At 45.9% G+C, this 129,822-nt stretch overlaps 15 protein-coding genes and 1 long non-coding RNA gene across 26 annotated transcripts in view; 6 read left to right on the top strand and 10 right to left on the bottom strand.

Annotated features, from left to right (window-relative positions):
• dnm2a (dynamin 2a) overlaps positions 1-11,171 on the bottom strand; it is a 28,071-nt gene extending 16,900 nt beyond the window's left edge. For 4 of the 5 annotated variants that reach the window (XM_076033140.1, XM_076033142.1, XM_076033141.1 and 1 more), the window contains exons 1-10: positions 10,686-11,170; positions 4,292-4,365; positions 3,945-4,094; positions 3,295-3,498; positions 2,842-2,940; positions 2,603-2,763; positions 2,377-2,519; positions 1,535-1,670; positions 1,269-1,336; positions 737-875 (exon numbers count right to left, since the gene is read on the bottom strand). In XM_076033140.1, the coding sequence (XP_075889255.1) occupies positions 737-875; positions 1,269-1,336; positions 1,535-1,670; positions 2,377-2,519; positions 2,603-2,763; positions 2,842-2,940; positions 3,295-3,498; positions 3,945-4,094; positions 4,292-4,365; positions 10,686-10,846 (1,335 nt within the window). In that variant the 5' untranslated portion in view covers positions 10,847-11,170. Of the gene's footprint in view, positions 1-736; positions 876-1,268; positions 1,337-1,534; positions 1,671-2,376; positions 2,520-2,602; positions 2,764-2,841; positions 2,941-3,294; positions 3,499-3,944; positions 4,095-4,291; positions 4,366-10,685 lie in introns of all 5 variants that reach the window. The other variant, XM_076033144.1, reaches the window with a different exon arrangement.
• A 508-nt stretch (positions 11,172-11,679) lies between these two features.
• Positions 11,680-14,904, top strand: qtrt1 (queuine tRNA-ribosyltransferase 1). Its single transcript, XM_076033146.1, has 9 exons — positions 11,680-11,995; positions 12,079-12,147; positions 12,477-12,615; positions 12,738-12,932; positions 13,192-13,330; positions 13,431-13,506; positions 13,636-13,745; positions 13,949-14,033; positions 14,666-14,904. Exons 1-9 carry the CDS (start codon positions 11,708-11,710, stop codon positions 14,816-14,818), a joined length of 1,254 nt encoding a protein of 417 aa, XP_075889261.1. The 5' UTR covers positions 11,680-11,707; the 3' UTR covers positions 14,819-14,904.
• Positions 14,905-16,505: 1,601 nt separating this feature from the next.
• Positions 16,506-56,657, top strand: kcnt2b (potassium sodium-activated channel subfamily T member 2b). Its single transcript, XM_076033129.1, has 30 exons — positions 16,506-17,093; positions 30,047-30,126; positions 30,608-30,710; positions 30,953-31,015; positions 31,876-31,924; positions 32,440-32,499; positions 34,158-34,232; positions 34,375-34,458; positions 34,860-34,954; positions 36,460-36,640; positions 39,820-39,984; positions 40,807-40,943; positions 41,524-41,587; positions 43,249-43,357; positions 47,524-47,632; positions 47,755-47,811; positions 49,026-49,178; positions 49,618-49,871; positions 50,498-50,822; positions 51,282-51,387; positions 51,487-51,659; positions 52,250-52,321; positions 52,444-52,578; positions 52,666-52,777; positions 54,142-54,243; positions 54,359-54,442; positions 54,542-54,670; positions 55,747-56,092; positions 56,333-56,417; positions 56,517-56,657. The coding sequence occupies exons 1-30, from the start codon at positions 17,005-17,007 to the stop codon at positions 56,635-56,637; spliced, it is 3,717 nt and encodes a 1,238-aa protein (XP_075889244.1). The 5' UTR covers positions 16,506-17,004; the 3' UTR covers positions 56,638-56,657.
• Positions 19,676-26,119, bottom strand: LOC142892967 (uncharacterized). The gene is made up of 5 exons (XR_012927627.1): positions 26,085-26,119; positions 22,499-22,597; positions 21,878-22,235; positions 20,289-21,067; positions 19,676-19,768 (listed from the first exon to the last, which is right to left on the bottom strand). It is a non-coding gene; the product is annotated as an uncharacterized LOC142892967 (long non-coding RNA).
• A 1,720-nt stretch (positions 56,658-58,377) lies between the features above and the next one.
• On the top strand, positions 58,378-61,110 carry LOC142892965 (C-signal). The gene is made up of 6 exons (XM_076033139.1): positions 58,378-58,562; positions 58,712-58,766; positions 59,235-59,422; positions 59,899-60,066; positions 60,156-60,266; positions 60,907-61,110. The coding sequence occupies exons 1-6, from the start codon at positions 58,416-58,418 to the stop codon at positions 61,018-61,020; spliced, it is 783 nt and encodes a 260-aa protein (XP_075889254.1). The 5' UTR covers positions 58,378-58,415; the 3' UTR covers positions 61,021-61,110.
• On the bottom strand, positions 59,885-64,843 carry LOC142892960 (E3 ubiquitin-protein ligase TRIM35-like). The gene is made up of 6 exons (XM_076033130.1): positions 64,039-64,843; positions 63,400-63,495; positions 62,664-62,894; positions 62,274-62,296; positions 62,066-62,184; positions 59,885-61,766 (listed from the first exon to the last, which is right to left on the bottom strand). The coding sequence occupies exons 1-6, from the start codon at positions 64,579-64,581 to the stop codon at positions 61,207-61,209; spliced, it is 1,572 nt and encodes a 523-aa protein (XP_075889245.1). The 5' UTR covers positions 64,582-64,843; the 3' UTR covers positions 59,885-61,206.
• A 1,718-nt stretch (positions 64,844-66,561) lies between these two features.
• On the bottom strand, positions 66,562-70,152 carry gipc1 (GIPC PDZ domain containing family, member 1). Of its 3 annotated transcripts, none has more exons than XM_076033137.1 (7): positions 70,003-70,152; positions 68,676-69,219; positions 68,400-68,585; positions 68,082-68,262; positions 67,708-67,820; positions 67,555-67,636; positions 66,562-67,428 (listed from the first exon to the last, which is right to left on the bottom strand). In XM_076033137.1, the coding sequence occupies exons 2-7, from the start codon at positions 68,967-68,969 to the stop codon at positions 67,277-67,279; spliced, it is 1,008 nt and encodes a 335-aa protein (XP_075889252.1). In that variant the 5' UTR covers positions 68,970-69,219; positions 70,003-70,152; the 3' UTR covers positions 66,562-67,276. The 3 variants fall into 3 exon arrangements, with proteins under 3 accessions (XP_075889252.1, XP_075889251.1, XP_075889253.1); XM_076033136.1 differs by lacking the exon at positions 70,003-70,152 and adding an exon at positions 69,862-70,002 and having other exon boundaries at positions 68,676-69,224; XM_076033138.1 differs by lacking the exon at positions 70,003-70,152 and having other exon boundaries at positions 68,705-68,869.
• A 550-nt stretch (positions 70,153-70,702) lies between these two features.
• Positions 70,703-74,574, bottom strand: dnajb1a (DnaJ heat shock protein family (Hsp40) member B1a). The gene is made up of 3 exons (XM_076033134.1): positions 74,060-74,574; positions 73,006-73,592; positions 70,703-72,770 (listed from the first exon to the last, which is right to left on the bottom strand). The coding sequence occupies exons 1-3, from the start codon at positions 74,268-74,270 to the stop codon at positions 72,540-72,542; spliced, it is 1,029 nt and encodes a 342-aa protein (XP_075889249.1). The 5' UTR covers positions 74,271-74,574; the 3' UTR covers positions 70,703-72,539.
• A 59-nt stretch (positions 74,575-74,633) lies between these two features.
• LOC142892963 (very-long-chain enoyl-CoA reductase-like) lies at positions 74,634-82,804 on the top strand. 2 transcript variants are annotated; one of them, XM_076033135.1, is made up of 12 exons: positions 74,634-76,116; positions 76,326-76,560; positions 77,294-77,345; positions 77,444-77,488; positions 77,593-77,696; positions 78,934-79,049; positions 79,559-79,664; positions 79,829-79,901; positions 79,992-80,035; positions 80,630-80,687; positions 80,799-80,887; positions 81,647-82,804. In XM_076033135.1, exons 2-12 carry the CDS (start codon positions 76,393-76,395, stop codon positions 81,818-81,820), a joined length of 1,029 nt encoding a protein of 342 aa, XP_075889250.1. In that variant the 5' UTR covers positions 74,634-76,116; positions 76,326-76,392; the 3' UTR covers positions 81,821-82,804. The 2 variants fall into 2 exon arrangements, 1 of the variants encoding a protein (XP_075889250.1); XR_012927626.1 differs by lacking the exon at positions 81,647-82,804 and having other exon boundaries at positions 74,634-76,560; positions 79,992-80,545; positions 80,799-80,879.
• samd1a (sterile alpha motif domain containing 1a) lies at positions 82,796-91,387 on the bottom strand. Of its 2 annotated transcripts, XM_076033132.1 has the most exons (7): positions 90,515-91,384; positions 87,116-87,449; positions 86,525-86,667; positions 86,366-86,426; positions 84,923-85,007; positions 84,602-84,713; positions 82,796-84,096 (listed from the first exon to the last, which is right to left on the bottom strand). In XM_076033132.1, the coding sequence occupies exons 1-7, from the start codon at positions 90,878-90,880 to the stop codon at positions 83,950-83,952; spliced, it is 1,248 nt and encodes a 415-aa protein (XP_075889247.1). In that variant the 5' UTR covers positions 90,881-91,384; the 3' UTR covers positions 82,796-83,949. The 2 variants fall into 2 exon arrangements, with proteins under 2 accessions (XP_075889247.1, XP_075889248.1); XM_076033133.1 differs by lacking the exons at positions 82,796-84,096; positions 84,602-84,713; positions 84,923-85,007 and adding an exon at positions 85,404-85,808 and having other exon boundaries at positions 90,515-91,387.
• Positions 91,388-92,380: 993 nt separating this feature from the next.
• LOC142892957 (cAMP-dependent protein kinase catalytic subunit alpha) lies at positions 92,381-107,864 on the bottom strand. Of its 3 annotated transcripts, none has more exons than XM_076033127.1 (10): positions 107,003-107,864; positions 99,937-99,998; positions 99,089-99,217; positions 98,830-98,928; positions 98,655-98,737; positions 98,445-98,571; positions 98,259-98,354; positions 97,394-97,516; positions 96,436-96,600; positions 92,381-95,382 (listed from the first exon to the last, which is right to left on the bottom strand). In XM_076033127.1, exons 1-10 carry the CDS (start codon positions 107,046-107,048, stop codon positions 95,257-95,259), a joined length of 1,056 nt encoding a protein of 351 aa, XP_075889242.1. In that variant the 5' UTR covers positions 107,049-107,864; the 3' UTR covers positions 92,381-95,256. The 3 variants fall into 3 exon arrangements, with proteins under 3 accessions (XP_075889242.1, XP_075889240.1, XP_075889241.1); XM_076033125.1 differs by lacking the exon at positions 107,003-107,864 and adding an exon at positions 104,924-105,827; XM_076033126.1 differs by lacking the exon at positions 107,003-107,864 and adding an exon at positions 102,556-103,116.
• A 591-nt stretch (positions 107,865-108,455) lies between these two features.
• Positions 108,456-110,938, bottom strand: asf1ba (anti-silencing function 1Ba histone chaperone). Its single transcript, XM_076033128.1, has 4 exons — positions 110,520-110,938; positions 109,994-110,109; positions 109,457-109,633; positions 108,456-109,048 (listed from the first exon to the last, which is right to left on the bottom strand). The coding sequence occupies exons 1-4, from the start codon at positions 110,626-110,628 to the stop codon at positions 108,857-108,859; spliced, it is 594 nt and encodes a 197-aa protein (XP_075889243.1). The 5' UTR covers positions 110,629-110,938; the 3' UTR covers positions 108,456-108,856.
• A 1,391-nt stretch (positions 110,939-112,329) lies between these two features.
• Positions 112,330-115,362, top strand: crb3a (crumbs homolog 3a). Its single transcript, XM_076033124.1, has 4 exons — positions 112,330-112,603; positions 112,915-113,102; positions 114,200-114,243; positions 114,401-115,362. Exons 2-4 carry the CDS (start codon positions 112,970-112,972, stop codon positions 114,608-114,610), a joined length of 387 nt encoding a protein of 128 aa, XP_075889239.1. The 5' UTR covers positions 112,330-112,603; positions 112,915-112,969; the 3' UTR covers positions 114,611-115,362.
• A 312-nt stretch (positions 115,363-115,674) lies between these two features.
• Positions 115,675-118,531, bottom strand: tubb4bl (tubulin, beta 4B class IVb-like). Its single transcript, XM_076033121.1, has 4 exons — positions 118,394-118,531; positions 117,403-117,511; positions 117,209-117,319; positions 115,675-117,098 (listed from the first exon to the last, which is right to left on the bottom strand). The coding sequence occupies exons 1-4, from the start codon at positions 118,448-118,450 to the stop codon at positions 116,041-116,043; spliced, it is 1,335 nt and encodes a 444-aa protein (XP_075889236.1). The 5' UTR covers positions 118,451-118,531; the 3' UTR covers positions 115,675-116,040.
• A 1,594-nt stretch (positions 118,532-120,125) lies between these two features.
• On the top strand, positions 120,126-123,188 carry LOC142892953 (nuclear factor 7, ovary). Its single transcript, XM_076033120.1, has 7 exons — positions 120,126-120,282; positions 120,373-120,781; positions 121,039-121,134; positions 121,216-121,446; positions 121,538-121,560; positions 121,638-121,756; positions 121,861-123,188. Exons 2-7 carry the CDS (start codon positions 120,386-120,388, stop codon positions 122,397-122,399), a joined length of 1,404 nt encoding a protein of 467 aa, XP_075889235.1. The 5' UTR covers positions 120,126-120,282; positions 120,373-120,385; the 3' UTR covers positions 122,400-123,188.
• A 595-nt stretch (positions 123,189-123,783) lies between these two features.
• LOC142892955 (G-protein coupled receptor 183) lies at positions 123,784-124,826 on the bottom strand. The gene has a single exon (XM_076033122.1). The coding sequence runs from the start codon at positions 124,797-124,799 to the stop codon at positions 123,828-123,830; it is 972 nt and encodes a 323-aa protein (XP_075889237.1). The 5' UTR covers positions 124,800-124,826; the 3' UTR covers positions 123,784-123,827.
• Between the last annotated feature and the right edge of the window lie 4,996 nt (positions 124,827-129,822).

Genomic DNA, 129,822 nt, shown 5'->3' with positions numbered 1-129,822 from the left:
CTCAAAGGCCAGGTCGGGGGTGAAGAGCCCCGTCCTGAAAACATTCAGGGGTTGGTGGGGTGGGGTCGGGGTGTGTTTTTGTTGTAGCGGCACACAGACAGAGACAGAGGGACAAGCAGAGATAAGGAGACGAGGGGGGGGAAAGAGGACGGCCAGGAAGAAAAAAGGGAAAATGAGAGGGGAAAGGAAGAGGAGAAAGGAGGTCGTTCTTCAGTTAGTGGGTTCTAGTCGAGAAAAAAATTCAACCAGGGGACAAGCCGCAGGTTTCACATCCTCTTTTCCAACAAGCCAGTTCCTCTACAGTGAACTAGAATAGAGGGAATGGAGACATGTCATGTGACCTCCGACTCAAAACATATCACACTTTACGACCACCTTATGGGCTTTTTCCCTTTTTTTCTCTACTGGCTGTTAATAATGAGCTGTGACCCCCTGCGGCTGGTCGGCGAAGACATCCGAGACGCTCCGTCCGGTCTAGCCACACAAAACACCTCATATCCACCAAGTCACGTCACCCGTCACAACACCCCACAACACGACAGCGCCACCGGCACGTAGGGCGACCACGCTGGCTGAGGGCAAACCACACAGAACCTTCACTTTTCTCTTTTTCTTGCTTTGCAAATGCAAGAACTCAAGTTCTGACTTCCTCCAACTACTCCGTTCTGCGTCAGAGTGCCCTCAAGCACAGCGCGTCAACTCTGCCGGTCGGGAGATGCTGGACGTCCCGCGGTACCTTGTTGGTGCACTGCCTGACTGTGTTGATGAGCTCCTGAATGACCAGATCGATACATTTGAGACAGGGCGTTTTCAGCTTAACGATCTGCTTTTTCACGATGGCCTCAAACGCCAGGTCTGGAGTGAACAGCCCCGTTCTGAGGAGGCGAGACAAGAGAGACACAGGCACAGCGGCAGACAGATGGGACAGTTAACACACATGGGGGGGTTAGGATTAAATAAATAAATGGGACCAAGACAGGATGATTAGACTGATAATCAGATGCGCATGAGCTAAAAGGCTGCCGAGAGAGATCCAAGGTCGTGGATATGACAGGAAAACATGTTTGATGAGGCGCTGGGAGGCAGACGTTCAACAGAAGGATTTTACATTCAACAGAAAATGATTCCGTCGCTGACGTCAAGAACAATAACAGAGATGAACTAGAAAAGCAAATGGTATTGTGGTTTATAGTAAAAACAGAACACGAGCAAAACAATGTGTCGCTCAGGGGAGCAGGAGGTAATTTAGCCGTCTCATCTCCACTTGCCTGACACCGTGGACGTTCTTGATTGCGTGACTGATTTCTCGCCTCAGCTCCTTCTCGTCAAACACAATCTGGTGGAGAGAGGGGACGTGGGGCGATTTGACGTGTCAATCTTCAATTCTCTAAACTCTTAAAAATCAGGAGAGGCAGTCGACAGGCGGCCAATAAGGCCAATTTCACGACTCAGCGATTCAGTAGCAAAGCAGTGACAACAACAAAAAAAAAAAAAAACACAAAATAGTTTCTGTTCCTCTTCTTTGCTCCCTGACCTTGAACAACTCTAGTGGGAAGCGCTCGTGGAAGATGCGGTTGATCCTGGCGCCCCCTAGCAGCTCGTTGGTGTCCACCTGGTCCCCGGAGCCCTCGATGCACTTCTCAAAGTCCACGCCAAACTGTTGGACCATCCTGATAAGGAACAAGGGGCGGTAGACACAAGGTAAATAAAAACAATGTCTGCCCAAACTATTTAGGTCACAGCGGTCAAACTCTTCGAAAAGCCGAAAAAGCTATAAGCGTTATCATCACCAGCCGGCTCAGGAATACCGTGGTAGCTGAAAAATTCAGGTTTAACTATGAGGATACATCTTATGTGTAACGAGTGCTGCCGAAGTTCAAACTCCTCAGATAAGATTTGCAGGTTCACTGTGTAAGACAATAGCTGTGTTTCCATTACCCCTAGAATTGCACAATACCTAAATATCACAATAAAAAAACTACTGATGGAAACACCTCTTAAATAAGGCTAAAAGGTTTTGAAGCTTTCATGAGGTGTTTTTTTTTTTTTATACAGAGGTATATCGCAAAAGCGTCATAGAAACACTTTTTTCACATTTACACGTCAGCGGACGTGACGTAGAGGGTTACGAGACCAGTTCACTTCAAGTGAAAGTGATGCGCTATGTTTGGACGGAGGAAGAGACTGAATTTTTTTTTTTTAAATAATCAAAGTGGAAAATATAACAACCATTCTTGACATCAAACTAACACTAAGAAATAAAACATGAAAACTGTAAAGGAAACTCAGCCTTGTCTGTAAAGCTGAAAGCATAATTGCCACAGGTGTCAAAGAGAAAGAATGAGCTGCGTTTTGGTTTTTTTCAGGGGCACTCACTGCAGCAGCGCCTTGGTCTTGCGGGTCGGGTCGTCGGGACGGAAGTTCTTGTATTCCTCCACTTCCTTCTCCAGCGAGAGCAGCTGACTCTGGAGTTTGCTGCGCAGACCAGGCAGCGTGTCCCTGATGTGGTTGGTCAATTGCTGGGGACAAGGCAAACGCAGTTCAGACAAAGCCGTGATGCAGATCTGTGCTACGATTGATAGAAGCAGAGCCGACAGCCGACCTGGTTCAGGGCCTTCTGTAGATGCGGTGTCCCCATGCGCTCGGCTATGTGTCTGTAGGCAGGGTGGGAGAGGAAGAACTTCCTCTCTGCAGCCAGAGCTGCGCGAATGTCCTTCTTCCCATCGATGTCTTTCTGGCTACGATTGACCACGCCGATGTAGCCTGCGCAACACGGCGAGGGGAGTCAGCGGAGCCAAAGCAAACGTCAGACGGTGTCGATTTTATTTGTTCAATCCGCACCTCTACGCAGCGGCAGCAGCTTGTTTTCCAAGATGTCCTTGGCGTCCGTGCCTTCATCCATCAGGTCCAGTTTTGTTATTACGCCGATGGTGCGCACACCTAAACAAAGGACGGGGATTTACAGCCTGTTACGCAACTCTCGCCCACCCTGGTTTACAAGCTTGTGTCTACTAGTGATGTGCATATCGATATTTTTAGCCACGCATCGATTGCTTGATCAGAGTAAAATTTTGTACGTATTTTAGTACTAAATTGTGATGTTTAACTTTTTATTTAGTGAAAAAATGACAAACCAAAAAGTGCATTGTTTTCCATATTGCAATATCGACCCCAACAAAAAAGTAAATATGTTGTTGCCCATCAATAGTGTCCACAAAACAGTGACAAAATGCTGAAACACAACTCTAGCATCAGGCTTGTTTAGAGAGACGGAGCCGAGACGGAACTATCTACCCTGTGGGTCGACCTCCTTGGCGATCTTCAGAGCGTCCGAGTTGGCCAGGTCAGTGTTGGCGGGTGTGACGGCCAGGATGAGGCAGCTCTCCTTGGTGATGAACTGCATCAACATGTCCCGGATCTGGTGCTCGATGTCCTGCGGCTGGTCTCCGACGGCCACTTTGGTCATCCCGGGAAGATCAATGAGGGTCAGGTTCAGCACTGCGGTGAGTGGGAACAGTGAGAAAATAATTTAGTAGCAGATAGAATATGATGTTTGGGCGACTGGTGATTGGCTGGTGATCTTAAAAAAAAGTTTTTGCATAAAATTGTTATGCAAAAGCACGTCAGCTTGGACTCTTAAACTGTGACAGCAACACTTGGAGTTTAACAAATACTTCACTTTTACACACATATTGCAAAACAACTGTTGCTTAACAAAAAACGCACGTCTTAAGCAAGTCTTGGCACTTTCAATTTTACAACAACTTTCATACCCTGGAGATGTTACCAAATAATGAATTGAATTGAATTCTTTATTTGAGCAAAAGAAACACAAGCACTAAATCAAAAACATACAAAAAAAAAAAAAAATACAGGATGCTTTTTTGCTATGATTGTACTGTGGCATCATTGTATCCACAGGGATTTGACACTATGATTGTTACCGTGAGGAGAGAAAACCCGCAGGTTGATCGGGACGGACGAGATGCCCTTGTTGGAGCCCGTTATCCTGTCGGTCTCGGCCTCGATTTCTGAGCGCACCTCGTCGAAATCCACAAACTTCTTTCCTTTGCAGTGCAGGAATTCAGCATATTCTGCACACGGGGTGATGGTGGTGGGGGTGGGTGGGTGAAAGCAATGTGCAGGAGGGGAGGGTGGGCAGAGGGACAGAGGAGGACGAGAAGAGAAAGGTTGAGAATATTAGGTTAAGGAGGTGATGGTCGGCTTGGCTCGAGGCAGCGCGACAGCGAGGACACAACCATCCACACAATAGAGGAGGGGAGACACACACCTGCTTTGTTGTTGACCAGCTGCAAAATGAGAGGTCTGCGGGTGACGATGCCTGATCCTCGGGGAAGGAAGTCCCTGAGCACAGACAGAGGAGGAGGGCAAACAACATTTTAATAAGAGTGCAAAGGGTAAAATATTACATCCATGTTTTGCCAAGGTTGCAACCTCAATTCAAAACAGCCTCTTGTAACTTAATGGGGGAAAAAGAATTTTACAAGGCCAAACTTCTCATTGCAAATTGGAAGAAAATGATTGGGAAACACTCACAGAATAATGATGATAATACCGTAATAATGACTTTGGGAACAACACAAATGGTGACTCACTCATACTATTGTTTGATTCTAATGAACTGGGTTTATTGACTGCTAGGGTACAACAATCCCAGCCTGAGTACCTGAAGTGAGGGAGGACCTCGCCAGACCTGCTGCCATGCTAAATAACAGAATACCGGTCCGTCCGGGACTGTTTTCACTCTCTGTAAAAGACAATGCACCAGACACTGATGGCCAACGGTCACCAGGTTATAGCAGACAACAAGAACTCTATTGCATCTTCGCTTGTTTGTTCCTCTCGAGAGTGACTTTGCAGCCGAGGAATGTCCGACCACGTGGCACGTCCACTTCAGACTCCTCTGCCCAGTCTTCCCCGGTAGCCTCGCGACGCTGACTGCCGGGTTGTATACATGAAAACATCTGGTGCTTATCAGCAGCCTCAGTCCTGGAACAATCGCATCAGAGCCGAGCATGTCACTAATTTACATGCTCTTCTTTGTCTCCGCTGCCAGACGCACGATGCCCGAGGGAACTATGCGACTGCGCTGGTGTTTCGGGCCCTGAACCGCCTCATTCACGGCGACAGGAGAAAAACAAGAGCCGTCTCACTACGCGCTGCCGTCTCTTCCTCATCTGTAGTCCTGTGGCGAAACAGCGGCGGGAACGTTCCAGTTGACTCCTAACGTCAGCGAAAAAAACCCCACAGGTCTGTGGTTCAGCAGCGCAGCTTTGTCATGCACATTGTCCGGGCATAATGGAAAGAGCCGGATGACGGACAGCGGGATGGAAAAGGATGCATAACCCGCGCTTGTACAACATCGCGAAAGGCTTCCTCAAGAAAATGAGGCTGCACGGTTTCCAAATGTCAAATATTTCACCACACTGGCTCAAGCACAGAGAAATGCATTTAATTGTTTGCTTAAATCAAATGTCACGCTGCCAGGAATGCACATTGTTTTCCATTCATTTTTAATGAAATGGACCCATCATCCAGCTGCAGCTCAGCACACATGGCGATGAAATCTGCCATAGACTTCTTCAAAGCCTCGAGTTCAGCCCAGCTTTTGTTTTGTTGTGTTTTGGGTGGCTGCACTGCTCGTTGCACTGTGTGCAATTAGGTGTATCAGAGGTCTGACATCAACGCAACACAGCAAATGGTTACGGACCCGGTTATGTTGATAATGTCCAATTTGGTGTGAGCACAGCCAAGTTCAGCTCTCAGAGAAAATGAAACAAACAAAAAAAAAAAAACACCCCACTGAGCCATGCAAGGGACAAACCAGTTTCTCCAGTCAATCATTAATAATGGCCACACTTGATCGGTCCCACTACAAACACTGAAATGTCAGTAACGGGCAAGAGGATGGTGGATCAACAACAAGAGCCAAAAGGAGTTTAACAAGGAGCAATTGTTATCCTAACCGTTATCGATGTAGATTTAGTGCACAGAGGAAGTGTAGAGTCCAGAGATGAGACGAAAATGGATCATGGACCGCGTTCGCAAAGACAAAGAGTTGAGAGCGTGTAATTCTATTTATCGTCGAGATTTCACCTTGAGTAGGAAAACAGATACGCAATAAAATGCGCGCGATGAGGAAAACAAATTCACCAAAGAATCAGTGAAGTCTTCGACGGCCGTAACTGGATGAAACGCGGTGGCGGCATATTGAAAGGAAGCAAGAGTGCAGGGCTCCATTATTCATGGCCTGTAAATGATAGAAGAAGCAGAGCAGATTGTCTATCGTGTTATGCATTATGGATGGCCAAAGCAAAGAGCATCGGGCTGGGAGTCGCCCTCCACCAGAGAAAGGGAAAGAGAGAGACAGAGAGAGAGAGAGAGAGTAGGCTGGGGAGCGAGAGGGAGCGCCAACTTCCCCTCCTCCCCCGCCTGACGCCCTGACGGCCTCTGCCTTCCACAAACTGGCGGAGCAGCTCTGAGGAGAGATATAGACCACAGCTGATTCCCTTTTTTTCCTCTTCAAAGACTGGCCCAGTTCGCTCCCAAACGTGAAAAGAAACGCCGCCTGAGAAGCTCTGAGGTCACCAGGGCACATTTTGCGGATGGGGGTAGAAGCGCACGAGAAATGTGTCCGCGGTTCGATGCGAATTCTCCCACGGGCCTCTGGTGTGGCAACAAACACAAAATTACGGCTGTCCGCATTCCCACACTGCCGCAGTCTGTCGCACGAGGAACCGCAGCGCAGCAAAGTCCTTTCGAGTGCCACCAAAGCCCAAATGTTTAGTGGGAAATCCCTTCTGCCGCTCGACCGTCGGCCTGAACGCCCCGTCTGCTACAGATACAGATGGCAGTGATCTTTATTTTCCCGCTCTTAAGACTCAAAAGATGAGCTTAAATGATGATACTACGGCTATATAGACTTTGTATATAGCCAGACTTTCTGGCTGTATGGCTTTCTGCACCCTTCGTTCAGATCCACAGGATCAGATGTGAAGATCTTTATAGCGTCGCTCAAAGAAAGAATAATGCGCTGGCCAGCTATTGTTCTTGATGATGCAGTTGTGGGAGGCGTGTCTTTGAGGACGCACAGCCATCGCAATTGGGTCGTGTTTACCCAAAACGTGACGAAAAATTACTACGTACCAACTAAATAAATAACTGCCGCTTTTTTGCGGCCCAATATTTGCAGTATGTGTGAAAAAAAAACACTCAAACCCAATCCTCGAAAAAACAAAGCAAAAAAAAGCAAAGAAAAGGTGAGTAAAAGCTCTATTAAGCCGTGTATGTAAACAGACACTGACAGTCATGCTTTCTCAGTGAAACACTCAAAAGTGATCTGATAGTGACCACCGCCCTCGTCAGCTTGAGGGGTGAGATATGACACTTCCACTCCCTGCCGAGAGCGTGGCATCACACCTCTGCGAAAACTGACAGAACAGAGCAGACTGGCACATTTAAGAGTTAACAGTTATGGCGAAGCACATGGCGACCCGGACACTGAACACTTGAAACATCTATGATTCTGTACAAATGAGTAACCGATACTAAAATCTTGTTCCCGGATGTGGGAGGAACTGCTTTATTTTTATTTTTTTTTACAATTTCTTCTTTTTTTTTTTATCACTGATTGCAGTGCAAATGCAAATGAACAAAGAGCTGTACGTCCAGATAGAAACTGATGATCCGGTGTGAGATAATCAACTTGTCTTTAGCAGGGCATACTGCAATCAGGCAAAGCTTTCTATTCTCGTCTCTCATGCACGCACTTACACTGTGGGTTCTTTGAATGTAACCCTCATTCAACCCAGAATTGAACTTCCTGTGATGCATTGATGCGACTATAGTTCCATTCGTCAAAACTTACTCATTCTGCAGACGCCACAGTCACAGCCATTTCTGACGTGTGCTCGTGTCTTGCGGTCATGGACAACCTGAGAGCTCCATTTGTGGGAAAGCTTCCCGGCTGCTGGCCTGAGAAGATCTGCCCTCAGTAGATCCATATTTCCATTCACCCAGTCAGTGTCACTTTCACCCTTGTGCTTCGCTGAATGTGGTGTTCCTCAGCTAACCAACTGGTGACAAGTGTCCATTATGGCTGAACAGTTAAATCATTGTGCCTTCAGGCCACAGAATGTCCACTTTGAAAGTCAAATAATCTACGTTTCAAACTTCATCGCAGCTGAATAGTTTTTATGTTATGTCTATTACACATGTTCTTGATTTTATAATAAAAGTGTCCTTTTTGTTCTGTTCACAGTACAACTTTAAATATGTTCTGAAGAAACTTTCAGAAGTGGTAGAATGCTGTCTCAGTATTTACCTTCTCGTCACTTCTTCAGGTTTTGTCATCTTCATGTTTTTGGGCTTAGTTTAGCCTTTGGGCTACAGGATTAAGGTAGACTTAGACCAACAACAGTCTGCAAATAAAAAGTTGTGCCACAGGCTAAAACAACCAATAATAATGACGGTTTTGTAGGTTTTGCAGGTTTGAGTAGGTTTCCTGACTTACTGGTCCTGTCCTGCCCTGTGAGCTTCATATGGTTTCAAGTTACACTTCAGGTTTAAGCTGGTAACCAGCTCACTTGTGGTCCAACTTGTGGCTTAGTATTAAAACAGGGCAAACAAAGGCATCACAAGGCCCATTACAAGTGCCTTGTTTGTCCCAGGCCATATGGATTTCCATGACACAATATTGAGATTGGCACTGGCAGTAGTAAAACTAACCATGCCTACGTCAGAGTACACTCACAGGTAAGACTGCAAACAAGTGAAGGGTTTAGGTATCAATCAATCAATCAATCAAACAACAACAACTTATATTTGTAAAGCACTTAATCACAACCAAAGTCGTCTCGAAGCACTTTGCACAATCAAAAGAAAACAAAACCAACTGACCATTAATGTGTAATTAGTAAGGGTGCTAGACTGAGAGCATTGTAGAGAGAATTTTTTCTTTCCCAAATTATTTCAAAGAAGAAAACTTTAGTGAAACAATCCTGTAAAAACACATGTGTACATTAGCTGAACCTGAGCTCAATCAAGTTCTTAAATCAACACTGAGTCATTGCGACATGATGATGTGTGTTGCTATAGAGATATGAAGCACCTCCCATGAGCTTCAAATATGAAAGCAAGATCTTCTGGGTTTAACTTTTAACATTCAACCTTGTCAGCCCTTCACTCGGCAGCAGTTGAGCTTAATGCAAAAAATGACTTGTGTAACCTTAGTGCCACTGCTACAATAAATGTTAAGCTAAAAAGGTGTCTCTTTCTGTGTTGGCGTGACTTTAAATGAATGTCAGTTTGGTGACCAGAAAATGGAATTTTAACAACGGCCCCACGCTGAGGTCATGACTACAGCCAGTATGTGACAAGTGCTCTGACAGAGCAAAGTCCTGCTCATTTGAATTCATGTGCACCGGGTGGAAATCTAATCTGCATGTGTGTTCTTGCCTCCAAGCAGTTACAGGTGGCTATCGCTACCTGTTTATATCCAAAGGCCTGCATATGAGCCACGTCGATCGCCTCTGTGTTTCCTGTGATCTGCACTGCGTTTTTAAAGTGTGCAAAGGTGTAATCGCTGTGTGGGTTGGGTCACACACACAGACACACACACAGTTACTGAATGGGATGGGAACCTGTTAAACATGCTGCTTATGAAAAAAAAAACTTGTTTTGCGTTTTTTATCTACGAGGTGATCTCACTGGCTGCTAATGTGGGAGAAGACAACAGGGTCAACTCGTTCAAGGGCAGCACGGCGTGACCTTTACACTATAAAAACAGAGTGATGTCAAGACAATTTTGACAGGAACAGTAACGGAAGAGGAAGTTAGTGAGGCAATCCCATTACGCCATCTTCGGAAGTGTAAAAAATCTGACAAAATCAGCTTGGAGTCAATTTGCAAGTAATTTGATGAATACCCCCAAAAAAGATGCTATATTAAAGAAATAACATTTATCATGACTGTGTAGCACTCCAATCAGCGTTGAGCACATTTCATTTGCTGGTTAATGCAAAAACTGTTCTGTAGCAGTTTGGGCGTGGCAGGAAAACAAGGTGGGGAGTTTTAACTCAGAAACGTGAGGCAGACAAAATGAAAACAATCCATGTGTTCAATGGCTGTTCAAAAATATTTCACTTTGACCCCTTTCCTGAAAATATTTCAGACGCCTTAGGTTTGAAATCTCGAGATTACGAAGTGAAACGAAAATGGTCGCGATGCGTTTAAGAGGACGAAAGTGTTGCGCAAGGTATTTGAAATTAAAACAGGACTGACGACTTATTTGCCTCCAGAGACGCCGCAGCTGTCCAAAAAAAAAAATCTTCCACTATCGTCCTGTAAACATGTCAGTTTCCGAAGATTTCCTACTCAGTAACGCAACAGATTACGTGGTAGGGCAAACGGACTTGTGGTCCTTTGAAACCCGGTAAAAGGGCGTAACTATCATTAATGTTGTAGAACCTGCAGCCACCTCACGCTGTCATGGCAGTTTACGCCAAGTGCGTAAACCCATTGACGTAAGCAGTCAGAGCAGTAACTTGCGTATCCGCCGATCAATTAAAATAGTTTGATATTATTTACACAGGCAACGGCAAACACAGAAGTGGAATTCATATCGATTCGTTCTGCTAAAAAAGATCAAATAAATCGTTACTCACCTGCCAACAAAATTTTCCAACACTGAGCTTTTCCCGGCGCTCTGTCCTCCGACCACGGCAATCTGAGGAAGGTCTAAATTACAACTCTGTCCGATTGAACTAAAAGCGTCTTGAAGCTTATTGATCAGGGGAATCAGGTCTTCCATGCCCCGGTTCCCCATGGCTTCGTTTTCCCCAGAGAGCCCCTTCTACACAACGGAGACTACAGGCTAAGGCTAGCCGCGGTAACGTTAGCTTAGCAGCAAGGTGCTCTCTATCTCTCACTCGAATTACTCTGAAACGTTGACTTCCGCCGCTCCAAACAGCTTCGGCTTTTATTCACTATTTGGTAGAATAAGCGGTGGCCACCAACTTCAGGTCACGCGCGAATCATTTCGTATTCTTTTAAGCCTATCAGCTGAGTACTCAGTCAGACGAAACGGACGGAAAACTCGCAAAACAAAACTTCCTCTACACAAACGGTATCCGGTTTGGGCAGACGACATCCGATCCAAACTGGTGTTATACAGAATTCTGCAACGCCGACGTAAAGTTGTGTGCGCTTCGCGTGTGCGCACACAGCCTGAACGGAAACGACCAAACTAAATAGCGTCGCCGTCTGTTTAAAAGTATTCGAGACTGAATGTCCTGTGTGTTTTTTATTTTCTTGTATACAAATTGTTTTACATAACTCAACAGGTATTGACTGAGCTTTTGGCAAACTGTTTTATATAAGAACAAAAAACGCTTGTCGTTCTTACACACAAGTTGTCGTAATTAAGTAAGTAAGTAAATAAATAAACTTCCACGAGGTATACGGATTTCTCGGCAGGTAAGCAAAATTCGACATAACACCACAAGCCCCGCCTTTCGATTTTAAAATCAGACAGACTATTGGCCTTTGCTGCCGTCTGTCAAATAAACATACATAATGATTGGATGTTGAACAGGCGTGCTTCTCGCCCCCCAAAAATGGTTCTCTGTGGTGATTGGTCAAAGCCGTTGTCAATTCCGGCAACTACAGGTCACATGTTGTTTGCAACATGGCTGCGACCGTAGAGAGCGGAGCCGCTGTAGACGCTCCAAAAAACAGCATGTCCCTCAAGAAAGTTATCTGCGCCGCTTCTCCGCTGTCTTTGCGAGTTATTGCTGAATGTCCGGTGACCAAAGCCCGAGCTTGTGATCTGATTCTACCACATTCAACCGTCATCACGCCCGTGTTTATGCCGGTTGGGACCCAGGGGACCATGAAGGGAATCACCGTGGATCAGCTGGATGATTTGGGGTGTCAGATTTGTCTTGGGAACACCTACCACCTGGGCATGAGACCTGTAGGCATCCAAATGATTCAACAGACACTTTAAACCTATACGTCTTTTAAATCATAACTTCTAAGGACTAATTTCTCCTACAGGGACCTGAACTTATTGAGAAAGCCAATGGCCTCCATGGGTTCATGAACTGGAAGAGGAACCTTCTGACTGTGAGTGAGACTGCATGGAACTCATTTCGGATTTTTGTCTTAAAAAAAAAATAAATCTTGGAATCTGGGTGAACTTCCTTGCATGATTGATTACCATAGACCACCAGAAAACAAGGTGTTTAATATGGGAGTGTTGTCACTAAAAGTCATCAGAGAGTTTTGTGACAACACAATGGGCTGATTCTCAGAATGCTGTACTGTAGGACACAATTTAGAAGCAATCTTTAAATAAGAGGGAACTTTTAAATGCTTCATGTAATGCAGCAGAAGTGGAAGATGGTGGGTTTTCATAATATTTGATCATCTTGCGTTTGTTCTTTTTATTTTAGGACAGTGGAGGGTTTCAGATGGTCTCTCTTGTTGAACTCTCAGAGGTCACAGAGGAAGGTGTCAAGTTCAAGTCCCCCTATGACGGCAAAGAGATCCTTCTAAGTCCAGAGAAGTCCATCAGCATACAGAACAGCTTGGGTCTGTATAGTCCAAAATCATTTAAATCAGCATCATCAACATTGTTTTCTCTTTCTTCTTCTTTTTCTTTGATTCATGATTTATTGAAAAGTTCACACTCATGTTTCTCTGTCTCTCACCAGGCTCGGACATCATGATGCAGCTGGACGATGTGGTCAGCAGTACAGTGACGGGCCCACGAGTTGAGGAGGCCATGCACAGATCCATTCGCTGGCTGGACCGGTGCATAGCAGCAAACAAAAAACCTGATAAACAGAACCTGTTTGCCATCATCCAGGGAGGACTGGATGCAAAGCTGCGTAAAGCCTGTCTGGATGGTAAAATAATTAAATAAATGAATAATAAAATAAAACTGCAAATTGAAGCACTTAGACCAGCCTTAGATAATATAATGCTGTTACTCATGTAATCATGAGTATAATCAGTTTTTCATTCAGTTCAATCAGCACATCTAATGCATATTTATGCTCCATTGCTAATCAAGATAGATTAATATTCTACTATTATCACTGTTACATGTAGCTGAGGGATCATTTTCAGATGATGGTTTTGATTTTGATATCTTATCCCTCACAGAAATGACAAAACGCGACGTTCCTGGTTTTGCCATCGGCGGCCTGAGTGGAGGAGAGGAGAAGGACGACTTCTGGAGGATGGTCACGCTCAGCACGGACCACCTCCCGAAAGGGAAGCCTCGCTATCTAATGGGTGTGGGGTGAGTTCACATGCATGCCGTTAAAGCTTAATCACAAAATGTGTGTGTTGTTTTTTAATTATCTTTTTCAACTGAATTGATTTCTCCTCATCGTCTGCAGGTACGCTGTGGATCTTGTGGTGTGCGTTGCCTTGGGATGTGATATGTTTGACTGCGTTTTCCCCACACGCACTGCAGTAAGCTCCCCCTACCACACACACGCTCATGCACCCTTTTGAGAAGGTCATTTAACGGTTATGAGTACATATCCAGCATTGATTTCTGCTTTGTTTCTGACTGTCTGCTTTCTTTTCCCCTCCTCTCAGAGGTTTGGCTCCGCCTTGGTGCCGTGGGGTTCCCTGCAGGTCAAACAAAAGCAGTATGCCAAAGACATGCAGCCTATAGACCATGACTGTCAGTGCCCCACCTGCAAGAGGTACGTGGCTTAGTTTATGAGTGCACTATGTTTGGAAAACAAAGCATGTTTAAAGTTGCAATAGAAGTTATTTTCTCAAATTATTTCACAAGATATTTTTTCAATAATGAATAAGAATTCCAGAAACAGTGACAATTGTTACTAAGTAAAAAATGTGGAATGTTTAACAGAAGACGTAAACAATGTTTTGCCACCTGTTTCAGGCACAGTCGGGCTTACCTTCATGCTCTGTTCAAGAGTGACACTGCAGCCATGCATCACATCACTATCCATAACATCACCTACCAGGTCAGTGCAAAGAAATATCTCCACGAAGGCAGCCGTGCCTCGGCCCTGCCTTCACTTCCATCTCAATACCTCTTTCCTCTCATCCACCCACTTTTCCTTACTCGGAGCAGCTCTCTCAATAAGTAGCATCTAGATCTTAAGGATGCGTAATGTAGTTTTACAAGCAACATAATTTATAACAACCTTTGAAACACCACCCAAGACACATTCTTGCCTGAGCTAAGGCTGCTTAACGCCTCAGTGTTCTGTAAAGCTAGCCAAAAACTCACTTGATTGTTCCAGCTATTATCAAAACAGTGATCACTCTCCTCTTGTGAGAGATGCAGCGACAGTACGAAGGGAGAATCTGGCATAAAAGCCTGATTATGCATGGCTTTCTGTCCCTCAGTTTATTTTTCATAATTGTTTTCCATTTTCTCATTAATTCTGCATTTCCTGCCTGGCTCCAGGGACCTTCATGCCAGTTGCATTCAAATAGCAATTAACAGCCTAAGTGTTCACTTTGAGGGCACTGACAGGCAGACGAGCTGTACCCTTTCTATATCAGAGGAGATGATGAATGCCCTGAAAATATCAATAAGCCTGATTCAAATATCTTTTTTTCTGCCCCTCCCCCCTTGTTATTTTTGCAGCTAACCCTCATGCGGTCGGTGAGACAGAGCATCATAGAGGGCCGCTTCCCGGAGTTCATACGCACGTTTATGAAGAGGCAGTTTCCCTCTGCGGACCAGTATCCCAGCTGGGCTGTGGATGCGCTTGCCTCAGTCAACGTCACACTGGACTGAAGCTCAGGCCACACAGGCCATCTGTTTGCAAACATTGACTGAAAGTTTTTATATCTTCAAAATAAATGTTTTTATTCTTCTTCTTTTTTGGCTTGCTTTTTTTTTTTTTTTTTTTTAATCTTTGTGTGCATTGTTGGCAGAGACATAACTGGCTCTTATCGTATCCATCAGGCTCCTGCAGCAGCCAGTGTCTTCAAAGTACACGTTATGATAATGTACGAGTGAACTGCGTTGAAATTAGCTTCAAAAAACACAAGTACTGTCTCTCCTGTGTGTATTGCTCAGTCACTTTTTGTTGTTACCATGGCTACGCAGCAAGGACCGCCTACTTGAAATGTTTTTTGCCTCTCTGTGAACCCCTCGTCGCGTCTCTGCGCATTTCAGAGGTTATTTATCTCGATCTTTTTTCTTTCTTTTTTTTCCTTTTTTTTTTTTTGCCAGAAAACACCGTTGAGAAGTAAGTGCATCATCTGAGCTCAAAGCCTTCCATCTGCACAGCCACACTAATCTACCGCACGAAAGTGTGCTTGTGTCTTGATGACCACCAGAGGGCAAGATAGACAAATTAGTGCCAACAGGGCTGACAGTTGGATTGACGAGCCCTGCAAGTTACATTTGCGACGGGCTGTTTGTTGTCCAACGGTGGGGGGCAAAGTGTTGGAGGTTACGAACTCACATCCCTGTTTGTCATAAAACATGTGACTCGTCCCCCCCCCAATTGTCTTCGTCATCCTTCAACTGCTCATTAATTCAGCAGACAGTAATCCTCGGTGGCCCTCTGAGGGAAGAGGTTTGTCAGGGGCCTCACAAAGCTGCCGCTTTATCTACACGTAACACTGCTGCGCGATTAATTTTAATCGTTGGAAGTTCATTTGAATAACACCTGTTGTCTGCGGGCGTTGAGTCGACGGGCCTCGCGAGTCCCTGTATTTGAATTTCATTAGAGAGTCTGTCAGAACCAGGAGTCAATATGGGCCATGCAGTCAATGAGTGACAAACAGCTGCAGCCAGACCCTGCAGCACAGCAGCCCGCTTTGTTCCAATGCACGACTGGGTTAACAGACGCTTGAACTGTCAATTCTCATTATTAATGAATCAGTGGGAGCAGCAATAATCGAGTATTACCGGTGACATACACCAGTTCTTCTTGAACCGAATAGTTTTTTGAGTGTCATAATCACTTGTGTGAATCAAAGTATTGAATTATAATTTTTTTGAGAGCACCCCCCCTCTGCTTTGTCTCCCACTTCAGTTTTCTGTACCTGGTGACAGCACAGAAGCGCACACTGAGAGCGCATCAGGCGCCCTCACATCCATCCGCAATACAATCCTCAACAAGTACAACAGTTACTACTTGGGTTTTAACGAGCAGGGACGCGGTTTAACCGGTTTAACTCATAATAATAAGCTTTACTTAGTCAAACGTGCGCAGGTCTGCAGGGGGAGGTTGAGGTCTGGGGGGAAACAAACAGTATTTTGTATGTAAAAAAATTTCCAGTATTTTCTATATTTGAATGCAAAATTCCTGCTAGCTTTTTTCTTTTTTTCTTTTTCTTTTTTTTTTTTTTTTTTATCACGCAGGGTTTCAGGTGATGCTCGATCTGTTTTGGGGTGTGAAAAAAAAGCGTAGGCGGGGTGGGGTGCGGTGTGGTGGTTGGGGGGGGTCGGGTGTGAGTGTTTCTTTTTTTGGTTGTTCCTTGAATGAAAAACCGTGCGCAACAGTCGCTTGCAGAGAGTGCGCCCATGCGTAGCTCGAGCTGGGAGGATGCAGCTGCAGCTGCTGCTGCCGCCGCCGCCGCCGCTGCCGCTGGTGATGCTGCCGACAGAGACAACCAGTTGCTCTCTGGCTGTCACAGCACAAGTAGTGGAGCCTCCCCGCACGCCGACGGATGGAGTCGACCTGTTGCCGCGGCGCGAGGGCAAAGTAGATCTGCGTTGACGCAAAAAAAAGAAAGAAGAAGTTGTGCTTCTTTTTTTTTTCTCCCCCTCTTCCTCTTTGCCCATTTGGCGATGCCATGAGATGGACCAGCGTGCGCGTTGTTAATCTCTCTTTTGAATACAGCGCACGGAAGAGGAGCCAAGTTGGTGTGTGAGTGGGGGAGGCGGGAGGCGGGGTAGGGGGGGTCCAGCTCCTCGTCGATTTTACAGTGAAAAGCCAAGTCTCCGGATTCTAGAGGAGGAGGACCATGGTGGAACTGGAGAAGGATGTGCTCCCGCTGCCACCTCGGTACCGGTTCCGAGACCTGTTGCTCGGGGACTGGCAGACCGACGACAGGTAGGGACGCAGCCACAAATGCATCACTTGCGCACGGCACAGTAAGTCCCTGTGCGCGCCGGGGCTCGTCGAAAAAGTACAAATTTTTGCGTTTGTTTTATTTTATTTTATATTTTATATTTTATATTTTATATTTTATTTTTTATTTACGCGTCAAGTGACCTGAATTCGGGCGTGTGAAATTGCCGGATTGTTTCTTTAGCACAGCTGTGCAGCCCTGTGTTATGGAACCTACAAAGTGGTTGTATGCAGAGGCAATTGTTGAAATATATATAGTCTATTAATTTGGAATGACCCAGTAGAGACAAACTAAAAAACAACAACAACAACAACAACCAAAACAACACACAGATCATTGATATGTGTACTTGTGCGTCTTGTGCCATGAACGCGCACATTTGGCACCATGTCGTCGCCCAAGATGAAATAAAGTAGCCTGTGCAGCAGCCCACAGAAGCCCAGTGGTAGTCCAGGTTTGCATCATTTGTTGCCCATCACGCTCGCCAACACGGCCGACCTGCCGCCTCTAGTAGGCGCTCTCAGTAACCGGCAATTAACCTTTTACTTCCGCCCCATTTGCAGGGCAACACATTTGACGCGCCACATGATATGCATTGCTAATTTTGGCTATTCCATTATGCCATCTAATGGAGGGAAAGCTGAACCTCCATTTCACGCGTGATATGTGTTGGCGCCGGTGGCGGAATGTGCAAGGCAAACATTCGGGAACTTGTGGCTGCGACTGTGAATTGGGGGAAATGTAGCGATTGAAAGCGTGGACAAAATCAATCCAGAGTCCAGCCATTACAGGGGAAAAAGGCCCGTCTTTATTGATTATCATATTGCAACTCGTGATGTAACAGCATTCAGCATTCATTTTCTTTGTGATAAATCATACCATTATGTGTGGCCGGGTTGCCAGATCAATATTTTGCAAAGGCTGGAGACAGGCGTCCTCCTCCGCCTCCTCCTCCTCCTCCTCCTCATTTGGCCCCTCATCCTGTGGCCTCCTGAATTTTGACAGCGATAACCCCCAGGCCTACCGTCTGTGAGGTGACCTCAGTCCCCTGATTACAAAAGGAAGGTCCAGTCCGAGGCTGCTGCCACTTCCCTGGAAGACACATGACGTTTATTTCAACAATCCTGCAACCTCATCTGGGATAAAAAAAAAAATAAACAACAACGCACACAACACGGCAATGTAGCAGATTTCCATATTAGTGTAAGTGCTTAATATGTCGCTGCTTTTATTGAAAGCTAATGAGACAGTTAAAGTGGACTCTTTAACATGCCGTGAAAATCCCCCCGCCCCCTACTTGATGTGGATGAGCTTTTATTTTCCTAGTGTCAATTTATGGCCCACACTGGAACATGTGTGACCTGCAGACGCGGCGGCTGCCGTTTTTCTCTCCGCGTCGCAGAACCATAAAGCTTGATTATGGGGCTTTGCCAGCAAGTGAAGCAGAAATGCACTCCTTCACATCCCCTTTGGTGCGTGCGGTCGGGACCAAACGTCGTCCGTAATCTAAACCCCGAATCTACTGCGTGTGTCCGAGCAACCTGCTAATGATGGAACGATAATCCTTCCATCGGAAGGACAGCTGCTTGTTTTGTTTTTTTTCTTGACGGGCAGTCAAGACGCTGATCTCAGTGCCCGCGGGGTGATTAGCCACTATATATAAAAGGAGCGATTAGAAGGAAAAACAGGTGCCGTGATTGATAATGACAGGAAGCTTAATTAGGGGAGAATCACACGGTGCTATGCCACGGTCCATTAATTTCTAACTAGCCATGCCCGACGAGGCTCCCCCACTGCTCTCAGGTGCACATACAGTCGGATACACACTGTGACATATCAGCATTTTCGGAAACACATTTTTCCCATTAATCAAAATGTCAACATGTGCTCGCATAACTTATCTTCTGGGTGCATGTGGTCGCCCTCTGCTCGGAGTGGAGGGGAGGAAAAAACCTGTTGCCAAGACCTGTAATCCTTCCTCTGTTGAATCTATACGGGTTTTTCCGTGTCCTCCTCCCAGCTTGCATCCCTTGTGTGTGTGTGTGCGGGTGTGTGTGTATGTGTGTGTGTGTGTGTGTGTGTGTGTGTGTGTGTGTGTGTGTGTGTGTGTGTGTGGTTTCCATCCATTGGTACCATTTAACATTCACAGCCCCATCCAGCTCCCTTCCCCTATTCGCGGCATGTTTGATTGAAGTGTCATAATACAGAGCTTCCAACCCTTTGGTGAGCGCTTCAACCTGATGGAATGCATTTAGCGTTAGCTCTTGACTGGATTTCAGTAAACGCTTTTTTAAATCTTAACCACGTCCTTTTAAAGGTATAGTACATGCTTCCGAAACTGCAACCAGAGAACATTGCCAGTGCTTGCCAAACATAACTTTTATTTATTTCTCACACGTATATACAATTTAGCAGTAAAGCGAGCGATTTCAATTTGGCTGGGATTCTTCTTTGCTACAGTTAAAAACTAGCCAATTTTGAATTGGCTTCTGCTGCAGAAGATTTTGCCTCTAGTGCTGCTCGTGGTTGCCCGTGTGTAGCATCAGTCAGGTGAAAAGCAGAAGAATGGGGACATTTTTATTGATACTGCTAATAACACAGATTCCATTTTGTTTAAATGTTGCTGCCAGTTCTGTTCTGGGAAAATGCCAGATGACTAAAAGAGGGGGGAAAAAGAAAAAGGACATATCTTTTGCAGGTTTTATGATGATAATTCTTCTCCTAGCCAAATGAGCTCTCTGATAATACCATGCAAAAAATGAAATAATTATTTTTGGCTGTACTAGAAGATATCTTCTGCTTTAAACAAACAAAAAAAAGCTGTCAGAGCAATTGCCTGACAAAGAGTTACCTGCTCAATCTTTCACTAAATATTCATGCTCCTCTTATTGCCTTTGTTTTCAAAAAGATTTCTTAAGTGCCAGATTCTCTGAAGAAATCATGTCTGCTTACTGTTGAGCTGCAGAGCCATATACTCTTTTTCTCACAGCTGATGGCAGCTCATAAAAGTCCAAAAACACCTCCCTGCCTACATGTTTAAATTGTCAGAAGCGAGATGGAACACAATGGAGTGTAGCACTGTAATTGGGGGGGTACTCAGTGGGAGCTTATCACACAAATCATTATCTTTTCTTTTAAGAGCGATTTTCTTTTTTTTTTTTCATTTTGCCACTTACACATTTCTTCCGCAGCACTTGGCTTCTTCCATCGACTTTTCCACCATCGTTTATGCCTGGAAGCGCTCGCACTCTCTTGGCCTCCCTCCTTAATTCTTCCAGTAAGAGCTTAATCCAGTGAAGCCAGTGCGGAGCATGATCCAGCCGAATTGTCAATATTCAACCCCATTTAATGCTTCGTCTTCAAGGTGGACGCTGCACTTCCTTAGTGAGACTCTGAGTCCAGTGGATATACATGCATATATTTAGAAACACACCTATATAGAGAGAACTGACAACATGAAAGGAAGCGTGAATACGTGATGGGACCGCAGCGGCGGCGCTCGCACACGGGGGAGTTGTTCGTGACTGATAAATGGTTTGTCGGATAAGAAAAATCATTCTGCGTAACAGGTGATTTTTATCAGACTTGAGTCTGATGGAGTGACGGAGAAAATGGGGTTGCAAGCAGGCAGTCTGCCGCAACCGTGTGCTGACAGACAGGTCGAATTAGGTTTACTTACTTAAAAAAAAAACACCTGACAAACCACTGACATCAGGTGAGAGTGACAGGAGGTCTGGGACCTGGAGTACATTGGGCTCGGAGATGGAAATAATCAAAGCAATGCATCGGACGAGGCACATGTCCCTTTGTTTATTCATTGTGGCATCACTGCGAGTGATGCTGGCACAGAGAGGACAGCGGCAGGTACGGTGGGAGGATGAATGGATGAATGGCTGAGGATGATCCCACGAACACAACATGAGTCTTGGTGTCAGGGCCAATGCTCTTCTCTGCTCTGCTCACTCACCGATGGTTGTGTATGGGTTGACAGGTGCATGCATACAAGCACTAAGTTAGATATACAGTAGATCTGTTTGAAAGTCCAAGTACACAAAAATATGTATTCATAGCATATCATCAATAGCACTGCCATTCTTTTTCACAACGTTATTCATGTCTTTGAACGACGGGCAGCCTAGTGGGTCTGAAACTGTGTCAGAGAAGTTAAAGTTCCCCTTCTGACAAACTGGCCCCTCGCTGAACTCCCCATGAATTAAAAAAGTCCCATCTTTTACTTCCTCCGCTTGGTCTAAATGTTCTTTGCTGATGCCACACAGCGTGTTTAAATTTTATTTCCCTCTGCTCGGCTTTATTTTTGTTTGTTTGTTTTAGTGTGACCATTGTCACGCCACATCGTAGCGGGCCTGCTTGGCTCTGCTCCCCAGCATAATCAATGCACATTGCATCCAATGCACCGCTGTGTCATTATCATTAAAATAATTTATGACTGTGTGAAGCCTCAGTCCACCGTGTCCCATGGTGCTCTTTGCTTTTGAAACGGTTAGAGCCAAACGAAACCTATGGCAGAAGCAGTGACATGGGAGTCCTTGAATGCCTCATACGAGCCTGAAGATTGCTCGCAACGCAAAGCATAATTAAAAATAAAGAAATAAAGAAATATATAAAACCCACAGCTGATGGTCAACTGTGAGCTACAAAGACGCACACATTGCCGAACCAGAAACACCAGTCGTTCATGTGACATTTGGGCTCCATTCTTTTTCAATAAACCGCCTCTGGGAATTGAATCCCCCAAACTCCTAACCAGCCTCTCAACAGTGGAGCCGCTGTCATCACTTTAGAGCCTTCCTGCTGCGCAGCCAAGGCGCTGGGACTGGCGTGCATGTGTCTCGTGCACCTCCGGGGCCCAGCGGTGCTGCGGCACCGGCTGGTGGCTCCAGAGTGGAGCAGAGGGGGCAGGTAGCCCATGTCTGAGATGACGGCTGATGTTAATACGCGGCGGACACCTGGCGAAGGGATGGCGCACGTCTCCCTCCCTGTTGCTTCTCACATTTCACGTTCCGAGCAGCGACGGCGGAGGCAGCGGCTTCAAAACAGATTGATATCTCGCGCTCATCCGATCAAACGTTAAATGTCTGGCACGCATCTCGGCCTAATGTAATCTGTGGAGATAAGGAGATAGAATGTCATCAGATGGGGTTTTTTAACAGAGTTAACATCAATTTGAGCCATATTTGGTTTCACAATCGGGGGCTTTTCATAAAACGGAAACATCGGCCCATGGGATGTTTTGGGTTGTTTTGTTTTTTTTTCCCTTCCCACAAATTCAACACGACAATCAGGAAAGTGAAGGAAATGTTGCTCTCTTCTGGTCCTCAACTCGGGTCAACAAATGAGATTATGTGAATGTGTCAGCAGGCCTTACCCCAAGGAGCAGCCAGTGAAAGATCTGTTCAGGAGACGATGAGGCAATTCCCCCATGGCATCAGCGAGCAGCGCCGAGGAACAGCCGGAGCAATTCCACCTGTGGTATACGGAGGGTTTAAGAGCACAGGAACGTGGAGAGTTGCAGCTCACTTACTGTCAACCTCAAGTGCTTCTGGCCAATGCGGGATTTTTTTTTTTTTTTTTACAGCCATGTACTGACGACAATGACAATAACCAACAAAGACAACACTGAGACTGGCTGCCTTCTAGAGTGCATTGAATATTCGCTTAGAGACTTTTTGAAGGCCCCACTTATCATTTCTGTAAAAGTGCACTCATATTGATTTTATAAAATAAAATTTTGATTTCTTTCTTTTTTTTTTTTTTTACTACAAGAGAAAAAAGATAAGAATTTCTTTTATATATATATATTTATATTTATTTATTATTAATTTTTTACTACAAGTTTGTACTATTTTTATTCTCTTCTTCTAGAGTGTGGTGATTGGGTATCTGGGTCAGGGACAAGCTGTTCCTTCAACCCTCAGCTAAATAAGGTAGAAAAAAAAAACACCTCGCCTCCTTAAAGCTTTTTGTCAAGGCCCCGCAATTTATTTTTCTCTTGTCATTTCTCTTGAAGTTGCTCCATGCCCTCATTTGTAGTCGACATATATTATTATGGTCTCTTTGTCTGCTTTTTATCTTTTCCCCAGCCAGTGCCCCCTTTTCCTCAGAGGATCTCCTTTTCAAGCACTCAAGCGGAGCATTGTCGAAGGCCAGCGCGCTAGAAATTATTTACTCTTATTTTTTTGTTTCGTTTCTTTAGCTCGTTTTAACCTTTAGCGTGGTCTAATCTGTTCGCCACACGGAGATGTGGGAAAAGTAAATGCCATGACAATCATTTTGTGCCCTGGCGGACCCCCCGCAGACAGCTTCCACATGCATCTCTCTCCGTTTTTGAGTTAGTTTTTTTTTTTTCCAGCTCACACCGTTGACATTCACGTGCCTTTTTCTTCTCCCTTCACGCCTGTCTGGGGGACAAATGTATTAGTCCGCCGTTTCCTTTATTCAATCGAATCCAGTGAATTTCCCTCCCTGTCATCCTTCCGCGCTGGTTTGAAGACTTTCCTTATATGCTGTGCGTGTGTTGTGATGAGCGCCCGTATATATTTAAGTTTCTTTATTCTCCTCGACTGTATCATTAGATGGCCTGTGCTGTGTCATTATGGGGCACAGGCATGGGTGGAAGCAGCAGGAGAACAAGGTTTAGCTCTCTCTCACAAACACACTCCCTCTCTCTCTCTCTTTCCCTCTCTCTCTCTCTCTCACTCATAGATCCTCCTCCGCATGTCCCCCCTCTGTCTTTCTGTCCATCTGTCTTTCTCTGTCTGTATTTTTGTCTCTGCTCTCTCTCTCTCTCTCTCTCTCCCTCTCTCTCTCTCTCTCTCTCAGTCTCTCTCTCTCTCTCTTTCACACTCCAACTCTTAGAGCCCGCATGCTAATGTGAAAGGAAGAAAGGAAAAACACACACACGGCTAATTCCCTCCCCAGGCTCGGGTTTGAAACGCTACGCTATGCCCTTTTCTTCATGTTCTCTGCTTCCCCAGCTGTTACTGATACTCTCCGTGCTTTATTAAGGCCCGTGAGATTGTCGCAGTCGCCTGACTCCAAATAATTACGTTGATAAACCTGTGGTTATAATGAGGCGCGGGGCCCACGTATCTCCCGGAGAGTTACGCTCCCCCGGCCGGTCTTATGACACCGAAACTGTTGTACCATTTTTCCGGCAGCGTGTGTTTATTTCGGCACATTGTTTCAATGCTATCCCCACCCCACCCCACAATTATCTAATCATATATTTTCCCACCGCTTTTGTTTAGCCTTGGGGGTGCTGATAGGCGGTTACGGCCCAGCGGTAGCATTGTGAGGGTTTTCTGTTCTAAAATAATGGCCTTTATGAGTTTTATCGCGCTTTTCTCCCCCTCATCCTCCCACTCAGATTAAAGAACCTGACTCTCAATCTATCTCAGGGCTCAGCGCTTTATTGAGCTATATTTCCTCTTTATTTTTCATCCTCTTTTGTCGACTCAAGTGGAAAAGCTCTCGGTTAGAGAGACACATCAAGGGCAAAATGACCTCTGAAATTATCCTCTTCTCCTGAGGAGATATCGCAGCATCTCCTCACTTGGGTTTTAAGAGGCATTTGGGGACTTTGAAAGGCGTGGGGGGGAAAATAACTAGATAGCAGGATTTAGGGATGCACGTCACCGTAAGTGCCATGGGATGAAAACAGATCCGCTGCTCCAAAAGTGGATGTTTGTCAAGTAACGGAAAGCCACAGCTGTGGTCAAATGTTGACGCGGCAATGGATTTGACAGCCGTTTGCGTGGATTGGCTTCGAGGGAAAGGCAAACATTAATGCTTTCACCAAATTGGCTGTTGTGAAGACAATCAGTGCAAATGGAAAGTCCCATTAGTCGGTATCTTTGCAAGTACGCAAACAATCTGATTTTGCCCTTTGTTCACCCGGAAGTCCATTGTAGTCTCATTAGGCAATTTCCATGACTAATAGAAACTAACATTCCACTGTTCTTTTATGGATGCAACCCCTGTACGTTTAGGAAACATTTGCATTATACTTTAATCAGGTGGTAAGTTGCAGATGCTGCATGTCGTGCGGTAGGCAACCCTACATGCTGGCAAACCTTCGTTAGATCAAATAGACTCACAGGAGTTCAATGATTGAAAATGTTTTCACAAACCAAAAATTGTTTTACAATTATTGGGAGAATTGGTGATGAGAATATGTAAAACTGGTGCAAAATTCGACACTTTTCTGAATGTGCCGCTTCACTGTCTAATGACTAAGACCATCACATCCCTGATAGGTCAACTGGAAAATATTAAATTTGAAAAAGGCCTCATTTGGAAAAACCCAAGCAGCGCAGTGCTCCGTTTGCAACGGTTACAAACTCAATCAAATTAGAAATGGCGTCTAAATATTGGCCTTTATGTAAACACACCAAGTGTGTTAGCACAGCAGATTCCCACAGCAGAAGATGCAGGCCAATCTCGCCGAGGTGATGTGAACACACACTCAACATACAGTCTGCTGCCACATATGCTCGTCTGCATGCGCACAGCTCACCGTCCCGATGCTTCATTATGGAGTGGTGCAGCGAACCCTTTTGTTATGAACTGGCTGAAATAAGTTTATTCTGTCTTTTCTTGCGATCACCTCTCGTTGGTTCTTTTGTCTAAAAGAGAAACCAGAAGCCTTTTGTTATTAATTACAAAAACAGAGCACAGGTGACTGATCCATATATCAACATAAACAGAAGCATATCGACGTGATGTGTCGGCTACCTTACAATCAAACTAACAGGTTTGACAACAATTTCGCTCAACGGTGAGTTGATGCATGAACGAGCTTTACAGCTTTTCACTTCGCCAGATCGGTGATAATCAACCTGGTCCCACACGCTGCTCGCGGTTTTTTGATATAAAAGAAAAGCGATCAGCGACTGTCAAACATCATCAAGAAAGGATGTCTCGTTGACTCAGAGATTATTTCTATCTCTTACCCAGCTGGTGACTGCACATGAGGTAGACCCACCCATGCTGATTGTGTACAACTGCTTTTAACTGTTTTTTCACCCAATTTTTACATCCTCGGCATAACATAATATAACATAACATAAAATAATGCAGTTATGCATATCTGTTCCAAATGTTACTTTTAGAAGAACACTTTATAAAACATTTTTTTTTTAGTGCATATAGATTATCTTAACCGAATTGAATGCTTGTTTCAAAATAAAATGTAATTTATGAAACTTTAGAGCCTGGGCTACACACAGCCACCCGGTGGCAGAGAGATGATCATAGCACCAGTTTAACGGCCCTAGTCTGCTTTCTACCCAGCAGGGTCAGGGAAATTAATCAGATTTCAGTCTCCGTTATGATTATGGCTTCCCATGATCATAAAAAACAAAATCATCAAGGTAAAATGGTTAATGTGCCACATGGCGTGTAGGCAGGTGTTGGCGTGATGCATTCCGGAACGGTTGCACAGTGTGTCTGCGGTGTGTGCACGATGCGTCTCCGTTGGCCAGCTGGAGTCACAAGACTGAGCAGTTTTTCACTTATGAACATGTTACATAAAAAACAGAGCCACAAGTCCCATAACAGGTTGTTGTCCCTGACTAGACGAATAGACGAGAGAATAAACAGCTGGCCTATACGTGCTTTGGAGAGTTTTGCGCTTTTAAAATCAGGGAGTGTACCATTTCTAATCAAATACATAAACAAAGATTCACTATTTATTTAAACGCTAAGCAAAGATCCAATGTCAAACCTATTTTTATTTGATTTTTATTCAGAAATCTTCCCGTTAAATTCTTTTGTGTGTCCCTCAGTGTTTGGTTGCATGGTTGAACACATGTTAATAATCAGGAATTCAGTACAAGTGTTTGCCACAGTCATCCGGGCCCCTCCTGTCTCACACTGATTTCCCAGATGCAAACAAAATCATCCAACCACACCAAAGCGAGCTAAAGGGCGCGAGTCACTGGCTCAGCCCACCTACTTGCTATTTCAGTCAGCGCTGAGAGGAACAGGAGATCCGCTGCTCCTTGTTGCAAAAGGTCTATGCCCTGTTCCATGAAACCACTTGGGTTGACGGTGGCCGTTGGGTTTCGAGTTGCGTAAAACCAAAATAAAGTTCTTGCGAGGGTGCGAGAGAAATTTGATTTGTAAAATGTTTGCATTGAAGTTAGTATATAAAAACATGCACTCTCAAATAAAAATTTTAAAGGGGTGCTGAGCCTAAACAATTCTATCAAAAAAAATGAAAAGCAGCTGGCAACACTCAAGTGTCCATCTCAAAACTTCCTCACTCTGAGGGAGACTTGGTCGAAACGCATTTGCGTTTGGTCCTGGATGCCTCTCAATGAGATCATAATTAAATTATTGTTTGAGATGGACACTTGAGAGCTCCTGGCAGATTTTCTTTTCTTTTCTTTTTTAATAAAAGTGATGCATTAACCTGATAGCATATTAGCATGTGAGCCGCTATAAGGTCCTCAGTATCTTTTTTTGCACAAAGATTTTTGCTGATGTTTTGTATGTCTTTCATTTTGTAGAAATCATTCCCACTTACATTCAAATTTGGTTTAACAGAAAGATTTCTCACACGTGTGGGTTTTTTTTTTTCTCCTTGCTTGTTTGCTATGCAATTATGCTCTCCACAATTTCATCCTCTGTCCCGTTTCGCTTTCTTTCTCTTTCCGACTGGACCTTTTCCAATGCTGCCGCTCAGACGAGGAATTGCATTCAGGCACACAAGCGCAATACCAAATGTAAAGTTAATTTTTCCAGCATCGCTTAGAGCCTCACTGGCTTGGAAGGCACGCGCCGGTCAATCCTTCATCTGTAGACTATATGGCATGAGTCATCGAGGCAACATCAGGTCGTGTTCCCAGCGTTCTTCAGAACAGGCTGCAGTGAAGCGCGACGGGGGCTAGCAGTCAGCTTCTCAACTATGACTGAAAATTCAGTGGGTCACGCAAGTAAACCCAGCGACTAGCAACCCTTTTCGCCAGATGCATCAGGTGTTTGCGAGAGTTAAACAGTCGGGGGCTCGTGTGTGTTTGGCCTAAGATCTAAGGGACAGAGAGCAGCGGAGAGCCAGTGAAAGACTCAAAGGTCAAACCGCTTTCATGGCCTCTGTGATTTTTTGAAATTATTTTTTCCAAATGAGATTGTCTGGAGAAACCTTGCCCTGGGGCAGAGTCAAAGAGGAAAACCGTAATTGCCAGCTAATCAGTGGTATCGGTCACATCGCAATAAACTGGAGCATTTGAATGCGAGTTATCTTCTAAATAAACAATATGGCGGAAGGCCGATTTTTCCCAGTGGCCACTCGAGGTACTGCAGCAAAAAAATCCCATGGACCAGAAAATCAGCAGAAAAGAGTTTGCTCCCAGCATGTTGTCACAATGTCGTACATGCTGCTGTGTCTCAGCTCGTTCTGATTGGCTGCATCCTAACGTGTCTGTTAGTGACGTTCTGCAGAATTGTTCTGATTGGCCTAATAGATCATGGGAGTTAGGTGGAAAACTTTTTCGGCGTATGTGCTGGTTGAGTAAGCACATTGAAATGAATGGGCCGCCATCATGGATTCTAGGGGCCTGGTCTAAACGCATTAACCCCTTCGCCTCACGAAGGTGCAAGCTCAAATTTCTGCCACTCTCACATTTGAATGTTTGTCTTTTTTCCCTCTGCTGTGTTTGCGGAAGCCTTATTGTCGGCAGGCTGCTCACAGCGAAGTAGGTTTGGAACAAGTCGCAGCCGGCCGGGCTCTGGGCTTTTTCACTTGTACAACGCTTCACAACTATGTGTCTGCTGAAAGCTGCCCGTGCGAGCGAGCGAGCGAGGAAAAAAGACAACGAGCTCAAGTGTTGCCATAGCAACACAGAGGGACGTTATCCCCAGCCCCAAATGTTGCTGTGCGCTGATATAACGTCACTCTGGAACCCTGGGAAGACCCCCATTGAGCGCAGTCGCCTCCCGCTCCCGCAGTCGTGAAAAACAGACCGCAGTCGTTCCGGCCCCCCACCTTTCATCTGTCCGTGAGCCGAGAGAGGAGACCACCGGCACGCCGAGCCACGTCGTGTTTCATCCTCGTCCTCCTTAGTCATCCACTCCTGCCTCCATGCGGATGAAAGGAGAGCGAGTGAGAAGTCCCCCCACCCCCTGAGGTGGTGAGACAGGAAGTAGTACAGTTGCCCCACCCTCCTCCCCCGCACCCCCACGCCCAACTCTGCTGGTTATGTGCTGCCTGTCCACATGTAAAGAACTATCTGGAGAGGATGAGAGGATGTCCTTTTCTGTCATTATCCTCCCCTCTCTCTCTTTCCCCCATCTCTCTCTCTATCTATCTATCTACCTATCTCTCTCACTCTCTCTCTGTGTCTGGCGGGTGTGTGAACGGTCAAATAATCCTAATAATCCCGGTCATGGGTGTGTGTGTTTTTGGCACACTGTGTGTCTGTGTGCTGGTGTGTGTGTGTGTGTCTAACAGGAGGGTGCCAGAATGAAAAGGGAGAAAGAGCAGTAATTATGGCCTCCCATGTTCAGCTGAAACATCAGAGGGAAGTAATTTGTTGCTCTATATTTAATCAGCGGAGATAACGAGACTGACTGCAGCTGTCTGGGTCCATGGGCAGGGGGACCAGCAGGAACACCATTTCCTCCCCCCAAAAAAATGAAAAGCCCATTAGCCCTTCATTCAGCCGGACACGCTGTCTTATTTCCATGCTTTTAAAAAGGGTCATTATGGCCCTCTCCACCTCTCCACCTCTCTTCCTTCCTCCACCTTCAACTCTCTCCCAACCCTCCACTTCCTGCCTCTTGCCTCTTGACTTGACCGATGAAAAAGCGCCCGCCACCTCACCCGCTGCGTCCCCCTGCAGTTTCTCCGATGCTCCCTCCTTATCTCCGCCTGTCTTTCTGTCCCCGTCCACCTCTCCGTCCCTCCTCCCAGGGTGCAGGTGGAGTTCTACGTCAACGAGAACACGTTCAAGGAGCGCCTCAAGCTGTTCTTCATCAAAAACCAAAGATCTAGTGAGTTGCCTTTGCTGTGGAGTCAATCTTTGGTTTTTTTTGTGGGGCTCTTTGTGTTTTTCCCCTTAATTTGTTTCCTCCCTACGTGAGTCGCTGCTTAATGTGTGTGTGTGTGTGTGTGTGTGTGTTTTTCTCGATCCCTCTTGCTCCGATTTTCATCAGCCCATGTTCAACCAGTCTGCTCTGCTTGTGATTGGCTCAGGTGTCTGCCTAGTGATTTCAGAGACCACTTGTGGTTTATTCTGAGACATTTTCAAAAATCAAAATAATTTCTGTTCCAAAGTTTTGATTGTTTGAATGCTGCAGCTCCAGGAGTGGAAAAAATGAGGGACTGATACGTATTACTAAAAAGAAAGAATAACTTTTTTCATCAGACTCCTCGTAGTAGATTATCACGCAAGTAGTTCAAACTTGCGTGATAATCTTTTTTTTTTCAACAGTAATTGTCTGCGTTTTGCTTTGTCTTTTCTTTGCATTGCAGGTTTGCGAGTGCGAATGTTTAACTTTGCCCTCAAAGTGCTCAGCTGCCTCCTCTACATCGTCAGAGTTCTGCTGGACAATCCGCAGGAGGGAAGACAGGACTGGTGAGACGGACGATGACAGCAGCTGCTGAATGACATGAAATAAAATATCTGTGTTAGTGTGGAGGCCCGATGGCAGGGACAAGCGGGTCAATAGAAAAGAAACCAGCAAAGAAAAAGTGAATGTGAGATGCTGGTGGAAGGAAACAGGAGGAGATGCAATATTTCTCTCTCTCCGGATTCAGTCTGCGTGACACAAGCTGCCTTCACTGTCGTTCGCTTTCTCTTTTCTCACCCCCCTGCAGTGCGAGCGGAGTTAACTGCACCAAACAGAACACATCATCCCGACCCTGGAGCGAGTTTGACTGGTGAGTCTCTAATTAGAAGTGATGGCTTCAGCCTCCAGACCAGGCCGGTGGAACCGCACATCCCCTCCGGAGGAGGAGCGACGTCCCCCGAGTCGGAAACCCTGCGTAACGCAATCAATGCGACTTTACTTAACGGCAGCAATCCGCCGCGCTGATATTGAGCATTGCATATCCGCCTTCATTCATCACAACCGGGCCGCATGGATTACCTGTCGGCGTTACGCGTCTGCGGCGGCTAATCAACGGCGATCTAGTGGAGATAAAGTGTGTAATCGGCAGTAGCGGGGGGGCCAGGGGAGCAGGGAGGTAACCAGGAAGTGAACCCGCGTCTCCTGCTCGGGGACCTATTGATCTAATTGGTGGCTGGTGTCACTGGGTAAGCTCTGGCTCCATGTGAATTAGGGGCTTGACAGCACGAGCTCAGTGAAGGGATTGGGCTCGGCCCACGCTTCCTCCCACTCCCACCCTGCTCTGGGCGGCAGAGACGCAGGAGAACACAAAAATCGGCAGAGGCAACAATCAACTCCAGGGTGTCGTTTTGCCAACAAAAAAAAAATGAAAAAATAAAAACATGGACAACTACCAAAAAAAATGCCATGCCTTGAATTTCTCTTTAACTGAGAATATTTCTCTCAGGAAGTTACGAGCGCTCCGCCAGCTGTGCGCTCTGAAGCTCGCCCCTCTGCAGCTGTAAACATAATTAAATTTTATGCCGTGACATGAGCTGCCGTTGTGATTCTGTCGGGTGTCATTTTGCGAGGGAGTTGGAAAAAAAACAACACAATTTTTAATTTTATCCGCTAACTACTTTCTTTTCTCTCCCCCCCCGCCCCCCCTGGTCTTTTTCTTCTGCTCCGCAGGAAACTGATTATCTCGGTGGACAGACCTCTGCCGCTGTGGGCCCTGCAGGTCAGATAGAGACGTGCACTCCTGTGCAAACGAGGCTTCCGGCTGTTTGCACTCATATCTGCGCATCTGTCGTATCTGCGCCGCCCCCTAATCATTGTTTTTTTTCTTTCTTTCTTTCCTTTTCTTTTCTTCTGCATTTCGTTTGCACAACATGAATTGAAACTGGGTTCATTTTTCTTTCTCCCTCGCACAAACGTTCACCTACAGCGCCATTCGTGCACGCGCTCCCTTTTTGAAGTCGTGTGTACACAAGCAGACAGCAGACAGTGTCGTGCTTCATTTAGACCTGTTGCCTCAGAGGCTCAATCATCCACGCGCCTACTGATTCCACCTACGCTCTTTTCTCTTCCATCTCCCTCTGACTCCAAAATTTTTTTCTCCGCTCTGAGTCTGTGTGTTGTCATTTGTATCCTCTGAGTCTGCATCTCTCTCTCTCTCTCTCTCTCTCTCTCTCTCTCTCTCTCTCACCCTCTCTGTCTGTCTGTCTGTCTGTCTGTCTCTCCCTCTTTCCACAGGTGCTGGTGGCTTTCATCAGCTTCTCTGAAACAATGTTGCTGGTGTATCTCAGCTACAAGGTGAGCTACTCACAGCCCCTCCGCAGCCGAAACCCTCTGTCATGTCCCCCAGCCTGTGATGTCGACACGTGTAGCCTGTGTGTGTGTGTGTGTGTGTGTTCGTGTGTGTGGCCATCCATACCATTTGTGCTTTGAGGCGGCGTTTGCTCACTTTTGAATCCCTTCATTTACACCAGAGAAGTGTGGCAGCCACCAGTGCAGGCTTTGTGTTGGATGCCTATATGAAAAGGTCTTTGTGCATGATCTTAGCCCCTTTTATTATTATTTTTAGAAGACCTGTTTTTAAATAGGTGGGAAGGTTGTTGTTAAAAAAATAAAAAGGAAACCTGACCAACCATATATAAAAAATTCTAATTTGCTCCTCAAAGTCCTGGAGCTTCGTCAGCACCGTCCTGCCACTCAGTATATTTGTGAGCTTGTACCGCCAATTTTATTACAACTGAATTCTTTCCACACTGTGGAAATGTTATGTCAGCATTGCCCGGCTAATTCCAAACCTTTATGGCTCCCATTCCTTTGTCGTAACTGATAAGTTGCCTCCTCAGTCAGGTTTATTCGTATTTGCAGACCCAAGCAGACGCGATAAGCTGCTCTGTATTTTTCAATGCGCTTCTCCAATTCTGCTTTTGTAGATTATTCTCTTTTTCTTCCGGGACTTTTTTTTATCTTACTATACAGGATAATGTAGCAACATTGAAAGCACTTTTCATTGATCAGTAAGAACAGGAACAGGAGCGAAACACGACGAACGAACGAAAGGCACATCCCAGGTGGGACAGTCAGAACAGTTAGAGCTGCACTGGTTCACCTGTGTTCTGTTCACTGCTGTTTTAGGTTCCAAATATGATTCTGTTCCGCGTTGAAAGGCACAGCAGGGAGTCCCAGTCACAATGCAGGGCTCCAAAAGCCTGCTAAAATGAGAAATTAAAGTAGGCGGGGTTGGTAACAACGCACAGCAAGCTCGCTGGTGGCTTCCAGTGATGTAACAGGTGGAACAGATAACGGTGCATAACCAACCAACTCGGTGACAGGAGGCAGTCATTATCTCAGAACTGGACCACTTTAGGTAAATAAATGGATTCCTGCTTCCATGCTTGCTAGCATGGACAGTTGTGTAATTGTGCGAGCTAATTGGGCAAATCCTGCCTCGGCTGACCGATTCGTCCCGGAGACGGTGCTGCGCGGCCGTGTGGGAGGCCAATCAGCCCATCAGCTCCTCCACCTTTGATGCACGTGGGCACCGTAAGCCTATAAAGGCTTCCCCTCTGCAGATTAGTGCGAAGGCTGGGGGGCCGTAGCATTTAACTGTCGACTGATTCCTGTGGACATACCCTTCACACACCTACGCCAGAGTCAGATCGGGTCGGTCAGAAGTTGACGGCAGGCACACACACACACACACACACACACACACACACACACACACACACACACACACATGGGAAAAGGTGGTGACACCCTAAATAAAAGACGCAGGTTGCTGCAACCTCTCTGCATCCTAGCAGACGTGCAAACAAGTCCATTTCTCACCTTCAGTTCTCCTTAACAAGGACTTGTGGTAATCCCTGACGGTCGACATGACAACAGAGTTTCTTGACTTCTGAGTGTCTCTCACACACACACGCACTCACACACACACATATTTTTCTCGTTTCTAGGGCAACGTTTGGGAGCAAGTGTTGCGTGTCCCCTTCATTCTGGAGATGATCAGCGCCGTTCCCTTCATGATCACTGTGAGTAGCAGGGGTGGATTTGTCTCTGTCCTGTGTCTTTTTAGAGAGTCAGTGGGATTTCTTTAATTGGTTCGGTCGACGTGTGGGGGGGAGTGTTGTGACCAGCAGTCAAGCCCACTGAAACTTCTTATCTCCCTGACAGGTGATTTTTCCTTCCTTCAGAAACCTCTTCATCCCCGTATTTCTCAACTGCTGGCTCGCCAAGCACTCTCTGGAAAACATGATCGTGAGTGAAGGATTCCCCCACACCCCTTTCTTTTCTTACTTTCCTTCCTTTCTTTCAGTCAAATTGTATTTTTAGCATCGTGTTCGACTGTCTTTGCCGTCTCAGTCTCGCCATTTTGGGGCTTTTAATGGAAGCTTCCGCACTTTTCTGCCTCCATCTATCCCTCATCTGTCTACCATTGGAATTAAAGGCTGCCATGTGACACGTCTCCCTCTCGGACACGTATAACATGACACTTCCAACTAAGGGATTTTTTAATTTCATTTCATTTCCCCCTCCCCCCCCAGTAATCGGCCTCCATAGCTGCACATCGTCTCCATTTTGTTTCTTTTTTCGCATCTTCTCGACAGCTTTTTCCTTTTTCACACGCGGGTCCGTGTGTCTGTCTCTCCCCCATGCAGAACGACCTCCACAGGGCCATCCAGCGAACCCACTCAGCCATGTTCAACCAGGTGGTGATACTCATCAGCACGCTGGTGTGTCTCATGTTTACCTGGTGGGTACAACTGGCCGCCTACACTGATCTCGAGGAGGAAGGAAAGTGGAGAGCGTTGAAAAGAGTGACAGGAACAGGGACGGTGTTGACAGGGAGTGAGAGGTGTGACAAGCTGAAGACGGGCAGCTGAAGACAAGAGGCTCCGAGGGAACGGTGCGATTTATGCAGCAGGAACGATATGGGGAAATACATACAGTGTATGTAAAAAAAATATATCCATTCCTGGACCTGACAGAGCAAAGAGGTCATCTACAGTACAACCACAAGAGGCCCGAGCTGCGCTCGAGTGTAGCGGAGAAAAGTGTCAGCTTGCCGCGAGTCTGTTGCCAAAGCCTCGGGTTAATCCACCAAGATCCCACGCACCTGCCGTGAATCAAAGTTTGCGCGTGTATCCTCGGCAGCTCGCTCACCATCTGCGTCGAAGCTCTGGCGCGTCGTTCAATCGCGGAGGCCTAATTACCCCGAAATGTCAAGCGGCAAACAAACAAAACATTCTGTAATGGGGGATTGGTAGGGGGGGGTGAGGGGATGACACATGTTTGGCAGACGGAACAAGGACGTTCCGGGGGGCTTATTTGATGAGGCAAAAGTCGGCTTATGATGCCGCTAAATGGTCCGGGGGAGGCTAATTGTTGGGTTAAGCGTCAGCTATAGTTTTAAATGGCATTGCTGTGACTGCTGACTACATTTAGGGCAGTGATTCATGCCAACTGTCTCCTGCCTGTGTACAGTTATAGATACAGATCCTATGGAATCTTTTTGCATGGCGGACCTTTAAGAGCAAAACAACCATAAATGCTTTTTTAGTTGTGATTCGAGATCCTGCAGCACAGACTTGTGTGACATCCAGGTTCCCTTTAACCAACACAGCACCAAATTTTGAGCGATCACTTTCTTTTACTCGAGATTTTTTCCCTTTCCTTTATAAAACTCCTCCACTGACTCGTGGCTGAAGATACTCCAGTCACATGCAAGCAGCAGCAGCAGCAGAATCTTCTTATTGAACAGCACATAGTCGGGAAGACAAAAAAAAAAAACAACCTGTGTGCCAATCATCAGACTGTAGAGAATAAGCCTGCGGCTCAAACACTGTCAATACAAAGCCTCATTGTTAAAATAATAATGCTAAAAAATTCTTCTTGTCAATCTACATAAAAAAAACAAACAAACACAAATACACACACACACACACACACACACACAAAAAAAAAAATCATACAAAAGAGCAGCTGTCCTTGGCTTCACGAAAGATTAAAGGTAATGGAGTTATTTGTAGAGGCAAACACAAGCAGCCCTGTGGAGGATATTCAGAGAAGAGGGTAGGAAAAAAAACTGAGGTGGTGACACCAACCAGAACAGAACCAGACAAAAAGCGACAAAAATCTGCCTGAACATTAGAAGTGAAATTGTGTTTTCCTGCATCTTGATTCCAAGCTGGGGTCATCTCTCTCTCTCTTCTTCTTCTTCTTCTTCTTCTTCTTCTTCTTCTTCTTCTTCTTCTTCAGTATTTGTGGTATCCAACACCTGGAGCGAGCGGGCAACAACCTGACGCTGTTCGACTCGCTCTACTTCTGCGTGGTCACCTTCTCCACTGTGGGCTTCGGGGACGTCACGCCCAAAATCTGGCCCTCGCAGCTGCTGGTCGTCATCATGATCTTCGTGGCGCTCATTGTGCTTCCCATCCAGGTGAGAAACGGGAACCACGTCGCCCACCCACCACCACATAATTAGTAGTTTCGCAGGATAATGCCAGGACGGCAATACGTGCTTTGGAAAACAAATATCTGATGTTTGAAAAAAAATAAGTGAGGCGGGTTCTGACGGACGACGTCTCCCACGTTTGCATGATGTTGCTAAAATCTGCAGAGGTAAATGCGAGGCAAGGCGCCTTAAAATAATCTGACTGAACACCAGATGGTCCTAAATCCTTTGGTTTTATCCTCCTTCACGTACCCATCCATGGGGAAGAAGAGCTTGTAGAAAACACTTGATTGTTCATTTTCTAGTTCGGTTCCTGCCGCTGGAGTCTGAGGCGCACCATTGGTGCATTACGTCACAATGGTTCTGAATTAAACTCCTGCTGCAGCCGGTCTGGAGGGAGGCAAGAACATCTTCTCAGCGGGCAAACGTTGTCTTTGTCCTGCCTCTGAAGGTGAAGTGCGGCATCCACGGTAATCTCCTCCTTGGTGGCGCTTTTCCTCCCTTTTCCTCCCTTTTTTCCTCCTCCTTCTTCCGGGGCCTTTCCGGAGCGGCTATCGGCAGCCACTTCCTGTTTTTTTTTTTTTTCCTTTTTGCCATGACCAAGGGGCAGCTGATTGGTTGTGGAATCCATTGCGATTTTTGGAGGGACTCAGAAGGTCAAAAAGTGAGCGGTTTTCTTTTTTTCTTTTTTTTTAAGAGCTGAAATCCAAATGATCGTTTCCCCTTCAGAGCCGTTAACGCTCATTGCAGTTGACTTCCCTGTTACGAACTAATAATAAATCTTACACTCCTGCTCCTCCCTCCCCTCTCCCCCGAGCAAATAAAGTGGTGAGTCACTGCATCCTACGTACATTAACAACACTTATTTTTATTCGGGGAACGGTGAGAGTGAGTCTGCCTGTAACGCGCTCGGTCCCTTTCAAATCCCGCCGCTGTCAGTTAAACGGCTCCGCGGAGGGAACTTGAGGAACTATTTACGCGCTCGGAATAGAAACACCTCCGACAAACATGTCACTTGCGCGACGTCGCTGCGTGTGTTGTTTCTTTTGTGTTTGTGCAGCGCTTTGGTCCTCCCTCTATCGCCCCCCCGAGGTGTTCCACCTACTAGCGTGTTTCCCAAAAGAACCGACGAGAGGAAATTCCTTGTGTGTGCGTGCGTGCGTGCATGTGTACGCACACACACACACACTCTACCCTGCAGTCAGATGAGGGTCTCTCTGGGCTCGAAAAAAAAACGCACTCGCACACTTCTGACAAACAAATGTCGTTTGATTTTGTTTAGTGTCATTCTGGCTTTGTTGCAAATTGGATTTCTTTGGTGCGAACACTACTCATCTCCAGTAGCTTTTCTTCTACGGTTTTGTTTTGTTTTTTTTTGTCGAACGAGCGGTAGGCGTAAGCTTGCATCCTACGCCCTGCAGCTCATCAGGCCTTTTAAATACCTTCTCATTGTTTCGTTTTGTATTTTCACCCCCATCGGCTGCACGCAGATGGTTGGAAATATCTTTAGGAATAGAAGATAAAAAAAACAAAACATCCAGGTGATACTTGCCGAAGTCAATCTTCAGCATCGCCAATATGACAACCTCCCCCCTATCCTCTCCACATCTTTCATCCATAAATACCTCCTGACATTTAAAAACTGGACCCACCCTTCGCCTTCGCCCCAGCGTCCACCCTCTGTGTGTGTGTGTGTGTGTGTGTGTGTGTGTGTGTGTGTGTGAGCGCGAGACGCTGAGTCAAGCCATGGCCCGTCTCCAAGCTGCACCTTGACCGACTGTCTGTTTCTTTTTCGCAATCATCTATTTTTGTTTCTGTTTCTGCCCACAACACACTCCTGCAACTGTGACTGTGTGAAATCAGCACCTTGAGAGAGAAAAAGACATTGATGGGGGAAATAAATGTTTAAAAAGCCAGCCGTTCAGCTAATTTGTCTTTACGGTTTATGGAAACTTTCTCTGGAACAGGTCATAAAACTCAAAGAACTGCTTGATTCTTGCATTGTGTGTGCGTGCTTGTGCTCGTGTCTGTGTGCCTGTGTGTGCCTATCAATCACAGCTAGGCAGTCAAGTGTTGGCTTTACACAAATGATGGCTCTATAGAATTTTATGTACGCTTGGCTTTGTGGAGCCTGATGATTTTTTAATGTGCAATAATGATCTGATTTTGTCTCATCCCAAGTTTGATTGTTTCTGGCTGTGGGGGGAAAAAGAAAATTTGTCTCGCCAAGAAAAGCAGCTATTTGCTGACTGATGCTGTTGAAAATTGGTTTTGGGGAAGGATGAGTTTTAATTCCTGCCCCAAAGGTCGATATTTCTCATGGTGCAGTTAAATGTCGGCCCAGTGTTTACGAGGACAAGTGCCTGAATAATGAAACGACTTTTAAACGTTTGCTTATTTTACCAATTAGATCCTTTATCGTAAATATCATCCCAGACACTTTTACTGTTGGACAGAGGACGGGAACATCTCCTCCCTGTCTCCGTGCTCTATTCTGTAAATCCGACCTGCTGCTTCTTGTAGCCGTGTTCTTTTACCTCACAATCACTTTAGTGTCATTGATCTGACTCCAACCCTTCTTTCTTCCAATTGACTTCCTGGACGCTTTCCTGAGGCTTCGCTGTACAAACAAACAGACAAACACAAACAGACAGATTTGTTTTGATGTGTTTTATAAATCTTATTTGCACACAATTGTGATGAGTGGTACTTTGCTTGATGTCATGAACTCGGATGTAAAATAATGTGTGCACGGTTGCAGTGACTGATCGTACGTCAAATCAATTTCGCTCATTTATATCCCAAGACAATGCTCTTCCACAAAATCCATCCTGTTGGAAATCTGGAGTCACTATGATGAAATAAAGTCTATTAATTATTCATTGAAGCAGCTGAAACAACTCAAAATATTTATCTTAGCACAGCCAGCATCCCACAGCCCAACTCAGGTCAAATGTTATTTACCTGTTCGTCCATTGATCTCTGCCATCAGGTGTCATCCACCCACCCAGAACCGAATGTCCACATCTCTTAATTCCATCCCCCCCAACCCTCCCCCTCTAGGGTTGAGGACGAGGGGGGCCATTGTTTGTGTTTGGCGAACCACCTGGCTCGTAATCCAATTCCCATCTGTTAAATGTGATCTACGTCCTCCCTGAATACAGTTTGAGCAGCTGGCCTTTCTATGGATGGAGCGGCAGAAGTCCGGCGGGAACTACAGCCGCTACAGGGCGCAGACGGAGAAGCACGTGGTGCTGTGTGTCAGCTGCCTCAAGATCGACCTCCTCATGGACTTCCTCAACGAGTTCTTCGCCCACCCGCGGCTCCAGGTCCGTCCAAACGCCTCAAAGTGGGACAAGAGCGTCCCGTGTGGTCCTTGTGTCAGTTGTGTGTAAGCCAGGTCAGGAGCCGCGACAGCTGAGAGTGAAAGAATGGGGATTAATTCAGCAACAGCCCGGATTGAACGGCGGTGTCAGTCATGTTAGGCTCACGTGTCATTCTGCCTGTGTGCACTTGTTTGTTTGCCTGAAGATGCATTCATCTGTGTACATCTGATGAATGGAACCCTGCCCAGAGCCTTTTGGCCTGGACTTTGATCAAAATATCATGGGATGGAATCTGACACCAGGATGTCAGCGAACTCTCCAGAAGTGAGAAAATTTCATCCTTACACATTCCTTTGTTTTTCTCCACTTGTCTCGTAGCATTAGATAAAACCCACATTTTTGGACGTCTGTGATGTCACAAAGGGTGTAGATGCCTCTCCCTCAGCCAGGTGTTGGATTCGCCCTGTGAGAGCGTCTTCGCTTTGCCTGGCTGGTTTTCTGGTTCCCATCCAAACATGGGAGCATTCCAAGAAAGCATCTGTTTGGCAGGGATCTGGAAAATGTGGGAATAACATGGGACCTTTAATTCTATTCCCTCATATATCATACAACATGTTGTTAGAACATGTTCCCGTGTTTTAGAGTAGATTTGGAGCCAGGGCTGAATGAACAGCACTTCTCATTGGACGCACATCTCAAATTTGCTTCAGATTGTGCGAAGATCCCTCACATGACTCATGACCTCACTTTCATGTTGGCCCATCCTGTGAATGTCAAACCTCTCAGGTCGTAATAATGACAACAGGTGTGTGTGTTTTCCCTCAGGACTACTACGTGGTGATCCTTTGCCCGGCCGAGATGGACGTCCAGGTCAGGAGGGTCCTTCACGTCCCTCTGTGGGCCCAGAGAGTCATCTACCTGCAGGGTTCTGCCCTCAAGGACCAGGACCTGATGAGGGCCAAGTGAGTGGCCGTCAATAGTCAGTCAGTAGTTTTACAGCCGCTGTTACTTCCATCACTGGACACACACAAAAAAAGACTCAAATTAGTTCTGCAAATGTCAAATCTTGAGCGAAAAAAAATGAGGATGAAAACTGGGACACCTTGGTATTAAAGTCACACACCGAGGCTGCTTGAGCCCATAATTAATACCATAAGCACCTCAAGCCCAGAAGAGACTGCTGTAATTACCATTTGAGTCGTATTGCTCACGTGTAGCCGCTGGCTTGTGATATCGCAGCAGCAGCTTTTGTCGGGGGGGCGGGGGAAGGAGGGGAGGCAGAGAAAAAGCCTGGATGTTTCATCTCCCCGTTGTCTCGCTGCCTCCGACGATCTCATTCATGGAAAAATGAGTGCGGCCTCAGAAGACGCCTCGGCCTGTTTGTTATTCTATTGTCCGGCTGTGTTATTTTTTTCCTTGCTCCTTTTGTCCCGCTCCCTTTAATAATAACATGGCAGCGCCTCTTTCTTTCCCTCCCATGTCTTCTCTCCTCATCGCGCCCCGGTCCGCCACGGGGCCGCACGCTCTACTAACCGCCTGCAGGATGGACGATGCTGAGGCCTGCTTCATCCTCAGTAACCGGTTTGAAGTGGACCGCATCGCCGCCGTACGTCCCTCCCCCTTCCCTGCTTCTCTCTCCGTCTCTCTCTCTGTCTGTCACCATGAATTCACCTCATTAGCGACAACATCCGCACTCACTGTGTGTGTGTCTGTGGGTATTTTTGTTTCTAAAAATAAATCAAAAAACTTCTTCTTTTGTGCTGTTTGAACTTTCAACCACATGGAAAAAGAGCTTTGGGAAGGTTTTGCTTTATCTTTCATGTGCAACAATTGGCTGTGCAACCTGAACTCCTGAAGTTCATCATTTGGACACGTGAACAAAATAGTGCAAGTTTGAGTATTTATGATCACTTTAGATTCCAGGGTAACGTTCCAAAGTAACTCAACATCTATATGCATGACTTCCCTTTGCTCCTTAAAATAAAATAAAATAAAATAAAATAAAAATAAAAATAAAAATACCGACCCACATGCGGACGAGGCCTCATACTTTCTGTCTGAAAATACTGCTAATAACCAGATTACTACTGTTCCCTGAAGGCATTTCCTGTAATTTTCAACCTCCTCCCTTCTATTTTAGAAGGATGCTGCATCACAAACAATTCTCAGAGTTAAAAGCTAACTGTTCCGCTGCAGTGCGTTGCACTTAATGGACTGGTTTATTTTTGCCCCCTTTTTTTGTGTCCCCACTTTAAAAATATGCTAATTGCACAATTAAAACTCCTGAAGCAGAGCGTAAAGGAGTCAAGGTGTGAAAAATAAAAAGCCAACAATCAGCTTTATTTGGTCTGCGCTTTGTTATGAAACAGCACACACCACCCAGACTCAACACCCACACTGAATTATTGAATAATTGTCCTGCTTGGACATCTTGTCATGTTTGGAAACTGTTAAGTATTAAATAACACCTCAGAAACTGCCACAGCGTCACTCCACGCCTGTGGCACTGTTGACCATTGTGATTCTAGTTTGAATTTTTTACAAGACAGATAGACCTGTCATTATTGTGCAAATGTTGATATTTTTCTCATGATAAATTGCAGTTGTGGCAAAGCAAATTTTTCTCACCGGATGCTTTCATTACCATTAAATAGACGACATGGTAGTCGAGCAACAACATCAAATCAGACCCGCTGGATAATTAAAGGGGGAATACAGAGAACATCAGCATTAGCGTCGTTAGCGAGCTCACTGCTGTGGCACGGTGCAACAAGCACGGATTCAAACTCGGCCCTGTGGGGTATCTGTGCCCTTTGTGACATCATAAACAGCGACAGAGCAATTTTAGCTTCTATTCTCTGAGAAATAGTACAAGAAAAACAACATAAAGCAGGTAAAGTTTGGAGACAGGCGCCATATATTGTTAAGAAAACCTCAGAGCCTCAGAGTGAATTTTAGATGACAGGACACCTGTAGGAACAGTCCTGACATGGTCTTATGTTATTCCACCATTGTCGCCTGTTGCACACAGCCGTGTATAATGGCGGGAAGAACAGAATGAGGGTTGTGCAGGGCCATTCAATTACTTTGAGCAACCAATGGGCTAAGAGGATTATTGGAGAGGAGATAGAATCTGAAACTGCTGCTGCTGCTGCTGCTGCTGCTGCTGCTGCTGCTGCTGCTGCTGCTGCTGCTGCTGCTGCTGCTGCTCTTTAACCATTTCTTGCCATTTCTGTGCACCTCCCACCTCATCTCCCCTCTCCACAGGACCACCAGACTATCCTGCGGGCCTGGGCTGTCAAAGACTTTGCTCCAAACTGCCCCCTCTACGTTCAGATCCTCAAGCCGGAGAACAAGTTCCACGTCAAATTTGCAGGTAATCAGAGAAATGCAAAATTCCGACCTGTAGCACACGCTAATCTGCAAAGTGTCAGGTGCGGTCTCTTTGAAAGTTATTCGAGTTTGCAGGCAATCGCGGAAAAGAGGCCCCCCGAAAATGTGTGTTTTCATGGCCCAATTTCAGAGGCGATTGCTTGGTGCATGAAAATTGTGTTGTCACTTATTGTGGCAAACAACAATACCAGAGATTGGCCCCTCAGCTGACTTTTTTCTTCTTTTTTTTTACTGTGCTGCCAAGAGATTGTTTTTACAATTTTCAGTGCATGTTTTAAACCAAAAAATATTTGTTTTCTTTCTCTTCTTTAATTTTTACCTGGATTTGCCTGCTTGTATTCAAAGCAGCAGCAGCAGTTCTGAGTACATGCTGGACAGATTGGCTTTGCTTGGCTCTAAGCCCCTGGAGGGCCTGTGCTCCTTTTTTCATTCCTTTTTGGAGAGTGTCTCTTCTTCTCCTCCTGCTGCTGCAGCGTCTTTGCAGAAGCCTTCAGTCAATCATCTGTAGGTGAAAGAAAAGCAGCCCAAATCTCCTTCACCCTCATCTCTCCCTCTCATGTCTCTTTGCCCACAGCGCTGGAGAATTTCAAACTCACTTCCATCATGCTGCCCTCATCCCAACCCGTCTGATCATCAGTTATAATGACTCCGCTACCTTTGCAACGAAAAGTCGGCCCTTTTTTTTCTGATGCTTTTGAGCCTGTGCAAACAGAGGAAGGCGTGCGTGCTCTCTCTCCATCGCGGATCCTCCTCTGCCCCAGAAGTGCTGTTGAAAAATTCAGAAATAGCAAGTCAGAGGTGTTGGAGCGTAGGTAGGCAGACAGGAAGTGTTGAGCGAGAGCGATGTGCTCAGTCAGTCCCACAAACATGTAGATATTTCTCTCTGTAAACTGTGCATCCAACTTTTCTTTGTTGGGAAGATCATTTTGCTTAACTCACAGTCGCCTCGAACAAGAGATTTTGCTGTGAGCAGTTGCTATCTTGTTCAGTTAAAAAAGACAATGTGATTGGCTGTCTTTGCATGTTAGCGGTAGAAAGTTCAGCCAATCACCACCCGAGTGATTTGCTACTATTTTGTTTTTGTTTTTTAAATAAGTCTCAGCATGCCAATTATTCCTGTGGCTCTTTCCTTGACATATAAAAACAAAGTCAGGTTAGTTAATAATTAAATAAAGCAAGATAAAGTTGTCTGTAGGAGGATATAATTACACATAATAATGTTTGAAGGCAAATCAGAAAGTGCGATAGTCATTTTTAAAGACAACTATTCAAAGAAAACAGCATTTGAAAGCAAAGAGGCAGCAAACAAAAGAAAGGCATCAAAGACAAGTGGAGAACAATTAAGTGGCAACGTTTCTCTCAGAGGATCACAGCATGCTCAGCACGCTGTTCACTTCCATTGTGTGCTGCAGGGGAGCTTTCAAACACAACACTTCATTTGACTTATGGACTTGTGAGAAAAAACAAAAAATGTCCCTTTAAGTAACAGACTGCAAGCCCGAGAGCAGCCAGAATCTAAGCAAGAATACAAATGAATCTAGGTCCATTTCTGATCCTGCATCTAGATTTCTAGATTTCTCCTGCTACATGCATAGTTGTTATTCATACAGCCGGTGTCGAAACCGCGCGTTGAATAATTCATGTATGTCTTTTTTTTTTTTTTTTGCTATTTTTACTTTTCATTTCTGTGGCTATGTGTGACATGTTAAAAACCCTTTTAAAACTGGATTTTGTGGACGGTCCACATTCACATTGGCCTCGCTGTGGCCTTTTCCCAGTGTCAGGAAACAAGGTTGTTTATTGCAAAGTCCGGCTGCAGCGTTTGGAAATCACGAGAAACGGTTTACCTCTCAGTCTTGGGCACCGCGGAGCCACCCTGGCGCCAATGTGGAAACATTTGCGCCTGTTTGCAGCTCCGGCCGAGCGGGAAACTCCTGAAGGGAGTGAGGAGACGAGTCACGAGCAATAATGTATCGAGAGCCGCACTGCTGTGGCTGCACACCGGCCGGCTCGCTGGATCAAAAAAGAAGAAGATGAAAAGGTCGGCTCACCGTTTTAATTAACACGACCGGTTGAGCTGCACTCTTGCAGCCACATCGGTGCAAGCGTGCACCTAACGGAGGGCAGGGAGTTAAGAGCGATCCTGGAAACACATCACACCAGCCAGTCTGACGGGAGGAGAAGCCATCCAGGGAGGATCTATCAAGCAAGGACAACAGAAGCGGGGGATGGAAAGAACGTGCACGTAGCTGTGTGTGCTTAGTGTGTCGGGGTCAGTAATTGGTTTCTACCCTGGTCAGGGTCCATGGCATGTGACTGGTACAGTGCTGGTCGGACGTTAAGCAGAGGAGACGTGGAGGGGAAGGGTCACAGTGGCGGGAAGAGGTTTGGGGAAACTGGCTGATATATATAAATATACATATACATACACAAATATATATATGTGTATATATGTATATATATATATATATATATATATATATATATATATACATATATATATATATATATACATACATATATATATATATATATATATATATATATACATATATATATATATATATACATATATATATATATATATACATATATATATACATATATATATATGTATATAAATGCACTCAGTTGGCTTTTCTCCGTCTTGGCTGTGCTCCGAGGGAAGGCAGGAGACAGGCAAAGCAGACAGCGAGTGGCAGCATAATGAACATCGCAGCTCTGTGGACTCACCGTCTTTTCTTCCGCAGGCTTCCGATGCCCATATCTCAGTAATGGTTCCCACTTCAAAACAAATTTCTCTCCGGCTAGAATGGAAGAGAGGCAGGATCCTTTGGTGTTTTTGTTATTTTTTTCCTGTCTTGCGACCGAGCTGCATTAGCATGATTTACTGCACGGAGCTTACAGGAGGAAAAAAAGAGGCAGAGACACAATCATCAATTTTAATTGTCACATCTGACGTTCGCTCGGCAAACAGGCATAAATTGACATCTGTTCAGCTTTTTCATTTTCTTTCACTTGAGCATCAAGCTGCCAGCTGCGACGGCCAGGTTGACTGGACCTGATGTTTCATGTCAGCCTCTGACGTTTTGGCCTCAATTTTCCCCCAACGGAGAGACGCGCACGGTGCTTTCAGGAGCCGTCGGCTAACGCGGCGGCTCTAACGCGCTTACTTGCCCGTCACGCAAGATAACGCAATCAAGAATTTGCACGGCGGCGAAGGCGGAGGCGGAGAGGCTTGGAGGGGGTGCCTACGTTCTCTGTGAGGCATTGATTGGTTTACTACAAACATTAATCGCTCTATTGGCTTTTCCTCTCAAAGGGGAGACGGTTCAGGGATAAAGGTTAAACAATGCCCCCGTGTTTGCTCACTCAGTTTGGTTGGGTGGGCTCGGAGGCAGGCCGGCGTGAAGTGTCTGAGCAGAAACGCCCAGCCTGTTAGTGAGTCAGCGGCTCGTTGCTAGGTCAGGCTCGTAGCGTGCGTGCGTGCGTGCGTGCGTGTGTGCGCGAGCGCGTGTGTGTGTTTTAAGATGCCGAGCTGCAGACTTTTGATGGTTGCTTTTTTTGGAATATTGTGTTTGTGTGGGATTTTTACATGTTTTTCTCAGTCAGTGCAATGAAGCCATTGCAGGCAACACGAAGACGCAGCTGTGCAGCAGATGATGGCTCACAAGTGCATTAACCAGAGCTCGGGAAAAAAAGACTTGATTAAAGGGCTCAATTTACCCCGGAATAATAATAGAATAATAAGAAGGCATCGTCTTACCCACACAGCAATAATATCACGCGCTCTAATGGCACGCTGATGTGAATTTTCTTTTTTGTTTTTTTTGCATTTTTTATAATTTATTGGGATGATTTATCAGATTCAAGCCCCGATTGCTGGGCGTGTCGCCTGCATCCAGCATGAAACTCTCAGCATCTTCTGTCAATCAAGCAGCGCACTGGCAGACCAGGGAGCTTCGTTTGATCCCTGCAGCAGCAGCAGCGGCAGCAGCAGCAGTGGCAGCAGCAACGTTTTGTATTCATCGGAGTGGAAAGCTAAATGGAGCGCACTATCAGCGTTGTGTGCATGCGTGGCCGCTGGACTCTCACCGTACCTCCTAACCTTCCCCTCCCTTCTCTCTCTCTCTCTCTCTCTGTGTACAGATCATGTGGTGTGTGAAGAGGAGTTTAAGTATGCCATGCTGGCTCTAAACTGCGTGTGCCCTGGTACCTCCACGCTCATCACACTATTGATCCACTCCTCCAGGGGACAGTGAGTCCAGCCGCTTCCATCTCTCCGCACCGCACCCTCAGTCAGACACAACGCCGGCCGAGTGAATACAGGCGAGACGACCCCCATCTCACCGTCAGTGTTGTGTGTGTGTTTTTATCTAGAACGGCGCCACAAGAGGCCTTCAAGCAGCGTGTGGGAGCCTTCCAAGCGCTCAACAGGTAGCCTGTCTCCATTCTTTTTTCCTCATTCACTCCCACAACAACCCCGAAGAAAATAAAGCCCCCATATTTGAAAAGTCACGCTGTGATAAACGCTCTACGGCCGACATAATCGCCCACTCGCAAAGCGGTTCCAAATGACAGCGCGATACATTGTAAAGTGCCTCGGTTCAAACGCCCAGTCACCAGACGACACCAGGTCGGCGTGTTTTTACCCAGATTTTCCATACATTTGCATACATCGCAAAAATCTATAGACGCCTTCCCTCGGGAGAACAAGCGTATCGACTGCAATTCACTTACAAAGTGCACCTTGGATTTACAGTACGGGTATTGAGGGTATCTGTCTGTTATAGATGAAAAGCTCGATGCACGAGCTGCAAGATCCTGAGAGAATCCGCTTGTTTAAAATCACGAAAGTGGAATCATTTACAAAAATGAGCCAGTTGCTGTCATGCAATTTAAGAACACTTTAACGGTCCAGTGGGGAAGATTTAGCAGCATCTGATGAAGAGGTGGTGTTTCATGAATGACGTTAATGTTAACCGATGTTTCCAATATTCATTATCATAGATGCGTCTTCATAATGATGCTGCAAGCAGACCTTGGTGTCCTGGCAAATAGCACTTTAGTTATGCGTGAGGACCCTTGCTTCTGTAAGTTAAATATGTAATAATAATAATAAAACACTCTGTAACTTGTTTCCGATGACACCAACGCTGAAGTGCGATAAGTGCACCTCTATATCTGGTCCCGGTGCCATTTGCTTTACTGGCTGTGACAATCCTACGTGAAACGGTCCGCCCCCTTCGCCGCCTTGTTCCTGGAAACTGCAAAACGCGACGCAACACTTAGTTTATGTAACGGCGTGCTTGGTCGCGCAGCACCCACTGCGGCGCTGCCCTCACACCCCTCCGCTTCCCACCGTCACCTTCGTAGCCTCTGCGGCGGCTTAAGCTGCAGCCCCCCAGGGAGAGAGAGAGAGAGATCTCCCTCGCTCAGCTGTTCCAACTGGACTTCCGCTCGTCCTTGAAGGCTGATTGAAGTATTGATCAACGTCCCTGACGCAGACGTTGTCTTTGCAACCTTGTGGCCCTGACACCAAACCGCTGGCTTATTGTTTTATTTTTTTATTTTTTTATTTTTTTCCATGAGTTTAAAAGGTCAGCTGTTCCCCCCGCAAGGTTAATCAATCCTGTCCCATCTTCCATCAGGGAGGGCCGGGCTTGCTCGGCCGACCAGTGGCACCGCACCTACCGCCGCTGCTCGGCCAATGAGGTGCACCACATCCGCCTGGACGAGAGCAAGTTCTTCGGCGAGTACCAGGGCAAGAGTTTCACCTTTGCCTCCTTCCACGCCCACAAGAAGTAAGTGGCCACCGGAGTGACGGCGCTGCAACTAGATACACAACCTGTCGTGACCATTGAAGAATTTCTTTGATTTTGCCTTTAGTTATTTGATTATGATCATGGTAAAACGTGGGACAAATATTATAGAAAAAAGAAGAACTGTAATTACAACTAACTAACTACAGTCAAAAACAATTTAACGGGATGAAAATGATGAAACATTTCCCTGTTTGTGGCGAGGGAGGGAAATTAGAAGAAAAAGAAAATAAATTAAACTACATAATTTGACAAAGAAACTACAACGCCACCCTGGGGAAATCTAACAGTTTCCTGCAACGAAAGTATTGATCCGATACCAATACTCGCCTTGGTATCGATGCCATCGATATTTAGAGCGATACGCCCAGCCCTGCCCGCGGCCTCTGTCTGACCGTGTCATCCGTCCGTGGCGACGCAGGTACGGAGTGTGCCTGATCGGAGTGCGGCGGCTGGACACCACCAACATCATGCTGAACCCCGGCCCGTGCCACATCATGGGCGCCTCCGACACGTGCTTCTACATCAACATCTCCAAGGAGGAGAACTCGGCGTTCGTCCGCGGCCAGAGGGAGCCGTCGTGGGGCAGCGCCGGAGGGAACGGCCGAGGCGTGCACCAGTCCATCTACCACGGCCTCACCCGCCTGCCGGTCCACAGCATCATCGCCAGCATGGGTCAGTCACACGGCCGCAAAAGAGGCGGTGTCACATTTCCACGCTTGACCTTCCGTCCCGCGGTTTCAGGCGCGCAGACATGTGGCCGAGCACAGCAGGCTCTGTGTTGTCCTCCTCTCACAGCTGAAGCTTCTGCTGGAAATATTCATAGAGTTTTTGCAGGCTGAATCATGTGCTGTCTGATTGTATGAAGCTCTTGGTAAGGAGGGCAGCTGCCAAGTGAGCTTGTGGTTTTACAAATACACCATCTGGTGGTGGACGATGAAACTGCCTGCCTTCTCAGAGTTTTTCACACAATAGCATGTGTCTGCAGACTCGGAGACTGAACATTCAGACCTGTTGTTCTGGTTCCGCATGTCTAGACTCCTTGTTTTTCTCATTTTATTGTGATAGAGCCACCTGCTTGACGCCTGTGGAACTGTAACTACGTCCTCGTCTCACTGAAATACCACTTTTTGGTTGAGGTTGAGGTTAGGGTTGGGTGAGGGTTAGGTTTGGGGTTAAAGTTAGGGTTAGGGTTGGGTTATGGTTAAGGAAGTGGCACTGTTCCAAAAAGTGAAAAACAAAACTAGGGTTACTGGATACTGGAATTTTTTTCCCCACTGATTTGCATTTGTCCACCTCAGGCACCGTGGCCATTGACCTGCAGGACTCCAGCGACAGCAGCCCTGAGGGCCAGGACCCGGGGTGCGCGGGGCTGGGCAGCAGGAGAGGCAGCAGGAGCAGCTCCAGGATGGAGATGAGCGGCGGCAACACTCTGGCCCTGCCGGCCGTGGGCGACTCGGCCGAAGAGAGGCGGCACAGCATCGCGCCCGTCCTGGAGCTGGTGGACGGCGTCAACAACCCCACCTTCGACCTGCTGGGCGACCAGTCCGAGGACGAGGGTGGGGAGGAGGGCAAGGAGGACAGCGACAAGGACGAGAGCGCCCACTGGTGGGGACGACACAACGAGTAAGAAAAACACCGTTTCAAAGCGCTAACATAGAGAAGTTAGAAGTCTTTTTTTGCCTTGTGACAGGATGTGTGCCATCACAGCACCACTCTCCTGCTTGGTAATGCACGCAAATCCACTCGTTACACTGCAAACAGACAGCGCTCAGTGCCAGTAACAGCTCAGTTTGCAGAGAGAGGCTATGCTGTTGTTATTTAAACTACGCTCTAAGCAGTTTGAATTGCAGTTTTTAGTGGTCGGTCCCCTCCCTTTCAGTGTTTTCCACTATCCATCGGTGAACTGTCAGGATGTGTCCGATGTATCCTCATTGGCTCAGCGAAGGCCGCTGAGGTCTCACAGGGAGCAGCTCTGTTGTATCGGCATCAACGCGGAACTCCTCCGAGGTTTCACTTCGCCCTCGGCGCTTCTAGATGTTTGCCGTGTTTTCAAACGTGAACTTTTTTTGGCCGACGCCACAGGTGGGTGAAGGGATACCCGCTGAACTCTCCGTACATCGGCAGCTCGCCCACGCTCTGCCACCTCCTGCAGGAGAAGGTGCCTTTCTGCTGCCTGCGCATGGACAAGGTCAGAGCCCGCGCCCTTTCATTTCGCACCTTCGCCTCTTTCTCACGCCGGCCTCACCTCGGCTCACACCTCCTCCCCCTCCGTCTCCCCCTCTGCCAGGCTTGCCATCACACCCTTTTCGAGGACGCCCGCTCCTACGGTTTCAAAAACAAGCCCGTCATCGTGTCGGCGGAGAGTGCAGGAAACGGCCTGTACAACTTCATCGTGCCTCTGCGGGCCTACTACCGGCCCAGGAAGGAGCTCAACCCCATCGTGCTGCTGCTGGAGACCGTGTGAGGATCCGTACAGTCTCTTGTTTAGGTTTTTTTCTTGGTGCTTTTCTAAATTGGATTCGCCGCCCCTCTCAGAAGCGCCTGAAGCGGCGGCTGCAGCGGCGGCTGCAGCGGCGGCTGCAGCGGCGGCCTTGGCTAAAATTGGCGCCGCAGGCAGGGGAAGCCACGCTGCGACAAAAAAACGAGGCGGCACGTGATGGTGAAAATTTGGTTTTCTCTCTAAATAGCCGCCGCGAGAAAAAAAAAGAAGAAGAAAGAATCGGAGCGACACAGGGGTCAGCGTGTTTTATGAAGCACTCACTGCTTTGAGGACAAACACGCTCCACAATGCCGCGTCGCGCTTTCTGCGGCGGCCGGTACACAAATGTGCTCGGCCAAATGTGAGTGCCAATAAAGAGGCAATAAAAAAGCTGAGTCATTCTAGTGTAGTGCAGTTATTTTTGTCTCCCTCTCCTTCGGTCGGCGCGGCTACGTTGTATTTCAGGCGGAACGAGCGGCTCCCGTCTCGGCCTGCGATTTAAGCTTTTCTCTCCGTGTAAATCACCGCCGGCGTAAATATCTCATGTCTGTCGGTGTTTGGATTTATGCAGACCTGAAGCAGACTTCCTGGAGGCAATCTGCTGGTTCCCCATGGTGTTCTACACAGTGGGCTCCATCGACAAGTAAGGGCAAATCGCTCTCAGATTATTTTTTTTTGTTTGTTTTTTTTTTAAGCTGCGCTGCCTATCAGACGCTGCTCTATATTAGCATAGCGCCCCCTGCTGTGATGTTTCTCCCCCCCCAGCCTTGACAGCCTGCTGCGGTGCGGGGTGACTTTCGCCAACACCATGGTGGTGGTGGACAAGGAGAGCTCCATGATCGCCGAGGAGGACTACATGGCCGACGCGAAGACCATCGTCAACGTCCAGACGCTCTTCAGGTCTGCGCTGCTCCGATCGAATAAATAAAATCATGAATTCTTCCCAAATTCTAACTTCTGTCACCGCATTGTCTCTCTCCCCTCTAGACTGTTCCCAGCCCTGAGCATCATCACCGAGCTCACCCACCCGGCCAACATGCGCTTCATGCAGTTTAAAGTCAAAGACCACTACTCCCTGGCTCTGTCCAAACTGGAGAAGGTAGACGTGTCCCTCACCTCAAGCTGCTGGAACACTTTAGATTTCCAGAATCCATAAAAATCCCCAACAACCACCAGTAGAAAGTGTTTTCTTGTTTTTGTAGTGTTTCATTATCAATCAGATGGCAAAGAAGCACAAGAAGCGATGTTGGGCGGTTGCGGTACTGCAAGATGTAGCTTTCATCTGATAGCAAGCAATTACAGGGGCCACTATCGACTAATGCTGATAGCTTTCTATCTAGATGTACTTCATGTGAGGGAAAGGACATTTTTTATTTTTCAAGTGAAATTACTGAATGCTGCCTCTCTACCGCGAGTCACCCCAGTGGCAGTGGCACTCTCTCTCTCTCTCTCTCTCTCTCTCCCTCTCTCACTTTCTCTCTCTGTCTGCCGCTGTTCTGAGTCACGAAAAACACTTTGATGAAACACTGGCAAATCGCCAACAGCTGCACTTTTATGAAGAAAGGGAAACATCGGGATCAATACCAGCAAACAGCTTTCTGTATGCTCTCAACCAGACGGATGTGTGAGATAAATGCAGGGGAGTTGGAGAAGGGCTCCCCCTGGAGCACAAGATTACTCTCCAGCTCGACCGCTGACTTTGTTGGTCCTCCCAGCGAGATGCTGAGGCTTTACATTTTTAACTTCACTTTTTATTTATTGCTTTTTTTGGGGGGCACTTTGTGACTCCACTGTTTTCAAGGTCTCGTTCAACTTAGACACAAAAAAACTTTGTCCAGGGTCATAATGAGCATGGTTCGCCGTACAATATTCGAATTTGTCGCCGCAAACAAGGCTGAAAGTTTCATAACATGTCATTAAACATGTTGTGTTTTGGTGCCACCCAGTCATCAGCCAATGTCCCAGCTGCCGCTGTCAGTAATTATCCACTTTGTCAGTTTAAGTGCCCGTTTATTCTCCAGCGTCTCATCTATGTTTCCTGTCTGCTCATGTGCTTCAATGTGAACGATGCAAAATTGCTGAAGTTAATTGCTTACACCTTCAACAAACCCTTCGCCAACCAAGGCAACAGCAAACATATACAGCTACAACTCCGAGCTACATCCTGACCTTAATAGGAAAAAAAAAAGATGTACCATTCAATTAACTGCAAGGGCCTCTTTGCAATGCTGGCCTGATATTGTAATATGCAGCATTGCAATATATTGCAATATTAAATTTTCACAAGCTGTTGCCTGGCAGGCAATCACAGTGAAAGCGCTATACCAGGCCTGCCAGCCGGGGGGCACTACGTCATTCACATGGATACCATGCTCCCGATTTCAAGTCAATGAATCTTATCTTAAAAAAAAAAAACAAACTTTAAACAGTAAGCAAAATAATCAGTGTGTGTTTGACACACAGAAGGAGAGGGAGAAGGGCTCCAACCTGGTGTTCATGTTCCGCCTGCCGTTCGCCGCCGGAAAGGTGTTCAGCGTCAGCATGCTGGACACCCTCCTCTACCAGGTAGAGTGAATAAAAATACAAAACTATTCACTCCTGTGCCACATCAGAAACTCTCCTTTTCCCACTGTGGCAACTATGACACATCTTCCGCTGGGCTGCTGTCTTCCTCTGCCAGTCTTTTGTCAAGGACTACATGATCTCCATCACCAGGCTGCTGCTGGGATTGGACTCCATGCCAGGCTCCGGCTTCCTGTGTGCCGTAAGTGGCCTTATCGTCGACCTGTCAGAGGCGATTACCAGTCACTTGCCTTTTGTGGCTGATTTTCTCTCCTTCCGCCGCCGCCGCTGCTTTTCCCAGATGAAAATCACAGAAGACGACCTGTGGATCCGCACCTACGGCCGCCTCTACCAGAAGCTGTGCTCCTCCAACGGAGACATCCCCATCGGCATCTACAGGACTGAGGCGCACAAGCTGCCGGTTTCTGAGGTCAGCTGTGTCCCTGTTGCCTTTCGTGGCATAAAATTGCTTGTTTAAAGGCCTCAGTGCGGAACATTCACAGGGATCTATTGCGATAAAGGTTTTTAGGTAAACAACTTATGTTTTCCTTAACTGATAATAGGCATTTATGTCTATACACTGAGCAGCTCAGTTTATTTGGACCACTTTGTGACCAAAATGGTCCCAGAACTCGGATCTGTTTACATCACAGCCGCTGTAAGAAAGATGTTTGATCAGCCAGAACATCAGAGAACAGGGATTAACAACTGAGTACCATTTCCTCATGTTCAGAACCTGACGCTGAAGTTTGCTCAGCGCCGGGCTGGTTGTTTGACCTACGGGTCCAATCTGTTTGTTTTTCCAGCACTATGCAGGAGAAATAAGCTGGTATTGGTTAGTTTGCACTTTGCATTCCCACCTCTCCATGCTGCTAAATCTGAAACAATACAGTAGACCTTAATGAATGCCTGGAGCAGGGGTGGGCAAACTTTTTCACTCATGGGCCAAAGTGAGTTCAAAAATTTGACAGAGGGGCCGGAGCAGGAACAGCTGGATGGATGTTTTGCTGTCTCACCTCATAGCAGAAAAAATATTTCATAGGATATGTAGAAAAAACGTTATTTAATGTCAATTGAAAATGAACAAAAGCGTGAAAACACAATCTGTCTTTGAAGTCCTACGGTATTTAGCTCTTTATTGAAATTACTCTTAAAACACGGATAAAAATTGATCAAATGCAGCTATTTTATTACTTACTTACTATTAATAGAATTTCTTCAAGTTCGGTGGGCCGGATTAAAAAGCTTAATGGGGCGCATATGGTCCCCGGGCCGTAGTTTGCCCATGCCTGGCCTAGAGCAATCACTCAAATTGTACCCCTACTGGTTATAATGAAAATTGCAGCACCACGATTAAAAAAAAAACAAAGATTGGAGAAAGAAAATGCAAAGCACAGGCACCATCTTGGAAGAAGCAAAGCTCAGATATCATAAGGTCCTTGTTTGCACGTCTTGTTTCCATAAGAAATATAAAGGTTTCTCAAGGTGTGCCGCTGTGTGTGACAGTCCCAGGTATCCATCACGGTGGAAGACTACGAGGACACCAGGGAGCCCAGGGAGCCCCTGCTGTCCCGGAGCGGCGTCCACCGCAACTCCACCTCCTCCGAGCCCATTTCCACCTCCTCCCACTCCTCCGACCACCCGCTGCTGCGGAGGAAGAGCATGCAGTGGGCGCGGCGGCTCAGCAGGAAGGGGGGTCGCGGCTCCAGCGCCGCCAAAGGGGGTCCGGGCAGCGCGGCCGAGAGGATCAGCCAGCAGCGACTCAACCTGTTCCGACGCTCGGAGAGGCAGGAGCTCAACGGTCTGGTGCGAACCAGGATGAAACACTTGGGCCTTTCCCCGACCGGATTCAGTGAGTCCGCCTCTTTTTAATCCCCCAAACATTCACACATTCACACGACTTCCTTTATATTTCCACTGGTTCATGCTTTAAAGCTCCATGTCTCCATGTGACCTCCTGTGTCCATGTAACTGTTCTTTCCTGTAACGCAGCCGCTGCTCTGTGTGCCGCACGGATGTTTTACAGACTGTCGTATATCCTGTTCCCGATTTTATTTCCTGCCTTACTCACCTCTCCTGCTTCCTGTGTCAGACGGGATGACGGACCAGGGGAACAGACTGTCTTACATCCTCATCAACCCCTCCCCGGACACCAGGCTGGAGCTGCACGATGTTGTGTGAGTAAGACGCTCTGCACCTGGGAGACAAATAAACATGAAGCACGATAAATAAATAAAGTTGTAACACAGCCGTGTTTGTCACGCCCCCGTCTGCAGGTACCTGATCAGACCAGACCCCCTCTCTCAGGTCCCCAATCAGGGCAGCGGCAACAGGAAGTGCAGCGCCGGGCTCTCAGAGAGCCACAGGTTCGATATGCAGGACAGCACCCATCTGTGAGAGGCACCGGGGGAAAAAACAAGACAAGTGCACCGTCAAGGCGTCGGCAGACGGGAGAGAAAGAGACACTCGCAGCAGCACACGTGCAGGACATGCCGAGGCACACGAGGGATGTAGCCAGATGGCAAGACGGGCCTTTTCATATTCATTCTGGGTCAACTCAAAGGACGTGCATGGACCTTTTGTAACGGATGGGGAATGTTTTATTTATGCACCTTTTTATTTTCCCAAGCCCAGAGCTGCGGACACAGAAGTGCATTTAACGACATTTATGAAGACAAAAAAAAGTATTTATAATCTGTGTATGTGCATGTTACGTACTGCATCGTGTGTGTGCGTGTGTGTGTGTGTGTGTGTATGAGGATGGTATGGTTGCACGTGGACGTGCGCGAGCGAATGTGCATGTACGCTTCTGGATGGAGAGCAAGACACTGCCAATTTACCCCGGACAGCCAAAGGAAAGTGGCGCCGCGTTCCTCTTCTTCTCCTTTTTCTTCTCCTTCTTCTTCTCCTTCTTCATGTCCTTCACCGTGTCGATGTGTTTTGTCACACGTTAATGTTGTCAACGTACATAAAAAGTGACGCCCGTCTCTCTAATCTTTCCCCCAAATCGGGTGAAGGTTCTTGATGAATGCCTTTTAGAAACTTTCCTACCCCGACTACACACACACACACACACACACACACACACACACACACATGCTCACCAGCAAGTGGAGGAATAAAAAAGCAGCCGTGTTGACACAGGGAGGCGTCCAGCATGCATCACCAATGCAGGGCTTTCAGTTTTAAGTGCTGACATTTTGATTTTGTTTTTATTTCATGTCTTATCCAGGAAAAGTTCCCTCAAACAGGAAACAGAACTTGTTCTCAAAACACGTGTTCTTGAGGTCCTGCTTCTTCTTTTTCTGTCGGTCTCTGTGAGTTGTCCTGACACCAGCTTTGTTTTTTGTGACACGATTGGCTCGAGGCGTACAGATTGTTATATTTCACTTTATTTTTATTTATTTATTTTTTACATGAACCATAATGAAATTCCACTCAGTAATAGCCGTGTGGGTTTTAATGTAAGGCTTGTTTTTGTGATGGAAGGGTTGCAAGTCAGTCCTCGGACAAATTTCTAAGCTTTGCGAAACAAATATTCAGTGCATTTATTGAAATAAATTGAAAAAAAAAAATGAATGTGACCCGTTTTGCTGATTGGGATTTAAAATCAATTATCCTGTTTGGCTTAGTTCCGGAAAAAAATCCAGATTGTTTTTCTGCTGACAAAATGAAAAAAAAAATGTGCCGGTGCAGCGAGCATCTGTGCATACATTTTTTATTTTTTCATTTGTTTACGACTCATCCATCCGTGTGGCGGGAATGCAAAGCAGAATCTCTGTAGGCAAATCTGCACCTGTAGCCTTAGTGTCGACATAACAAATGACCTTATGTAAATATTAAACTCAGTCGCACAGCTTCTCACCGCTCGAGTACGCATTTCTTTGGCCACCGAGGTGTGCACTAGTGTGCCATAGTTCCCACCAGAACCTCTTTAAGCCTGCTACAAACCTGCCTAATGAGGGTATAAGTCAAACTTAACACACCTGAAAAGTCACAGTGACTTGCTAAAAGCACTGAGGCGGGGCAGATGTTGTTCTGTAAAAAGAATGTCACTACTACACCCCCACGCACACCTTCTTCTGGCCTGCTATCAGACCGGGGGCGTGACAACGTATCAAAACAAAACACTGGAGCGAACAGCCAGTTGCTCAGTCCAAGTCCAAGCAGAGGAAATGGCAACACGGGGAGTGACCGCGCTTATCACCGGCGCCAACAGAGGCCTGGGTCTGGAGATGGTCAGGCAGCTGGCCGAGTGCGACAAGGCGGCGGCCAAGAAGGTGTTTGCCTGCTGCAGGGACCCCGACGGCTCCGGAGCAAAGGTGAGCGAGTCTGGGAGAATCGTGAAAAGAAAAAGTGTTTCCTCTTTGTCCAGCAGAACTCTTCCACAAAAGAGGAACGACTGCGCTGCTGATAAAAATAACCCGCGGCGGGTGGGACTGTTTGCTTCCCCTTGTCTCTGTGTTTACAGGACCTACAGGCTCTGGCGAAGAAGCACCCTGACGTCATCGCCGTCGTCCAACTGGGTAAACACAGCGCAGAACCATCTGCGTCTAGACCAGGGGTGGGGAAACTCTTTGACCGGTGGGCCACAATGGGTTCTAAAGTTTGACAGAGGGGCCGGAGCAGCAGGAGATGGATGGAGTGTTTTGGTGACCCACCTCACAGGAGAAAAAATATATCATGGGATATGTAGAAAACATGTGATTTAATGTCTATTGAAAAAACAACATATCTGTCTTTGAAGCCCAACCGTGTTTAGCACTTTATTGAAATTACTCTTAAAACACCAAACAAAATTGATGAAATACAGCTACTTTTTATTTACTGACTATTAATATAACTTCTTCAAGTTCGATGTGCCGGATTAAGAAGCCTAACGGTCTCCACATGGCCCCCGGGCCGTAGTTTGCCCATGCTTGGTCTAGACGCACGCGCAGCCTCACGGCCCCCCCCGCCAGTTCTGTGATATTTATCTCTCCGCCCTCCGCCAGACGCCACTGACCTGGGCAGCATTAAACAGTGCGCCCAGCAGGTGGGCTCCAAGTTGGGGTCCGGGGGCCTCAACCTGCTGGTCAACAACGCGGGGATCCTGTTCAAAGAGGGCATGCTGGAGTGCAAAGCGGAGGACATGCAGAAGTCCTTCGACACCAACGTCATGGGACCCATGAACATCACGAAGGTGAGCAAGTGACACACTTTAAGTCCTTGAAGAGGACCACTAGAGCTGTTATGGTCCAATCCTATGGACCAAACTATGCTCCATGGGATTAGACCATAAGCACAATATTGTTCTTATGGATGCCATAATGATGTTCTTATTGCTTCACCACAAAAAATGTTCACCAGCGCCGCGTTCTGGGATTTGACGGAGGAAGATAATTCAAAGCCTCTAGTGGACATGGACCCAAGTGCAGGACACGAAAAAACACTGCTTCTGGGACGTTGTCCTGAAAAGAGGACATTGACGCTGTGTTGTTAGCCAAAAGGCGCACTTAAGCACAAGGCCTCCGTAGTCGTGGATTGTTTAGCATTGAGTTGAATTCTTTCCATTCTATCCAACTGCTGTGCTGTCCTACAGCTGTGCAACAGCTGTGGGAGACAGTGAACCTCTCCAGAGCCGGGACGGTGCACCAATTCCATGCCTCTTTTGACCAGGAGTTCCTGCCTCAGCTTCGAGCGGCAGCCAAGGCCAGCGACATTCCGGGGATGTCCTTCAAGAAAGCCGCTGTGGTCAACATCTCCACGGCTCTCAGCTCGCTGCAGTCCGTCAAGGAGACATTGCCCTTGTTCGGGGCCATAGCCCTGGGCTACCGCACCAGCAAGGCCAGTGACAATCTCCCACACTGACTTCCTCAAAGGCGTCGTATCATCGTCTTTCCTTTGGTAAATTTCCTTTCCTTTTCCCCCTTCAGGTGTGTCTCAACATGTTGACCGTGTGCGCTGCCGAGGAGCTGAGGCAGGAAGGGATCCTGTTTTCCCTGCTGCACCCTGGATGGGTGCGGACCCGCATGGGTGGAGAAGATGTGAGTCACACAGCAGTTTTCATTCACCTCACTAGAGAAGTCATACACACTGTGAGAAAAGATAAAGAAGAGGAAAGATAGTGGAGGAACACTCCCGCTTTATTGCTCCGGAGAGAAATATCTCGATTGATTTCTCGTTGCACTTCCTGCAGTTTGTCCCTGATATGCTTCCTCAGTCTGGAACCGAGCTCACGTGTGGTTTTTTGGCACAGATGCAAATTTTACAGAAATTTCACAGCTGTCTGGTAAAGTCCTAAGTGTTCCAGAAACCTCAAGCAAACTAAGCAATTCAAAACAGGCACCTGCTGTTCGTCGCCCTGCTGTTCACCTCGCCTTGCTCCTTGAATCTTATTTCACACCTCAGCGTCTCCATCCATTATTCAGGCTGTTTTCCCTCCTTTTCATTTGCAGCGGCATTCAAATGATGAAAAAAAAGACTTCATAAATCTTATTAGGAATTCAAACTGATTGTTCAAACGGCAACAAACCTGCACAGTCTCAGCAGCATATTGTGGCTGCAAAGCACATAGCAGAAAGACTATTTTGGCTGTTACATGATGAAAAGTGAGGAGAATTTGCATCCTGTGTGTGAGTCCTGATCCAAAATGTTTTGTTTGCACATCCTTGTATCGACCACCAGGGGCTGATTGATGCTCCGGAGAGCGTGCGGGGGATGCTTCAAGTCATGGCTTCCTTGACCGAGAAGCAAACCGGATCCTTCTTGGACTACGAAGGCCAGGTCATCCCCTGGTAGCCTCGAACACCCCACCGGCGCTTCAATCGATACGTGCTTGTTTCTCTTCTTTAAAAACAAAATAAAGCAAAACCGTCATTGAAACTAAAATGTTGCTGCCTGCCTTTTTTTTTTTTCTTCAGAGTTCTTTCCTGTCTACATGTCTACAGAAAACAACAAAAATAGACGCGCTTTTTCCTTTTACCATCACCATGTGGCGCTGTTCCACACGGCCACCTTGGCCGGGCAGATCTTGAGTGGCTTGGGGTTATTCCCGTTGATGTTGGCACCGGGGCAGAAGAAGGGGAACATGGTCTCGGTGAAAGAGTCGCTGAAGGTGTAGATGGGCGCCATAGCGACGGGGTCGGAGAAGGCCACCTCGCCCGCCTCGTAGTCCAGCTGCACCCGGACGCGGGTCAGCTTGCTGGGCGGGTGCAACTGCGTGCCGGGCCGGGTCATGGCCGAGTACTCGCCCTCGTAGTGCGAGATCATCCAGAAGCCGCCCTCGGGGCAGCCCGAGATACGTCCCTTGCGGTCGATGGACTGGCGCACCACGCCCAGCATCCAGTCGCTCTTGTCGCTCACCTCCACCTCCCAGGCGTGGCGGCCCAACGAGAAGCCCTGCGAGCCCAGCACGAAGACAAAGTGGCCGAAGCGCTCCGGGTTCTCGGGCAGCTGCTGGAGGGAGCCGCCGTTGGCGACGGCTGTCAGGTCGGCCGACAGGGAGAGCCAGGCGTAGGCTGTGTTGGGGTCCAGGGTGATGGGTGCTGACGGGGGGGGGGGCAGACGGTGGTTAAAGGTGACCCATCAAAGACAGTGGAAACACTTGTTTTCTTGAAGGTCCAGTGTGTCAAATTTTGATATATGATTTTTATATTGGTAAAAGCACAACATACTACCCGTAAAATACAGTGTGGTGGCTATTTTTGAGTTATTTTACACGTTTATTGTTTCCTACAAAATGTGTGTTCATACATAGTTTTGATGCCTTCAGTGAGAAACGCGTTATCAGGCGGGTTCCTTGAAAATCTGACACACTGGACCTCTAAGCAGCAGGTGGGCTTACTGTATTGGACCAGGTCCGCCATCTTCTCCCAGACGTGGTACTTGAGGGAGCTGACGTGCTTGGCGACGGTGATGAGAGCGCCAGACACCTTTCCAGGAAGTTTCTGTTGGAGCTGCATTCTGAACCAGGAAATGGCGAGGAAACATACTCAATGTTGATTCGCTCTGTGTTGGAAACGTCACACAAGTAGGCGCAGAGGGACGCTCACCTTTTCTTTGTGCTGTTATAGTTCTGAAAAAGAGAAAAGGGAAAACTGTCACCGGGGGAATCTACACGGTTGGCAGAGTTGGGAAATAAACTACCTGAAGTAAATACTTTGTTACTTCAGGATTGCCTCGGTTTATGAACAAATGTATTGATTCATTAACTGCAAAAAAAAAAGGTAACTTTTTACTTAAGTACATTTCCGAACCTGTACTTTCCTACTTTAACTTCAGAAAAGGGATTGAATCAGCACTTTAATTTAACCAGTTTTTTTGTTTTTTGGGGGGCGTGGGGGGGTTTACACAAATTCCATACTTTTACTTCAGTACGGAATGTGAATATTTTTGCCACCTCTGACGATAGGGACCAACACTGGGTTGTTTCTCACTCCCACCTTCAGGAAGAGGGCGTCGGCGGACGCGATCTCGTTCTCCACGGCGATGACGGCGTGGGAGAAGGTGAGGATTCCGGTGGTGATGCCCTCCGACTTCTTCCTCACCAGCTCCTTCTTCTGCTCGCTCTCCTGCTGCAGGGCGGCCAGGCGGGCCGTCTCCTCCCTCTGCAGGACCTCCCGCAGCTGCTCAAACTCGGCTTTGATCTGCGTCTCCGTGGCCTGGCTTTGGCTCTAAAGAAAAATAAAATGAAGACCACCTCATCGATTCACCTTATGGACCTTATAGATTAGTGGTTCTCAACTGGTGGAGTCTCAGGACTCTTTTTGCTTATAATGTCGTGACCCAAATTTATTCCACAAAATGAAAAACTCTACTCTATCATTTTCTACACATCCGATGATATATTTTTTCTCCTATGACTTGGGTCACCAAAACACTCCTTCCGTCTGCTCCTGCTCCGCCCTCTCTGTCAAATTCTACAACCCAATGTGGCCCACCAGTCAAAAAGTTTGCCCGCTCCTGGGCCAGAGTGTGATGCGTATTTTCAATGTGTGAGTTTAAAATGTCACTCTGGTTCCGGGTCACTAACTGGAACCTTTTTTCCTTTTAGTTCTTTTGCGGAGAAACCTGCCTCTCATTTTCAGAAATGTTTACACGTCAACAGTCCTCGGCTCTGCTTCCCCAGAGGTCATGCTGGCCTCTGTGTTTTTTACTTCTGCTCGTCTTTATTGATACCTTGATGTGCACCGTTGTGTCATCACACTCCTGCTTGGCTTCGTACAGGCAGCGCAGGTGTTTCTTCAGCGGGACCAGCTCCTTCTTCATCTCCGCCTGAAGGTGCGAGAGCCAGAGTGTTATGCAACAAAATGCACCTGGCTGAGAAATCTAACAAATAGAAGTCGTAAAATCATGCTGCATTACAGAAGAATCGGTGATGAAATCTTAAACCAACCGTTTAAGAAGACAAAAAAACACAGTTTAAAGGCCCAGTGTGTAACATTTAAATGACCTGTTTGGTATGAAAACGAACAAAGTCAATAACTGCTGCATTTTGATTCAGCAATGATAAGAGTCCATATTAATTTAAGAGTCATATCAAAATAAAAAGTGGGACCACATGGAAGGAAGAGGTCACATTGTAACACAACATTCCTACAGCAGCCCAGATTGTGGATCTGTTTTACACCAAGTTAAAGATGCATTAACACATTAACATTGTTTTGCGATGTGCCTTGTAGAAGCCAATAACGTAATAACTGGCCAATAACATAGTAATAAACTAACATCGCTTGATTTGAGTTTTATTTATTGGATATAACTGTGATAAAATTCTTCTTCCCAATAGATGCCACTACAGCACATGTTGCACAGTACCTTGAGGTCCTGGGCTGCCTCCTCCACGGGACACACTCTGTGCCCTTGGTGCTTCTTGGAGGTGTGACACACGCAGCAAAGAATCTCAAAGTCGTCCAGGCAGAAAAGCTTCTGGACTTCGCCGTGCGTCGCGCACCTCTCCTCCACCACTGGCACCGCCACCGAGGTCTCATCCCAGGACCCGCCGGGCCCCGAGCCGTCCCGCCGCTCCTGCTCCTTGAGGAAGGTGTCGGCCACGTTCTTCAGCGCCAGGCTCACCGTGGGCTCCGTCAGCGAGCACTTCCGCCTGCAGATGGGACACTCGCGCCGGGCCTTCCTCTTGCTCCAGAACTGCTGCAGGCATGCCCGGCAGAAGCTGTGGCTGCACTTGAGCACCACGGGGTCCCTGAAGATCTCGCAGCAGATGGAGCAGGAGAGCTCCTGCTCCAGCACGGAGCCTGAGCGGGAGGAGACGGCTCGGGGTCGGGTGAGCGAAGCCACCTTGGAGCTCTGGAAGAAGGAGAGTTTCCCCGGCTGGGAGGAGGCTCGGGGGCGCAGCGCCATGACGAGCGGGTTCCTGGTCGGCGAGGGTCAGCGTGAGATTTGCAGGACACAGGGGTGAGCTTCGGTCTGCCAGCAGCGTGTGCATACACACCGACCTGGTGCACGGTTTATAAGCAACCAGGGTTAAAGATCAACAGGGGCTTGAAGAACAGGTTTACTTCCCTTCCAGTAAATAAAGGACTTGTCACCACCCCCCATGTGCCAGCAGCAGCTGAGACTGTGAAAACATTGACGACTCCGACTGAGACAGACCACAGATGGCTTTTTTTTTCTTATTTTCTTACCCAAAAAAAAGCTATTCACGTCGACTGATTTCAAATAAGAACAAATAATCCTGAACGGCTCTCTGTTGGTTATAGAAGAAAACAACAGCAGCTTGAACACCAACCAAGTCCAAAGTACCAGCTCACCGGGTCACATCCTGCTGGATTTTAACACCTGGTGACCCCACCTCCACCCGATCCATTTCACCCAGGCCGTATCTCATTACCTCCCCCTCGGACAGTGCTTGTTAACACTCAAAGTCAACCATTGACCCATTCCATCTCATAATTATTTCAGGAAAAACTCCCCTCTCTCTGAGTCACTCTCCTTTTAAACAGAAGGAAATGAGGGGGAGGGGGGTTAAATCACACACTCTTGACTTCACCAAGAGTGACATCTCAGGACGAGTGGATCAGGTCAATCACAGGTGACTGCAGTGGCAGGAGGTCAGTGGTTCTAACCCACTTTGACAACTTTGGATTCTGAAGGTGAGGGAGAACTCCGCCATTGATTTGTTTGGAGAAATACCTTGTGGTGTTGGTGGGAAGAGTGTGACTCAAGACGGTGTTTCAACTCTTACGACCCTTGCCGTTTTAAAAGCCCAACAGCCCAGAAAATAAAGGTGAATGGACCAGGAAAGGTGTTCAAAGTGTGAAATCCTCAGTGGTTATGGTGGGATTGCTCACAACAGTGGGACGTTGGTGATGTCAATCCTGACGTTGTCAAAGAGATCAAGATTTGAGCCATCAGCCTTCAACACCACAGCAGCTCCTTGAGCCATTTGTCCGGACTGAGTTTTGCTTATAGCTTCAGGTAAAGCTGTTGAATTCTGAACAGGAATGAACTGCACTGAATTAATTAACTGCACTGTCGTCGGGTCGGAGACGCAAGGATGAAACAAATACACTCAGCAGTTAATGTTGCAATATAATTTGACATTGACAACAGTGTTATACAAAGCCATCAAAAATCATCTCCTTAGTGTTACAGTGTCGCTAGCGTCAGTATCATTCCGTTGAAATTCATTAATTCCCATGACTAAAAAATATCTTCATACAGAACAGAGAGGGTTTAAAAAAAAAAAAAAGAAACGTTTTAGACCAACGCTGACAAGTTGGTGCAGAATTTGAGATTTTCCCTCACAATCAACAACACAAGTCACAGTGACAGGTGAAGGAAGACGAACAGTTTGGTGTTTCCTTGTTGCAATGAGGGAAAATGTTGTCTTGTTTTTTTTTTTTTTCAATCTCCATGCACCAGAATGCACAACAGAAACAGAACAAATGCATGACATGAGTAAAAAATGAAAGTGTCTCATTTTTGACAACACACAATTTCTTGACCTTTTGACCTCTTCCACACTGCACTTTTGTTCTCGTTCAACGCGGCAAAGCAACCCCCGAAACGCAGAATCCAATTCCTCGCGTTACAGCATCCTTGTTTGTTTCGCTTGCTTTGTTTTAAATAGACATCACATCACTTTATATAAAAAACACACCAGCTATAAAAATAAAGTCGCCACCATCCACAAAAAAAACCCCTGGAGACCATCTGGCCTCCAGTAGTAACACTGATCACTTTCCGTAACCCTGACAACAGTGTGAGCGCAAGACCGGGATGAGCTACAGTTAGAATTTATGACAGCAACAGGCGCGTTAGCGTTCACAGATCTCATCGTCAACCGGCCGCACTCAACCTTGACCCTTCTGTGACTAGTTTTCTTTTTTTTTGACCAAAACTAAACAGAAATGAAAAATATTTTAAAAAAAAATAATAAAAATAAAAAAAAATAAAGTAAGACAGCACATGCTTGTGAAAGTGATCCGTAACAGCGACATGGAGCAGTTTTGAGGCCGACACCAGAATTCAGGTAACATCCCTGCGTACACAGTCTCACAGCGGCAGAGGCACAGCAGCATAGTGCAACACAGTGCAGCACAGCGCCACGTGGAGGAAGATATCACATCGTTTTTCTGCTTTTATACAAAACATCGACTTGCGCCCCCATCACCGCTTTTAACCGCTCCCACATTGAAGAGACTTTTTTTTTGTGCTGAAATTGTTCCACGGCAACTACAAACACTGACATGCGGGTCACAAGAGGGAATGCTCACCAGCGTGCATGCCGTTCCTGGAAGAAGAAGAAGAGGAAGAAAAAAAAAATAGAAGGAATAATAATAATAATAATACCAGTAACAACTAAAAAGCACTTGGGAAGTCGTCACAGTCCACTTCTCCCACCGAGTAGCTTCATGCTCTTTATCTAGGCAGAGTCTCCCATCAGGGCACAAACTAAACCAAACAGAATAAAAGTTTATACAGTGGAATTAAAAAAAAAAGAAAAAAAAAAAGAATCACAACGGTAGTGTTTCCTAGTAGTGCTTTGCTCGAGTGTTGTGGAATGACACGCACAGCTTCAGGTCGTCTTGCGTCACACCCGCCCGACCTTGGCGTCGCCGATGGCGCCCCACACGTCGAAGACAAACTCGTCCGGGAAGGCAAAGTCGCCCAGCGTCTCGTCCAGGGCCTCGGCGAACTCGTCTGGGTTCTTCTTGTCCTTCCCCAGCTCCACCATGGTGGCAGCTGTGGGCGGCGAGAGGGGTCAGAGAAGAGTTTTAGCGAGAGCAAACACACGACAGTGACACAGATGAGTTCTGAAAAAGGATGGCGCGGGAAGGGGGGGGGGGGGGCGTGACGGCGGGGGCGTACCGAGCTCGCTGTCTCTGATGCCCATGTAGCTCTCCAGCAGGTCGTCCACCTTCTCGATGGCCTTTTCCTCAAACGCCGAGGGCTGGAGGGAACAAAACCAAGCACTTAGGGAGCATGAAATGAAAAAAAGGGCAGAGGGTCTTTGTTACTCACCAGTTCCTGTACAGTAGCAGGACCTTTGGAGCGAAGCCGCAGCGTTCCTCTGCCAGTCCCCAGCTGGACCCCCGATGATGATCTGGACCCTCCGGACCTCTGGCTGATCATGTCTGAAAGTATTTTTGAACCGAGAGGTGTTTTTTTTTTTTTTTTTTTTTTTTTTAAGGCCTCACGTTATCAAAATTGTGTCTCAAGCCTGCACTTTACTTCATCTGTCCTTTTCAAACAGTATCTGCATGTAAACTGATGGTAAAGTTGTCAAACTCTTGTTTTTCAAGAATCTATAGTTTTATAATCTGTTGTTTGCGTCTCTATGCCTGTAAACTGAAACACAACAGGACACAACATCCAAGGTTTCTCCCTCCACTCACCAAAAGCCTTCAGAGGCTCCACCAGCTTGATGGTGAACTCTTTCCCTTTGGGAAGCTCCTTCAGCATCTTGGCGACCTCGTAGTGCCGGCAGCCAATCAGGCGGTGGCCGTTGATCGACTCGATCATGTCCCCCACGTTGATGACCTGGATCTGGTGGATGACGCTGCCTTCCCGGATTCTCTGGAATCACATGAATCATTCAGTGCACCTTGAGGCTGATCCCTTTCATCCCGCGACACGTCTTTTATTTTTAGGGTCGCTCTTTTCTCTGCCAAACAAAAAAATAGGAAAATCAATTTGCTTTGTGTTGATCTCACCTTGATGAACGCGTAGCCGGCGCCATTGTCCGTGATGGTCAACCCTAATGCGTCCTCTCCTTTGTACACGTCTATTTCTTTTTTCTGCCCTTTCACGTGGGCGAATATAAAGTCCTCCAGCCCAATCTGTCCCCCCAGCAGTTTATCCATGTCCACTTTGTGAGTGTTCAGCGTGCAAAACATAACCTGTGGAGGGGGCAAAACGCGTTAAGTAAAAATCAACCAGATGTCTTTTTCTCGTTCTCCTCCTGTCACAGAAGCAGTAGAGAGGCTCACCTCAGAAGGAGGTATCCCAAAGGCCTCACCGATCTTGGCGTAGAGCTCCCGCACATTGCTGAAGCCCTCGATGCGGCCGGTGGGGCTTCCGTGAGCGAGCTGGGTGTGGAAGATGAGGCGAGGCCGCATGCCGCTCGGCGGAGGGGGCAGACCGTCGGACGTGGCTCCCTCCACGACGCCGTCCCCGTCCAGGCCGTCCAACCCCACCACGTTGAGGCCAGCGCGGATGGGCTCCGCTTCCTCGTTCTCGACCAGCGGGGAAGCCTTCTTCCTTCTTCCCAGACCGAGAGGCATGGTGGGTCCGGCGGGGTGAGCAGAGTTAGAGGATGCTGCGGGGGGGTTGTGCTACAGTCCAAGCCGGCATAGACCTCCTCGGCCCGATCAGTGGCAGGTCCTTGAGGCGCGCGCGTCACAGTGATGGGAAGGTCCTCCAGACCTGCTTGAAAGCTGCTTTAACCGAGTGCTGTGTGGATTTGCAGAGCCACACATCAGTGCAGCTTAGACGGCTTGACCTGTCAACTTGATCAGCCTGTGGTGGGTGGTCCTCATCTGTGAAACACAGAGACTCTTCAACGTTGGTCCAAGCATGCAGTGACTTTTTTTTATTTTTTTATTTTTTTATTTTTTTTATTTTTTTAAGTAAACCCCCTTGTGAAACACACAGTAACCTCTGCACGACGTTATGACTTGCGACTAAGAGCGCCTCTTGCTGATGTGACCATGCTGGACCACAGCAAAACGGGGCTAACGCTAGCTGTTAGCGACAATGCACACATTGAATGTTTTGCCTTACGAGCAGGGACACGACAAATCTCAGACTGGCTAACTGATAGCAAGCTAGCACAAACGAAACGAAACGAGTGAAAAAAAAATCTGTCTGCTAATTTCTCACCGGCAAATTAGCCTCAGTGGCTATTTTGTTAGCTAGCCTATGAGACGGGGTGTTGTGTCCCAACTGGTTTCCGATTTAACTGGTTTCCGTGCCGTATATCTGCAGATGTGTTGCGCCGCCGTCAGCAGATTCGACAAGTCCTTCCTCCAACAAAAATACAGAATCACAGAATTTGTGTCGAATCTGCTAACGGCGGCGCCGCCCATCGGCAAGGAAACTAGTTAAATCGGAAACCAGTACGGACACAACACCGGGGCTGAGCATCGGGCTGTAAACACAACAGGCCATTCTTACCCGAGACTTTTTCTTTAGCCAAGTGTCGCTAGCCCTCGCCGCGAGGTTAGCCTTGCCAACGACTTTCCAAAACAATAAATTAACTCCTCCGTTAGGAAAAGCGGAGCGCCGTTAGCTTTCGCAGCCCCCGAGAGTCTGGACTAACCCTCGGCAGATTGTCCGGAGATAAGTCCGGTGTCAGTGCGTCGGTATGCTGCCTGCTGGAGCTTTTCGCCAGCCGGCGGGGTGGAACTGTGAGACGTTCAGGTCGCTTCGGAAACCTCACCAACCAAATGCAGCGTTTGGGGCCCTCTACGACAAAGACTGTTATGTCTTAATTATTACCATGAATAGAGGCCATAAACATTTTGGGAACAAATTGGATTTGTCCGAAGGCCAGAATAGTAAATATGTGCCCTTAACTTGATCATAGATGAAATAATGCGTTTGGTGGTTGTTAGGAGTGGGGGGAAAAAAAACAACAACAACAAAAACAAAAACAAAAAAAACTACGATGACATAAACTGAGATAAACTAAAAACAGAAAGGTTGAGTTGCGCACGCTTTAGGTATAAAAATACTATGTTTGTCGGGGTTTCAACAACATATGCAAGTTTTGACGAAGTAAATTGAATTACTGTTAGTTTTCACTGCCCTTGTGTGGCCATGACCGGTAACTACCGGTAAAGCAAGTGTAACGGCAAGTGACATTTCTCAACAATCCATAAGCGACCATTTAGCAACATGCGGCGACAAATAATTTAAAAATAAAACAGTAAAAGTTATGTTCAAATATAAGAATATTCATGTTTAAATGCAGTTCAATTCGAATTCTATGGGAAATAAATCAAACAGACCATAATTACTTATATAACTGAGATCATCTTTTTAATGTGGAAATGCAAATAATCACAGCAAAGGAATGATCCATTAAAAAAATTAATAATCCATCATTCATAAAATCTTTGTTAGGGAAAGAAAATCCTCCAACCTGAGGAATAGGAAGATAAAAACAAAAATAATGCTCACAACTTCTTCCCCCAAGAAGAGAAAAGTGCCAGAAAAGAGGAGTCCTTTAAAATAAAAGAATAAAAGAAAGAAAGGTTTACGCATTAGAGATTACACACCTCTACATTCATGTTAAACCACAGGTTTGTGTCAATCAGAAACTTAAAACTCCAAAAGGAGCAAAGTCACACCAACATAGTTACTACCAACTACTAAAATAATAAACACTAAAATGTGAATGAACTAGTGCGCTATGAACTCCATCCAGTCAGGATTGCACAAAGTTGTATGTGACAGACGTCCTGTCAGACTTGTTTTCAGATACTGGGCATCTTAGATTAAATACTGTCCGATATGTCCGACAAGTGACAAAATAAAGTAACAAAAATATGATTAACCTTATTTGAACAATGCACAATGTTTATAGCTTGTGGGGTGAAGAACGAGGAGAAAAAAACAACAACTGGACTTCAATGCATCAGACGAGGAGGAAATCAAGCATTAGACACTGTGCAAAACTCAAGGGCTACAAACATGGAAGTCTATGACTCACACAAACAAACATGCACTCAACATACTTGTAGACACACACACACACACACACACACACACACACACACACACACACACACACACACACACACACGTTATTACAGACTAGGCAAAACTATTTGGCACAGAAGTCCTTCCCATAAAAAGAAACATTTCCCACAAGTATTTTACAGAAGGATTAGCACTCACAGAAAAAGTAAACATTTTGTAAGACATGCCAGGGAGTCTGAGTCAAATCTGAGTCAATTATGCTTCATTCTCTGAATTCAAGCTTCCGTGCATTCCAATTTGTTTTTATTAATGCTTCTTTATTTCACAGAATATCTGATGGCTCTCGGTGAAGGTGTCTGTTTATCAATCAGCCACCTTGTTTTTGTCCCCTAGTCAACATTTGGGAGACACAACAAAGCTTCACTTTCAACTGGACACTAAAGCCCAGTTTCTTTGAGGTCTAATATGGTGTTTGGTGAAAATCTGTTTCTTAGAGTTATGCAAAAAAAAAAGTTGTGCAAAGCTACTGGATGTAAAAGTATGTGTCACTTTAAAGTGAAATGCACTGTACCAATACTGTAATGGTTACATAAGTTAGAGTGAATTACCATTACTTGATTATTATGTTACTTTTAGAGTTGCTGCGCCAACATTTGGCCATGAAAAGGTTTAAAAAAATAAAATATAACGGAAAAAGTGGATTTAACACTGACTAGCTAGTAGCTACATGAGGCTCATTTCATTCTCAAAATGTAGGAGCAGATCAGCACGTCCTTCCTCACTAAATCAGATGAGTCTTCAGTCTGTCATATTCCTAAAGGCAAGAGTCCTGTCCTGTTGAGTGTTTTCGTGGTCGAGTTAGCACGTCAGCACCTGAGCTATTGTGAAACCAGCCGGCTGCCGCCACCCCTTAAAGCATTCCCCCAAAACAATTCCTCGACTCACTAAATTAAAGTACATCAAAAGTGGTGCAACTCGGCAACATTGACTTACTTATTACACACAACCCTTTCACTTCCCCTCCTAGTGTCGTAGGACGCAGGTCTTCTACTTAAGCTCGCAGTCAGCCACTGTGTCGCTGACAAAGAGGTCACGTTAGCCTCAGCCACATCTGGCCCTGAACCTCAGCTGCTCAGTTACATGGCCAGTTAAGGTGGGAGAACCTGCTTCAGTGCCTCTCGAGTGCTTTGGCCCAGCCGGTCAGGAAATTTAACGGTGAAGTCCAGGATCATGTCTCCCCTCTTGTCGGGGCATTTGGACAGGGGGAGGCCCTCCCCGACGATCCGCTTCTTCATCCCGGGTTTGACGATGTCTCTGGAGGTCACAGTGATGGTCCGGCCGTCCAACGTCGGGGCGTTGACGGTGCAGCCGCACAAGGCCTGGGAGAAGGATGGAGAACAAGGTTATTAGATAAATATGAGTTGCATGATACGCAATAAGAGTCCCATGACATGGTACTACATGTGTGGACAGAGTAGGAGACAAAACAACTTTAAAGCATTATACAAAAGTCTATGCAAATTCATAAAGTCTGTCTGTGACCTTGGAATCCAGTTTTAGTTTGAGAAACACATGAAAGATGTGAAAGTCAAATCTCAGACGAACATCACTTACATCCCTGAGTGATATTTTTGCGGGATAAATGATGTCCGAGCCCTCTCTCCTGAAAACCGGGTGGGGTTTGTCTTTCACCACAAACACCACGTCGGCGGGAATGTTGCTGGGGGTTTCATCTCCCTCCTTCGGAAAAGTGATCTTTGTCCCCTCCTTCCAACCCCGCTTGATGTCCACCGTCAGGATCTTGTCCTCATTGCGCACGGTGCAGCCGTCCGGGTTCAGCCTCTTGCGGGAAATCTTCATCTTTTTGGTGCAGCCCGAGTAAACCTCCTCCAGGCTCACCTTCAGCTCGTGCACCACGGGCGGGTCCTTCTTCCTCTCCTGCGGAGCTCTGTGAGCCGCTCCTGGGTGGGACTTGAAGGATCTTTGGAAGCCACCCATGCCGCCCATCCGGCCCATGCCAAACGGCCCGAAGGGATCGTTGATGTCCATGTTGTCGTCTCCGGCGTGAGAAAAGAGATGGTCGAAGGGGCTGCGGCCACCGAAGAACTCGGCAAACATGGCGTGAGGGTCTCCATGGAAGGTGTAGTTGTAGCTCGGACCACTATGGCCTCCTCCACCACCTCCGGCCGACCCTTTTAATCCTGTGAGTGAGAGTGACGTAGATGGATAAATAATAGTGCAAAAATAGAGCTTGTACCAGTGGGCTACACAGCCTAGTTCTGAGTGTGCTATACATCAGCGGTCAAGTAATTCAAGCAGGATTTCTTTCAAATACTAAAAAATGTCAGTCTTATACAAATATAATTTAGCATTGGTATGGATTGGGTCATATTGACCTTTGAGTATGCAGAGTGTTTTGGGTTTTGTTTTTTTTGTTTTTTTTACAACCGCAGCGAACAGTCATTAGAGCGACATTCTGGGAGAACAGGGTTCAACTCGCCGTTTCGAGCGGATTCTGTGGTCGTGATGATTAAAAGACACGCGCCCAGTGTTTTTCAAGCAAAATGTGCGCGACGAGGAGCAGAGAAAGTTGACAGGAACGCGCAGGGGGTAAAGGGTCATCAGTGAATGCAGCGGCTCGAAATGAGGTGAAAGTGGTGCTGTTTACCCTCTTCGCCGAAGCGATCGTAAATGTCCTTTTTCTTGGCATCGCTGAGGACATCGTAAGCTTCGGCTATCTCCTTGAATTTGTCTTCGGCTCCAGGTGACTTGTTTTTGTCGGGGTGAAAGCGCAGGGCCTGTTTTCTGTACGCCTTCTTTATCTCGTCTTCGGAGGCACCTTTGGCTATACCGAGCACTTTGTAGTAGTCTTTCCCCATGGTAACAAAATAGCCGTCAGCGCGTCTCGCACATCATAAGAACATTGTCGCGTCAATATTTGCTCCGTCTCAACGACACTTCCAGCATTTCCAATGTTGCCCGTGCTTGACGGCTGACAAGCGTCCCGACGACGACTAGCTCGGCGCTAACTGTCAAAGTCAGCCTCCCGCATGTGTCCGTGGAGAGTTTTCGGGGAGGAATCTGGAAAATGATGATACATTTGGCAAACCAACCCGCATTTAACTACGTGCTCATGCCGGGATGTCCATGTGTTGAGGCGGGACACTGGACCCTGTGAGAAACTTCTGGAAGAAGCTGGTTTTGCTGATGTGTGTAATCAGCAAAGAGGCAGGAGGAATGACTTCCAACAACTTCCGGTTTGGTTTCGGCTGCCCCGGGCAAGCCAGGAAGTGACGTTAGTGCCTTTCGTTGAGAAATTAATACATACATGAAATGACACATACATGGAATTCTTCTTCTTCTTCTTCTTCTTCTTCTTCAAATAAGAATATTTACGCTTCCAGTCAAATTTGGACAAAGCCTATGAATTGAATGCCTTTTTTTTTTTTTTTTCTCTCTCATTTTCATGACTATTGACATTGCAGTTTCTCACTGAAGACATCAAAACTACGTATGAACACACATGGAATTATGTAGGAAACAATAAAAGTGCAAAATAGCTCAAACATGTTTTATTTTTAATTTCTTCAAAATAGCCACCTTTCATAAAAAAGCGTATTTGGAGTTATTTAAAGTGTTTTTCGTTGCTGCACAATTGTGTGTGTGTGCGTGCTTGCGTTCGTGTGTGTGCTTGCAGATTTGCGTTGGGTTGCAGTCCAGAGTCTGGATTTAGTATCGCAGTTAAAAACAGAAATCTTCCCAAATCAAATTCAGAAAAGAAGTGTTGTCCCTTCATCCTATGTTGGTTTGGTTCCAAGCAGCAGTTGTGGTTGCATGCCGTGTCCGTCTGTCCCCCACCCTCCCCATTTCCTGTCTGCCTGTTCACCTGTCACTATCCAGTAAAGGCAAACATGGCTCAGTCACAGCACTTTAAGAATCCCTGAAATCCAGTCTCACTCTGCAGTATATTGAAACTTAGATTTATGACATGGGATCAAATGTAGGTATCTGTAGGTATATTAAACGAGACAGCTTCAGCAAAGTTAGCCTAAGTGCAGATATTTTTATGACACAGGTCAAAGTGATCTCGGAATGCAAACAGTGATACCACTGCTGCCCTGGACGGCTTCAGCTGGTTAAAAATAAACTCCAGTATACAGTTCTGCAGTTGGTTGTGAGTGCGTGTGTATGATGACGTGCTGACCTAGTACAACCAATGGCATCTTGGATTTTCCCAGTCAGCGCTTTTTCAGTGGGCGTTTTTCACCGTCCACTGCAAGCCAAATGATGTGTGGCGGAGACAGTGTTTTTCTTAAGCACGCAGAACTGAAAATAAACCTACACGTCTCTATTTTGGAGGTCAGAAAGAGCAAATAGTGCCGTCAACACAGGTGGTCGGGGGGGTTTGTTTTGGCACGCGCAGGTCAATCGTCCCATTAATCAAGGTTTCGGACGGGAGCTGTCACAGTGTATGTAACCAGACCTGGAGCGGACCAGAAGAGATGTGTCTTACAGGTCTAATGAGAGCACAATGGCATTTGTCACTGGGTAAAGGCTGTGTGTGGCTGCCCAAGGTTACCAAGCTGGTACAGAGCAAATCGGGCGACTTATATTTAGCCATGCAAATGGCGCACAGTGGATTATGTCTTGGGCCTCTCGGGTTTCGTCTTCACTGCGTTTTGTTGCGGGAAGGGGTTTGTATATCGTGAAGTGGTCGCCGTCCAGGTGAGAAGCGGGTTCACTTTTCACGCCTGATCCCTTTTCATTTTCCATTTGTTTTTTTGCCTGCCTGCTTGGTTTTTCTCCTTATGTTATCCGCAAGGGGAGTTTGAGATCTCCTTCTTTTCCGTCGTTGCCGTGTAAGAAGTTATTTTGAGATTCTTAAAGCACATCCAAGACGGAGAGTAAGTGAAGAAGAATTTTGCTTCTGACAGCAGCCGGCGACAGCTGACATCAGAGATTATTTCACCAGGCTACTAAGGTTTTGCATCTGCCGGTATTATGGATGTACTCGCCTTGGAGGCCAAGAATGTTAATGCAGCTGAACCTGACAAGAAAGCTTCCTCGAGGCCAAAGCCTAAACCCCCGAAAAAGGCGAAGAGGATTGTTTACTTTGAGGTTGAGATTGTGGACTTGAAGACGAAAGAAAAACTACTGCTGCTGGACAAGGTAAGCGTGTCGAGCAGAAAGTTTCACTCTCAGCATTTATATTAACCTCAATCAACTTTAAAACTTAATAAATTGAATTCATAACACTACTTGATTCCGTAAGAGAGAGAGATTGCCTTGCTTGAAACACCATAACTTTACAGTAAGTTTCAACACGAGATCTCAGCCTTGCAACTTTCGCGCTTCTCATTCATCTTCTCTCAACCTGCCACAAACATGGGCCGTGAGAACAAGTGGCAATGAAGTCACAGGAAACATATTTGCGTCAGCTGGAGAATTGCAGGGTCACCGCTGCGAGCAGTCGTGCAATTTTACAGATAATCATCCGCCTCACCGACGGTCCGGCTGAAGGCGTCTATTGTCAGTTACGTGTCTATTAAGTGTCGGTTGCTGCTAGGGGGTGACAATTTCCCCTTCATCTGCCAGGAATTTGATCTTTCAGATGGGATGCATGCTTACGGCGCACGCTGGGCTAGCGGTCTCACACACGCACGCACGCACACAGGATTAGCACCTTGAATAATTATGGTATTCAATTTATAATTTGACCTTTTAAACCTACAAAACTAGTAGTATTTAGTCAGATGACCTTGGCTAGTAACCCATTTGGAGCTGGTGTTTAACTTTCTAGTAACTGATGCTGATATGCAACCAGCCAAGCCAACTGGTGTCAGTATTACTGAGATGCCCATTTGTATCTTAATCTTCCGTCATGGTTTATATTCAATTGCAGGTGGAGCCAACGGCCACTATTTTGGATATCAAAGCCCTTTTTCACAAGTCACGTAAGTTCAATTCGATCCAATTTTGGCAAAAATAAAAAAAATAAAAAAATAAATTGAAACATTTCCTTTGACATCAATGGCACCGTCCGTATCCACAGATCCAAAGTGGTATCCAGCCAGACAGTCCCTGCGTTTGGATCCAAGTATGTCTGCTTTATTTTTTCTTCTTCCTTCCCTATGAATTCTACATTACAGCAACATCCTGCTGTCTGCTCTCATTGTGGTTACCGCCTGTCCCATTTCGTAGAATCAAAGAGTCTCAGGGACGAGGAAGTTCTGCAGACGCTCCCCGTGGGAACCACCGCTAGCTTTTACTTCAGTGACCTGGGACCGCAGCTCACATGGGGAACCGTGAGTCCACATAACTGCACTATGTGTTTCATCTTATCTTTTTTTTTTTTTTTTTTTTTAATCTTTTCTTATTGTTGTTATATTTTACTGTTGATGGCGTTGTTGCTATTGGCACACAAACATTGACACTGTTCTGTCTCGTGTATTCTATTGCTGCTGTGACAACATGAAGTTGTGTCCCATTCTATTCTATTCTATTCTATTTATACTGAGAAAAATATATTGAGGCAAACATTGTTTTGGGTTGCTTTTTGTTGCTTCCCCAGTTAATGATGTGTAGTGCACGCTTCACATCACTGCTTTCAATACTTTATCTGTATCCAGCTTTAATAAGAGTTGGTGGAATTCATAACAAATTATAAATACTGGCCAGATTCTATTTTGCATTGAACTACTGTCTCACTGAAAGTATTTATTTTTTTTTTACATTTTTGATTGGATTCTTGTCCTACATCACTTTTGGAAAGAATTGAATTTTCTCGGCTTCCTTGACTGAGAAAAAGCAAAATCTCAGCGTTAAATATCAGCGTGCGGTGACTCATGGAGGTGGTCTCTTCCCTCACTTTCCTCACCCACTTGTCCTCTGTCCCATGACATTTAATCACACGGACCCATTTCCCCTCGGAGGCGTTTATCCCCCAGGATCTCACTTGCGCCCCCTCTCCTCTCTCAGCCGTGTGCTCTCTCTCTCTCCCTGCCCCCATCTGTCCTCACCAGCCCTCACCCGCTCCTCCCTCCCTCGGCCCTCTCAGCCCTGAGCCTCGTGTCGCTGCAGGTGGGGCAGAGACCACCAGTAGGCAGCGGTCAGCCTCGCTGAGCCCAGGCTCTGCCACACGTGCTGATTCAGGCTTGCATTTCACCAGCGGCCGCCTCTGCTTCGTTTGATCATCGTATCATTCGGATGAACTCGGCGTTAGAGGCTGTCCGGTTTGATCCCAGATTATCTGTTGACACTGTTTACATTACATCGCTGTGATTAGGGAAGAGAGGTGGGTTGACTGTTAGTCTGACATTATACCTCATTTCAAGTCTTTGTTTTTCAGCTGAGACTCCAGCGAAGCAGCCTTGCATGATAAATGATTTAAAAGAGTTCACCAAGAAGTTAAACGCATGTATAAGAAAGCGAATACAAATGAGTCTTTCATTATACAAGACCTTTAGGGTTGACAAATTGGTAAAAGGTCAGTGGAAATCCCACTTCTATTCAATTATTTTCTAACTCTTCTGCCCTCCTCAGGTTTTCCTGGCAGAGTGCGCCGGCCCGCTGATCATCTACTTAATGTTCTACTTCCGCCTTCCCTTCATCTATGCGCCAAAATATGACTTCACCACCAGCAAGCACTGGATTGTGCAGTGAGTGTCCGTTCGCTCGCCGGCATTTTGTTCTTGTTACTCTGCTGCAAAACTTTGGGGGAGGGGGGGGGGGGGTCCGCATAGACGAGTCCGCCATTGTGGCAAACACCTTGTGCAGTATGACAACCAGAGGTGGCAAAAGTATTTTTGTATACTTGAGTGTAAAAAATATTCTCTAGTAAGAGTGGAAGTGGCGATTGAAAATACAGGTTCATTTTGCAACAAATAAAAAGTTGTGACAGAAAAACCTGGACTGCACCGACCAGAGGTCTTGCAGGAGCATCAGGTTCATTTTCAACAGCTTTGCTACTCTCATTACTTTTCAACTGCAGCACAACCAAACTCATCCATTATTGGATGTTTATACTTTTAATAACAATAATCAATGTTATTTTTTTATTTTTTTATTTATCTCTGTACTGAAAACGTACTGAACAGTGACCCCAAGGTTGAGGTGCTCTGAAATAATCTCCCTCTAAAATGTGATCCACTGCTGTGTGTTGTTGCAGCTTGGCCGGCATGTGTCACTCCTTCCACTACATCAAGAGGATTCTGGAGACCATGTTTGTCCATCGCATCTCCCACGGGACCATGCCCCTCAGGAACATATTCAAGGTGAGCTGTTTTTTTTTTGTTTTTTTCACGCCAGTGACCTCTGAGTGGGACGTTTACGAGTTCTGCGGTACCATTTTGTATTCATAGTCAGAAATTTAGAGCTAATCTGTGTGGCAGCAGCACTGTCCTGGACGCTCTCACTTATTATAGTCCCTCCTTCTAAGAACTGCGGCTATTACTGGTGCTCTGCGGCGTGGATGGCGTACTACATTAACCACCCCCTCTACACCACGCCGAGTAAGTGATGACTGCTGCAATTCTCTTTAATCACGAGTCAGTGTTGGCTCTCGCGCTCACGTCCATTAACTCTTGCCATGTGTTTGACAGTGTACGGGGAGCAGCAGGTGAAAGCCGGACTTTACATCTTCCTGGTGAGCTCGACATCTGTTCCACTTGTTATTTATTCCGACTCATTAAACACCCGAGAACCCTTGAAAGGGATTTCGACGATCCGCTGGCCACTTTGTGAGTTTGTCATTCACGCAGCACGTTCGTGCCTTTGCGCAGCATCGACATTTTTCCGCAGTTTCACGTAGGACTTTAATTCAACACCGGCCTCTTGTAGCCGTGCGCTCCATTCTGCTGGTGCGGTGCCCTTTAAGTGTCCTAAAGACATGGCCGTGTTCTCAGCCAGACTATCCTCCGTAGCCTTTCAATAAAGGCGCCAGTCAGTACAGTAAGCTTCTGGAACTTACCGCACATATACAGGCGAGAATTCACACGAACGCAGTCTCTGGGTTCGGAGGTTTACATCACACCGGCAGAATGGCCTCCTGAGGCTTCCATTGTATTGGCACAGTGTGGAATTCTTTCCCCCTGTGAAACTCAAGAACAGTTATAGGGGATTAGTAAATGTCACAAGAAGTTCCACTGACATTGTGGTGAGTCGAAAAACGGGTCGAATTTCACTTTTGGACGCGTTGTCCTCGCAAAAAGCTCATCTTTACTTTGCTTTATTCTCACAGTTCTGTCAAGTCGGGAACTTTTCTATCCACATTGCCCTTCGCAACCTCAAGCTGTCAGGTCAGTTTAATCTAACGTGCAATGTTTTCTTCAATTCCCATCGTCACTACGACAGCAGCCAATTGGGTAAAAGAGTGAGACGTTGCTTTCATGTTTACTGCCTCATCTCAGGGTCAAAGGCCAAGAAGATTCCCTACCCGACCAAAAACCCCTTCACGTGGATTTTTTGGCTGGTCTCATGTCCAAATTACACATATGAGGTAAGCAGATATGAGTCGTGTCTGTTTCTGTCAAACAGCACTAACATCCAGGAATTAACTTTTATTAAATCAAAATTGTCACTATTGAGCTAGGATTCAGAGTGAATTTTACTGCAATGGAAGATTTTTTAAACTTGTGGAATTCATTTCCTCAAATAATCTTTTATACATTGAATAAATAAAGACATAACGTTAGATATAAACGTAAAATGTACTCAGGCTTAAATATACAGGGTGTCCCAAAAAAAATTTTGACGTCATTTTAAAAGCAATTATCTTGAAAACACCTAAGTCTAGCTTAATGAAATTGAACAGTTTATGTGTTGAACATGACAGGTTTGTTTGACATGACAGGTTTGGACCGATTTCAAAAGGGTTCAATACGGGCACTGCCTGTGACAAGGCACACTGGGTCAACCAGGTGTGCCGCGTCACAACTGGGTGACTGTGTGCCAGCATATTCCAAGACGCAAAATGACTTCTCTTTGGCTCAACCTGAAAACAGAACAAAAATTAAACATTAAATATAAAATCTTGATCTGTTTCTATGCACTCAACAAGAATTGCCAAAGTTATTGGCCTGCGAAATGATGTCAACATTTTTGGGAGACCCTATTAGACACTAGCTCTTTTAAAATGTGCATCCTTGGCACGCTGCTGCCATCTGCTGGCAACTTCCTTCACTTGTGCCATAAACATCAACGCCTTACGTGTGTGTGTGTTTGTGTGTGTGTACACGTGCAAACGTCTTGCTCACAGCTGGGCTCCTGGATCGGCTTCACAGTGATGACCCAGTGTGTGCCCGTGGCTTTCTTCACCCTCGTGGCCTTCGTCCAGATGACTGTGTGGGCCAAAGGCAAACACCGCAGCTACTTAAAGGAGTTCAGAGATTATCCGACCCTGCGCTCCTCTATACTCCCCTTCATCCTGTAGAGCCTGGCAGAGGAAAAACAACAGTTGCGCCACACGTCCTCCTTCTCTTCACTGGGCCGCCTCCTCTTTGTTGGCGGAGCCTCTCCATCAGCTGGATGACAGAGAGCGTGCGCCCAAGTTAAATGGCACAGATGGGAGTTTGCCCGTACGGGTTGGCTCCCACATCTTCTGACATGCCGTTCCGGAACATGGAATTACAGGGGTGTGCGTTTCAAGAGGAATTCAATGCCAAAGTCTTAATTTACTTCTTTTGTGTGAGCAAGGAGGATGAGGATTACGGTACTTTGGTTGCCTGTTACGTGTTTTATGAGTGGTATCATTTCTATTGAGGACTGATCAGAGACGTTTCCAGCAGAGTTGTGAGACACAAAGCCTGATCTTTTGTGTCCTTTGGTGTAAGCGTAAGTCTTTGAGTACGTCAGAAACTCCACGCTAATCTGTGTTCTAATCTCCCGGCTGATGGGAAATCTTGCTGTCCAAACATGAATAAAGTGGAAATAAGAGCATATAAAAACAGAAACACACAGCAGTAAGCATGCACGCGGGAATAAACACATCTTTCATAAATACACTTTACACTTACACATCAGATAAACACTTTAAAGGGGATGGAGTAATAGCCGAAAGAATATCTAAGTCCTGAACACATACACGGGGCTTATCAGAAATGTTGCATCCCAAAATTTCTAATACTTTTGCCACAGGAGAGTTGTGCAAACTGACTAAACTCTCCCTCCCATCATGGTTTTGTATTGTTTATTATCTGCAGTTCCATTTTCATGCGATACCATTTGTTGCTTGGATGGAACGAGAAGAGGCTTTAAACGTCTTTTGATTTTCTAAACAAAAGATATTCAAACTATTACGTTTGCGTGTTCAGTGTTAAGTAGGTTGTTTTTTTTTAGGCATTCTCTTGAATGTCAACGTTTAGCTTGGCAAGATATGGATTAAGATGTAAAATAAAAACAAATCAAAAAGCATGAATCACAAGGTTTATTTGTGACTCTGGAAGAAACATCCGTTTGTTACATAAAGGGGTTTTGGGGGACACTGGACTTGACTACGTTATGGAATGTTAGGATACGAGAAACTTGGATCAAAACACAAAGAAACAATGGATAAATCATAAACGTGTGAAAACAAATATTGCATTTGATCATTGAACATATCTGCTCTTTTTAAGCAGGCACTGAGCAGCATTATGAAATTTAAAACAGTTTTAAACAATTAATATTACAGTAACATATTCCCAAGATTATTACTCTGTATTGCTTACATATAAAAGCAAAAATCCATTAGGCTGCATTTCACCCAGCCACACCTATAATTGTTCCCCCTAACAAAATGCAGCTGAATTAAGTTGGACCACAGTCATATGTAAATAAAGTAGACAAAGGAGGAGTAGGAAACAGAACACAACATACCGACTTACCAGCAGTAAAACACCAAAATAGTTCAATCCTAAGGTTACAGAGATGCTGAAGACCTACTCAGACGTCAGAAGTCACTGCAGGATAAAATTGGGAGTCGGACTGGCGACACTGGATACGTGACAATCCATCTCCTCCAACGAATGAGTCTGACTAGAGTGTTAAATGTTCACCAATGAGATTTACACTTTCCGGACAAACAGAGGAACGATATACAGGGACAAATATGTCAGAGCCAACGATGAGCAACAGCTTCCAGGGGAGGAAGAGTGACAATTCCTCCGCCGAGCCGTCTCATTACTGCGGCTACATCGGCCTGTTGCAGGTGGTCCGAGAGGAGCGAGACATCCCTTTGCTGGTCGAACCATCCGTCTCCTCCTCGTGCAGAATGGTCAGTGTCCATCCACTTCAAAGTATACTCCAAACGATGGCCGCCTATTCCCTTTGCAACGGAAACAATCAGCAATGTGGGGTGGAGGGCGAAAACCATTTCAGAACCAAAAGGCCATGACGAGAGGTAGGATGACTTGTCTTTCAGTTTCTGGTCATTCTCACAGTGAAAGTTGAACCCACCACAGTGTTCCGACCCACTCACCCCCAACATAAAGTGGACATGGAGCGGGTGGTTGTCGGGTCTTATGTGGAAGAGGACATTTGCATGCACTTTCTGCTCAAGGCGGAATGATCTGTCGAGTGACTTCAGAGGTCTTCGCACTCCAGGAAGTGGGTCCTCTGCAGCACCTTCACGTGGCGCTCGTAGATTTTGAGCGCGGGGCCGAGTCGGATGGACAGACCGGTCAACACGTCGCTGCGCTGCATCAGGAGGAGGGACTTGCCATCAATTTCCTGATGCGTGGAAGAAGAAAATACATCATTTAGAAGATTTTTGATTTTGATTTTTTTTTTTTTTTTTAGGTTTAATGGCTAAAGGAAGTAATTAAACTACTCCCGACTTCCAGTTTAAATTGCTGTTGAAGTTTTAGCTCCAAATGATCAAAGAAGATTAATTCAAGTCATTACGGCTGACAGGCCAAATGCAGATGCTAACAAACACGGTGCAAAATTCAGATGAAACATTCGTGAACCAAAGGAAGGGCGAAAAAACGAAGTCAAACCAACCCTAGCTAATCAAATTATACCGCTTTGGTCATGTGACAATGATGCAGGAATTGGTGTGACTCACTGAGAACTGACGACTCTGCTTTGGGGAGTGTGTGAATTCACCAAATAGCAACGCAACTCTTAAATGCATATGAATAAAGAGATTAATTCTACTAATTTGATGTTTAATTGGCGTTGGTGCATTCTTTGAGTAGCGCCCTCTGTGGAGGAGGAGTGTGGTTGCACTGACCTGTGTTTTAAAAGCCACAGCTTGCTCTGGAAAGCCTGCAGCTGAGAAGTAACTGGCCACATCTGCTACACTCCACTGCAACAAGTTCTGGCTCATCTCCTTCTTCACAGCGCTGGAAAGAAACGTCGGGCACGAGATGAGCATCAGGTTTCAATCAAGACTTTAGATCTCCTATGTGACTAATTAATAATACAAAAACAAATGGTTTTGTGTGACTCAGATAATAGAATGAAGAGACATGAGTTAGAACGAGGAGAACGTTTTCAATGAAGGCTGATGTCTTTCATTTTAAATTGTGATAGTGTGAATACGGATACTCACATGTCTTCACCACTGTTGCCATTAAGAAGAGTCTCTTCAGTGCTTATGACCGAGGAAATATTCACCTCATTGTTTTTGTTTGTGCCTGTAACAGAAGCCAAAGTAAAAAAAATATATATATAATAGTACATTATACAAAGGTTGCCACCGTGGGGACACAGTCCAAAACCTATCCCTTTCATCTTATCTTACAATTTGCATTTAATTTTTCCTGTAATAACTCTCTGATGACCACCGAAACATAACACAGTGTTGATATCGCAGCTTTTCCGTTTGAAGAGTCGCTTTGACTAAAAGTAGCATTTTGGTTTTCTTTGAAAAAGGAAACACAAGAGGTAAAATTAAAAAAAAAAAAAGATAAGATCTCATGACATCGCCTTCAGCGTTTGCCCTCACATTTTCTACAAAATTCCATCTAATTCATTTAAAAGCCTGAATAGAAAATGGCATGCGGTAAAATTGTCTGATTGATAAAAAGTGATGACGAATGACTCAATTTCTGCACTGGCAGTTTTGTGGTTATCTGACCAGCCAACTTTTTCATGTTCACTGCATATTATCAACAAAGTGGGATGTCAACGCGACGGCTGCTGGAAGTTGTGCTTTTTTGGTCTTTCGGGGCAGCTTGCCCCATCATACTTGTTTGCAGCTCAGTAAAGTGTGTACAGAGAGGAGCTCATACTACAGTGTCAGTGATCAGCACACTTGAGGCTTGGTGACCGTGCACGATGACAGACGAGATACTGAATGTTTGTTGTTTTGCTTTACGCCTCATCTTGGCCCAGCACAAGCGCTGTGAAACGGCAATGCAGTGTTTGTGAGTTAGCTGCTCTTTGTCTTGCGAGTTCAGCTTCTCTAATGTTGACAGCCTCAACCAGTTTTCTCACTATAAAATATAAAATGGCGCTGGTTTGACGAAGAGCGTACATACATAAAGCACAGGTGGGAGCAATTCCTGTACGGCTTTTAACGGCCATCTGCACCTGTTGGTTTATTGCAGTTACATACAGGTTTCCTTGATGACTACTTTCAAAATTAAACTGTCATTTTTCCTAAAACAACAGGAAGAATTTAACAGCGCAAAGGCTGGCAGACGCCCAAAAAGCCACTGCTCCTAACAGTGTGGTATTGCAGAATGTGTTTTGGAAATGGCTTTTACACAGTCAAGTGAGCACCATCTGGATGGAGGGTAACAGGACAAGTCTGTGAAGCGTTCAAAAAATCTTTAGCAAGCCTCAAGGCAAGCAGTGATCTAAATGTCCTAAAGCAACAGGATGCAAAACCTGTCAGAATATAGTGATGGACTGGAAGACTCAACGTAACTCAAAATCTAATCATTTGGGGCTTGGATTTAGAACTATCCAGTTTCTATCTGCAACAAGATGCAGATTCGCCAGCTGCTCTAAAAAAAAACAAACAAACATGAAAACCTTTGTTACTCACAGTTGTCAGGTGTGAGAGAGATTGTCTGAGGCCTTCCATCGGACACATTCTTGGACTCGTCCTATTGGCCAAACAGAATCAAACATCAAACATACAAAAAAAAAATGGTGGAATAGCAGGAAGTGTTGAATGATACAAAAAGGTCTTGAGATAAATTACCAGTCCCGCTGCATAATCTGGCACCAACTGGTCAGCCGATAGGCCATCGTCTTCTGTCTTGCTGCTTTCGTCGTCCATCTTGACGGTGTTCTTTGGACCACTGGGGCTCAAGATTACACACGGGGGTGTTGGCTTGGGGGCTACTGCAAATCCAGATTTAGGTTTGAACACATTAGACTTCTATACAATCGCTACTTTGTTGATTTGTATTTTTAAAACAAGACAGTGATGTTTTTTTTTTTTAATACTTTATAATAACAGTCGCCTGCCCAGCATCCTTATATGTAAACTTGCGAGAACACTTTGGTTACTGGTCTGTAACCAAATGCGCAGGCATAGAACAAATGCATGGACACTGATTACATCCAGTCTTGTACAACAAGGCCAACTGGGTGCACTGTGTCAATGAATACTAAAAATACTACACGGTGTCACTTTAATACTGCAGAGTAAAAGGTACTGGAGCAATACCTATACCCTAACTGAGACGCCTCTATCATTAAGTGCTTATCAACAAGAACCCCCCCCCCCCCCGTCTCTCTTTCATATCCAGTGATGAAGCACGGAACAAATAAAGCATGCAAATAATACCTTTGTCTTTGTGCATTCCGGGGTTCTGGCGCTCGGCTGGGCAGACAGTCGAGTGATAGGCCCAGTCATTGTTTGAGAGGGCCCGAGGGCTGGATGGGGGCAAGGAGCTGGGCCTCTCACTAGCCTTCTGTACTGAGGCACAGTCCAAACTTGAGCCAGGGCCGGGCGTGGGCCGGCTGCCAGTGGGGGAGCAGGGCGCAGAGATGGCGTGCGCGGGGGCGCAACTTAAGGCGGCTTCCTCCAGCGTGCGGCCAGGAGACGGTCCGTCCCTGCTCTCCTCGGCCCCCTCCTCGTCCGCATTACTGTCCGTGTCCATCGCCATGGATGTGTCCGCCTGCAAACAGGTACAAAGAGGTACCAGATAGACTTTTCATTCGACTGCAGCAGTGTCAGATCATAAAAAATAATAACTACGATGCAGAAATGACACTTTTATTGTGCGTTTGAGTGAATTGGGACATTAATCTCTCCACCGTAGCCAACAAAAAAACCCAAAAACGATTAACATTCGTATTAATATTATTATTTTTGAACTTTATATATACTTTTGTATATTATATTAAGCTATTAAAGAGATTTTTTTTATTTTTTTATTTTTCCCCCACTGTCGCTTTCTGGAATCACTAATCGTAGGCTGAGCGCGTCACATGAAAACAAGCTCGTGCAGATGTCGCAATTTGACCGCTGTGGTGGTAAATTATTGCCTCGGAGAGGCTGCGAGGAGGCTGCGTCCCTCTGCGCGGTGCAGCGCAGCGCAGCGCGGCGCTCACCCTGCCTGCACACCGGCGACGGCTCCTCCGTCCGTCCGTCCGCCCGCCCGCCCGCAGACGTGTTTTCACTTGAACGCGATGCAATTTCATCGTGGAACTAGTTTTTTCTTTTCTTTTCTTTTTCAGCATACGCACTCATTCCTCAAGACGAGAAGGGGGAGGGGGGAGCGGAGGGTAGTAGAGGGGGTCGGTGGGGGTTAGTTGATGGCGCGCAGACCGAGCGAATTTTTATTTATTTATTTATTTATTTATTTCTCTACCTTGAGTGCGACTGCGTGTCCAAGACGGAGCGTTTCGAGCACAAGGGCGCACTGAAGCCCGCCCCGCTCCGCTCCTGAGAGCAGCGAAGAGCCGCTTGCATGGAATTCACCCACCGCGCCGCATTTCACACAAGTTGGACACGATCGCGAAAAAAACACCGCGCCGCCCTCGACGCCTATGAAAATGTAGCACGATTTTTATGATCGCTTCGCACACGCACACAAAAGACTGTATGTCTGGTACGCCCCGGTCTGCAAAGGCCTTCTTGATTGATAATTCTACCACAAGGGAGGACAAAAAAAAAAAAAAAAAAAAAGAGGGGGGTTGGGGGGGGGGCGTTTTGTGTTTTTCACAAATTTCCTCCCAAAGTGAGCATGGAGTTTTTTTGGGGAGGGGGTGAGGGGGAGCCGTGCAAGACCTCGCCTTTGTGTCTGTCACGGAGCGCTTCCCCCCCGGACCGGGCCGGGCCGAGCCGAGCCGAGCCGAACCCAAGAAGAAGAAGAAGAAAAAGAAAAAGAGGAGCCGCTGAGCTTCAACTCGGCGTGAGAACGCACGCAGCAGCACCAGTCGCCTCGATCGCCAATCTACTTTGACTTTGCAATGGGGTCAGCGGTGTACAGTAGAGAGAAAGAGAGACGAGCGAGCGGAGAAAAAGCAACGCAAATGAGTCCGTTACCGGGCGCAACAGAAAAACACGTCTAATGAAACGCCTGCCTTTGTGTTGACCTGTTTTATTCGTGCAAAAAGCTGGCCGACACGCACAAAAGAAGTGCAATCTGCGGCGTGATCTGATGCGTTGGTGGGCTTTTTTTTTTTTTTTTTTCGCGACGCGCACGCCGTTTGGAGAACAACGTCAATTTGATCTCGGCTTAACCCAAATCGGATAGCATCCGCCATCTAGTGCCGGAGCGAACAGTTTGCCGTCGCTCTGTGATAGTTGAGGTCGCACCGTGCACGGCGTCTGCATATTTCATTACTTTGCGGTGCTGCGACTGCTTTTAAGATGGTGTCAAGCCAACAGTCGCCGGATAAAGAACTAAAGCCCTTTTTCCCCCTCCCCTGTGCGGGACGAAGGAGGCCATAACCGCCGACACGGAGCATGAGACGTGACCGAGCTTCGCCGCGTGTCCGACAATGGATGCATGGGGGGTTGGGGGGGGTGGGGGTTGACTTCATACAATGCGTCCGCAATTGTTAACCGCTGAAAGAGCGGGCGTGATTTTCCTTCAACGACTGGTGCGAACGCGTTCATGTTCACGGTGTTGCCATCCCACTTGGTGTTCAGCTCACTCCACAAAACAATGATGATCGAATCACCAAGTCACACGGAAGGGCTGGAATTTCGTCATGGGCGGACAAAACACAAGTGTGAAGCGAAAGGCTTGGTGACATCTGGCTCTGAACGTCTGATAAATAATTTAATAAATCAAAATCAAAACGAGCCCGAGAATGTCCCAACGTCCCCCGGCCGTCAGGCTCTTTACATCCGCGGTGTTCGAGACTTTTTTCCTTCACCCCCCCACTCCCACATTTGCCAAGTTGCTCAGAAATGCAACCGAGGCGCGTCCGGGCTCCCACTACCAAAATACAAGCACATACACAAGCGACGTCACAGCGGCGCTCTTATTTTGAAAGTGGAATCGTTCCACTTCTGACGTGGCTTTGGCTAGCTTCTCACTAGCTTTAGCGGAGTCCCCCTTGCCTCCCTCCCTCGCTCCCCCACCGCTCCACTCCCCTTCGCGCAACGCTGAGTTTGGGGCTCGGAAAAGCGCTTTCTGCCGCTGCCCATGGTGGCTCGGCCGGTTGGTTGCGAAGAGGGACGGGACGGTGCAACTTTCACCCCCTTGGTCCGCTCTACCAAACGAGCCGAACCGGCCGGTTTCAAGCGTCCGTCAGTCCGTCGACCGGCGCGGCGCTCCGGCGGTGAAATTTGCCACGCTCCGACTGCACGCGCACCTTCTGTTTTTTTCTCTCTCCCCCTCCCCCTCCCCCTCCTTCTCCACCTCGGCAGCGCTCGTGCGAGGTCCAACCGACGCTCCCCGTCTGCGGCAGTTTTTTTTTTTTTTTTTTTTTTTTGGGTGCACTTGCAAATCACTCCCCCCCTCCACTAACCAACCACTCCCCGCACACCAACAAAAAGACGGGTGGTTTGTTTTTCAACAACAACAACAACAACAACAACTACGACACAATAAAAAATCACTCTTTGCGCCATGTGTTGTTGTCTTTTATTACCCCACGCAACAGACAATTGCGGGAAGATGTGGATGTGACAATGAGACGTTCAGGCTCCGCTGGACGAGCCCGCCGCTCCCCTCACACCACCCCAGCAGCGAACACCCCTCCAACCCCCCCGCGGCGGCGTTACCTCCAGGTCCTCCTCGTCCTGGTCCACGGGACCGAAGGCGCTGTCCCCGTTGCTCAAGTCGGAATGACTGGCTTCTTCCACCGCGCTCCGTCTGGCGGCCGCCGCTAACAGCGTTCCCTCGTCCTTTTTCCTGCTCCGCCGCTGAACCTTGGCGGCGTTCCGGTACGAGATGGAGCCCTTGTAGTTAACTTTGAGCACGGTTTGCTCCTGGATCAGCTTCTCCAGCTCCGCGCAGGTTCGGTCGGGCTCGGACCCGTGTCGCCTCCGGACCATTCGGCAAATCCTCTCCAAGTCCGGCCGAGCTTTTCTCGACCGCAGCGAGTCGATAGTGTCCAATATCCACTCGCGGTACTTGGGCTCGGACATTTTCTCTCTCTTTTCTTCCTCGCCGGCTCGGTTGCTTGGCTCCTCTTCGCTCCTACCTTCGGTGCGTCAACCTTGTGCGGTAACACGCTCGCTGTTTTTTTCGTGAGCCGCGGTCCGAGCCCGACTAGAAGCGGAAACCTCGCCGTACGCCTCCTGCGTTTGCGTGTGCGCTTAAGGTGGACCGAGCGAGTTAGGGCCCAAAAGTTTCACTCTCGCGGGGTTTTTTGTTTTAAGGTGGAATGCTGCGAGTCCTGGTGGGAGAGAGCGAGAGCGCGGGGGCCCGGGCGCGCGCGACACTTGAGAGCGGTTTGCTGCTCCCTATTGAAAAATTGCAAGTAATTGACGAGGTTTAACTTTACAATTGCCAATTAAAAATTTCCAACCGATGCGCTTTTTCGTCGCCAAGCTCGATTTGTGCGACGTTCAATGTCAAACCATGTGTTTGAACGGGGCAAACTAATGAGAAGATTCCCTTCCGAGCAGCACGCTCGGCGCAGTCGCCGACCGGCCGTTTTGACATCAAAGCAGCCTTTGTAAACTGCGCATGGGCGCGTGTGCCTTTGAGCTGGCCGTGTTACGTGCAGGTGCAGTACCCAAGTGTAACAGCAGGCGGCGGCAGAAGCCTCCCCTTTCGCCTTGAAGCAGGGGAAGAGGACTCCGAGCCAAGGGGGGAAAAAACGTAGCAGCCTTTTCAAAAAAATGGGAAAAGCAGTTCTTTAACAAAATGTAACCCTTGACCTAGATTCTTCAGTATTATAACAACTCGATAAAGTGCTCTTTACGGGACTCACAACAAGCTTACTTCAACTCAGAAATCAGATAATTGTCAAATAAATGTTGTTGACGTTGGCTACATGGATCAAGGCTACATAAATGTTGACAAATTGTTCAGTTATCCACAAAATCAAAGTCTTAAAATGAAAGTGATCTTTGTTGTGTATAGAATCTATTACCACTCACTCAACCGCATTACTTTTTTTTCATTTACAAGCCATCCCATTTCTTCATGTATGTGCACAAATAACTGAATATAGTATTTGACTATGTGATTTATCATCAGCTTTTTCCTGGCCACTGTGGCACCTTGCTTCCTCTGGGGGCACAGTTGGTTTTGCCTCTCGATTGTACAAAGCACTTCGAGGAAAAAAAGTTGATTGATAAAATCTTCCTGACGACTTATTACAGGACTATCGCACAGTTGTTATGCATATGTCAGATTTTTAATAAAGTATTATTTTTTGAGACAGGGATACATTTATGTATTTGATCTTGTACTGTGACAGTGATTGCAACACTGCATAATACTGTTGCACCCTGTGGCCTCTTAGAGACATTCCCCAGTGAAAGCGAATCAGCCTGCGCCACCTCCTAGCTGCTGACTATACCCCTCTGATTCAACTGGGGTGAAACCAGAAGCTGTAGGTTTTCTTATTCCCATCAGAAAAAAAAAGTTTCAAAAAATATATAATGTGCAAAGTGAAGAAAAGGCCCACATATAAGTTAGTCTTAACAAGTAAAAGTTTATTGGAATGATACATTTTGCAAAATATTACTTTATGTATATATTTTTTTTTAACATACTCATTGTGTTCTAAGGGTATCTGTCAAGTTCTCCAGTTAAGACTGTCCAAGGCAAGGATATACAGTATTGTTTCCCAAAGGTACAATAGACTACACAATCACTGTACCCAGGTCATAAGGAAAAAAAAATAATGTTCTGTTTTTGCATTTTTGCTTTTTTTGAAAATACAATTAGAAAAGATGAACACAAAACATCTCAGATGTAAAAAGTGTCATGTTTGAGCGAAGACAGTGCGGAAACCTGATGAGAACAGAAGGCAAAAAAAAAAAAAGAAAAACCCTAAAGTTAGCACAGAACAGTTGATTGTGTTCAGTGTGACAGAGGAGAATTAAAGACAGATGTCAAGATGTTTTGTATTGGGAGGGGACTAAAATAGATATTTTTTTTTGTTTTTTTGTTTTTTTTTTAAAGAAGCATTGCAATGGACTCAGAAGTGGATCAAGTGGCAGTGCCTTCTACCCACAAACTCGGATAAATTCTTTAGTCAGAACATAAATACAAAAGATATTACATGTGCTCTCCGACGCGTTACATTATGTCTTAAATCTCTCAGGAAGTAGCAATGAAAAAAGGGGCGTGACGTGTGCTTCAAAATTTGCAGAAAGGACTGCAGAAGCCTTTCTGCCATCCGCAACATTTTTAGCGACGCTCCGACCAAACGTGATGTTGCCTAACAATGGGACCATCGGAGGTGGAGACTGAAACGCTGATTTCTCAAACGTTTCCCAGGTGTGGGAGATGTCTGGCCACTGGGGCCGTTTTGTCACCGGCAAACAGAACAAAAACAAGCCAACCGGAGACATGTTCTTACAAAGCATACATTGTCTTTCGTTACAGTATGAAACAAATCCATCACACAATTCAAAGACAAGACATTCAAAAATGAAAAGGTACCTGCGTTCCATCTCAATTGCACTGGGAGACTGCCAAACTAATCACTCCGGCCTACCAAAATAATGGGAGTCAAAAAACATTCGCAAGTTTAAGTTCATGTGACGAGACTTGATGACAAATAGATTTATGCACATCAAACAATTCACAGAAGCACTTTTATTTTGAGTGAGATGGACAGAGTCTAGCACCTGGGCACTACGGGGCCTGGGAGGGGACAAACATCCTTCATCAACCTCGAAACATTTTCAGTCTACAAACCAGCAATTAGATTCGGTCTGCGATTGTCTTGCATCCACAACAATTAAGTGGCGAAAGGAGATGTCTTGAGTCGGCGCTCTTGGTTTTCATGTGTCACGTGTAAAGCCGGAAAAATGGAAAAGCAAATACTTCAAATGCAAATCTATCTGAAGTTAAACGTCTGTTATATACAGAAGAGAAAAGAAGGAACATGACGTTGAAAAACGCTGGGTGACATTTTGAAGTAAATTGTCGCCTAACAACCACTAAAAGAAGATCCATGTTGTTACATCTGCAAGATTTTTTAGTATTTTTTTTTTCATTTTCCTTTTTTAATATCGATGATCTGAGCACAAATAATTCTCTGCCATCTCTCCTTCAACATGATACTATACAAAAATAACATGCACATTTTTGTTAAAATGTTTTGCTACTTTTTTTGCGAGCATTAAAATCCACCTTTTTTTTTTTAAATTACACTCAAAAAAAAGCTACGCAATTGTGTCAGCTTTGCAAATTAGGCTCAGTTTGAATTGGTTTATCTCTAAAATATGGATCCAGTGTCGCAGCCGTGAGACACTGTTGCATGAAATAAACAACTCAGGAGTGTTGACCTCAATGTTAGCTGCTGCTTAAACGGCAGCCGTTTACACACACACACACACACACACACACGCTCAAAAGGAAAGTTCAAAATTAGAAAAAGCTGATTATCGGTAGGATTTGTAAAATGCTCTGTTAAAATCAGTTAAGAGAAAGACGGACGAGCAGATCCCACGGTTTTCCCCCCCCTCCCCAACTCTCACAGGTCCCCACGGGTAGTAAGACCTTTATGAATCGACGGATCACGTTCACTTCGATCAAAGAGGTCGCCGTTGCTTCAGGCTCAAGCGGGGAAAGCGTCTTCCTGCCCCGACGAGCGCACCCACTGGGGCCCGACGCGGACAGGTGCAGAGTTTTCAAGCTTTGAAACCAAAAACAGGCACAAGGGCTGAAGCCACCGTGGCCGAGGGCCCCGCACACAACGCTTTCAAAAACGCAGTTCTCCAACCAGTTGGCGTTAATGTTAGGCACATCTGTTGGACTTGGTATTGCTCGGACAGATTCAGGATGGAGAGATGGAGCAGAGAATACAACACTTTTGAAACAAACAAACAAACAAACAAACAAACAAACAAACAAACAAAGGAAAAAAAAAAAAAAAAGACTGCAGAGGTCCCCCTTGGAAAAAAAGAAGAAGAGAAATTGAGCCTGGCAAATTTCAGTACCTTTAAGAGAAAATGCCTCAACCTGCCAAACCCAAAAACGCGCGTCGCTTACACCATCAGAGAGATACGAGTATTACAGCTGGACAACCACAAACCTATGCGTGTTTTCCTCGAGAAGTCCCTGCCAACAAACACAAGAGGGATAAATAAAAAGTAGTCGGTAACAGTTGAGAAACAATCAGAAAAAGGCAACACTGCTGGTTCTGTTGGTTCTTTCTTCACTTCTGCCTACCATTTGACTGGGGGATGGGGGGGCGTTTTTTTACATTGTTGTTTTGTCAGAACAAATAAGCAAGTTAGCAGTCCACCCGAAGCCTTCACTTCCTTTCTTCGCGACCCCCTTTTTCGACTTCTAAAATACCTCTCGCCCTCTCGCTGCTACTCGTGGTTGGAAGCTAGAACTCTGCAAACTCCTTTGCACATTTCTCCGTGAAGGAGACTCGGATCTCCTCCTCGTCGTATTCGTCAAAGTTGCTCGTGTCGCCGGGGCCTTTGCACTTCGGAATAAAGGGAGCTTCCACCTGAAAGGGTGAGGGGACAATGGAAGATAATCAGAGGGATGAAACGAGGTCTAACAGGGAGCGCCACGGCAACCGCATGCGCAGCAGCGTCCGCAGAGGGACAAAGAGGGCAGTCACAAAGGTTAGATTCATTTGTAGTAAGAATTATGATCGGGAACGCGTCAGTTGATAATTCACAGCAAAGACTAATTAGGTTTTGGCATTTGCAGACACAAGTCATCATAATGCTAATTCACCTCGATAAATTTTAACAACTCGATTGATAAAAAAAAAAAAATCTAATTTGACAGGGGCACCGAATGAAATTTAAGGTGCGTTATCTCAGAACAAAATTAAAGGGGCGCTAGCCCCCAATTTGCACCAAAAGCATCTGCGGTGCGTTCGTGGCTCCTCAGCAAGGCCGCAACCATTAAAGTCAGTGTGCAGGTTCACACCAGGCGTGGTGCCGGCGCCTTTCAGAAGCGTCCCAGAAGCGTGAAACCACGCCGCTCTGGTAAAATACGTGGCCGTTCTATTTTTCACGCTTGACGCGTAGCGGCCGCGTCAAGCGCAGCAGGTAGAATCGCTCAGGCAGGAAGTCCACACAGTGGATCTGGTGGATTTTCATCATAATAAACAACGTGCTGGATTTAGTTTTTATATGTGCTGTATTTTACAGTGAATCGTCACTGTGACGTATCAGCTTCAACACTGTTCAGTCCGGCTGTCAAAAAACAAAGCAGACTTTACTGTAAATTTGAAACCATGATGAACAAAATGCAGGTATACTTTAAATAGCTGCATTTTGGATAATACCAGCAGTTTGGTTTATTATCATTTTTCTTTTTTACTCACAGCGATACTTGAGACACTGATGGGACGGGCAAAAGAGTTTAGTTGCACTGTTGTTTTCTTTAAATACACGCAACACTACCGGGGTTGTCGCGTGACATTGCAATCCTGGCGTGAACCGATGGAGCCGCCGTGCGAGACGCCACCGCTCGGAAACTCGTTTGGTGTGAGACGGTACAGAGCGGTTTCCAGTCGCCCGCGTGTTGGTGGCTGGACTCTTACCTTCCTCTGGTAGATGGCGATCCAATCGGTGGTGGCGAACCACTTGTGGCTCTTGATATCGTTGACTCCATTCCTGAGGTTCCCGAAACGCTTGGTCAGGTCCACCTGCAGCAGGTTTCTCAGCAGATCCTTCAGGTCTGAGCTGAAGTGGGACGGGAAGCGCACCTGGCGATGGGAAGAAAGAAAGAAGAAAAAAAAAAAAGTCGCACAGGTTGGTAATTTTCTAGCAGAATGAATTACCACAGGTAGTTAATCATCCTGTCATCGCTGCTGTGTAATCACCGCACAGAGAAAAAGCCGTTACGCAGATGCCACAAGCCAACTGCCCAACATTGGAAATGATCAGGTTTAAGGTGCTTTGGAGGCCATAACAAAACATCAGCACAATGTGGAGCGGATGCTACTGCAGTGAACACTGTGAGCCTGACCTTTACCATGATCAACCACAAATGACCCACAGGAATGCAAAACACGCGCAACACTGACTTGATGTTAAAGCCATATGACATCAGTGGCTTAATGTCTTGAGGACAAAGACGCCACTTATCGCACAGATAGTGAGGGCACCAAATCTCTAGTAGCCACGAGATTGAATTTAAAATAAAATCGGATTAGACGGAAATAATTTACTTGTTTCATTTTCAGAAACATCCTCAGTATCATATGGACAGACAGCTAAGGAAACTTTGCCTCTTTCTGCAATGCAATGCATACATTTCTCGTTATAAATATTTAAAAGTAAATATTGAGTTTATTCTTCGGGAGAGGTGAATTATTTTTGCATCATTGATGACTAAACAAATATTATGATTTTTGTTTTTATAACCACAGCTTATGAACTACTGCCTCAGTGAAGAGGAGGGGGGGGGGGGAGCCAATATTGTCCTCTGTTGTCTGCTGGGAAAATTAAATCACACCGATATTGACGGATACACAAGGCAGACCTTTCTTAACTCACCTTCCCTGATACAATCTTCTCGTAAATCTGAATAGGCTGGTCTGCGAAGAAGGGGGGGTAACCTGCGGCCATTTCATATATCAGAACTCCCAGAGCCCACCAGTCCACCGCTTTGTTGTAACCCTGAAAACACAAAGGAAATAAAGGCGGATCAGAAACATCCTTTTGGTGTTTAAATTAAAGGTAAAGCATTCAGTTTCCTTGTGGGATGACCTCGGAAGAGATTTGAATCGCTCTGCCTGGAGTTACTAGTCAACCATCGGGTCGTTCTAAAGCTCGGTTGGCAGGCAACACCGGGCTTCAGCATGATATCTAATGGGGAAACAACCACCAACTCAAAACTGCCAATCATGTTGTGTCCCATTCTAATCGAAGAGAAAGAAAACAATGTGAGCAGCCAGTCGTCACACTGCTATTAAGAAAACAGTTCAGGATAACATTAGAAACACTGTCAAATTCAGAGTTGTGGCATCATTTGTTATGCACGTGACAAAGCCACACGCTATTTAAATGTCTTAAGAGTTAAAGGGACGGCTCGGCCAAAGCACTGTGCTAATGGAGGCTCTGCTGACATGTTCCATCTACACAAAGACTTTGACGCAATGGGAGGCTGCGGGAGCGATTTACATCAACATGAAATGACAAAAGGAGGAAAACCTTCTATTCATCTCCTGCCTGTTCATCTATCAAGGGGCCGACTTTGTCACCAATAGACTCGTCTGCTGCCGTGCTCAGACGCCTCACACCTTGGCCCCCAGTCTTCTCCACACTGGGCTGGGACTGACACTAGGAGGACTGAAGCCTGTGGTCAGCGCACGCCTTCATCTACCTGCATGGCCGAGTGCGCACCCGACTCTCAACTCACCTTGCTGAGGATGATCTCAGGCGCCAGGTACTCTGGGGTTCCACACAGAGTCCAGGTCCGGCCCTTCACCCTTTTTGCGAATCCAAAATCTGTTACCTGCAAAAGAAGGAAACGACTTTAAGAACTGAAAGAGAGAAAAATAAACAACATAAATCATCTGTGATGACTGAGAAAATGAGGCCTTGCCTGGATGTAACCCTGCTGATCGATGAGCAGGTTCTCCGGCTTGAGATCTCGGTAGATGAGGTCCAGAGAGTGAAGGTATTCAAATGTCAGTACAATCTGGGCTGCGTAGAAGCGGGCGTGCGGTTCACTGTGGAAAAGGGTCAGCAGACATACAATTAGTTAAATAAAGGCAGGCGTGAACACTCGAGAATTTAGTCCACGTAAGCTCACCTGAATCTACCGATTCTCCTTAAGTGTGAGAACATTTCCCCCCCCGGAACATATTCCATTATCATATACAGGTTGCTGTTGTCCTGTAGAGAGGATGGACAGCACAGTTTTACTCTCACATGCAAAAGCAGCCCAGTGAAAACCAGATTAATATGCGACGAGGTTGAATGCAAACCTTAAAAGAGTGTTCCAGTCGCACCAGAAAGGGAAAATTAACAGCTTGCAGGATACGTTTCTCATTCAGAGTGTGTTCTATCTGCTTCAGCTTCACCACCTACAGGGGGCAAAGTTATTCATAAATAAGCACAAACAAGCTGCTGATTAAACCGTAATTTCCGTCCTGGCTGCATGTGACGTAATCCTAATTGTCGGCGACGTTCACATGTATTTGCGTAAACTCTCTCTTTAAGATGGACAGTCGCGAGACACCTCACCTTCTGTTTGTCAAGTATCTTCATGGCAAAATGCAGGCCCGACTCTTTGTGTTTAACCAGCATGACACGACCAAACGAACCGGTTCCTAAGGTCTTCAAACGTTCAAAGTGGTCCAAAGCCGCAGTTTGCTGAGTGGCAGAAGAGGGCGTCAGTGAGACAATGTTTTGGCAAGCAAGACTTTTAAAGTCAATCTAAAAAAAAAAAGCGTCTGAAAAGAAACCAGATCTGTCAGCACTAATTTTAAAACCATGTCCAATTCTTCTATCGTATTGTTCATTTGTATTTGTCATTGTATTGTTATTTCTTCTGACCTGCCAGGGACTGCAGATGGCTTTTGTCTAATTCTGGCATATTTACATTTACATGTTCAACAATATGCGCTGGACATTTTAAATAAAATAAATAAAAAAATAAATTGATTAATAAAACATATCAGGATAGGTTTCAGTTCACAGAATCTACTCAATAAAGCCAACATGAAAGTCTTGACGGTAATATTCATGATGATGATCATCAAATGACAAATTAAAAAGTGAGCCTGTTATTTCATGAAAGGTTTATTACGTGCGTTGGGAAGTTGCATGTTCAGAAAAGTTGTTTAGATTTTTTTTTTTTTTTTTTTAATTTGGAAAAGATTATTCAAGAATAAAACCAGCAGAGGGCGCCACTGAAACACTCATAAAACCTAGTTGCTGACGGGTCATGCCTGCCAAATAAAAAAAATAAACAGCGAATAAGTCGAAGCAACATTTATGTCAGCAGACATGTTTAATCCCAAGAAAGGAAAGAAGGACCAGTTGTATCATAAAACAAACAAAGTCAATATTCTGAATATCCTCCTTCTCACCTGTGCAGGATTCTCCCATTTTTTCAGGAAATCTTCTTTGGCTTTGGCGAGAAACTCTTTCACTAGGATTAAAAACAGAGATCACAGTTATGAGTGTTTACTGGTTTCCCAGAATGAGGAAGGCTGTCAGTCGGTCACTTGTTAGATTACAACTGCAAAGACTCCACTTCTGTTCTGCAACGAGACAAGACACCTGCAACAGAGAGTCACTCTAAACACCGAGATGATGCAACGTCAGCCTCTAATTCACCGTCTATTCAGCAGACTCAGCGCTTTCACGTCAGAACAGGGTCCCTTGAAATCTAAGTGCGGCAGACTTAAGTAGATTAAGTGCCGAGCGTGTTCATGAAATGGATGTGATGCAGGTAATTCCACATCTGGCACCTCGTGCAACAAACGTAAGAATCAGCAGCTTTGTGTGGCCTTTGTGCAGTTCATCATCACGCTGCCAGTCGGGCCCAGCAAGTGGGTACTGGTAACGGTGCTGGTTCTCCTCTGCTGCTGGATCATGTCATGTCTGACAACTGAAACTTGTTATTGTGGTTTAACAGTCAGCTGTGTTCCATATTTATCTCCCTGAGGTCATATTATCAACTACTTCCTATCTCTGTTGATATCCCACTGAAACCTTTTGGCTACTTTTGTCCCCAATTCTAAGCAGAGCTGCCCATCATTTCTTTTTCTGGCAACGTCTTTATCACAGTGTCCAGTACCTTTGATGGCCGGCAACAGCCTGAGAGAACTTTGATTGCGGATGCAAAGGCAGCAGCCACTGCCGTGCACGCACACAGGAGAACCAATGCTGGTGGCGCCGTGTATGTACAGAGTTATATTTGTGCACCGAGCGACCCATATGGGCAAAATGGGGCAAGCGTTTCGAGAAAAATAGACTGTTGCTGATGCACGGGACAAGTGGAAGCCAGTTCTGGAGGCACACAGCTGGAAAAGGGGGCCGGCGAAACAAGTTTTACAAGCGTTCCTGTAACATTGTTACTTGGGTTTTTCGATATGCGTCTTGTTTAAATAGGTCCCTTATTTTGTGTGATTCATTTAATCAACATGCCTGTAAGGACAAGATCTGTTTTTGGCCTGTATGTGAATTCTCCGGTTTGCTTGCTCCAGTTTTGCAGGACTGAATGTTTTCGCACACACTTTCTCTCTAATGATCCCTTTGTAATGTCATCCCATCTTAGTCGTAATATCGTTAGTTCGGTGTTTGTTCAAGCATTAAGACCTAGTTTGTTTTTTTTGTGCCTTTCCAACATCATGAAAGATATAACAAAGTGTAAGTATCAGTAGCGAGCTAAAACGTTGCATTTTGGGGGGGACGGCTGTAAACAGAGGGCTAAATATACTTGTTTTCAAGGTGATTAAGTGCATAAGGTTGGTCCACTGAAGTTTAGGGTGAAAAGCAAAGATCTGACAATTTGTGCACAGTGGTATGGGCTCTTTACATTCCTAAATATGCAGCAACTTTCAAGCTTTCTATGTGTGAACTTGCATTATATTTGCTTAAAAGTGCAATCTATCTATCTATGTATCTATCTATGTGTGCGTGCCAGCAGCATTCAACACGGACAAAACTCCACCTCTAAACTTGTGGAACAATACATTGATCCATCATGTCATGGGCGCAGTTTAACATGAGGCACAAAATGCCTTTGGGTTAGAATCTACATCTGGCGTCACTGAACGCACAAATGCAACGCTACAAACACGCACGCCCGTGGACACGGCGAGCGCACGGACTGAGATGACATTTTTACAGCTTGGCACACACAACATGGCCAATAGTTTATTTTGTTAGCCTCGTTGTCTTTATGGGGCTAATCAACACGGTGCTCTGCAGAGACATGCAGATAAGTGCGCTTCCTCATTCCTCCACAACATCTATGCACCAGTTGAGGGCACGAGCTGCCCTAACAGAGCGGGGAACAGCCGTTTGTTGAGCCTGGGACACAAGCTTGGAAAAGTGGATCTCACGAAACAAACGGCAAAGGCGATATTTCGATAAATATAGCATCTGTTTCAATGACAATCGAGATGCAAGTATTAAAATAAAGGAGCTGCTGCATTGTCTTAAAAAGAAAAGAAGGGAAACCCCTTTTGCAAATATAACCGTACGTAAAAATTAAGATATTTCTAATTTTTTTAAAAAATTTAATAATCCAGTCACTCAAGCAGCTCAGAGAAGTACAATCCTGATCCAACTAATGTGATTTCCTGCTAATTCTCCACAGACCGGCAGCTCTAACAATAGGATGAGAGAAAGCCAGCAGGAGCTGCAGGGACCAAAGTTCACATAAACATTTTTCGAAAGCGCCGCCGCTGCGGCTCCCACAGGAGAGCGTTTCAGGCAGACTGGTCGAGAGGCAGAGAAAACATTTCCCAGGAAGAGCCGCTCAGCCTCCACCTCCAGCCAGTTAGGGTCCGCCAACAGGGGGCAAATCCCCTCATAACTTTAACCGGTTAGCTCGGGGAGTTAACCGGTTAAAGTAACACCACTCCCGGATGCACTCCAGTTTAAAACCAATTTAGGTGACCTGGATTCCGTTGCTCCGTGCAATTGCAGGTGATTACCAAAGACCCCACTCGGCTCCCGCGCTGCAAATTCCTTACCATCTGGGATGACTATGGGTACTTCTGGTGCCGCACCATCTGCCGAGCGCGACCCTGATTCACTTGAGCGCGAAGATGACTCCCTCTTCCCATGTCTCCTGGAGCTCTTCCTGTCACACATTAGCCCAGCAAAGTCTCCCCCCTGTTCTTCCTATCTTCACCTCCTCCCTCGCAGTCACTGACTCATGACCCGTCCGCTCCCTTCGAAGGCGATCGGGTTGGAACGTCGGGGCAACAGAACTACCCAACTGAGGTCTTTTCCCTGTCGCTTTGGTAGCTTTTACATCCAGTTTACAGTCAGGTTTAAACCCCGACCGGCGGCGCAGCTCCTCTCGCACTGATCAATCAGACCCTTACTTTGGTTTCTATCAATATTTATTCTGTGCAAAGTACTCTGCTGTGCCCTCCCATGTCAAACACACGCGCGCACGCGTACACATGCGGACTACATATCGATCTCAAACAGGGGCATGATCACCGAGGGGAGGGGTGCACAACCCGAGCTGGTATATTTATCCAATGCAGAGAGGAAGTCTTGTTTAAAAAAAAAAAAAAAAAAAAAAAAACAGAACTAGGCCTGAGCGATGACCCTCCAGCTGAGCTACATGCATCAAGACGCCACAGAATTTTTTTTTTAAAAAAATCCCTCATTAGCTGAACCAATCAGATCTCACATCTGTAATGAAAACTTTTGCAGCTGATTGGAGCATTTTTCCACTGGAAAGCCCTTCCATGTCCCCACCCCTCCCTCCCCCCAGTGTCCACCCGAGCCCCAAATGCAGCGCAGAGAGGCTGTTTTGGTTTTGTAGTGCCAGGGCTCAATCGATCCTCTAAGGAAAAAAAAATAAAAAAATCAATCGTGCATCTCGTCCCCCGGGCCTGGATGGGCCCCCACTCTGACGCAGGAACACAGGGGTTATATTAGGGCGAGCTGACCGACATTTAAGAGGGATGTTGCCCCGATCGGGCCACATTCAGAGCGCGGAGGCTCCCGCGTGAAGGGGGGACAGATCAGAGTGCAAACATGGGCTGGGTGGAACGTAGAGAGGCACGTTTGTTTGTGTCAGCATACACACGGTCGTCAATAGATCAGGTCCGCAGGTGTTTTAGTCTGAATCCGAGAGACGGGAGGCTACTCTGCATGCTAAAAATAGTTGGGGGGGTGTCGGAACAAAATAGAAATGTGTGACATAGGACCTTTTATTTTTTGCAAAGCATTGGGAGGCCACATAAACAACCTTTTGGACATGACCTTGCAACCAGTTCAACTGTTGTGGGCGATAAAGTAAAGTAAGTGCAGCTATTCAGTTCTATCCTGCGTTACCCGTGTTGACCGGTTACTCTTTTCGGGGGTACTTTTGACCCCGTCCAATTCTACATTCCGTATTGGATGTCCAGATCGGCACAGGAGAAAAAAAACAAAAGTTATTTTTCAGTGTTGCGTTCAGTTCATGCAAGGCTGGTTTCACAAGATTAGCCAGCACAAAGATTACCCTTGTGTTTGTTGTAGCAGTTGCAGCCCAAACAAAACTAATGCTCCTTTTCCGATATCTGAGCTCCGCCCTCGAGTTCTGCTTTTCCGACTGCTCTTTCCTTGCACAATGTCGGCTTTACCAACTTGCCCCTTTTGCACTCTGGACTTAACCAAGGTGCAGTGACCGGCAATCAGACTGGACATGTAACAAAGCCCCCCATTAACTAGGGACAGGAAGTGATGAGCAACACAAATACAAACCCTCCCCTGAAGCACAAAGCAGCTGCGAGCAGCGCCCGGGCAGGACATGATCCATCGAGATATTTATAGATCGAGGGAGTTGCACTTTGACAGGGTGCCACCTCATTATATGACCAAATACAAAGCGTACCAGCCCAATGCAACAATCGCTTATGTAATAACTGGCACTGGGCATCTGGCTCATATTTTTAAAGTGTGAGAAGCACAGAAAAATATTCCAAGCCATCTATAAACAGGAGGGGGGGGGGGGGGGAGAGACGACGAACTAAAACAAAAGGTCTCAAGGGTGAGGCAACAGCACGAAAGCTTTACAACAACAATACTAATCAGTTTAGATGAATTGTATTCTGTGCTGCTAAGTGACTTTCAAAGGCGGGGGAAGGGACGCTTCCAATAATGAAGAGAAAACAACAAGGCATGCGCTGCGTCTCGACAAACAAGCAGCTATTTGTGTTGCGGCGCGCCTCAAAACAAAAGCACAGACGCAGAAGCGGCCACGACAATGACCCCTAAATAGAAGGTTTTCTTACAGTTTGGCCAGGGCCCTGTATCTGCTGGCTGAGCTGGTAGGCCACAGCGTGCGCCACAACCCAATCCCCAACCCCCCTGCACGGCTTCAGAGTGAAAACTCACACCAGCGGCAAGCCTCTAGCTCCTCCCGCGGCCGCTCATGTCCGTCCTCTCCGCCGTCGGCGTCTCCTGTACAGTGGCCCGCTCGGTGAAACAGCTTTCCTGCCAGCCTGTGAATAACGGACATCATACGAGGCGGGTGGAAGCCAGCCGGGTAGCCCGTGCCGAGCCTCAAATCTGCAGCGAGTCCCCGACTTTCCCGACAACTCCAGGGGTGTCCGGCGTTGTTTTTGTTTGTTTCTTTTTTCGGCGGTGTCCAAGGAGCCCGGTTCGATGCTATCCTGTCCAGCTGTGCTTGGTTAATGGAAACTGACCAAACGACGCAGGAGCTGGGCTGGGCCTTCCTTGCTCCTTCACTTCCTGCTACAGCCCAGCGTTTGTCCGTCCGACTTCCTCTGGCCGGTCAGAAGTCAGTAAAGCGGCTCTTTGCTTATCTTCTCCGACTCGGGACGTTCGGGGAAGGGGGGCACACACAGGCTTTGCATTTGAACATGAGGCAGCGGCGGCGACTCTCTCTCTCCCTCTCCCTCTCCCTCTCTCCATTTTTCATGGAAACCAAAGCGAGCGGCCATGTTGTCCTTTAACCTCTCTCACTGCTCAATGGAAAATTACACTCCTGGCTGCGAGCTCGCAGACCCCCGGTTCGCACCTGTCTCGGGGGATCAGGGTGGATCCTCTGTGATGTGGCTGAGAACGATGGCACGGGAACAAACCAACGGCGGGTCTGCTCTCCAATACATGGATCCCTCAAAATCGAATGAGTTCTCAAGCCTGGGGGTGAAAAAAATGTTGCGGGTAGATCAACTTAAAAGCCTCGGGGCCTTGTTTCAGAGGGACACCAGTGCCGAGTTAAAGCTGCAGGAGGGCCAGTGGCTATTCTTCACACATACACTCTAGCAGCAACAAGGAGCTGATATTCATTTTGCAGATACCTGTTCAGACTTTGCACTCTTCAGTGTTATTTATAGTGTCACGGATAAAACCACCAAAACGGTGTCCTTTCACTTCTCCACCACGGCCAGCAATCCAAACAGGCGGAAGACAACTGGGGAGTAAGTATAGTAAATCCAAAACAACAAAAAAATACTGACAGACATAAATGGTCACGATCATCCTTTAAACTAATGGGGCCAAAAAGAAAAAAGAAAAAAAAAACCCGTCTCCATCTTTTTTTTTTTTTGCCACGCACACATAAACATCAGCACTTGAGCACGCAAAACAAACACAATCGCACAAGTGTCCTTGTTCTAAATGCTACTTATCACATGATATTCAAGAGACTCCGCAACTTGCAAGTTTACGCCTGAAGACTATCACCCTCACGCATCATATGACCCCTGTCGTCCTGGTGGCTTTTTCCTTCTTTGAGTACAACCAACTCCCCCCTTCGACTGGAAAAAAAAAACTGCCGACGGCCACTGGTGGGACTGGGCTGGTCAGCTACATGGCGCATGAATAATTTACTCTTGACATCCCAAACTGTGTGCCTCGTTCACATAGTTTGGACCGAACGGATGCAAGGGCGAAAACAAACCGAAAAAAGTGTGGCAGAAAGCTCAAGCAGGAGTTTGTGTTGCAGAAGCCTCGGATGGTCTTTAAAGGAGGGGAGGGTGAGGAGGAAGAAGCATCTGCAAACACATGACCCACAAAGAGACCTATGACTTGTTGTATAAAGTGAGTTGTTGTCATCCTCACTGGTACCTCTGAATTTAACCTTGGGCTTTTCATCACGAGTTCTCCCCACATAATCGGTGAAAAGAATTCATAAGATCCTCCAACTGCTCACTTCGCAGGCAAGAATGGCCTCGCAGAGAAACGGCCTTCTCAACAAACAAACAAAAAGTTTGATGTTAATGAAATGCCAAGTGATTTCAAGGAATGACAAACTAGGAACTATAATTATAACAGGTCTACGTTCAGGGATGAAAAGAGCAATGGATCTCAGTGCGATGGGGCCTTGAGCATTGCACGTTAGTGAAGTTGCACTCACTAATTGACTGTGACAACAGACCGACTCCTGCACACACCGATCAAATGACAGTCGAACACTGCTGCACTTATTTCCAGGTGGGAGATACTCACCGCTCTCCATCTCATTGCCCTTCTTTGCGGTGGGCGTGTTGCCCATGATGGCAGCCTGATGGTGGAGTCCCTCGGTTCGGGCTGAGTCTTCCTCTTCGAGTCGCTGAGTGACGCTAGCTCTTGACACGGCTAAACAGCAGTGGCTGGACACGGTCAAGGCGACAGCTACGAGCTAACGGCTATCATTATCAAATAACCAGCGCAAACGTTCGCTCTCAGGTGGCCCCTATTCCGCTTATCTTGGGGAAACTTCAACCGAGATAGTCGCTCTGCTGTGCGGCTATCGCTGCTGCTATATGGGGGTTTAGCCTCCTAGCTGGCTTGCTTACTGTGGCAAATGAAGCAGTTAGCAGCGCAACGTTAGCTCGTAAGTTTCCTGGCAAGCACCTCTAGATGTCAGAAGACTTCGGTCGACAGTCCTTGAATTCCCAACGAGGCCTCGATACAAATCAAAATCCGGTCCGGAGCGTTGGACAGAACGTCGAATTTGGTTGCAGTCTGTCAGAAGAACGGAGAAAGCTATCGTTAGCCTTTAGCGTCCCTCGCAGCCGTATCCCGGCCTAAAATAACCGAGTGCTTGGTTCTGTCTCTGTTCCTGCAAAACCGTTCCAGATGGAAGCCGGAGAAGCACGAGTTTGCTAACAAGACATCCGCTTTGTCCAATGACAAGAGTGGCAGTTCAGTTCCCCATTTGTTTCTACCCTCAGATCAAATGCAACGGCTTTCCGGGAGCGACCATCTGATAGTCGATTCCTGAGATCAACAGACCTCTTCCATTAATCTTCAGACCGCACGGGAAACTCCAGTCATCCATTCAGTGGATTCCGCCTCTCGCAGGCTCCGATTGGCCGCTGTGGAAAGCTACTTGGGCGAGAGAGGTCTGACAATAAGTGCTGATTGGATGCGCGTCATCTTTATCTCGTTGCTGCATCAATGCGATTCGTCTATCAAATGTCCTTATCCCGCCTCCTAGTCTTGCCAAGACACCACACACCCAAGCTGTAATTGAGCTTGATGCGTTGAAGATTTGTATTCCCCCCCCCCCCCCCCCCCACAAGATCTTTTGAACGAAACATAAATAGAACACGTTCCCAATTTTGCATCTACTTCATATTCAATTTTGCATCTTAATTTATGAGGTTTGCTAGATTGCTAAGCATCTAAACCGAGCAATCTGGGATTGGATGTTATTATCGCAGAAGCTATTTTTAGTAAAATGTGGAAAAACAAGAGGACATTCCGTCGCAATCATGCATTGTAAGTTGTTGCGTCTTCAGTGATGTTCACTGCTTAAACTCAACACTGACTGCAAAGCAAGTATTCAGTTTCACAAAATTGTTTTTATTTGTTTTGTTTTTTAACACAGAAGTCAAATTAAAAAAAAAAAACTAGTTGTTTAATAAAACTGAAAATGTAGAGAACAGATAGAAGATGAACTACTAATTATTTTAAAAAAAATATATGTCACTGTCAAGGTTATGTTCACAAACAAGTTTTATTCGAAACACAACACTGAAGAAATATAGGTTAAATAGCCTGAGACAGCCCATCAAATAATCCAAAAAAAAGGAGCAAGGTTTAAGTGCAAAAGGAAAAGCAACACAAATATATGTACATATTTGTAAATTCCTGCAACGCAACATACTGGAACTTATTTGCTATTGCTTCAAGATAGTGAAATCCCATTGACTACCTCAATATAATATGATCACGCTGGCAAAAGTTCCTAATAGTCATCAGGAACCAGAACAACCAACGTGTGTCCGTTAGTCCACATCATAATGTCCACAGGCATCCTTCAAACAAAATGAGGTTTTGTGCTGAAAGTCGTCATCCTTACAGTGTGGGCCTTCTCTATAAGCAGTCCATTGAGTTATCCGGTAGCAATCCCAATGGTGTATTCTTTCCCGGAAGACACGATGGAGGGAGCATGGAGTTTGACGTTGGATCCACATTTTCCGAGTCCTCCATTCGCTCTGCAGAGCCCTCCCAGTTTATGTGGAACCGAGTAACACGAGGGTTTGAAGCCAGAATGTTCCTCTGGAGCTGGAAAAATATGAGGTGAAAACAAAACATAGATAAAGTTAATCAAAACTATGGGTCACATGTCACCGTTAGTATTACATTTCAACCTAATAAGCATTACCAATGAAGATTTTGTGCAACGTAATTGTCAACATTGTTTTCAAGCGAATTGTCAACAGAATCATGTGTTAGCCAGTGACAGTTGCAGGTGTCAGAGGTCAAACTGTGAGAAACGTTTACATTCCAGTCACACTTGTACCAGACTTCCGAATTTTACACTTCTGAGTACGAGCTCTAAGATGCAGGACTTAAGAGGTTTTAATCCTTAGTGTATTACACCAGTGTTGTAAAAAAAAATTACATTATGGTCGTTGGTTTGTTGCATATTTACACAGAAAAACACAAAAACATCAAAACGATAAGTCTTACTTGTGTGTAGTCTGGCTTGATCGGTGGATTTTCACGAAGTTCTGGGTCCGTGTACTCATTGTTTACATAGTAACCAATGCGAATGAATTCCTGGCCACGGTACGTGCAGGTTATCAGCACCACGGTCACACCAACAGCATCACTTTCAGGTATCAATCCAGTATTTGGGGCATCAGCCTGAGCACAAAGCACAGAACAAATAGTTAAATTAATATTGACTTATGCACATTGCATTGTAAGCATAAAATGTGTATGGTACTGGTATAATTAAACAATTAGCCTCCAAAAAAATACTTTTGGTACTTTCAGAAATCCAATATAAGTGTACACACACATACACACACATAGACAATTATTGACCGATAACTATAATAGTTTTTTGTGACAATTGCATAGCAGTCAACTGAATTTAACATATGTGATATCAGAGTATTTGACCAAGGACATTGATTCTAACTCAAAGGGTCGTCATGTAACCACATTAGCCCTCTTGAGGCTATTGAAATATAAAGCAATCTTTGCCCCAATGACACGCACCTGAAACACGAACATATGTCTGCCGGCAGGTACTGGACCAACCAAGACGGAGTCGAGGACTTGGTCATACTCTTCACTCTCTGCTGAGCCAACATAGATGATCTTCCACTCCAGGTCTACAGAAACCAACCAACAATGTTAATGTCATGGCCTTTTATAATATACTATGTTTGGTCTTGATCGGGCAAAACACTTGTTCTGGGTAAAACCAGAACAAGGTATAACATTGACACATATACATACATAACATTATTATAAACAAGTACAAAAAAAAAAATCCACCAGTCATTAACTCTGAGAAGTAAAACATGTTAGTTTAAGAGGGGCTTTCTGAAAAGACAACAACAAATGTAGTTTACATTTTAAAGTAGACGCGTATATTAATGCAATTTTCAATACAAACCGCCAGAAATGTAACTTTCTGATTGACAGTTGTTAGCCATGCTTAGCCGTTAGCAATGTTTGATGACTTCTCAAGCCGCCAACTGTAAAATTACGCGTGACGATTGAATGTGACTATATCTACCTTCTGAGAGGTCTTCCATACACTCAAACGTTATTTCGAACTGAAAGGGGTTTCCAAAGGGACTCGGGTTGTCCAGGACCGCTACATTCAGCACCTGCACTTTCGCCATTGTTGCAAAAGCGCTAAAAGCGGCTAACTCCCCGAAAAATCCAAACGGCGTTTAAACCAGTTTCCCGGGAAATGCTTCAAAGCAACACCACGGCGATCCAAATAGTTTACGGCAGTCAACGGTATACCTCACGAAACACTTAGAATTTACCAGATAAAAGCCTTACACAAACGCTAAAGTCCAGGAAAAATAATTAATTATTGTTCGGTATAACTAATCATTAAATGTTTTGAGGATATTCGGTGATAAGTCGTTGTCACTCCCGCCGCTTTCACAGTGTCTTTTTTTTTTCCTTTTTTTTTTTTACCCAGACTTCCGCGCGCCTACGGCAAGCGAGATGGGCAAATGTCGTTGCCTCTGTTAGAGAAAAGGCAAAAGTGGCTGTGTTGCCCTCTAGTGGTAAAATAGAACCAATAACCTTTTTTAAGGATATGGCTAAAACTGACTGCACGTTGTTTATATTTTTTTAATTACCTTAAATAAATAAAAAAAAAAATTACATTTCAGGTCACCAATCAAACAAAATAAGCCTAATAAACTATATAAGAACCGCCAGCATCCAGCGCCCCAAAAGTGGGGCATTAAATAAACAATCAGCTGCGTCAAACAAAAACAAAGATACGTTATAAATGCACTTAAACATAAATACAGAACTTTCAGAATGAATCTCAATAGGCCCGTCATCAAAAGGAGAGAAAACAATTCTATGATGTTTAAAATACTGTTAACAACAGTATTTTAAGTATTTCAATAGCAAATACTATAAGTAATAAACTTCATGGAGCACCCATTATGTTGAACAGATGCAGTTATTCTCAATATTCACCATGATTATTATTTCTACATAATAAAGGAGTCATGGCACTTGTAGTCTATCGTAACACTGCCATAACAGATCTATAAATGAAGAAAACTAAGCTATATTGTATAGCTACTGAGCAATAAAAATAGAGCTTGGTGAACATCTCGAATCCCGTTTTCTAGCTTTACCTCACCGTTTCTACACACGGCAAAACGTCAAAAACAAACAAACAAACCAACATACAAAATGGCTTACTGAACATCACATGTTAGAAATGTAGCAAGCCTACGTGTTCTTACAGCCTTTTCAAGTCTGAGAAACGGTGGGAGATTACGCAAGGATTAGGGTCCGGTGAACCAGCTGGCCGCCCAATTCATCCTCGAAATATTCCAGGAATGTTGATATCTTTTTTTTTTCTCGTGTGTGGTAACTAGAAACCTGTTGGAGGCGCTGCTCCATGCCACCACCACCAACACCACCACCTCCTCCTCCTGCTGCACTGAGGCCAGGTTGCTAGGTAGGGGCAGTGCACTGAGTACACAGTACTAACATTGTACTCCAGCAGGTTGGAGCGTGTGTGCGCAATCTGGCCAACGAGCTAACTCAGGAATTGAACGCACCATCAGAATCAGAAACAGGTTGATTTTCGCGTTTGGTCATCCACAATCTGTTTGGAGGATATTTTCCCTTCTTTTTTTGGGGGGGGGGCATGGATACAGAAGGAGTCATCTTCGATCTGCTCCAGTGACACTACGCTTCCGCAACAGACTTTCCATTTCGTACAAAGGAGCTTCTGTTCGCTGCAGGTGGATAACTGCGCTCAGGTAATGTGACACGAAAGTCAACCATGTGACCAATGGCGATCTGAAGAGTGGACGGAGGGAGGGAGAGAGAGAGAGAGAGAGAGAGAGAGAAAAAAAATCCCAACCACATTCCTAACTTCTTTAGATGAAACACCGAGCGGAAGTGCCGATGTCTAGATGTGGGCTATAGTCGCCCTGCTGCGCTGTTACCTGGCACCGTCATCCGACTGAAACGTTTGTTGCGCTTTCCGTTTTCCGACAAGGTGAGGGCGGAAGCGACACGGCTCGGTCGCGCGGAGTCAGTCAACCTGCTGCATGTCTCCCATCGCGCTTTGATCACCTGCAAACAGCCCGGCCACGGCTATGTAAGGTAAGAAAAAATGTCTGTTTTAAACATCGTTCTATTTGTTATAAGGAAATTCAACCTGGACTTATCACATGATATGGCTAAAAGTCTGACGTCCCGTCAAGTGTTTTTTTTTTTTTTTTTTTTTTTTTTTTGCATGAGCTATTATGGGATTATCTTTTTTTTCTGTGGTGTGAGCAGGTTTTAGTGATTCGTCATCAGACTGGATGTGTGACTAAGTGGGTGCTTGTTGTATCGTTCCTGACTCGACCTCAGATTAGAGAACTAAAATGTACCCATGTCTGCATCGTGATTGTCTGTGCCTGTCCATACAGAGGGTGAGGAATCCCCCTCAGCGGATACTGGTCCTCGTGAAATGGCCCCGAGCTGATGGCCAAGAGGCCCCTGGATCTCCCTGCTCTGCCCCGCAGAGGGATGGCGGCGTGTCGGGACGTCCTCGCCGTGCCCGCCGTTGTGGTCGGGAATGTTTTTCTGCTGCTGCTGAGCTGTGATCCTACGTGGGGTGAGTCACAAACCATCTCATCATCCTCAGCGCTCCCACACAAATACGACATCTATCTCGTGAAACCAACACCCTCAATACTGAGGTCTGCTTAATCCTGTAATTTAAACAAAAGGGACATTCCAGGGCACATCTTGTGAGACAACGCTTGCCCGGAAGCAATGAAAATGCACCGACACGCAGGCACACAGGAGTACAGTACATTTTTTCACTGTCCGCATTGTCTTATCGACGGTTACAATTGCAAGAGTTTGTTTTCGTGATTGCCGCGGCTTTCAAAGCGTGACTGCCTCCCCATTCTGCAACTCTGACTCTTTTGTTATCGACTTGCACTTGTGTCCTTGTAACGTTTGCTGTTTGTTCAAGTAAATGATTGACTCAGAAAATGATAGCAAAGGGTGTGCGTTTCATCACAAACCCGTGTTAATAAATAGATCCCCAACGCTGTTGTGAAGCCGGACAGAATATAAACAGCATCGCATTTTTGAGCCTTGTTTTTCTCCTTTTTCTGTTTTTTTTTAAACATATTTTCTCCAGATGTGTTGTGGACTCATGGCTGCAGTTCACTCTGCATTCCTGAGCGTCTCCTCCTTATTCTCTCCGCTGGCCAAGTAGTTACTGTGCAGTTTCATGATGTCTCAGGTCACAGGTGAATCGCATGGCTGCTCATGGATGAACTAAGCAAAAGACTCGGGAGACCCGGAGACACAATGTTGCAATGTGTTTGACTCACAGAGGGAAAATGACACACAAATTTCTTCTGGTTCAGGGTCAGGGTGAGTTTAGGGTTTGTAAGCCGATGATGCCATACAGAAGTTGTGGTATCAAGATGGTCCTCATAAAACTGCTTATTATAAAAAAAAAAAAAGATAGATGCTACTGCTATGTGCTACAATTAATACATAGCTCAGCTCTGTCTATAAATAAGCTCGGCTGCCAAACAGAGACATATTTTTGTAGAGCAAGGTTCAAGCTCAATAACAAGGAAGCTGGTGTTTAAATGCTTACAGTAACAAAAATAATGAACCAATATTGTGAAGCAGTCCAGAAATACCTGATTGCCATGCTCAATAAAGTCTCTTTTTCATCCTTAACAGGGAATTCCACAACACCTGCAAGTCCCAACACCACTGAGCCTACTGTGAGTGTTACACTTTCACAGTTTGACATCCAGCATGAGCTAGTGACAAATAAAGTTCTTGAATCTTGAATTCTTGAATTCGTGTCGCCATTCAGTCACATCCAGAAGCATCCAATGTCACCGCTTGCATTAAAAACTTTAATTTTTCTGGTTTCAGGGACCCAACATTGCGGCCATTGTGGCCCCCACCGTCATCCTCGGGGTCCTGGCTATAGTCATCGCTGTTGTGGCCTGGGTCCTGTGTGTGGTGAAAAAGAAGAGGCAGACAGAGGGGACGTACCAGCCCAGCGCTGAGGAACAATCGGGCGCGAGCTGCGTGACAGCAACGCATGACCTTAAATTACCCAAAGAGGAAAGACTTATCTAGGTTGTGCCTTGTGTTTTTTCTTTTGTGAGGAGCTTTCCCCTCGGGCAGAGCAATGGACGCAAGGCTCAGGCATGTCGTTGTGAAGAAGAAGAATAAGGAAAAGTGCCCATCGGGCTCCACCAGGAGGGAAGGATCTGCAGAACGTGACATGCAGGATTGAATCAAACCTGAGCACAGGACGTTGTTGTCCTCCCAACTTTACCGTCAGAGCTACTGAGAGCATTGGGACTGTTGAGATTTTGAGATGAAAACTTGAAGGTTTCAAACATTTCTTCTGCACAATTGAAACAAGCGCTGCACTATTTCATCACCACTAATGATTGTTAGTTTACTATTTTAAGTATTTTCCATTGAAATGCCTTAACACACACTAACCCTTCGCCTCTACTTGATTTCACGCAGCCTTGTTCAAATTTTGATAGAATTTTTTTGTGTATTTTACCTCAAATGTTGGCCTCCGAGAGTCCATTTCATTTTTAAACCAGCCTGATGCTTTAAGCATGGAGATGAATGTAATTAAAATGTCGCGTCACTGTCTGAGATCTCGGCAAGGTTTAATAGATTTTTAAATTTTTGTACTTAAAGTATTTTCTAGCAATCAAACTAAATTCACAAAATCAAAAAAAGAAAAAAAAAATCAGGTAATCCTCTATGCTGCTCTGAATGCAACCAAAATCAAGCAAACAGGTTAGGAAATGTGACTGATGTCTTATTTATGCTTTTGTAGCTGAATAAATGACCATTGCAAAGCACCGTTTTGTGTTGATGCCTTACTGTCAAAATGAGTCAAAATAGGATCATTAATGCAGCTCTTTCAAAATTTCAATTATTCTTCATTCAGTCTTTTTGTCATTTTACCTTTTATTTTCTACCGAAGTATGTTTACAAATTCCTCCATTACTATTGAAGCTTCTATGCTTCCTGTTGTCTTGAGACACATACAGTACATCTTAAGTGCTCCAAGTTAATATGCCTGGGAGACCTGGGACATTTGCCTTTATGCACGTGCAGTGTAGTGAAGATAAGCGCAGCAAACCACGCCCAATAAATACTCAGAAAATGGCCTTTGATAAGATTTTAATCATCCTTTCATTCAAAAGGCTTCACAGTTAACATCTTTTGCTTTGAACCCTCACAGGGAAATGCATCAGAATGGAATGGAAGGATGGCAATGAAAGTCAGTGCATTCAAAACCATCGAAACCAAGAACTCCATGAGCATCAGATAATATCAATGTCTAACACTAGTGCAACATATATATATCGAGATGATATAAATATATATATTTCGGTGAACCTTCCAATTCTTGATGGAGAGGGGTGAGGCTGGGAGTGCGGGTGAGGTGAGGCGAGGTGAGGCGAGGTGAGGTGAGGTGAGGTGAGGTGAAATGTGGCTGCGCTATTTTTGAAAAATGTTTTTGTCTCTTTCTTTTAGGCGACCTCCTCCTCCCCTTCCTCCTCGAACTCGCCCTCCTCAGCCGTGGCGTCCTGGTACTGCTGGTACTCGGACACCAGGTCGTTCATGTTGCTCTCGGCCTCGGTGAACTCCATCTCGTCCATGCCCTCGCCGGTGTACCAGTGGAGGAAGGCCTTGCGGCGGAACATGGCGGTGAACTGCTCCGAGATGCGCTTGAAGAGCTCCTGGATGGCCGTGCTGTTGCCGATGAAGGTGGCCGCCATCTTGAGGCCGCGCGGCGGGATGTCGCACACGGCCGTCTTCACGTTGTTGGGGATCCACTCCACGAAGTAGCTGCTGTTCTTGTTCTGCACGTTCAGCATCTGCTCGTCCACCTCCTTCATGGACATGCGGCCGCGGAAGACGGCGGCCACCGTCAGGTAGCGGCCGTGGCGCGGGTCGCACGCCGCCATCATGTTCTTGGCGTCGAACATCTGCTGCGTGAGCTCCGGCACCGACAGGGCGCGGTACTGCTGGCTCCCCCTGCTGGTGAGTGGGGCGAAGCCCGGCATGAAGAAGTGCAGGCGGGGGAAGGGCACCATGTTGACGGCCAGCTTGCGCAGGTCGGCGTTGAGCTGGCCGGGGAAGCGCAGGCAGGTGGTGACGCCGCTCATGGTGGCCGACACCAGGTGGTTGAGGTCGCCGTAGGTGGGCGTGGTCAGTTTGAGGGTGCGGAAACAGATGTCGTAGAGCGCCTCGTTGTCGATGCAGTAGGTCTCGTCTGTGTTCTCCACCAGCTGGTGCACAGACAGCGTGGCGTTGTAGGGCTCCACCACCGTGTCGGACACCTTGGGCGAGGGCACCACGCTGAAGGTGTTCATGATGCGGTCGGGGTACTCTTCACGGATCTTGCTGATGAGCAGCGTGCCCATGCCCGAGCCCGTGCCGCCGCCCAGCGAGTGGGTGAGCTGGAAGCCCTGCAGGCAGTCGCAGCTCTCCGCCTCTTTCCGGACCACGTCCAGGACCGAGTCCACCAGCTCGGCGCCCTCTGTGTAGTGTCCCTTGGCCCAGTTGTTTCCGGCACCGCTCTGACCTGCATTCAAGAGGATCACAGGTGTGGGTGGAGGGGGGAGAAAAGCAGCCAACTGTGGTGGATTACCAGAAGATGAAGAATAGGAGGATTTCTTCAGTCGCACTGCTTACCAAAGACAAAGTTGTCAGGTCTGAAGATTTGCCCAAAGGGTCCAGATCGAACTGAATCCATGGTGCCGGGCTCCAGATCCACCAGGATGGCACGGGGTACATACTTCCCACCTGAAATCATCGTCATGGATGTATTGTGCGGTCGCATGCGGTGAGCGACGCTGACTGAGGAACTGCCAAGAGACTCTGCGTACCTGAGGCCTCGTTGTAATAGACGCTGATCCTGTCTAGCTGCAGGTCGCTGTCTCCATTGTAGGCCCCCGTGGGGTCGATGCCATGCTCATCACTAATCACCTCCCAGAACTGAAGAAAAAAAGGGGGGAGGAGAGGAGAGGAACAGGACAGGATACACATGCTGATTTAGGTCACGGTTGTAAAAAAAAATTAATAATTTAATATGGGGATATTACGCAACTGCACCCCGACTTGTGTCTGTAAACGATGGCCTAGGGGATTTGGGATTTCGTGGAGCCTGTTTCATATTACATGCAAAGCCGCAGCAGACCTTTCATGTTTTTCTGGCTGATGAAGAGCAAGGTGGGTGCCTGTGCAGGGTGCAGACTTTCAAAAGGAATCATGCAGATGAGGTGTTGCCTCGTCTGCAAAGTTGTGAGGGACTAAACGTTCCGGAAAAGCTGCACCGGCTGCAGAATTATATTATATTGCTGCACAATGACGTTTGCACAACCAAGCAACGTTAGAAATCGTCAAAAGTGAGCAACTTGTTAAAACTGCAATTGGCCTGAAAGTAAAATAGGTCATGGATGCTGAGGGGGAGGGGAAGCTGCAGACTGTCAGGCCCACACCGGTTTCATTCATTCACAGGTTCTGTCCGTTATTCGAGAAAATGGGGATTTTGTTCATAATATGCAAAATATTGTAATTGAAATATATGGAAGGTGAAAAGCGTGAAAAGGAGAGAAAAAAAAATCCTGCAAATCAGAACCGAGGCTGCACATCATGTTGGAGGATCATATATAAAATTACAAATCCATAACCGAACACCGCCGTGTCTTTTGCAAGCATCGCAGGACCCCACCACCGCGTGTCCCCCGGCCGGCCGGCTTTTAGAGAATTCTTCGAGGGGCGAAGACGACGGCTCCTTCCTACGCTGCAGAGGAACCACAAATCCCGCAACAAAAAAAAAGAAAAGACCAACCCGGAGGATTAAAAACACACACAAACCTTGGCCCCGATCTGGTTTCCGCACTGACCGGCTTGCAAATGCACAATCTCGCGCATTTTCGGAGGCCTTTCGTTCGAGCTGGGGGGAACGGCAGGGATGACGGCGACGAAGGCTCGCGGAGGATAACGGCTGCTAGTGCGCAGGAGCGTTGCGGGACTTTTATAGCTGCGGCGGATGAGGACGAGACGGGGCGGAACCGGGCCCCCCGTGGAAATGGCGGATAGGATGCTGCTGCTGGGATCCGCATCAGGCCATCATCATCATCATCCACAGCAGGCAGGCAGGCAGGCAGGCAGGGCGCTGCTCGTCATCATTCCCACGAACCGATTGAACCCGCGGCGCGACAAACACACACACACACACACACACACACACACACACACACACACACACACACACACACACACACACACACACACACACACACACACACAGATCGACATGGTTCTTTTGAGAATTATTTCTGGTAGACTGAAATCCATTTATCCATGTACTTTTTATTTCCGCTTCTCCTGCAGGCATGGTTGTGGGAGGGTGCTGGAGCACATTCATTCATGCAAAATACAAAAGACAATTTTAAATCAATCTCTGAAAAGTTTAGTTTTTAGTTGTTGTTGTTTTTTTTATTTATTCCCCCTGTTTTGTCTGTTAAAAAAGGATGTTGGCCAAGCTGACATCAGCAGCTGCTTCAGCTCCAGACTGCTGCACCCTCATTGCAAGGAGTGCTATCACAAGTCACTCCTCCCTGCATTCAATAAATTCTCTTGTTTACCATTTTACATTTCATAAATGTGTAATGAAACACTTATTTATATAAAATATCATGTAACTGTAACTGTAGATAATCAAACTCTTCATATAATACCTTGTTTTTCCATTTTACTCAAAAATATTTTATTTTTTTGATTTTTTCTTCTCTTTGTACTACTTTTTGTGGCTGTAATTATGCAAAAAAAAAAAAAATCCCCATGGGATCAATTAAGGTGTTCTTTTCTATTCTATAAAGAAGTCAATCATTAACTTTAAAACCTTTACAACATGAAAACAGGTTTTTCTTCCTTGAGTCACACATCGTGCTCACTCTTAAGAGATTTTATGCAGCCTTAATGACAAACGGTTCATGAAGGCCTGTTGTGCAGAGGTTAGAATTCATAAGAATTTCACACGGAAGGCTTCTCAGCTGTGTATGAATTTCAGTTTAAAAAATATGACCAAACAGCTTTCAATTCCTCTTACAATGAGTTTTCTTTGTGAATCAGCAAGAAAAATGTCCTGTTTGAGCACCGAGTATCTCTTTGCCCAAAGCTTAAAACGTGCTGCACATTTCAGCTCCCCTGTAGATGGAATCAAGGTCACATCTAAAATCAGATAAAAAAAACAAAAAAAACAAAAAAAAACAGTCTGCCACACACTGGAGACACAAAAATGTTCTATTTTTATCCCCCAGTCACTTCTTAATCTTGAGTCTCATTGAAGAGGAAATAAATAATCTTCCCATCCCACCTGCAGCAAATTCCTTATCTTTAACTGAGGCAAACACCAATTAGACACAATTCAAATGGTAATTTGCAAAGTGCATTTGCTTTGAGCGCTTTCTCGACATCCGTTCGATGCAGATGTCAACACAAACGCAGTCACATTCGTAGCCTGAATGATGACATTCCAGGCCAGCAGTCATAAACCAGTTTGAACCAACCTAGTGACTGGCCAATGGGGCTCGAGTTCCTGTTTCATGGTATCGCTAAATACAGTGCTCTGTCGCTGCCTTTTTTCACTCCCGCAGACGTCGCAGACAGGAAAGCATGCTCCACTTCGCATCAAGAACAATGGGAGGGCAGTTTCTGTGCCGCGAGGCTTTCGCCTGAAAGGTCCCTCTGCGCAAATTCAAGTATGTTTTTGTCGGCAAAGTCGTTCAGGACTTGAGCCCCAAAAGACGACGTGTTCTTTTTTCCAACCTCTTGGAATTTTTTGTGAATAGGCACGACGAGGTGATGATAATGTTGCTTCCAGAGGAGGATCTCACCTGCCCCGTATGCTGCGACATCTTCTCGGACCCTGTTTTGCTGCCGTGCAGCCACAGCTTCTGCCGTCACTGCCTGAAGTGCTGCTGGGAGTCGGGCCTGCGCGAGTGTCCCGTGTGCAGGAAAAAAGTCTCAAAGTCCAACGTCCCCTCAAATTTGGCATTGAAAAATGTCTGTGAGGCAGTCCTGCAGGTCAAAAGGCAGAACTCTCTCCTGGATGAGAAGCTCAACTGCAGTCTGCACGGGGAAAGGCTGAAGCTCTTCTGCCTTGATGACCAACGGCCCATCTGTGTGGTGTGCGGAACCTCCAGACTGCACAAGGCGCATAACTGCTCGCCCATAGATGAGGCCGTGCGGGATTGCAAGGTAAGGGAAATAGAAAAAACAGTGTGACTCCCATGGTGACACAGCATCAACAACAACAGGCCGCAGGGATGATCTGCGCCAGGTGACACCTCAACGTAGAATGTTGTCCCTCCAGTCTGCGATGACTCGGACTGCCGTTGAGTCATTTAAAAAAAACAAAAGAACAAAAAGTGTTTGAAATAATAATAATAATGATGTTATTGTTTTTCACTTTGATTAACTGTCCTCTGCTGCGTTGATCCCTTCTCGATTCCAAGGAGGAGCTCTTTCTATGCCTCGAGAGTTTACAAGAGAAACTGGACGGCCTCAAGAAAATGCAGGGAACCACTGCAGACATAGTCCAATATATCAAGGTAACCCATTTAAACTAACCCATTCATGTTTTCATAGACAGACATATAAAATAGCTGAGACTTTGCAACCTTTTCCCTCAGAGTCAAGCAGTGGAAACACAGGAATTAATCAGGAGCCACTTCGAGCAGCTCCGTCAAATTCTCAACGACGAGGAATCCAAAAGATTAGCGGCCGTCAGGAGAGAGGAAGAAGAGAAAATAGCCGGAATGAAGGACAAAGTTAAAGAGCTGTCAGCAGAGGTGATCGCTGTCGCAGACACCATCTTAGTCATAGAGGAGCAGCTGCAGGAAGAGGACATGACCCTGTTAAAGGTTCGCAAAGTCAAGAATGCTGCAAATACCTGAAGCATGCTTCGAAAGACATTGCACCTTGACGACTCATTTTTCTTTTTTTTGTTTACAGAATTTTAAGGACACCCAGGACAGGTAGGTCACGGCTTAATGAATATAAATCTCTCTGGTTTGGATGATGTTTTCTCAGTATAGCGCATGCGTCCACGCAGAAGCAAAAGCGCCGTGTTTGGCCCGAACGACATGTCTGGACTGCTGATTGATGTGACCAAGCATGTAAGCAACCTCAAGTACAGAGTCTGGGAAAAAATGCTGGATGAAATCGACTACTGTAAGTGCATGGAGTCTATTTTTGTTTTGTTTACAGTTTGAAATGAGAGAATGTCTCAATTTCTGATTAGTCTTTTTTTATAAGGCACGTTTCCTGTCTTCCAGCTCCTGTGACACTGGACCCAAACACAGCACACCCCTGCCTCATCCTGTCAGACGACCTGACTTCCTTTCATTACACAAAGCAGAGCAGTGGTTGCCCCGACAACCCGGAGCGCTTCCACATCAGCGCCGAGGTGGTTAGCATGACCGCGCTGGGTTCAGGAAGTCACCACTGGGTCGTGGAAACAGGAAGCAATCAGGACTGGCTCCTGGGTGTGGCCTCCCTGTCTGTACCGAGGAACGCCGAGACGTCCGCACGGCCTGAGAACGGATTCTGGACTTTGTGCTTCCGGGAGGGAGAGTTCAGGGCGATGACGTCACCGCCCACCATACTCAATGTGACTGGGACCCCAGAACAGATCAAAGTGCAGCTAGACTACAACAAAGGGAGACTGTCGTTCTTCGACTACGCCGACGACACACTCATTTATGCCTTTACGCACACGTTCACCGAGCCGTTGCTTCCTTATTTTTACACACAGGACAGTCACCCGCTGAGAATAATGCCAGAGAAGGTGTTGATCACGATGCTGCGCCAATGAGAGGACTATTTAAAACTTTGACAGTAAGTTAATGTAATTCATTATCTGTTTACATTTGTGGGATGAAGGCAATCGATCAATTATGAATTGTCCTATTTAGTGCAACTGTAGTATTCGCCATAAGAAATATTTTGTGGTAGCTAATGGTAAGAAAGCATATTGCAAAGATATAATACATTGTAATATAATCCATATATCCATATATGGTGCTACATTTGATCTCACGCCATGATGTCAGGGAAAGATCTAGAAACTCCAGCATTAGATCCACATTCTGGACTACTGTATGAACACAGTGCCCCCCCCCACCAGTGGACCCGTCCTTTATGCAAATATTCATGCTCGTTTATGCAAATGAAAACACAAGTCTAGCTCAGTCAGAAAATACAAACACATTAACGGCATGTGTGTACATATGTATTGTTTATTCACTTCCAGGTTCGCAGGGCAATAGATCTTTACACATGTTACACATGGGGCCTTAAGTTCTCACTTCTTAAACCTATGCAAGTGGCACAATTTCAAATGAAGAGAGCTGTCGGCTGCTATGGTACATCCTGAAAATGTTCATAAACACAGCATTCGGGATGTTTTCCGTGGAGTTTCTTTCATTCCTGTTTCTTGCTTTTACATCTTTCTGTGTTTTACCTACATTGTGCACTTTTGCAAGACACCTTGCCTTTTGCTTATTTTATAATGTGTTGTATTGATGTATATGTTTTGTTTAATGGAAAGCACTTTGTGATCTAGTATCTGTGAAAAGTGCTGTACAAATAAACTTTACTTGCTCATAGTTTGACATGGGGTACACTCCAGTGTTTTATTTTTGAATAACTTCTGTCAATCTCACAAAAACAAACACATATTTTATATTTAAAGGTAAAACACTGCGCCTAATTTTTGAAGGTCTAACAGTTTTGTTGTCTACTTAAAAATGACAGTTGATTTCCAAATTCATGAACAGAAAATAATTTCCCGAGTTGTCTGGAGGCCGTTGAGTCTTGGTGTCATAAAAATAACGCTTTATGTTATTCTGAGATGATTATTTACATTAAGTGAAAATACATGGTACCGTGATTTGGTGTCATTCTGTCCACACGATGGCGCCAAAGCCAAACAACAAAAAAAAAAAGAGTAATTCAGGGTGAGGTAGCACGTAATAAAAAAAAAGAGTTCCACTTCGGATGCTCTCACTATAAATGTATGTGACAAGTGTTCGTGTCCTTTTTCACTTGTCTTTGACAAGCGCTACATCTATGGAGTGATCTTACTTCTATTAACCGATGAATTATTAAATGTGCATGATATAATTCTAATTCTACATTGCTTAATAAAGGTTCCATGTACTGGGAAACAACAACTGCAATTGTTTTGTGAGAATGATTTCACAGAAGCTGCCTCAGGTCAGGAAAGACCTCGACACTGAACTTAAGCAGCTGGGGTTTTTGCTTCGGAGGTTTTATTGTTGCTCTCGGCGGAGGTGCAGCTGCAGAACTTCTGGACACAGCTCTCCGGCAGGAAGGGCACCTTGTCCAGACGGACCAGGTAGACCAGTGGCTGAATGGTGCTGCTGATGTTGAGGAAGGCAAAACCCACCGGCTGCACCGAGCAGCGGAACACGTCGGGGGCGTAGTAGTCCTCAAAGGGGAAGAGTGCCACGGGCGGAAGGTAGTTGCACACGACAATCATCAGGATGTAGAGCACCGTCTTGAAGGCCCTCTTCTTCATGGGGTGCATCTCGTTCTTCCCGACGCCTCGGGATCTCTTCAGGGCCCACAGGATGCAAACGTTGCAGATGATCATCCAGGTGAACGTCGCCAGGATCTCGCCGGTGAACACCTTCTCAAAGTTGGGGAGTCCTCCCACGACTTTGGCCGCCGAGTAGGCGAAGGTGAGGCAGAACACCAGCACGGAGAGGCTCACCCTGTACTTCACGTGCTTGAGCTGGCTGAACATGATTGGGAAGAGGACGGCGATGAAGCGGTCCAGGCAGATGCAGGAGAGGAAGAGGGGCCCGCTGGTGTCCTTCACGCCGTAGGAGAACTTGATGGCGGACCACACGTCCTTGCTGTGCCAGTGGTAAAGGTTGATGAGGCTGAGGGGGGTCATGACGCCAAAGTAGATGTCCATGAAGGCCAGGCAGCCCAGGAAGATGTCCGAGGTGGACGGGTTCTTGCAGTTACTGATGAGAATGGCGATGACCAGCAGGTTGGCGGGGATCCCCACGATGACGTTGATGCACTGCAGCGTCAGGTCAAAGAGGATGCCCTCCACCATCTGCTCGCAGCCGTCGAACACGCTGAAGGGCTTTGTCGTGGCATTGGCGAAGGCTGTGGCGTTGACCGGCGGTGGAGTGGTGCAGGAGGGCACGCCGTAAAAAGCGGAGGAGTTGCTCTCCATGATTGTGCGCGATTGAATTGAAAACCGAGAAGCTGAGGAGGGTTGAACGAAAAATGAGACAGAGTGACAGTCAGGGTTTGACGACGAGGCAGCAGTGAAGGACCAGTTTGTAAGATTGAATGACATCGAGTAGCAGGAAATCATGTTGTAAAGAAATACATACCTGTGTATTGCTGGTGGTTCAGTCCCTGACTATTTAATCATTTTATCATAAGCATTCAAATGATAACACGCTTTTATTTTGGCAGGTCAAGTCGCTGGCCTCTCCTGCTTTGGTTGGGTATTTGCTTTCTTTTGAATGCAGGTTTATACCCTTCATCAATGCTGCTTTTACTTGACGATCTTTATTATAAAAGCTGTGATACTGATCTAAGAGCTTGAATCTCTTGAAGTTGATCTCTGGTCCACTAAACTGTGGCGAAACAACGTGACTGCCTCCTTCACTGCGAACCCGCACAGTGCACATGCAATTACGAATGAAAAAAAAAATGAATCGTATTGATTCTTTTGATTTGAACAAACTAAAACATACATTTGCAAATATTATTCTATTTTCTGCCTATCAATATAAAACCTTTCATATTATCAAACAAGAGAACTTATACTTGTTTTTGACAGTTCTTTCTATGTTGCAGATCAGTCTATTCTCAGCAGGGTCCAAGTCGACTCAGCGTAAAGCCTGAGGGTTCCCAGAGAGCAAAAACATGTCACAAACATTTGCAGGGATTCTCTTGAGCTATTATCTTGTTATTGTGTCTGAGTGGACCTTCCTCTGGGAATAGCAACTCCCCGTATGCAAGGACATCTAACTCGCTTAAAGGGAGGGACAGGGGCTCGTATTAAAAGCGCCACCCTTTCACGACAGAATAAAAGGGCAGCCACTCCGGAATTAAAATGGCAAGGTTCATTTTCGGCAAGTGGACCGCTGTTAGTGGGCACAGCAGAAATCTGGTTATTATGTGGAGCTCCTGAAAGCCAGATTTTGACATTTAGGGAATTGAAAAGTTAATTTCGGGGCAGGCAGATAAAACGGCAACTTGGAGCTGAAATGTAATAATAGCTGGACTGATGGAATAAAGAGCAGAGTCAGACATGATGCAAACCATTACAGGTATTTGTGTGTCTGCCTTTTGCCCCCTTGAGGAGTCATCGCAAAGTAGAGGATCTTACTTTTTTTTCTTCTTTAATTTAGACGACAGGCTCTAAATGTCAGGTTTTATCTTGGGTCTGGGGGTTTTATACTGGCTGATTTGCTTTGGAAAACTCCACAAGTCTGAACGCTTTTAACCTCAGCTGCTTCAGTAGAAGCAAAAAGTCATTAGGATGATCAGTGGCGGTCGGAGTGCACCTTGTCCGATATTTCTGTTTATAGAATGTCTATAATGTCTCTCAACTAACACTCCACACGCACTCATGCAAGACTCAATCATGCTGACCGAGGAGTGAAGTTTTCTGCTGGCTCGTCCCCAGTGATGAAAACTTTAATCAGATGTGTATTTTCCCTCAGACATTTCTCTCTGAAAGAGAAATAAATGAAATGCAATATTAATTCGTGTTCTGGAGCATTTCTAATAAGTTGTGAGTACCTGCAGAGCTCATTTGCATTTACCTAGAAACAAGGTTGTAATAATGCACTTTAGACACAGTATTGAATTATCAATAGTTATTATAATAAATTGTTTCTACTAGCTCTGCATCTACGAATTCAACTTGAAAGTAATAAAATGGGAATATATATTCACATATACACACATAGGTGTATATGTATGTGTATATACAATATCATACCTAAGGAACCCAGAACAGCATACTCCCCATGTGATATTAAATAAATTACTAAAATAACGCATTCACAATCAGAATTAATCATTGATTGATTCATTAATTAGCAATTTCTAATTCAGAAAAGCTCATTGAGGGGCTGGAGAGTTGAAGTTGGTAGTTTTACTCACCAGGGTGGGCTTTTTGCCTGAGCAGACCTTGGAGACCTCCGAGATGTGTGTCAAGCTTGACTGGGGTTCATTTATATGTTCTGTAAGTCTTGTTGATTTGACGTTGACAAATGTGGGAGGACCCACCAAGGTCTCAGTGGTCCACCTGAAGGCGTTCACAGCGGCCATGTCTTGTTTAAAAAAAGGGGTGCAGGTCTAAAGAATATCGAGCAAGGAAGGCGACTGAAGCGCAACTGGCAGTCTGGTGGTCCAAGGTTTCAGACTTGGTTTTAGCAGACTGCACACTAAAGTGTCCTGGAGCACCGAATCCAGGATCTGCTCATTGATACTAATTCGAATCAAGCTTTTTTTTTGACAAGGATACAAGTTTTAATTCTGTGCATTTCCAAATTCAAAGCTCAATTCTTAAATTTTTTTGGGATTGTAAATGCTTGAATTTAACTAACTCCCCTCTTCTTCTTCTTCTTCTTCTTCTTCTTCTTCTTCTTCTTCTTCTTCTTCTTCTTCTTCTTCTTCTTCTTCTTCTCTCCACACTCATTAATCTCTGACCTCCCACATTTCAAACAGATTTCTTTTTCAAAGCGAATAATCAGAGTGTTTGTGGATGGTGCCCGAGGTGAAAGATATGTTTGCCGCGCTCTAATCCGTTCGTCTCCGGGGGTCGTCAGACTGGGCCTGACATATAGGGAGCCAGGGAGCATCGTGGGAATAGTCTGCCGCCTTGTGGGTTTTCCTGGAGCGATATGTGTCACCCTCATTTAACCCTTTACTCGTTCTTCTCCTTGGCGCAGATCACAGGTGCGCAGGAACAGTGTCAACAGCCTCCATGCCCTCAGAGCAAGTACCTGTGATCATCGGCTCCTCCTGCTGGGCCCATTGCACAAATAAAGGCACGCCTGGGTCTCTCTTGTGACACCAGTGTGAAAATTCAGATGTGCTGGAACATCAAGGTGTTAGACTGAAGAACCCTATCGTCAGTGTCTATATGTGAGCACAAGGAGGAAGCAGGTTTCACTGACTTATTGCTGTGCGGAAGGGAGAAACAGACCCAAAAGACAGTTGAGATATTTAGCTTTACTTTGTATTGGCCCATGGGGGCAGCAACTATCTGAACACGTCCCAAAATATTTTTGAAGAAGGGGGGATTAACCAAAAAGGAAACTTTCACCAACACGACATCATATTTATATTATATTAAACTTCCCAGGACAGTCTGAGATCTGTTATGCCGCCACTTCTATAAACATTTTCTCTAATCCCTTGAAATAAGCTGCCAGCAAGAAGAAATACCAGACCTGTTTTTTATAAGTTCATACTGGCCATGACAAATGGATGTAAACATCTCTCTACCAGTTAGCCTGAGTGCATACTATGTATTCTACTATTATTATCAGTGTTGGGAAAGTTCACCATCATGATCTAGTTCTGCTCATAATTAAAAGTTTGAGCTAAGTTGATGATTCCAAACTTCTTAACTTTCTTTCGATCTATTTTTAAAAAAAATGTTATTACAAACTATTATTTTTCAAAAATGCTGCCACAGGCACAGCCTATTTTTAAAATCAGTTTTTAACACTGAAACTATACGTCAGATTTCATCTTCTTATCCAATTTTGAATCCGTATCAATCTATCATTGTGATCATGGTTAATATCAGTAAGTTCTTCCTTTTCAGCATTGTGACTTATGCACTTTGCTGCTGCTCATTCAGTCAACACTAAGAGCCAGCTACAGCTTTGGCCTGTTCAATCGCCCGAATGAACGGGTTCACAACATCGTTCATCGAGCATAGATACGGTGCATTCAGTTCACATTCGGACCAAAATATGAACGAGTTCATGAACAATCGTTCACTGAACGCCTTCACGCACAACACTGACTATTGTCATTGTCGGCTATATAATATGTTCAGCACCTTCCCTTTAAATTTAAAACTTTTTCATCTGTCTTTTTTATTGGGGTAATGTCAATTTATTACAGTCTCTCAGAGATGAACATGAATTGATCAGTTTGACAGAAAAGACTGATCTATTGTGTGAGACACACAAGACACAAGACCAACAAAACGTCCTCACTTTCACTTTGACCGATCCTCCGAAGTGCTGGAGAGCTGAACAGCTTCAATCTTGCATAAGTGCTTATCATTGTTGTATTAAATTGCTCAAAATTACAAAATTACGTCTCTCTCTCTCTCGCTCTATCTTCCTTGATGATTCAAACCTTTTAGAATTGACAAAGGAGGATGCTTCTCAGGTGTCAGTCGCGACTGAACTTCTCAATGATTTTTCCTTCAAGCAGTCACTCTCAATTCAAAATGACCAGAAGTCATATAACCACTTCACATAAGTCGACTGTCCAGAGCAAAACAATCCAAAACCTTACAACCACTAGGATGATGATAATAATAATAATAATAATAATAATAATAATAATAATAATAACAATAATAATAATAATAATAATAATAATCCTTATGCGGTCAAAAATAAAAATGTAGCTTATGTTAAATATTGTGGTTTTAAATTTCCATTTCCTGTTAGTCATATTGGAGATTTGTGACAAAGTGACTGGGAAATTAAAACAGCAGGGGTGGGAGAGCTGGAATTAGAACATTTCCCCCTGAAGGCACACATCAAATGGAAGACCCTGCTGTCTCAGGTGAAAGGATGGAGTGAATATGAACCGTGCGAGATGCACAGATGACAGGGGAGAAGACAGAGGACGACGCAGAAGTTTGAGGAAACAATCTCAACATCGTTGTATCATAAGATGACTGCATTTATTGTGGTTAGAAAGAAAATATAATCAGCCGGGAGACGAAAAAGGAGTGGGGCACTCCCCACACCCACGCCTCCCTCCCAACTTTCTGCCCGTTATCTCAGTGATGTGCCTAGAAAAGTGCCTTAAACACTGTAATTACGGCTCCTTGTTCTTGGCTCAGTTAAGCAACAAACAGCCTGAGGATAAAGTAATCACCCTATAATGTAGTTAAATATCGGATTAGAGAGCAGGCTGTGACCGAGCATTTTTTTTTTTGTGTGTGATTAAAATACACATAAAACTGGAGGATA

This window comes from Nelusetta ayraudi, unplaced genomic scaffold (assembly GCF_046127955.1).
Source record: "Nelusetta ayraudi isolate G7.1 ecotype Tasmania unplaced genomic scaffold, CSIRO-AGI_Nayr_v1 ptg000040l, whole genome shotgun sequence".
Classification (NCBI taxonomy): Eukaryota; Metazoa; Chordata; class Actinopteri; order Tetraodontiformes; family Monacanthidae; genus Nelusetta; species Nelusetta ayraudi.
The sequence above is the reverse complement of the archived record's forward strand: the minus strand, read 5'-3'. Positions and strand labels throughout refer to the sequence as shown.

Excerpts from the sequence above, each read along its gene's own strand:
- qtrt1 (XM_076033146.1), top strand. The coding sequence starts at position 11,708 with ATGGCTGCGACCGTAGAGAGCGGAGCCGCTGTAGACGCTCCAAAAAAC. Across the intron at positions 12,148-12,476 it reads GGAAGAGGAACCTTCTGACT|GACAGTGGAGGGTTTCAGAT; the intron begins GTGAGTGAGACT and ends TTTTTATTTTAG. Across the intron at positions 13,507-13,635 it reads TTTTCCCCACACGCACTGCA|AGGTTTGGCTCCGCCTTGGT; the intron begins GTAAGCTCCCCC and ends CCCTCCTCTCAG.
- kcnt2b (XM_076033129.1), top strand. The coding sequence starts at position 17,005 with ATGGTGGAACTGGAGAAGGATGTGCTCCCGCTGCCACCTCGGTACCGG. Across the intron at positions 31,016-31,875 it reads CCCTGGAGCGAGTTTGACTG|GAAACTGATTATCTCGGTGG; the intron begins GTGAGTCTCTAA and ends TCTGCTCCGCAG. Across the intron at positions 52,579-52,665 it reads AACGTCCAGACGCTCTTCAG|ACTGTTCCCAGCCCTGAGCA; the intron begins GTCTGCGCTGCT and ends TCTCCCCTCTAG.
- LOC142892965 (XM_076033139.1), top strand. The coding sequence starts at position 58,416 with ATGGCAACACGGGGAGTGACCGCGCTTATCACCGGCGCCAACAGAGGC. Across the intron at positions 58,563-58,711 it reads CCGACGGCTCCGGAGCAAAG|GACCTACAGGCTCTGGCGAA; the intron begins GTGAGCGAGTCT and ends CTGTGTTTACAG. Across the intron at positions 60,267-60,906 it reads CCCGCATGGGTGGAGAAGAT|GGGCTGATTGATGCTCCGGA; the intron begins GTGAGTCACACA and ends ATCGACCACCAG.
- LOC142892960 (XM_076033130.1), bottom strand. The coding sequence starts at position 64,581 with ATGGCGCTGCGCCCCCGAGCCTCCTCCCAGCCGGGGAAACTCTCCTTC. Across the intron at positions 62,297-62,663 it reads CCGACGCCCTCTTCCTGAAG|AACTATAACAGCACAAAGAA; the intron begins GTGGGAGTGAGA and ends TCTCTTTTTCAG. Across the intron at positions 61,767-62,065 it reads GGCGGACCTGGTCCAATACA|CACCCATCACCCTGGACCCC; the intron begins GTAAGCCCACCT and ends CCCCCCCGTCAG.
- gipc1 (XM_076033137.1), bottom strand. The coding sequence starts at position 68,969 with ATGCCTCTCGGTCTGGGAAGAAGGAAGAAGGCTTCCCCGCTGGTCGAG. Across the intron at positions 68,586-68,675 it reads TTGGGATACCTCCTTCTGAG|GTTATGTTTTGCACGCTGAA; the intron begins GTGAGCCTCTCT and ends CCCCCTCCACAG. Across the intron at positions 67,821-68,081 it reads GGAGCCTCTGAAGGCTTTTG|ACATGATCAGCCAGAGGTCC; the intron begins GTGAGTGGAGGG and ends AAATACTTTCAG.
- dnajb1a (XM_076033134.1), bottom strand. The coding sequence starts at position 74,270 with ATGGGGAAAGACTACTACAAAGTGCTCGGTATAGCCAAAGGTGCCTCC. Across the intron at positions 73,593-74,059 it reads CGATCGCTTCGGCGAAGAGG|GATTAAAAGGGTCGGCCGGA; the intron begins GTAAACAGCACC and ends TCTCACTCACAG. Across the intron at positions 72,771-73,005 it reads CAAAAATATCACTCAGGGAT|GCCTTGTGCGGCTGCACCGT; the intron begins GTAAGTGATGTT and ends TCCTTCTCCCAG.
- LOC142892963 (XM_076033135.1), top strand. The coding sequence starts at position 76,393 with ATGGATGTACTCGCCTTGGAGGCCAAGAATGTTAATGCAGCTGAACCT. Across the intron at positions 80,688-80,798 it reads TCGCAACCTCAAGCTGTCAG|GGTCAAAGGCCAAGAAGATT; the intron begins GTCAGTTTAATC and ends GCCTCATCTCAG. Across the intron at positions 80,888-81,646 it reads GTCCAAATTACACATATGAG|CTGGGCTCCTGGATCGGCTT; the intron begins GTAAGCAGATAT and ends TCTTGCTCACAG.
- samd1a (XM_076033132.1), bottom strand. The coding sequence starts at position 90,880 with ATGTCCGAGCCCAAGTACCGCGAGTGGATATTGGACACTATCGACTCG. Across the intron at positions 84,714-84,922 it reads GGCAACAGTGGTGAAGACAT|CGCTGTGAAGAAGGAGATGA; the intron begins GTGAGTATCCGT and ends GTTTCTTTCCAG. Across the intron at positions 84,097-84,601 it reads CTGTGGCTTTTAAAACACAG|GAAATTGATGGCAAGTCCCT; the intron begins GTCAGTGCAACC and ends TCCACGCATCAG.
- LOC142892957 (XM_076033125.1), bottom strand. The coding sequence starts at position 105,050 with ATGATGTCCGTTATTCACAGGCTGGCAGGAAAGCTGTTTCACCGAGCG. Across the intron at positions 99,218-99,936 it reads AATGGGAGAATCCTGCACAG|CAAACTGCGGCTTTGGACCA; the intron begins GTGAGAAGGAGG and ends TCTGCCACTCAG. Across the intron at positions 97,517-98,258 it reads CTGAGATCATCCTCAGCAAG|GGTTACAACAAAGCGGTGGA; the intron begins GTGAGTTGAGAG and ends TTGTGTTTTCAG.
- asf1ba (XM_076033128.1), bottom strand. The coding sequence starts at position 110,628 with ATGGCGAAAGTGCAGGTGCTGAATGTAGCGGTCCTGGACAACCCGAGT. Across the intron at positions 110,110-110,519 it reads TATGGAAGACCTCTCAGAAG|ACCTGGAGTGGAAGATCATC; the intron begins GTAGATATAGTC and ends TGGTTTCTGTAG. Across the intron at positions 109,634-109,993 it reads GACATATGTTCGTGTTTCAG|GCTGATGCCCCAAATACTGG; the intron begins GTGCGTGTCATT and ends CTTTGTGCTCAG.
- crb3a (XM_076033124.1), top strand. The coding sequence starts at position 112,970 with ATGGCCAAGAGGCCCCTGGATCTCCCTGCTCTGCCCCGCAGAGGGATG. Across the intron at positions 113,103-114,199 it reads GAGCTGTGATCCTACGTGGG|GGAATTCCACAACACCTGCA; the intron begins GTGAGTCACAAA and ends CATCCTTAACAG. Across the intron at positions 114,244-114,400 it reads CCAACACCACTGAGCCTACT|GGACCCAACATTGCGGCCAT; the intron begins GTGAGTGTTACA and ends TTCTGGTTTCAG.
- tubb4bl (XM_076033121.1), bottom strand. The coding sequence starts at position 118,450 with ATGCGCGAGATTGTGCATTTGCAAGCCGGTCAGTGCGGAAACCAGATC. Across the intron at positions 117,512-118,393 it reads GAAACCAGATCGGGGCCAAG|TTCTGGGAGGTGATTAGTGA; the intron begins GTTTGTGTGTGT and ends TTTTTTCTTCAG. Across the intron at positions 117,099-117,208 it reads ACCTGACAACTTTGTCTTTG|GTCAGAGCGGTGCCGGAAAC; the intron begins GTAAGCAGTGCG and ends TCTTGAATGCAG.
- LOC142892953 (XM_076033120.1), top strand. The coding sequence starts at position 120,386 with ATGATAATGTTGCTTCCAGAGGAGGATCTCACCTGCCCCGTATGCTGC. Across the intron at positions 120,782-121,038 it reads AGGCCGTGCGGGATTGCAAG|GAGGAGCTCTTTCTATGCCT; the intron begins GTAAGGGAAATA and ends CTCGATTCCAAG. Across the intron at positions 121,561-121,637 it reads TTTAAGGACACCCAGGACAG|AAGCAAAAGCGCCGTGTTTG; the intron begins GTAGGTCACGGC and ends GCGTCCACGCAG.
- LOC142892955 (XM_076033122.1), bottom strand. The coding sequence starts at position 124,799 with ATGGAGAGCAACTCCTCCGCTTTTTACGGCGTGCCCTCCTGCACCACT.